This window comes from Globicephala melas, chromosome 1 (assembly GCF_963455315.2).
Source record: "Globicephala melas chromosome 1, mGloMel1.2, whole genome shotgun sequence".
In the NCBI taxonomy this organism is placed as follows: domain Eukaryota; kingdom Metazoa; phylum Chordata; class Mammalia; order Artiodactyla; family Delphinidae; genus Globicephala; species Globicephala melas.
The window spans coordinates 159,202,579-159,323,400 of NC_083314.1; the positions used below are offsets into that span (position 1 = coordinate 159,202,579).

Here is a 120,822-nt window from a genome sequence, read left to right on the forward strand (position 1 = left end):
CACACACACACAGAGAGCGAGAGAGAGACTGAATTTTTCTTCCTGGGAGTCAGCTTAGGTTTCACTAATCACAGCATCATTTCCAATATTGCCACCGATCAAAAATGTTCTTAGTATAAGCAGGAAATTTTTTAAAAAAGATTTTTTGGAGAAAATTCTGACTTTCATATCTATGTACTGATTTTACACATTATTCTTGGCTTGTTTTTCGACTCCTGTAGAATCACAAAGTGCTTTATATGATCAAATGAGAGGGAAAAAGGAAAATGAAGACAGACTTTAGAGTCAGGGTTATACTGCCACTCACAAAGGCCTCACTTGATAAAGTCTCCCAGGTATTATTATTGAAGCTTTAAGACATCCATGAATTCTCAAAAAGAATGAAAAGGATTAAAAAAGCCAAAATAAAGATGCCAGTTCAATGGTGTCCTTTCGCAGCTTGACTGATAACTCATAAAAGATAATTTAAGTAGCAAGTTACTGTTAGGGGCAACTTGTCTTTAAAAATTATTCAGTAGGAGAACATCTAAGAGGATGAGTTAAATAAATATTTAACCCAGGTTTAACGATATTGAATAAAATTTATGCTGAGCTGTCAGTTAAGCTTCTTGGCAAAACATCACTATCAAGTTTTAACAGCAAGACTACAAAATATTCTAGCTGAATCCAAGTGGCTAGCTTCACAGATTTCATAAAAATCACCACCCATGGCAAATTCATGTTGGCCTCTGAATCAAACACCCACCAAATTCCTTGAATAAGAGTCTCTAATTCCTGGTCTATAATCCATCAATAATAGATCCTTCAGACTGATTACTGGCACTCTGAGTGTTCACCTTGTCCTTAAACATTGAGATCCTCAGCCAGCCACTTTTACTGAATGGCAACTCAGCTTCTATCTCCTTAGTCATACTTTAAGTCTGTCATGACTAAGCCTGTCATGAGGTCTGTCATACTAAAATCCATTAGAGAATATATAAGTAAACTTTAGGCAGTGGTGGGTCATCAGAGAACCTAGTTTGGAAAACCAGTATAGGTGTTTAGAGGGCTAGAAGTCTCCATGCTAGAAAGTAGAGATGAATCTTTATCAAGTGCCTTCTAAAACACCCAGTACATTCCTACTAGAATCCCACCTAGACTCTCTTGTAGGAAGATAAATAAATTAATAGGTTACAAACAGGAAGATTTCCACAGAGTACTTTTTCTGAGAAACTTGTTTAAAGGTAAATATTAAGAAAAAAATAAAGGGCACCTGTACTCCTGTAAAAAATATGCTAAAAACCAGTACTGAGGAGGCTGAGGAACCCTTTTCCAAAACTGCTAAAGTAAAAATCCACATTTCTAAAACGAAGAAAGAGTATCCTGATATTAAATTGAAACTAAATTGGCAGCACCCTTTGTTACCTTGATATTTCATGTTCTTAAATCTTATTTAGAAAAAAAAAAAAGTCTAACACTAGCCTTGAATCCTGCTCATTTCCTTACTGTTAAGTGCAGTAACTGTCAGACTCTACTTCATTAAATAAATATAGCAGCTACGGTATTATAAATGCATGGTCCTCAATGCCAGTAACTTGATGCTGTAATATAAAACATGTATCAGCACTTTACACATTTGCCATCCAGAATATACATTAAACTCCCAATTCTGCTTCACATGAAAATCTATTATACCAGTTGCTGGGACTGACATTTTAAAGTCACTCTTACATCACAGAAAACAGCAGACAGAAATTTAGCATTCACTGTATAGTTAGTGAGCAAGGGCACGAACAGAAAGGTCACTGTTGAGTTTCATGACCATTAAACTCAAAACAACCTTTTTTTTTTTTTTAAATAAAAAAAGATCAGCAATTCTACACCAGAAGTATAATAACGAAACAAATTTCAAAAAATATTTGCCACTTAGTATTTACCTTAAAGTTCTAAGCACAAAGTTTCTTATAATTAAGTTTGATATACCAATTTGTTAGTAAGCAAAATAGAATATACTATACATATTCTTTCAAGTTAACCAACTTTAAACTAGCAATGTTGAAACTCTAAGAGCACCCTAAAAAGAACTCACTTCAAATGTAAAGCTTTATATTAAAAAAAATTTTTTTTTCCTCTGTAAAAGTCCTTCTAAATAGTTTTAAATTATAGGCTTTACTTTAGCACATGTGAGATTAAGTGACTGAAAATTAGGTAAAGCAGGTAAATAGGGAAAGGTTATCTACAGTTCTTCCCTGGGCTCTAAAGTTTTCCACATCAATCTGTACAGCTCCCACTGATAAAGGAAGATGTTTTACTCATACTGAGCAAACATACGCCATCAGGTTTTTACCACCTAGGATATACTATTTTCTTCTCTTGCCTATGTTCTTGCCTATATTCAGTGAAATTTCAATGTAAAAAAAATACACTCTTTATAGAAATTTTTTGGAGGAGGGGGGAGGGTTGGGAGAAAAATGTATACACTACACAAACATTACCTTACGTAAAGAGCTTTAAAACAGTGTTGTAAATTGCATTTCATACACTTCAATATAATAAACATACAAAATACAGTACTTTCTTAGTTTTCTGGCAGAGGGACAAAAGATTTCATACCTGTTGGAGGATATGGGCTCAGATTTTAGGCTCAAAATACAGTAAATTGGCAATAAGTGTGGATTATAGGTAAGAGAGAACTAAAGAGCTAATCCATTTGTTTTCATGTGCAGATGGAATTCTGAAAGGTTAACAACAATGCCCACTGGAAACAATCTGTAATATCTATACTCTGAACCAGTGCAAAAAAAAAAAAAAAAATTAAAATGCTATTTTCATGAGTTACAAAGTGCAAAGCTCCCCTGAATCCAAGGTTACTGATAAACTTGGTTTTGACAGCTTTATAGTATTTTTTAATATCTTAAAGTGAAGTCAATAAAACAAAAGTTTTGCAAAACTTTTTTCAACATTTCAGTGATTTAACTAATTTCAAATGCTCAAAGTCCTAACTTCCTTTGTCACCATCACCCTAATTTTAAAAGGAAAGTTACACTGGTGATGAATTAGCAAAAAAAGTTTTTAAAATATCATTTTATATTTTCCTGACTCATGTTAGTAAGTGAAAATGGGCACCTTACCAGTATGATTCTTCAATAAACATGATTTATTTTCAAAGAATTTAAATATCTTCTAAATCTAAAGCTAGTTGCTGTCATTACTTAAATCAAAGTTCTTCAACTTTATTTCTAATATTCAAGGTCAACACTCATTTAGGAAATTTAACTTCCTTCATTTTCATTATGATTTTTACAAGACATGCTTTAAACTTGAAAATTACAAAACTTTCCTTCTGAAATTAAGGCTATATACTTTGCCCTTTTAAAATTATGGAGGTGCCTGTTTCTCCCACTATCTGTGGTAAAGATGTCAAACAGACACAGCTTTCTTTTAAAACTGCTTATTGCACTAAAAGAGAGCAAAAACAAGTTGTCAGTTCTTAAAATAAACATGATTATATTTCTATAAAAGATGTTGCCAATATGATTCTATAATTATTAAAGCACTATTCTAATAAATATAAAAGAAAAGGAAGCTATACTTCAAAACACATACATATATGTTTATATATATACAACACACATATATATAAAAATATATATATATGAAAATCACATTAAGGTATGAGAGGCAGCAAATAAACTAGTAAAAAAAAACCCAAAAAAACCCTCCACAATCCCTTCTCTCCACCCAATTTCAGAGGCCTCAACCCTACACAGTTCCAATCATTTAAAATATTTACCCTTTGTAAAAGTTTTAAGGGATTTCCATGTATAACACATAGAAACAGAAGACTTTAGAATACATATCGCTTATATATAAAGTTACAACTTCTGACAAAGTTGTGTGTTTTTTTTTTTATATATTTATAGCAGCTTTAACAAACTCACTAGAGAAAAAGAATAGTTTAGGTTGCTACTGCTTATGTACACATTGCACAAATGGCAAATGTAAGTTGAGAGCAGGAAGGGGCAGACATTCACTCTCACAAAAACATATTTTTTATATATATATGTGTGTATATATATATATAGTTTCTTAAGAAAGCAATACCAAGAGTTGAGGACTCAGAATTATGTATGAGACAAGACAGGAGTAGGGCGTGCAAAATAAAAATCTAGTTTGCCATGCTTCATATTCAAATGAACCAGATACATGAACATCTGAATGTTACTGGTAGCATCAGGGAAAAACAAATGTAGGTGATGAAGGCAAGGGCGGTAGAGAGAGAAATCATAGTGGTGGTGGGAGGATAATAAAAGGGAAAGAAAGTTCCCCAATGGAATGAACTATAAAATATATACAGAGATACATATATATCTATTATCAGTGTAGATACAGATATATATGCATATGCAGTATGCATGTATATAAGTAAAATATACAGATAACTTTTACAAGAATACATGAATGCACATTTTTTGCACACATAATTGTGAACAATCACTTTGATTATTCATATAGGTGTGTTTTTTAAAAAACCATCATTTACTTTTTCTTTACTTTTTTTTTTTGCAAAGAGTTGTGCTGCCAAGCAACTTGAGGTAAAGGCATTAAAAGGGTTAGACTACAAGAAAGTGAAAACTAAATGATCGCGATACTTCCTACAGGAGACCGCACAAAAAAGCAGTTGGCTGGTTTCATATTGCATAATGGTGCTGTGTTCCTTGATGAAGTAAACAATCTTCCTTGTATCAACATAAAGATCATACCCTGGCCCCCACACAGTGTTGGTTTCTGTATGGCTGGAGGCATCCCCACTCAGCTGACTCCACTGGAAACATAAGTTGTATGTTGATTCATCTTCCAGTTCTTCCTCTCAGAGAATATTCTTAGACTTTTTAAGCAAAGTACATTGTGCGTAAGGTATCTTGGTGAATCTGTACAGCCTTGGCAAGAGCTTGTGGATCTCGTCCATTGCTCTGTCCTGAAACGTGACTTCCTTCAGCACTGTAAGAAAAGTGGCAGTGAACACAAAACCAAACCCTATTCTGATGTAAAAATTCTGAAAAATATTATTTGTAGAAAATTTTTTAAAAATTAAAAAACAAATAAGAGGCCGGTATAATGAACCCCTACATGTCCATCATCCAGTTTCAATAATTATTAACTCAAGGCCAATTCTGTTTTACATCTCTCACCTCTCCAGGACTATTTAGAAGTAAATCCAAGACATCCTATAATTTTGTCTGTATATATCACTTTTATTACCAATAATCTCTCCCTTGAATTCATCTGGTAAAGCAACAAAATCACTACATCACACTATTACTAATAAGCCCAGACTGCACATTTTAATAGGAACCCTCATCTTGGGCAGTCAGTTCTATCATAGCTTTTCATTTGGATCACTGACTCTTCTAACAGCCTGTGGAACTTTAATTCTAAATGGCAGTACTTTATGGCAAAGACAGAGGCACCTACTTACATGTAAACACTTAAAGAAATTTCCCACGAAAATCCTAACACACAGAGCATACTTGGATTTGGGTGAGAATCTGTACTTGTTACGCTTTTATATTACCTGTCATGTTCTTTGTCCACAAGATGATATCTGGCTCTAAATGCTACCAGGTGAGCATAATACGCTGGTGCAGGTATAGAAACAGATCGTGTGCAGCGCACGTAAGTGTGGCAGAGCTGGTAAGTTAGCAGTTGAAGTTCATCTGCAGTAAAGCAGTTATCATCCCATAAAACATGATAGTGTGAAGGACGGCTGGTACCCTATAGAAGGCAACAGAATATTCTGCTGATTTCTAAACTTTTAAATAAATATTCACCACAGACTAAGTTAAGTGAAAAAACAAGCTTTGTACATTAGCAAAATATATCCTAATTTAATAATCAATAAAAAAACATTTAGTTGATTTTGGGTATATATCCCAAAGAAGTAAAAACAGGGACTCGAACAGATATTTGCACACCTAGGTTCAAAGCAGCATTATTCACAATAGCCAGAAGGTGGACACAATCCAAGTATCCACTGATGGCTGAATGTATAATAAAAGGTGGTGTGTGTATATATATATATAACGGAATACTATTCAGTCTTAAAAAGGAAGAAAAATCTGCCACATACTACAACATGGATGAACCTTGATGATGTTCTGCTAAGTGAAATAAACCAGTCACAAAAGGACAAATATTGTACAATTCGCTTACATGAGCTACCTGAAGTAGTCGAGTTCATAGAGACAGAAAGTAGAATGCTGATCACCATGGGTTGCGGGGATGTGGGAATGGGGAGTTAGTGTTTAGTGAGTACAGAGTATCAGGGAAGATGAAAAAGTTCCATAGATAGAAGGTGGTATGACTGCAGAATAATGTGAATTACTTAATGTCACAGAACTGTATATTTAAAAATGGTTAAAATGGTACATTGTATGTTATGTGTTTTTTACCATAATAAAAAAACAAGAACATTAGTTGAGCTCCTATGTATTAGTCACTATGCTAGGAACTGTGAATTCAAAGAAAAACAAAGTCAAAACAATGGAAACATAATTCAGTAGAGGAGTAGAGGAAATAGAACATCTGTAATTATAAAACAACTAATAAATGGCTATAGTACTACTGGTACTTAGTCCTATATGAGAATACCAAAGGAAGTAATTGTGAGGGTGAGCCCTGGGGGTTCTTCACCAAGAGGGGAATGAGTGAGATTTGGCCATTATGGGATGGGTAGGGTGAGGAGACACTGGAGAGAATGAACAGCCTTAACAAAAGCACGGGGGCATAAAGGTTCATGGCACATTTGGGGAATAGCTAATAGACTAGGATGAACAGAATATGGGATGGGGCATGAGGGGAAAAAGATGAAATTGAAATGAACATTTGGAATCAGACTGAATGACATGCTTAGGAATTTGAACTTTCACTTGTAGGCAGCAGGGAAAGCACTGCACAGCTTTTTTTTTTTAACAGGAGAGGTTTTGGGTGTGATAAGATTGGGGGTTTTATAAAAGTAACATCAGCAGTAATATGGAGGATGGGTTAGAAACAGAATCATGATGAAGCAGAAAACAGAAAATCTGAACAGACCTATTACTAGTGATTGAATCAGTAATCAGAAGCCTCCCAAAAAATAAAAGTCCAGGACCAGACAGCTTTACTGGTGAATTTTACCAAACATTCAAAGAAGAATTAATACCAATCCTTCTCAAACTTCCAAAAAACAGAAGAGGAGGGAACTCTTCCAAACTCATTTTACAAGGCTAGCATTACCTTGATACCAAAACCAGACAAGGATGCCTCAAGAAAAGAATTACAGGCCGATATCCCTAATGAACATAGATGCAAAAATCCTCGACAAAATATTAGCAAACCAACTTCAACAATACATTAAAAGGATCATAAACCATGATTAAGGGGGATTTATTCTAGGATGTAAGGATGGGTCAACATCTGCAAATCAATCAATGTGATACACCACATTAACAAAATGAAGGATAAAAATCATATGATCATCTCAATAGAGGCAGAAAAAGCATTTGAGTATTTATAATAAAGACTGTGAACAATACAGGTACAGAGGGAACGTACTTCAACATAATAAAGGCCACATATGACAAGCCCACAGCTAACATCATACTCAATCATACTCTAAGATCAGGAACAAAGACAAAGATGCCCACTCTCACCACTTTTATTTAACATAGTTATTGAAAGTCCTAGCCAGTGAAATTAGCCAAGAAAAAGAAATAAAATATTATACAGATCTTCGTTGACTTACGATGGGGTTATGTTCCAATAAACCCATTTTAAGTTGAAGATATCCTAAGTCAAAATGCATTTAATATACCTAACCTACCGAACCTCATAGCTTAGCCTAGCCTAACTCAAACGTGTTCAGAACACTTATGTTAGCCAATAGTTGGGCAAAATCATCGAACACAAAGCTTATTTTACAATAAAGTGTTAAATACCTCATGTAATTTATTGAATACTGTACTGAAAGTGAAAAACAGAATGGCTATATGGGTGCAGAATGGTTTTAAGTGTATCAGTTTTTTACCCTGTGATCATGTAACTGCTTGGCAGCTGTGGCTTGCTGCTGCTGCCCAGCATCATGAGAGTGTTGTACTGTGTAACACTGGCTGGGGAAAAGACCAAAATTCAAAATCTAAAGTACAGTTTCTACTGAATGCATATCACTTTTGCACCACTGCAAAGTCAAAAAATAGTCAAACTATCATATGTTGGGGACTGTATATTATAAAGCTACACTAATTAAACAGTATGGTCAAAACAGGCACATAGATAGATCAGTGGATCAGAATAGAGCCCAGAAATAAACCATGCATATATGATCAATTAATTTATGACAAAGGAGGCAAGAACTTACAATGGGGAGAGGACAGTCTCTTCAATAAATGGGGTTGGGAAAACTGGACAGCCACATGCAAAGAATGAAAATGGAGCGCTATCTTACACCATACACTATACACTAAAATTAACTCAAAATGGTTTAAAGACTTAAATGTAAGACCTGAAACCATAAAACTCCTGGAAGAAAACATAGGCAATAAGCTCCTTGACATAGGTCTTGGTGATGATTTTTTCTGATCTGACACCAAAAGCAAAAGCAACAAAACCAAAAATAAACAAGTAGGACTACACCAAATTAAAAAGCTTCTGCACAGCAAAGGAAGCCATCAGGAAAACAAAAAGGCAACCTACTAAATGGGAGAAAATATTTGCAAATCATGTATCTGATAAGGGGTTAATATCCAAAATATATAAAGAACTCATAAAATTCATAGCAAAAGAAAAAAATCCAGTTGAAAAACGGGCAGATCTGAATAGACATTTTTCCAAAGAAGACATACAGATGGTCAACAGGCACATGAAAAAAAGGTTAACATCATTACTCATCAGGGAAATGCAAATCAAAATCACAACGTGATATCACCTCATACTTGTTGGAATGGCTATTATCCGAAAGATTAGAAATGACAAGTGTTAACGATGACAGAAAAGGGAACTTTTTTTTGGGGGGGGTGGGGCACATGGTGGGGCATGCGGGATCTTAGTTCCAGGGATTGAATTTGTGCCCCCTGCGTGGAAACGTGGAAGTCCTAACCACTGGACTGCCAGGGAATTCCCTGGGAACTTTTCTAAAAAAAAATTTATTGTATTGAAGTATAGTTGATTTACAATGTCGTGTTAGTTTTTGGTATACAGCAAAGTGATTCAGTTATACATATATATACATTCTTTTTAATATTGTTTTCCATTATGGTTTATCACAGGATACTAAATATAGTTCCCTGTGCTATACAGTAGGGCCTTGTTGTTTATCCATTCTATATATAATAGTTTGCATCTACTAGTCCCAAACTCCCCATCCATCACCCCTGCCACCCCCAGCAACCACAAGTCTGTTTTCTATGTCTGTGAGTCTGTTCCTGTTTTGTAGATAAGTTCATTTGTGTCATATTTTTGATTCCGCATTAAGTGATACCATATGGTATTTGTCTTTCTCTTTCTGACTTACTTGACTTAGTAGGATAATCTCTAGGTCTATCCATGTTGCTGCAAATAACATTATTTCATTCTTTTTTATGGCTGAGTAGTATTCCATTGTAATATATACCACATCTTCTTTATCCATTCATCTGTTGATGGACATTTAGGTTGTATCCATGTCCTGGCTATTGTAAATAGTGCTGCAATGAACACTTGAGTGCATGTATCTTCTTTTTTTAAAAAAAATATTTATTGGGCTTCCCTGGTGGCGCAGTGGTTGAGAGTCTGCCTGCCGATGCAGGGGACACGGGTTCGTGCCCCGGTCCTGGAAGATCCCACATGCCACGGAGCAGCTAGGCCCGTGAGCCACGCCCGCTGAGCCTGGGCGTCCAGAGCCTGTGCTCCGCAACGGGAGAGACCACAGCAGTGAGAGGCCCGCGTACTGCAAAAATAAATTAAAAAAAAAAATTATTTATTTATTTATTTTCTCTATTTTTTTGGCTGTGTCGGGTCTTAGTTGAAGCATGCGGGATCTCTTGTTGTAGCGCGCGGGTTTTCTCTCTCTAGTTGTGGCACACGGGCTTCTCTCTAGTTGTGGTATGCTGGTTTTTCTTTCTCTAGTTGTGGTGCACAGGCTCCAGAGTGCATGGGCTCTGTAGTTTGTGGCATGCAGGCTCTCTCATTGAGGTGTGAGAGCTCAATAGTTGTGGCGCACAGGTTTAGTTGCCCTGCGGCATGTGGGATCTTAGTTCCCCGACCAGGGATCGAATCCATGTCCCCTGCATTGGAAAGCAGATTCTTTACCACTGTACCACCAGGGAAGTCCCTCATGTACCTTTTTTTTTTAACTAAATTCCCTCACTTCCTTTCCTTCTTTTTAAAAAATTTATCTATCTACCTATCTATCTATCTATCTGTCTGTCTGTCTATCTTCGGCTGCTTTGGGTCTTTGTTGCTGTGTGTGGGCTTTCTTTAGTTGCGGTGAGTGGGCTTTCTTTAGTTGCGGTGAGCAGGGGCTACTCTTTGTTGCGGTGCACGTGCTTCTCGTGGTGGCTTCTCTTGTTGTGGAGCACGGGCTCTAGGCACGCGGGCTTCAGTAGTTGTGGCTCACAGGCTCTAGAGCACAGGCTCAGTAGTTGTGGCACACGGGCCTAGTTGCTCCGCGGCATGTGGGATCTTCCCAGACCAGGGCTCGAATCCGTGTTCCCTGCATTGGCACGTGGATTCTTAACCACTGCACCACCAGGGAAGCCCCCAACATGTATCTTTTGTATTTATAGTTTTCTCTGGGTATATGCCCAAGAGTGGGACTGCAGGATCATATGGCAACTCTATTTTCATTATTATTTTTTAAAATTAATTAACTAATTAATTAATTATGGCTGCATTGGGTCTTCATTGCTGCATGCAGGCTTTCTCTAGATGCGGTGAGCAGGGCTACTCTTCGTTGCTGTGTGAGGGCTTCTCATTGCGGTGGTATCTCTTGCTGTGGAGCATGGGCTCTAGGCGTGCTGGCTTCAGTAGTTGTGGCACGTGGGCTCAGTAGTTGTGACTCGCAGGCTCTAGAATGCAGGCTTGGTAGTTGTGGTGCATGGGCTTAGTTGCTCCGTGGAATGTGGGATCTCCCGGACCAGGGCTAGAACCCATGTCCCCTGCATTGGCAGGCAGATTCTTAACCACTGCGCCACCAGGGAAGTCTTGGCAACTCTATTTTTAGTTTTTTGAGGAACCTCCATACTGTTTTCCATAGTGGCTGCACCAGTTTACTTTCCCACCAACAATGCATAAGAGTTCTCTTTTGAACCCTCCTACACCGTTGGTGAGAATGTAAATTGGTGCAGCCACTATGGAAAACAGTAAGGAGGTGCCTCAAAAAATTAAAAACAGAAATACCATATGATCTACCAGTTCCACTTATGGGTATTTATCTGAAGAAAACAAAAACACTAATTCAAAAAGTATGCACCACTATGTTCATTGCAGCAATATTTGCAATAGCTAAGACATGGAAACAACCTAAGTGTCCATCGATGGATAAATAAAGAAATTATGATATATATATATATGGACATTATGCTAAGTAAAATAAGTCAGACAGAGAAAGACAAATGCCATATATCTGGAATCAAAATGAATGAATGAAAAATAATTTAAAAAGCATGGTCAAAGATACAGAGAACAGATTGGTGGTTGCCAGAGGCAGGGGTGGGAGAAATGGGTGAACTGTTTTTTGTTTTTACTTTAAATAAACACCACCACCACCACCACCCCCATGGGAAAAAAAGAAAAGAAAACAGGAAGAGACTAAAAGCAAGGGGAGCAATTAGGAGGCTGGTGCACTAGTGCTGGTATGAGATGATGAATGTATGAAGTATGAAAATGGCAGTGGTAAAGGAGAAAAGAGACAGGTTAGCTCGTACGATAGCAAATATTTATCATTTTTCAGACACTGTGCAAGATTTTGGGGATAAAGTTCAAATTACTACCAAATCCTACCTCCTCCCAGGGAAGTCCGGATCTTACCTGTTTTAATTAATCTAATGAGAACAGACTAAATGAGGGCACCCAGGATAGGAAAGTAATAATGAGAACTTGAACTAAGCAGGGGAGGTGAGGATAAGGATAAGAGATAGGGGCTTCCCTGGTGGCACAGTGGTTAAGAATCCGCTTGCCAATGCAGGGGGCATGGGTTCGAGCCCTGGTCCAGGAAGATCCCACATTGCCACGGAGCAACTAAGCCTGTGCGCCACAACTACTGAGGCTACGCACTACAGCCCGTGAGCCACAACTATTGAGCCCGCGCACCTAGAGCCCACGCTGCACAAGAGAAGCCATGACAATGAGAAGCCCGTGCACTGCAACAAAGAGTAGCCCCCGCTCGCCACAAGTAGAGAAAGCCCACGCACAGCAACGAAGACCCAACACAGCCAAAAAAGAAAAAAAAGAATAAGAGATAGGTCTTAGACTAAGAAGGTAGATTCTGTAGAGTTCAGGGATTCCATTAGATAAGGGTGGCAGGTGAGAGGGTACAATCAAAAATAACTTCAAGATCTGGAAATCAGGAGAAAAGTTGTATCTGTAAAAAGAGATTTCAAAGTCATAAATATTACTTGAACTTAAATTTTTTTTCTTTTTGGCTGTGCTGCACAGCCTGCAGGATCCTAGTTCCCTGACCAGGGACTGAACCCAGGCCCACGGCAGTAAAAGAGCTGAGTCCTAACCACTGGACCGCCAGGGAATTCCCTGAACTTAAAATTTCAAAAGGTGGGTGGGGGCTTCCCTGGTGGCGCAGTGGTTGAGAGTCCGCCTGCCGATGCAGGGGACACGGGTTCGTGCCCCGGTCCGGGAGGATCCCACGTGCTGCAAAGCGGCTGGGCCCGTGAGCCATGGCCGCTGAGCCTGCCAGTGTGTCTGGAGTCTGTGCTCCGCAACGGGAGAGACCACAACAGTGAGAGGCCCACGTACCGCAAAAAAAAAAAAAAAAAAAAAAAAAAAAAGTGGGTAGAAGAAGAACGAAACCTAGAAAAAACATAAGGGTAAGACGACAGGTAGGATAAAATGTGTAGTGGAAGCCAAACGGTAGGCGGTTTTGATGAGTGCATGACTATAACAGCGCCAGAAGTTACAGAGATCAAGGAGAAATAACGGTGGGGCAGAGGGCAGTTTGCTGTAAGTTGAAGAGGAAATAAGTGTAGTCTTTTTTGTTCTTAAGGTAAACCTTTTATAGAAGTAAATATATAGAGAGAAAAATTCATGTACCATACATGTAGACTGATGAATTTTTCACAAAGAGAATATACCCATGAAACCAGCACCCAAATCAAGAAACTAAATGTTAACTGCAACCACAAAGCCCCTTTGTGCCCTCTCAGGGTCACTACCCTACCTGCCACCCTGCTCCCTGTAACCTGACTTTTAACATCATAGATTAGTTTTGCTTGTTTTTGAAGTTTATAATGTATGTACCCTTTGGGTCTAGCTTCTTTGATTTGACATTGTGAAATTTATACATACTGTTGTATCATTCTTACTGCTGTATAAATCACATTTGTATAGTTATTTATCCAATCTACTGATCATGGGCATTTGAACTGTTTGTACTGATAGTTTTTGTATTGACCATTATGACCAGTGCTACTATGAATATTAACATACTATCTTTTGGTGAACATAGATATGCATTTCTGTTGGCTATCTTGGAGTGGAAATCCTGGTCATAGAGCGTACGTATATTTAAGTTTAGTAGATAATGCCAGCCAATTTTTAAAAATGTTCACATTAATTTACACACCTACCAGGAGAGTATAAGAGTTCCAGTTGCTCTATATCCTTAATACTATTTGTCTTTTAAAATTTTAGCCATTTTGGTGTGTTTAGGCTATCCTTTTAACAACAGTTTGGTGACAAATGGTAGAAAGACAGTACCTTAAAGGAGAACAGCAGGAGCAAGGAACTGTATTTTAGGACAGGGATAACTATAAGCTAAGGGAATGGAATCAGAAGCTTAAAGGAGACTGAAGATATACGAAAGAGGGTAACTGGTGAACTGATGCCAACTTAAGGCAGGCAAGAGCAAATGAGAACAGTTCTACAGGTTGACCCTTTTTCCTGTGGGAAAGGAGGGAAGAAAGTAGGCATGACTGACAATGTAATTTCTTAGTGAGAAAAAAGGAAGGGGTCATGTGCTGAGTGTTGGGGCAAAAGACCAAGTTAGGAACCCAAAGAAAATGGTAGAGAGAGCTAATTAAAGTGGAGTCAAAGGAATGTTAAATCACAGTGAAGGACATCTTCGAAGTTTGGGAGATTCATATTAGGAAGTTATAATTTAGGACGCTGCCCACTCCTCAACAGGTACATTTATGTCTTCAGAAGAATTTCCTTTGGTAGGTCAGAGGGGTCACATGCTCCACCCGGTTAATGTGTTTCTAACAGTATGGTAAGTAGGATTTTTTTTCCCTGCTGTCCTAGAATTTCAACTAAGGTCCAAAGCAGGGGACTAAAGGTGCTAAGCATCTTACATTCTAAAGAGCTACCAACCTTTGGAGTCAGCTACCCTCCCTTAAGGGCTCACGGAGAGGAGACAGTTCAGGACAGGTCTTACCATCAAATCCCGGGCTCTGGCCTCTTCTCACCTTACCCCCATCCTCTCAATATAGGAAGAGATTGAGAGTTTTGTGAAAATACAGAATTTCAGTTGTGAGGAAAGGCACTCTCTCTCCGCTAAAGACATGGAAGGGGTACTCCAAGAGAATGAGTTGTAAAGATGAGAGCCTGTTAGAAAGGGAGAGACTATCCCATCTCATTCCCCAACTGGATTATTCCTGAGTTCAGAGTCCATAGGCCCACTCTCCCAACTCCATACAGCTAGAGCGATGAGAGCTCTTGGAAGCAGTTCTGGGAGTCTAAAAAAATGAAGTTGAGTAGAGAAGGAGGGGCCATGGAGCCATGCAATGCGATATCTAACCTAAAGAAGGGGCTGGGGTCTATACCACAGATGGGGCTAAAGAAGGACACTGCTGCCCTTTGAGGGTTCTCAGCTCCATGGAGGCTAAGGGATTAGAAAGAATCAGAACGGACTAGAGAAAGACTTGTGTCATCTCCCCATTACTGACATTCTGGCAGTCAGCAGTACCAGATGAGTTAGAGTCCTAGAAGGAGGAGGGGAAGGAGGTATTTCGGAGGCAAGCCATGGTCCCCTCCCCTACTCAAAACACTAGGACCAAAGCTCTAGAGCCTGTCTTGGGCAGGTGGAGAGTAGAAGGGAAAAGCCAAGCTTTAATTTTATTTGTAAATTTAAGTTTTAAAAATGAATGGGAATTTTATCTCAAAATAAAATGGGGAGGGGAGGAAACGGAACTAAGCTGTAAACACCAATATGACCAACATAAATGTCAAGAAGTTACAGAATTTGGCCAAAATGTTGTTAAAGGATCTGTTGTTCACTGGTAAAGTTAAAAGTAGTGATACAAAAAAATTATCTCATACTGGTTAGGAATGATTCGATTTTAATTTTAGCTGTTAAAATATAAGACTCCTCCTTTTGATCTCAGAGAAGTTAGGAAAGTCTAATAAAGCTGGGAAGACATGTAAAGAACGGTCTTTGGGGACTTCCCTGGTGGCACAGTGGTTAAGAATCTGCCTGCCAATGCAGGGGACATGGGTTCGATCCCCAGTCTGGGAAGATCCCACATGCCATGGAGCAACTAAGCCTGTGTGCCACAACTACTGAGTCTGTGCTCTAGAGCCCGTGAGCCACAACTACTGAGCCCGTGTGCCACAACTACTGTAGCCCGTGCACCCTAGAGCCTGTGTGCCACAACTACTGAGCCCATGTGCTGCAACTACTGAAGCTTGTGCACTCTAGGGCCCATGTGCTGCAACTACTGAGCTTGCATGCTGCAACTACTGAAGCCTGCACGCCTAGAGGCTGTGCTCTGCAACAAGAGAAGCCATGGCAATGAGAAGCCCGCACACTGCAAGGAAGAGTAGCCCTCACTCACTGCAACTAGAGAAAGTCCAGAAAGTCCCTGTGAAATATTCCTGGTTATTTGCTGGCTAGAGCAAAGTTTCAATTTGGTGTCCCCCCAAAATACTGGTCTCTAAAGTTTCTGGTTAAATACATTGGAGAAATAGTCCTGTCCTGAAAATTCATAACAACCATTTGCATATCAATGGTATCCAAAAGTTCTAGAGTAAAAAAACAATCTGTTTGACCAGCATTTCTAAAATTTACGTGAATAGAGAACCTTTTTTCCCCCTCCATTATATTAACTAAAAAGTCATAGCAGTAGGGTTCCTTGGGATACATGGAGAGAAACTTAAGGTTAAAATATGTACTCGAATGATAATAGATTTTATCTCAGAAGGTACTTTTAACTTTGTTTTGCTGTTACCACCCACCATGAAAATGTACCACATTGACTGTAAACAGAAGCAGTTATAAGAACATATATAAATGAGTAGGACAATAATTTTAAAGCCCTAAGAGTGAAACTGTGGTTAGTGTATGTGGGACATATAAAGCTTTAAGATTCAGATATACAGTTAGCTACATCTTCCTGAAATTTCTATTTTAATCAATGGCAAGTAAACTAAAATAGTTTTGGGCTACATTCTCTCAGGTATCCTGCGAATGTGGATTCACTCTCTGCTGCTGGAAAGTTTGAGAAGCACTCAATTACAGCTTATGTTTTACTAAGTACAGCTAACAAATTAACAAAAAGATTTTCTGAAAAATAAGAAAAGACTTAGAATTATTTAACTGAAACTTAAAGCTGTAATTCTACAACTAAACTCTTTCACATGCTCAATATCTGCCAGTAAGTGTCAAAGTTTTCTATGAAGTATTATCATCAAAAAGAATATATCAAAGGAACAATCAGGTATTTTAGATTTTTTTGAAGTTTTGCATTAAATTAAGGACATAGTTTAGGGAGATGCCTTCTATTAAAACACTTATATTCTGGTACTTTCGTAGAAATAAGTCCCTCTCAAGGTGAAAAAGGGGATATGATTTAGTTACCGAAAGTTTCATTCTAATTTCACGTGGAAACAATCTGATGTGTAGAGAAGAATATTTCTTTCTCTCTTTTCTGAGATTTAAAAAATATGCCTAAGAATAGAAGTTCCTGAATAAAAACATTTCACCCAAAGTATAGGCTTACCTGTATTCCAGCATGGCTACAGAGGTAAAAATCAAACTCATATGGGTGTGTAATGTCTGTATCAACTGTTGTTCCAGCTGGGATATTGCCACTTCTTCCGACCTAGATTGTTTGGTCAAAGTTTAAACAAACAAGACAAAGGTAAAGAATGTGTCTGAAAGCACTTTTAAAAAGATATAAATACATAGGCTGATCCCATGTTTCACTATTTTCGGCTTGAAATATTACTTAAGCAGCCATTAAGAGCAGACCTTATTCTACTCCTAGTTCCTATTCTTAAATGTTGCTGAAAGTGAAAGCTGATAACAAAGTTATTAGTTTCTACTGATGCTTAGCTGGTAGTTGATCGTAATACAGGTAGAAAACTTAAAAAAATTTTTTAAAAAAAGTTACGTTTAGTGCTCCAATTTATGATGTCTGTGCAGAGCAGGTACTCTTGAATGTGCAGTTTTATGAAAATTAGCATTTTTCTCAGAGAACCCTATATTTTTAGAGGGAAAGAATGCTGACCACAGCATCAACTAGAGTCACCATTTGTTAACCATTTATATGCCAGGTACTTTACATACGTTATTTCTAATCCTCATAATCCTGCAAGTTAGGTATTATTCCCATTTGTCTGGGGGGAATCTACAGCTCAGGAATACAAAATAACTCGCCCAATAGCATACAATAAAGGGCAGAACTGAGAGTCAAACATGGAAATGACTGCAAAGGCCCTATTTCTTTTATTTTATATTAGCAGTTTCAACATCTTGTAAGAAAACAGACACCATGATTTTCTCTGAGTAATACATGATGTAAATGAAAAAGTTCGAAACTCCTGATAATGAAAGTCTCCTAATAAAACACTTTAAATGCCTATACATACTTACCTCTACCTCCTTATCCCTAACATATTTAAACTCATTAATTGTAAGTCGAGGTTTAGAAGGCTAACAAATCAGAGACTCTTTTACTGACTCAGACATTATTTCTGCTGTGTGAGGGACTGTTACCAGGTGGTGGCTGGAGTTATATCTGTGTGGACCAACCAGCTAGCTTCACCAAATCACGAAATAAAGAAAACAGTTCATAAACTACTAAGTTATGCCTATTCTTAACACACAAATCTCCTAATTAATATATATTTAAAAGCTTTATTCTCTTTAGAGAGGCGGCAGAATGCCTGGGTTCATATCAGAGCTCCACCAGTTTCTAGTCATGAAATCTAGGGCACAGTATTTTCCTCTCTGTGCCTATTTCCTCATTTATAATTATCTCTCATCTATTATGATTAGTAGATTTAGAGCAAAGATGAAAGAGAAGCAAACAAATGAAGGAAAGGCACAATTAAACATCAGTTGCAAGAAATCATTAAATCTAACTTAGGTTTTCCTGATCTAACTTTTGAAGAAACCTTTGGTTTTCTAGGTACAGAAATGTAATTTGGGGCACAGGCCTTTAACAACACGGAGGCCAAAATAAAACTATCATTACTGCTATTAGAGATGTGGTATAGGACAGTGATTAAGAGTACTCTGGAGCCAGATTGCCTATTTTGAGTCCTAGCTCTACCAATTTAACCTCCACGTGCCACAGTTTCCTACTGTGAAAAATGGGGATAATAATAAGTACCTCATAGTGTTGTTTGTGAGGGTTAAATGAGCTAAATTTATAAAAAATATCCAGAACAGTGCCTGCCATTATGCCCTCTTTTTCTCTATCACTACCACCATTATCACCACTCTACAACTAGGTAACCTCCACTGAGTGCTTAGCGTGTGCCTAAGCACCGTTCTAAGTACATTACACATTTTAATTTAAAAAAAACCCTTTCAAAAACCCAAATAAGGCAAATATTAATATTATCCAAGCCTTGCTCAGAAAGAAACTGGCACAGAGATGTTAAGTTACTTGCCCAAAGCTACACAACCAGTGTAATCAAAGACCAAATATGTACCAAAGACAAGACACACTCCTTTCTTTTTCAGTCTTTTCTACTGATCCCCTTTCCCAAGGGGACTCTGACCCTTGTACTCCTCAGATTTCTCTGCCCTAAGGTTTACAGGATGGGGGCAGAGCACTGAAAATGAAAGTTAGTTTGCATGAATTTTCACTAATCACTCTAGAATGTCCCTAGCTTGTAAAATTAATTTTTACAAGATATTTAAAAAATAGAACATACCTTTTTTCTTCTGAACATTTAAGGAAAATATGAATAAAAAGAACAATTTTAAAACTATGAGTTTCTTCACAACAACAAAAAAGTATAATGGGATTTTGAACATTTGGAGTGTTACTAGAAATTCTAGAAAGTTAAAAATTAACTTATTTTGATGCTCCTATACTCATAATCAATCTGCTTTGCTGTAACCTACTACTATATATCAGAAACTCTGCTGTTGGCAGAGAGCCTTTGTTAAGTGCTCTACCAACTATGTCAGATAACCTTTGCTTATAATAGTATTACAATAAATGTAAGATTACCCTTTCAGTCCTATCAGCACAAAATAATCGAGTGTGATGTCTCTTCTGAACTACAATGTAAGTTATTCCAGGTTGATAGTCTTTCTCCAAACTGATGCAGGCTTCTCGAATTGCTAGTAGTTCATAATATAATACCTAGAGAAGATGAAATGGAAAGACTTGATCTAGTCAGTTGTTCTCCTATACATACTTCAAAGTAAGACAATGATTTAGACTTAGAATTTCTTAAATTCATCACCTCACAGCTAATTATACTTCTCTATTCCATTTTAACTATTATCAGAGCATGGTCTTAGCGATCAAGGCTTACATATCCAGTAAATATTTTAAAAGGGAAAATCTAAGGAAGTATCAAAATTTGACTTTAGGAACTCTCAATTAAGGCTCCTAACTTCAGAACTGGACACCATATTATAAACACAGTATCTGATTTAACCACAGTATGATGAGAATCCCAGGCAACCAACCTGCCTAAACTGTCCCTCTGAAACACCATCCCGATAAAAGATGATACGAGTAGGTTTGAACCGAGTTGACTTATAAAACTGAATGAGAAGTTCTCGGACCATGGAGGCAAGGTCCTGGATGATCTCCTGTCGGGGTCTCTGAACTCTTACTGTAGCACAGTATCTGCTTGGGTGGGCATCCATACTACCTACAACCTAGGTTGAAAAAAGTAAAGAAAACATAGAAATTAAGGTATTCAAAACTATATGAATATGAATTTTACCATAAAAAAGTTGAAAAAAAAAGGATTTCATTTAAATTTGTATTTTATTATAACCTTAACTATTTATCACAGTTCATTTTGAAAGTAATAAAAATAGATAATTCCAGTGAAGAACAAAATAAAAGACACAGTCTAGGGTCAAAAACTATTTTCCCACAAGTAGGCTGTACTTTATATTTAACAATTTGGCTCTAATTTACAGATGTTGCTGGTAAACCTAAATATTAGTAAGGATAGAAAGACAAAGAGATGTACATAGAGGAAGGAGATAAATAAAAAAGGTCCATTCAAACTCTTGATTTCTCTTTATAGCTCTTACAGTTTAGCAAACTATCCCAGAAGCCATATTCAAGATGACTTTGGCATTACCTTAAAAACTCTTATGCTTCATAAATTTTAAATCTTGGTTTTGAGAGCAGCTATCTTAATTTTTTCTCTCTGTCTCTTAATATTGTTATGTGATTGGAGCAGAGGAAACTCTGAAGCATGAACTTATAAGTTCTCCTTGACTGTAGTCACTCATAGATCTACTGAAGCATGATCACTGGAACCAGAATATTTAAATGTGTTCACACATCAGTGATCAGAGCCTGGGCCAAGAACCAGCTGGTTATTCTACCTCCAGCTTCTCTTTCTTCCAGGGTAGTATCTATAACAAAGTCATGCTTCAAAAATGGACCTCTGCACCTCCATGTTCACTGCAGCATTATTTACACAGCCAAGACGTGGAAACAACCTAAGTGTCCATTGATGGATGAATGAATAAAGAAAATGTGGCATATACATACAATAGAATATCATTTGGCCATAAAAAAGAATGAAATCTTGCCATTTGTGACAACATGAACGAACCCTGAGGGCATTATGTTAAGTGAAATAAGTCAGACAAATACTATATGATGCCACTTATATGTGGAATCTAAAAACAAAAAACAAACAAAAAATCCCAACTGATTTCACAGATATAGAGAACAGACTGGTGGTTGCCAGAGGGGTGGGGTATGGGTGAAATGGCTCAAAAGGTACAAACTTCCAGATGTAAAATAAATAAGCCATGGGGATGTAACGTACAGCATGGTGACTATAGTTAATACTGTACTGCATATTTGAAAATTGCTAAGAGAGTAAATCTTAAAAGTTCTCAGCACTTGCAATTCAGGGGACGCCAGTTTGATCCCTGGTCAGGGAACTAAGATCCCAACATGCCTTGGGGCAACTAAGCCTGGGTGCCACAACTAGAGAGCCCTCACGCTGCAACTACAGAGCCCACGCACTCTGAGCCCACGAGCCACCAGGAAAGATCCTGTGTGCCACAACTAAGACCCGGAGCAGCCAAAAAAAAAAAAAAAAAGTTCTCCCCATAAGAAAAAACTTTTGTAACTATGTATGGTGACAGATGTTAACTAGACTTATTGTAGTGATCATTTCACAATATATATGAATATCAAATTATGTTATACACCTGAAACTAAAATAATGTTATATGTCAATTATATATCAATTAAAACATAAATAAATAAAACCACACTATTTCAAAAGAGTACCTAAATTCCTGTCAGTAATTTAAACATCTTATTAGAAACCAAGATATGGAAAATTCTTACATTTCTCTTCAGTCTTAGGTCAGATTAGAAAATAACCAAGAGTTTTTTAAAAAGTGAGCTACAACTTGTCTACTTCTTTAGGTACGTGGAATTGTATCTGCTTTTTTAAATCTTCTCTAAGTTAAAAAAAAAAAAAAAAAAGGAACCTGACCATTTCTTTTCCACTGCTAAAAATAAATCCATACCCCCTCTGATGGCAAAATAAGCCTTACAAAATCTTACAAGCCTCACAGTCTGCTATGCTACATTCCAATTCCCTGCATTTGGAATTCCTCAACACACCAGATTTTTGCAATTTTAATTTATATCACTATCATGGTAGTATCTATTATACTATATGGCATTTATTACTTACATTGTTTCTCACACTAGTCTTTAAGTTCTTGGGAATAGAAGATCTATAGCAAAAATAATCAAATTCTGTTTACAAGACCTCTGATAATTATAAAAGAAAGTGAATATTTGGTAGAAATGGATTTAGCAAAAAAGGACAATGACAACCCAGAAGTCCAAAAGAATTTAAATGTGCTTAAACTTCCTTGGAAAACAACCCTAAAATAGCAAATCCAAAGTAAGTCTTTAGAAATTTTGTATTATTTTATCTTCTCTAGGAATATTTTAATGAATATCAGAGATTGCTCAATACTACCTCTAGGACACTTGAAATGTACACAATTTATGCATAACATTAAGAATACAAGGAAATATAATTTATTAATAGATAAAAGTCAATTTTCTTCATTAATGAAAAGAGCTTTGGAAAAATCAGTGAAAAATGTAATATTACTATCATTTTCAAGGAAAGATTAAGATTTATCAGATTTTTAAAAGTAAAGATTATAATGAATGATAGAAAAAATATATAAAAAGTCTTACAGTTTAATTTCTGAAATTTATCAAGTATGCCTAAAATATGTTGACATTTTCAAAATGTTGGCATTTGTTAAAATCAAGCAATTTTCTTTCTTTCTTTCTTTTTTTCAACATCTTTATTGGAGTATAATTGCTCTACAATGGTGTGTCAAGCAATTTTCAAGTTGGGTAAAATATCATCTGGCTTTATGAAATTTATAAGAAATACACTTTTGAACTGACACAGAAAGGTTACAAATATAAAGGTGGGCAAAAGACAGAACAGGCAGATGTTAAAAGTAAGAGGAGCAGTAATAAAGAATTCAAGTGCAAAGTATAAAACTGGACAAAGATGAGATATTTTATACTGAAAAAAATGCAATCCAGCAACCTTATATGTAATGCATCTTTCTGTAACAAAGACACTACTGAAATACATAAACAAACTCTGAATTACAAAAGGTAACTGAAAATATACAACCATGGAGAGGTCAAACAGACAAATTAAAGTAGGATACAGAAGAGTTGAGTAATATAATTAATAAACTTCATTTAATAGATATATACAGAACTTGCAGCCTCCAAACCAGAGAATAATCATTCTTTTAAAAAACCCAAAGAACATTTGAAAGTTGGCTCTGCATAGATCTACATATAGATATATATATTTATAAAACTTTATAAACATATTTTTTAAACTTTATATTTATAAAAGTTGGTTTCAAAGAAAATGTAATTAAAATTCAAAAAGTTAAAACCAAAATGTTGATCTTTGTCTAAACTTTAGATAAGATAAACCTGTCTAAAGATACTCACAGCAGCAATAGAAGGCTTCTTCCCATCACCAGCTGGTGGATGAGTGACATCTGCTCCCAAAAAGATCACTGGTTGCTGGAACACAGAAGGTCTTAAACACAGTTTTAAAAAGAGTTAGATCATTTTTTTCATTATTCTTTTACCTATTTCACACTACTGCAACACAACTGCAAGTTGCTGGCATAGCACAGAGGAGGTCCGTTACAGACAACTTCATAGGCTTGAACTACTGACAGCTTTATTCTCTTAAATCATGAATCTCTAGTAAGAGAAGTATTCAGAGCAGTTTTCTGCCTTAAGCAGCGGTGCTGGTGGTTGCAAAGGTCAACTGCTGCTAGCATTCTTAATAGGCATAAAATGATAAACTTCTTCATATTAATCCACTGATTTGTATCAATAATTCTTTAACCTACTTACATTTTAAGCCAATGTAATCTCTCAAGGAGATAAAGAATCATTAAACCACATTGGAAGGGATTATGGGACTCTACTACTCCCCCGCCTCTGACCAAAAGTATAAAATTTGAGTAACATACATTTAATAGTCATAAAGTAGCTAGCACTTCATTTTATTTTAAAACTGTATCCTTTAAGATTCAAATGACTCTTAGCTCTTGGAGTTGTTGATAAAATTCTATATTCATGTCATTTATGAATCTCATATTTAATAGGGATGGGAAATAGAGGCAGTATGGAAAAACAGGAAAAAAAGAGCTTCTGTGTCAACAAGATATTTAATTTTTTAGAGCCCTAGTTGCTTCAACTATTAAAAGGAAACCTGTTGTTCAATTCTCCAAATAACAGCCTCTTCCCCAGCACCCTATTTCTAGGTCATTACGTGTCATACTTCCTAAGAGCTCTTAGACATGATGGTGATATAACAGTAACATCTGTTGTCCCACTGACTCCACCAGGAGTTGATATGGCTTCCTTAATTGATTTACTTAATTGACATGCCCCCCCATCCAACTCCACCCAAAGCCCCTAAAGGAGGGAAGAAAGGCTTCCCTCACTTTCTAGGTGAGTGAGTTGCCTCATGACACCAGCTTCAAGATGACTACCAAACAATGAGAAAGTTCTTCAAGCTGGGCTCTCCAGTGAAAAATAAATAAAATCCTCAATACTTTCTAGCCAGGGATGAGGTACTTTGCACACTAAATGAAAATGGAGATGGGAGGGGATTTTTCATAAAGAAATCTTGTAAATTTTGCCAATCAAAACTCTTAAGTTTTTGCCAAAATGTCTACTTATTTTCCTTGGCAGGAATCAACAAAGCTGTCGCTTACACAGGTGTTAGATATGGCAATACAGAGAAAAATTAATATTTCATTAGGTGATTAGCTTATCTTACCTTTGATGAGGTACAAGAATATTATTGATCCCTCCAAGTTTAACATTTATCTTTAGGCACAGGTTTGAGAGAGTTTGAGGGGATGTTTTTATTACATTCTTGACTTGAACACACTGTGTAGCCATACCCAAAAGTGTATCTCCAACACGTTTCACCTCCGCTGTGGAACAAATACAGATACCTCTGGTTATAAAAAGGCAAATTTTACTGAAAATTAAGCTGCTATGTATGTTTCCCCTTGTGAAATACATCACTGTATTACAGGATACCAAAACTTATACCAATACTGAAACAATGCTATTAAAATTTAAAGTATACTGCCTTTTTTTTTTTTTTTTTTCAGCCATGCTGCGCGGCTTGTGGGATTTTAATTCCCTGACTGGGGACTGAACCCGAGCCCTCTGCAGTGAGAGCGCGGATCCTAACCACTGGACCGCCAGGGAATTCCCTATACTGCCTTATTTGATTATATAAATGTGCAGAGTTTTGAGGGCATTCAAGAGTGCAATTAGTGGGACTTCCCTGGTGGTCCAGTGGTTAAGAATACGCCTTCCAATGCAGGGACGGAGGTTCGATCCCTGGTGGAGGAACTAAGATCCCACATGCTGTGGGGCAACTAATCCTGTGCGCCGCAACTACTGAGCCCATGTGCTCTGGAGCCTGCGTCTGCAGGCCACAACTAGAGAAGCCCTCACGCTGCAATGAAGACCGAGCGCGGCCAAAATTAAAAAAAAAAAAGAGTGCAATTAGTAATATACTGTCTATCTTAAATGTTTTAACTTGATATCTAGCCAATTAAAATAAACTAGATCTTTTTTTTTTAAACTAGATCTTTTGAATGAACTGTTTCCAGCATTTGTGAAAACTGTGTTCTACAATATACAACTATAAAATATGAAAAATAATCCTAAAAAATAAAGTATACTTACTGCCTTGAAGATTAGCTTAAGTATTTAGTGATAATTTTTTCCAGTTGTTTTCTTCATATATAAGGAAGCATACTTTTGTCTTCACAAAAATAGTATAACCACAATAACCGAAAAACCAGAGAAAAATATCATAAACCCTTATTAGTATTTAATTGTACTCTCTTCCAATAAGGTTCTCATTTGCATTATTTTAATGCAGTTATAATCACAGTATACTTATAGCTTTCAATCCGATTCTCTAAACTTTAATTTAGAAATATAGAGGTATTACTGTATAAAGGTTTTTATCCTGTTCCTTTCCTTATCCTGTTTCCTGTTCCTCTCCCCCTCTCTGCCATTGTAACTACCATAAAGAGTTTGGTGTCCATAACTACTTCTTTTTTTTTTTTTTTTTTGCAGTACGCAGGCCTCTCACTGTTGTGGCCTCTCCCGTTGCGGAGCACAGGCTCCGGACGCGCAGGCCCAGCGGCCATGGCTCACGGGCCCAGCTGCTCTGCGGCATGTGGGATCCTCCCGGACCGGGGCACGAACCCATGTCCCCTGCATCGGCAGGCGGACGCTCAACCACTGCGCCACCAGGGAAGCCCCATAACTTCTTATATATAACATATGGAAAACACTTTTAAACAAAAATTGAGAATATACTATACACTCTATTGTGTAACTTGTCATATTCACTTAATAATATAGTATGTTCTGAATGCCAATATATAGATGCCCTTATTATTTATAACAACAGCAGTTACTTTGTTTTTAAATGCCATAAGGTATCTAACCACTACTCATACACTGACATATTTTTAACTTTTTCCAGGTTTCCATTATTTCAAACAATGCTATGAATAACATCCTTGTATATTTAACTTTCATTTGGTTGTATAACTATAGCTTCAGGATAAATTTCTACAGGTAGAATCGAGGGATCAGAGATATATATACTTAACATTTTTATAGATACTGAAAATTTGCCCTCTAAAAAGGTTTATTAATTCATTCAACAAATATTTAATGAGCCACCTAATACATGCTAGTACTGTGCGAAGCTCTGGATATACAATGTTAAGTCAAGAGAGACATTGTTCTTGCCCTCACAGAGCTTATAGTCTAGTCAGAGAAATAGCCATTAATTAAATAACTTCAAATTTAACATTGTAACTGTGAAACAACATAAAGGAGTGGTAACAAGGTGCTGTAAGATATTAAAAGTGAGAGAATTTGACCTTGTCAGGGAGGTCAGGCAAAGCTTCCCCAAGGAAGGGATGTCTGAAATAAAATTCAAAAGAATGTGTGTTTACTTGGTAAAGGGTGGAAGATGGATTATGAGAAGCAATACAGGTAGAAGGAAGAGGATAAACAAAGAGTTTCTGTGGGGAAAAACAAGCATAAAGTGAGCTGAATTCTGAAGAGGTAAGAAGTCATGGATTAGGGGCTTCCCTGGTGGCGCAGTGGTTAAGAATCCACCTGCCAGTTCAGGGGACATGGCTTCAAGCCCTGGTCTGGGAAGATCCCACATGCTGCGGAGCAACTAAGCCTGTGTGCCACAACTACTGAGCCTGAGCTCTAGAGCCCTGAGCCACAACTACCGAGCCCTCGTGCCAGAGCTACTGAAGCCTGCGCGCCTAGAGCCCATGCTTCGCAACAGGAGAAGCCACCGCAATGAGAAGCTCATGCATTGCAATAAAGAGTAGCCCCCGCTTGCCACAACTAGAGAAAGCCTGTGTGCAGCAACGAAGACCCAACTCAGCCAAAAATAAAAAATAAATAAATTTATTAAAAAAAAAAAGTCACGGATTAGAACATGCAAACCTTTGGAAGATAATCTTAAATATCAATTTTACCAATTGTTAAATGAAGAACTACTGAAGTGGGGGTGATAGGGAAGGGGATAAAATCAGATTTGTACTTAAAAATACCACTCTGGACATTAACTATAGCACCAACACACAAAAGATTAGAAGTCATCATTTCCATCTTCACAACAACAACAAAAAATCAATGACTGAAAATCAATGACTTGTCTTAGTCTTAGATCCATCAGAGAAAACTGCCACCCCCAAAACAGGTGAATACAAAGAATCACAGCCAAGATCAGCTTATTAGAAGCAGAAGATGATGAAGCCATTAACTGCAGGAACAATTAAACACTGACTCCTGGGAATTCCCTGGTGGACTCGTGGTTAGGACTCCACACTCGCACCGCCAAGGGCCTGGGTTCAATCCCTGGTTGGGGAACTAAGATTCCACAAGCTGTGCAGTGTGGCCACAAACCAACCAACCAACCAGCAAAACAAAACAACATGTACAAAAAACCCACACACACTAACTCCTATAACTCAATAAGAAAAAACCCAAACAATCCAAATAAAAATGACCATAGGACTTGAATAGACATTTCTCCAAAGAAGATCTACAAATGTTCAGTAAACACATGAAAAGATGTTCCACATCACTAATCATTAGGAAAATGCAAATGAAAACCGTAAAGAGATACTACTTCACACCCAATAGGATGGCTAAAATAAATAAATATTGGCAAGAACGTGGAGAAACTGGAACCTTGTACGCTGCTGATAGGAATGCAAAATGGTGCAGACTCTGTACAAAACAGTAAGGCAATTGCTCAAAAAACTAAAACAGAATTATATAATCCAGCAATTTCACTTCTGGTAATATACCCAAGAAAAGTGAAAGGAAGGACTGGAACAGAGAGCTGTATACTCATGTTCAAAGCAGCATTATTCACAATAGCCCAAAGGTGGAACTAATCCAAGTACCCATTGATAGATGAATAGATAAACAAAACGTGTATATACATACAATGGAATATTATTCACCCTTAAAAAGGAAGAAAATTCTGATACATACTATAACATGGATAAACCTTAAGGACATTATGCTTAATGAGATAAACAGTCACAAAAGGACAAATACTATATGATTTATTCAGTCAAATTCATAGAGACAGAAAGTAGAATATAGGTTTCTAGGGGTTGAGGGAGGGGAGATGGGGAGTTAGTGCTGAGTTTCAGTTAAGGATGATGAAAAAGTTCTGGAGATGGATGGTGGTGCTGGTTGTACAACACTGAATGTACTTAATGTCACTGAACTGTATACTTGTTAAAATGGTAAATTATTGTTTTATATATTAGTATATTTTACAACAAAAAAGGGGAAGAAAATTCTGATACATACTACAACATAGATAAACCTTGAGGACATTACCCTAAGTGAAATAAGCCAGAAACAAAGGGATAAGTATTATATGATTCCATTTATATAAGTTACTAGAATAGGTAAATTCATAGAGACAGAAAGTAGAATAGAGGCTACCAGGTGTTGGTGGGTAGGGGAATGGGGTGTTACTATTTAATGGGTACAGAGTTTCTGTTTGAGATGATGAAAAAGTTCTGGAAATGGACAGTAGTTATGGTTGCACAATGCTGTGAATATACTTAATGCCAGTGAACTGTGTACTTTAAGGTGGTTAAAATGGTAAATTTTATGTTATGTATATTTTATCACACATATACACAAAAACTTGTTTAAAAATAGTTAATTCAGGGGCTTCCCTGGTGGCACAGTGGTTGAGAGTCCGCCTGCCGATGCAGGGGACACGGGTTCGTGCCCCGGTCTGGGAAGATCCCACATGCCGCGGAGCGGCTGAGACAGTGAGCCATGGCTGCTGAGCCTGCGCGTCCGGAGCCTGTGCTCCGCAACAGGAGAGGCCACAGCAGTGAGAGGCCTGTGTACCGCAAAAAAAAAAAAAAAAAAAAAGGTAATTCAGGAACACTCCTATGAAAACAGTACCTCAGAAGGAATGAAAACTACAATCAAAATTTGGCACCTGGGACTTCCCTGGTGGTCCAGTGGTTAAGACTCTGCGCTTCCACTGCAAGGGGTTCAATTCCTGGTGGGGGAACTAAAAGCCCGCATGTCACGCAGCGCGGCCAAAAAAAAAAAAAAATGACACCAAGTGACTGATTTATAGAAGGCATCACCTACACCAACATGAGACAAATGTAGAGGTCCCAAGGTTCTGGCAAAACAGGGCAGGACTACAGAAGAAACTGAAATACAGGCAGCAGCACTCAATAAACAAAAATTAAATTTAAAAAGTGGCAGATGATGAAAGAGTTTTTCTATGAAAAAAACAAATGGGATGACAGCTATAAAGGTGCTGTTTTTGAAAATAAGAATTCCAGAATGATTTAACACTTGAAACTATTGAGTAGATAATTTGATTTATAAGTAAACATAAGCAAATAATTTTTTAAAAAGTGAAGGGGAAATATGACAAATAAAAACTAAGGGAATCTGTTGACAGTAGACTTGCCTTGAAAGAAATGATAAAAGACATTTTTCAGAAAGAAGGAAAAGTATACAGGTCGGAAGTCCAGATCTATATATAAAAAAAAGGTCAGAGAAGGAATAAATAAAAGTAAAATAAAATCTTTTACTTTCTTATTCTTAACTGAACTAAGAGATACTGTTCAAAATAATAATAGCAACAATATATTGTGACAGAAATATTGTAAGGGGGAGGGAGGAATTGGGAATACTTTGTTCTAAGGTATCTACACTATCGGTGAAGTGGTACAGAATTATCGAAAGCAAATTCAGATTAGTTGTAAGTGTATACTGCAAACTCTAGGGAAACCATTAAAAGTAAAAAAAAAAAAAAAGTATAATTGATGTAAGAGAGAAAATGGAATAATATAAAATGCTCATTTAAAACCATAAAAAGGAGGGGCTTCCCTGGTGGCGCAGTGGTTAAGAATCTGCCTGGCAATGCAGGGGACATGGGTTTAAGCCCTGGTCCAGGAAGATCCCACAAGTCGCGGAGCAACAAAGCCTGTGCGCCACAACTGCTGGGCCTGCACTCTAGAGCCTGCGAGCCACAACTACTGAGCCTGCGTGCTACAACTACTGAAGCCTGCGCGCCTAGAGCCTGTGCTCCGCAACAAGAGAAGCCACCGCAATGAGAAGCCCGCGCACCGCAACAAAGAGTATCCCCGCTTGCCACAACTAGAGAAAGCCCACGTGCAGCAACGAAGACCCAATGCAGCCAAAAATAGATAAATTTATTTTAAAAAAAACATAAAATGGAGAAAAAGAGGGGAAGATAAAATATAAGACCCAGGGACTTCCTTGGTGACACAGTGGTTAAGACTCCACGCTCCCAATGCAGGGGGCCTGGGTTCGATCCCTGGTCAGGGAACTAGATCCCACTCGCATGCCGCAACTAAGAATTCACATGCCACAACTAAGGAGCCTGAGTGCCACAACTAAGGAGCCTGCCTGCTGCAACTAAGACCCACCGCAACCAAAAAAAAAAAAAGACCCAAACTACATGTTGCCTACAAGAAACCAATTCTAAAATAAAGTGATACAGAAAGATATACCATGCTAACACCAAGAAAAAGAAAACTGAAGTTGCTGTATTTTTTCACACAAAGTAGATTTCAGAACTAGGAAGATTAACAGGGATAAAGAGGGGTATTACATAATAATAAAAGTGTCAATTCTTCAAGAAGACAGGACAATCTTTAACATGTATGCAGCTAAGAAAAGAATGCCAAAACAAGTGAGGCAAAAACTGATAGAATTGCAAGGAGAAACAAACAAATCCACTATTATAGTGGAGACTTCAATGTACTTTCATCAGTAATTGACAGATCCAGCAGGCAGAAGATAAGTGTATATTCAATAGCTGACTTGAACAGTACCATCAATCAACTGATTCTAAGAGTCATTTATAAAATACTTCATTCAATAACAGCAGAATACACATTCTTCTCAAGCTCACATGTAACATTCATTAAGGAAGACCACATTATGGTCCTAAAACACACTTTAACAAATTTGAAAGAACAGAAATCATACAAAGTATGGTCCCAGACCACAGTGGAATTAAACTAGAAATCAATAATGGAAAGATAGCCAGGAAATCCCAAAATATCTATATATTAAACAATATAATTCTATGAGACATGGATTAAAGAAAAAGTCTTGAGAAATTTAAAAATATTTTAAACTAAATGAAAATGAAATACAACTTACCAAAATTAGTGTGATGCACAGTACTTAAGAGATAAATTTATGGCACTGAATGCAGAGAAGAAAGATCTAAAATCAATAATCTATGTTTCTACCTTAGAACGATAAAGAAGAACAATATAGGCCTAGAACAAGCAGAAGGAAAAAAATCTTAATTAGAGCAGAAATCAATGAAATTGAAAATAAGAAATCAACAGAGGAAAATGAAGGAAACCAAAAAGCTAGTTCTCTGAAAAGTTCAAAGAAATTCATTAACCTCTAGCCAGACTAATCAAGAATAAAACAGACAACACAAATTATTAATATCAGAAATGAAAAAAGGGTCATTGGCCCCAAGGACATTTAAAGGATAATAAAAGAATATTATGAAAAACTTTAGGCCCACAAATTTGTTAACTTACATGAAGTGGACCAGTTCCTTGAATGACACTACCAAATCTCACACAGAAGAAATAGATAATCTGAATAGGTGTGTACCTATTAAAAAAACTGAATCAATAATTAACAACTTTCCAAAAAAAGAAAGTACCAGGCCCAGATGGTTTCACTGGCGAATTCTACCAAACATTCAAGGAACAAATGAAACCAATTCTCTGCAATCTCTTCCAGAAAACAGAAGCAGAGGAGATACTCATGATTCTGAGGCCAAAATACCCTAATACCCAAACCAGAAAAAGACATGACAAGAAAGGAAAACTACAGATCGATATCTCTCATGAACACAGATGCAAAATCTTCAACAAAGTATTAGCAAATTGAATCCAACAATGTGTAAGAATTATATACCATCCCCAAGTGGGATTTATCCCAGGCACACAAGGCTGGGTTCAACATTTCAAAAATCAATTAAAGTAATTAATCACATTAAGAGAAAAAAAAGAAGAAAAATCATATGATCATATCAACAGATGCAGAAAAGGACATTTTGCAAACTCGATCATCCATTCATAATAAAAACTCTCAGCAAAACTAGGACTGGAGGGCTTCCCTGGTGGCGCAGTGGCTGAGAGTCCACCTGCCGATGCAGGGGACACGGGTTCGTGCCCCGGTACGGGAAGATCCCACATGCCGCGGAGCGGCTAGGTCCGTGAGCCATGGCTGCTGAGCCTGCGCGTCCGGAGCCTGTGCTCCGCAACGAGAGAGGCCACAACAGTGAGAGGCCCGCATACCGCAAAAAAACCCAACGAAACAAACAAAAAAACCTAGGACTGGAGGGGAACTTCCTCAACTTGATAAATAACAATTATAGAAAGCTTATAGCTAACATCATGTTTACTGCTGAGAAACTAGATGTTTTCCCCCTAAAGTCAGAAACAATGCAAGAATGTCTCCTCTCACCACTGCTGTTCAACATCGTATTGGAATTCCTAGCTAACACAAGGAAAAGGATATAAAAGTATACGGACTGGGAAGGAAAAAAATAAAACTGTCTTTGTTCATAGAGAACATGACTGCCTATGCAGAAAACCCCCCAAAATTGACAAAAGCTTCCTGGAACTAATAAGTGACTATAGCAAGGTTTCAGGATACAAAATAAATATACAAAAATCACCTGTATTCCTAAATACTAAAAATGAACTAGAATTTAAAATTAAAAACACAATACCATTTATAGTAGAAAAAGAAAAAAACAATATACTTAGATATAAATCTAAATGAGGAAAACTATAAAACTCTGATAAAAGAAATCAAAGAAGCTCTGAACAAAGAGATAATCCATGTTCAAGGATAGAAGACTTAACATTAAGATGTCAATTCTTCCCAGCTTGATCTATAGATTCAATGTAATCCCAACAAAAGTCTCAGCAAGTTATTTTGTGATATTGACAAACTGATTCTAAAGTTTATATAGATAGGCAAAAGACCTATTAGCTAATACAACAGGGAAGAAGAAGAACAAAGTCAGAGAACTGACATTATCTGACTTCAAGACTTATCACAAAGCTAAATTAATCAAGACAGTGTGGTTTTAGCAAATGAATGGACAGACAGACCAATGAAACAAAATAGAGTCCAGAAATAGACTGACACAAATATAGTCAATCATTCACAGAGTAGCAAAGGCAATTTCATGGAGAAAGATAATCTTTCCAACAAATGGTGCTGAAACAATTGGAATCCACATGCAAAAAAAGAAAAAAAAAATCTAGATACAGACCTTACACCTTTCACAGAAGTTAAGTCAAAATGGATTACAAACCTATATGTAAAAAAGGAAAACTATAAAACTACTAGAAGATAACACAGTATAAAAACTTAGACTATAACACCAAAAATGATCTGTGAAAGAAAAAAATTGATGACTTTATTAAAATTTGGACTTCATTAAAATTTAAAACTTGTGCTCTATGAAAGACACTTAAGACAAGGGCTTCCCTGGTGGCACAGTGGTTGAGAGTCTGCCTGCTGATGCAGGGGACGCGGGTTCGTGCCCCGGTCCGGGAAGATCCCACATGCCGCGGAGCGGCTAGGCCCATAAGCCATGGCCACTGAGCCTGCGCGTCCGGAGCCTGTGCTCCACAACGGGAGAGGCCACAGCAGTGAGAGGCCCGCGTACCGCAAAAAAAAAAGACAAGCCACAGCCTAGGGGAAAATTATCTGCAAAATAGGTATCTGATAAAAAACCTGTATCCAAACATACAAAGAACTCTTAAAACTGAACAATAAGAAAACAAACACATCAATTAAAAAATGAGCAAAAGATTGGAACAGACATTTCATCAAAGCTATACAGATGGCAAATAAGCACATGAAAAGGTGCTCTCTCTCTCTCCCTCTCTCTCTCTCTCTCTTTCTCTCTCTCTATTTTTTTTTTGCCAAGCTGCACAGTTATGCAGGATCTCAGTTCCCCAACTAGGGATTGAACCCGTGCCCTCTGCAGTGGAAGCGCAGAGTCTTAACCACTGGACTGCCAGGGAAGTCCAGTGCTCAATATTGTGTTATTAATGAACTGCAAATTAAAATTACAATAAAATACTACTACATGCCTATTAGAATTGCTAAAATCCAAAAAACTGACAATACCAAATGCTGAGGAGGATGTAGAGCAATAGGCACTCTCATTCACTGCTGATGGGAATACAAAATGGTACAGTCACTTTTTGGCAGTCTTATCATTTGATACAGCAGTTGTGCTCCTGGTTATGTACCAAACTGAGTTAGAAACTTATGTCCACACAAAAACCTGCACATGCATGTTTGAGCAGTATTATTCATAAATGCCCAAAACTGGAAGCAATCAAGATGACCCTCAACAGGTACATGTATAACAAACTGTAGTACAACCACACAATGCAATATTAAATATTATTCAGCATTAAAAAGAAATGGCTTTATCAAACCACAAAAAGACATGGTGGAATCTTAAATATTGCTAACTGCAAGTGGCCAATCAGAAAAGGGGACATACCATATGACTCCAACTATATAACATTTTAGAAAAGGTAAAACTGTAGAGACATAAAAAGCCCAGTGGTTATCAGGGGTTTGAGGAGATGGAGGGAGAGATGAATAAGTGGAGCACAGGGGATTTTTAGAGCAGTGAAACTATTCTTTGATACTGTCCTGGTAGATACGTGACATTATGGATTTGTCAAAACCCATAGACCTGTACACATAAAGAGTAAACTTTAATGTAAACTGTGGACAATATGTTAATAATAATTTATCAATACTGGTTCATTAAATGTACCACTCTAATACAAAATGTTAAAAATAGGGAAAACTGGGGCTTCCCTGGTGGCACAGTGGTTGAGAGTCCGCCTGCTGATGCAGGGGACATGGGTTTGTGCCCCGGTCCGGGAAGATCCCACATGCCGCGGAGTGACTAGGCCCGTGAGCCATGGCCGCTGAGCCTGCGCGTCCGGAGCCTGTGCTCCGCAATGGGAGAGGCCGCAACAGTGAGAGGCCCGTGTACCGCAAAAAAAAAAAAAAAAAAAGGGAAATCTGTGTACAGGGGAAGGAAGGCATATAGGAACTCTCTATACTATCTGCTCAATTTTTCTGTAAATCTAAAACTGTTCTAAAAAATAAAATCTATTAATTAGAAAAATCACTCACTGAATCACTGAGGGAAGCAGTGTAGAAAATGCACTGAAAGTGAATTAGAGGGAATGAAGGCAAGAATATCAGCTTGGAGGCTATGGTAATATCAACTTTCTCTCCCATCAACAGTGTATGAGAATGTACATTTATTCATGCCTTTGCCAAAAATGGGTATTATCATTGTTGGTGAAAAATAATTTGTTCTAGTTCATATTTCTTTAATGACTAATGAGGCTCAGCATCTTTGCATTGATAATTGACCATTTGCATTTCTTTTTTATGTCCTTTGTCTTTTTCAGTTGTTTGTTCTTACCTTGATTTACAAATTCTTTGAGTTTAACACCTTCTGTATTTTATCACAACTTAAAAAATATCTTTCAAATTTTATAACCATTATTTTTAATCACTGCATATTATTTCACCAACATACAACTTACTGTTTAAAACCAGTTCTTAGTAGTTTTTCAGTGTCATAGATATCATTATGAAAATTTTGTGCATAGAGATTTTTCTACATTATGAATTCTTTTCTTTGAACATATTTTTGGAATGGGAAATACTGAGCTGTTGACTGCAAGCACATTTTTATACTTTCAATGAAAGGATATTATCAATTTATACTGTCATCAGCAATATATTAAAATACTAGATTCACTGCATACTCACAATCACTGGGTAGTACAGTATTTAAATATATTTGCTAATTTAGTAGCATAAAAATTTTCCTTTTATTAATTTGTACTTTTCTTTATTGGTGAAAACCAACATTTTCTCAAATATTTACTTGTTTTTTCTTGAGAAATTTTGGTTTATATTCTTTGCTCATTAATGTAGGAGAATATAAAAATTTTTTCCTTTGAATGCCATAACAGATCCATATGGATATTTTAACTAATAATAAACTAGCCCTTTGCTGTCTCCATTTGCTGCAAATATTTTTCACGTTCTATGGTTTCCTTTTAATTTTAGACACCTGTGATGTATGGAAAATTTAATTTTCATGCAGTCAAATCTAACAAATTTTCTTATGTGAATTCTATCATTTTAAGCTTAAATAATTATACTCCATTCAGCAGTTTGAAAATTATACTTTCTTTGTGTTTTTCCATGTTTCAATGATTTATACTTAACATATTAATCTCATACACTTTAACTTGTTTACAATAATAATAGCTAACATTTATTGAGCATTCACTGTATGACAGGTGCTATCATAGACCCAGTTTACATATGTAAATTTATTTAATCCTTACAGCTACCTTCTACGGGTTAGGTATTTGTAGTATCCTAATTTCATAGATGAAGAAACTCAGGCTTTGTGTGGTTAAGTAATTCAGGTAGTATCACACAGGTAGTATACCTGGCAAAACCTGGGTATTAAGCAGCACAGTCTGACTCCAGAGCCTGTGCTTTTAACTGCTACATTATACTGATACTCAAGTTATCTCAATGACATTTTTAATAAATAATTCTTCCCTTAATCATTGTTTTGTAATGCTTCCTTTACTGAAATTCTTTTCACAGGGTCTCAGACTATTTAGTTTGCTCTCCAGATTTGTCTTTTTATAGTAACAATACATGGTTTTAAATACTATAGCTATAAAATATATTTTAATGTTTGATAGTTTTAGGATATGTGTTAGCATAATTCTAAAAGGAATATTTTTTTCTTGGCCGTGCCGTGTGGTAAGCAGGATCTTAGATCCCCAACCAGGGATTGAACGCATACCCTCTGCACTGGGAGCGCAGAGTCTTAACCACTGGACTTCCAGTTTAAGTCCCTAAAAGGAAGACTGAGTACTTGAGGAAAAATGCAATCTTAATACAATATCCTTACCATACACTGGTGTCTTCCCTGGCAGGATGACAATAATGAGCTGTAGCCCAGAGTACGTGTTCTTGAGATGCCGGAACATGGGCTCCACGCTGTCTGCCCCCTGTGCGTATTTGCAGAAGCAAGGCTGGCCCTGGATGGGCATCCCTGCATCTTTAGAAATCTTACGCAGCTGGTCCGTGAAACCCCTAGAAGGAGAAATCACTAAAAATAAAACCTTTGTCTAGTCAGCAACACCTACAAATTAGTAATGGAAAGTTTGAGAAGGGAATGGAGAATGAAGCAAAGATTTGTGTGCTACATATAAGAAGAGGTGACCAGACTACTGATGTTAAGGGCAATGGTTGGTCAGTAATCTATTTGGCAAACTAAGCACACTACTGTACAGTTATGTGGCATTTTGTAGTTCACAAAGGACATTAGTAATAGAGTGTGCTGGTTAAGAGCTCAGCTCTACAGGTTCCAGTTCTAGTTCTGTTACTTACTAGCTATGGAATTTTAGGCAAATTTTTTCAGTTTCTCTCATCTGTAAAACGACCACTTTCAATATAGGGTTGGTGTGAAGATTAAATGAGATAATACATGTGAAGCACTTAGCACACTCATACATTTTCTAATTTGATCCTGACAAGATTCATAAGAAAGTGGTAGGTAAAGTATTACTGCCATTTTATAAATCAGGAAACAGTTTCAGGGATATTAAGTATTTGACCAAGGTCAAATGCTTATTAGACAAATGGCAAGAGTAAGAACTATGACCTAGTGCAGAATTTCTTTCTACAATAATACCTATCTGACACTTAGGATAGCAGGAAAGATTCTGTCCTCAGAAAAGATTAAAAAAAACAAGAAAACATTTAAAAAGAAATGAGGCAGACAGCACTTTAATGTACTTTTATCCACACTGAAAAAACAAAAGACTAATAATTTCTTATTTAAACAAAATTCTGCACTTAGCCTAGGATAAATAAGTAATAATGTTGGGATTTAACAATCACTTTACTTGTTTTTAAAACAAATACGGTCCTACGTCAAGGATCTGAGTGATCTTTGCTCAAAAACACTGATTCCCTCAGGACAGAGATGGAGTTTGTAGGAATTCCCTTCTCCTTTTCCTTATTAGTATTTAATTCAAGAAAGTATGAAGTTGAATATTTTCAGTTAGCCTGAACAAGAGCCATAAGCCCAATGACTATGAGACTTCTATCAAGCCATGAATAAAAAATGTAAAATGAAAAGAATATCTCGAAGCTTGAAAAACAGTTGGAGGTGTTTTCTTTGGTCTCTGGAGGTCAAGTAAGATAATAGCAGCATTCTCCTTAACTGTCCTCATGACATTTTACTTGAAAGCCAGGGGATAAAAACTATACTAAAAGGGCCTCCCTGGTGGCACAGTGGTTGAGAGTCCGCCTGCCGATGCAGGGGACACGGGTTCGTGCCCCGGTCTGGGAAGATCCCACATGGCCGCGGAGCGGCTGGGCCCGTGAGCCATGGCCGCAGAGCCTGAGCCTGTGCTCCGCAACAGGAGAGGCCACAACAGTGAGAGGCCCACATACCGCAAAAAAAACAAAACAAAAAAACTATACTAAAAAAAATATACTAAGTGAACCTTAAGACATAAGATTTGGAGCTAATAAAAAGAAGTGAACAGAATTAAATAGAAAATAATTTTTCTCACATGAAGGAGGCAAATTCTGAATTGACTTGGGGTAAACTGGTCTCTATGTCACTCAAGAACTATTCATTATGGGCATATTTTATAGGATCTGTTAGTGGAGACTTAAATTAGACCATAATCATTTTCTTAGGGAAATTAGATTCCAGAGGGGAGACAAGAAACTTACACAGAAAATTATAATATAGTTCTATTTTATACAGGAAGTGACAAGTACAAATGATAAACTACTATGTTTACTACTATGGATTATTTCCAGCATCACAAATCACAGAAGACTGGCTATTATTTAGAAATGTAGAGATAGGAAGGAGGCATTTTCAGTAAAGAGCAGAATGAGTGGAAATGGAAAAAAATACCAGACAGTTAGAGGGCATACAGTACTCAGTTTCTTTGTCCAGAATATATGAAAATGGAGAAAGGACTTAAGAGGCAAATGAAAATTTTTAAACGTTATATGATTTTTAATGTTATTCTTTGTCAAAGACAAACCTAGAAGTTTTAGAGCGGAGGTAGTCACAAGTGGAGCTGGTGCTCTTTTCACAGTAGCACAACTCCTCAAACAAGAGTAACAGCAGAAGCCCTTGAGACTGCCAATGCCCCAAAGATTAGAGTCCCAAAGGAGATGGTGTAGAGGAGAAAGGAAGCCAAAGTGATAAAAAGAAAGCAGGAACGCAAGAATGGAGAGAATGTCAGGAAGGTAGTCAATTGTATCTAATGCTGCACAAATTTTGAGGAAAAATAATGGCTGAGAGTAGACCATTAGAATTGATAAGCACAAAGATACTGAAGTTCTTCCAGTAACCAGTTTCAGCAGACCACTAAGATTTCAAGGAAGGAGAGAGAATGGAAGCCTGGAAGCCTTAAATCAGGTAAAATGAAAAATGAAGGGCTTCCCTGGTGGTGCCCTGGTTGAGAGTCCCGCCTGCCAATGCAGGGGACACAGGTTCGTGCCCCGGTCTGGGAGGATCCCACATGCCGCAGAGCGGCTAGGCCCGTGAGCCATGGTCACTAAGCCTGTGTGTCCGGAGACTGTGCTCCACAACGGGAGAGGCCACAACGGTGAGAGGCCTGCATACCGCAAAAAAAAAAAAAAAAGAAGATTTTGTGTTTGTTTTAAATTTAAACAGAAGATTGTTGAGGGAAAGAATCTGGAGAAGAGGAAAAGTAGTGGAGATGCAGGTCAAATTTTGGAAAGTAAGGAAGTGAAAATGAGAAATTAAATGACTCTTTCAAAGAACTCAATTGAGAAATAAGGATGTTATTTAATCCTCATTCAGTAAATAGGTACTATTATCTCTATTTTTAAAAGGTGAAAAGTGAAGCATAATGAGATTAAATAAATTATCCATGGTAGTAAGACTAGGAAGTGGCAAACCTGAGAATTATATCTAATCTGTTCGCCATCAAAAGCCAATGGTACTCCTGCTATACCACATAAGCTTGTCCATTAGGATGCTTGTAAGAATGAATCAGTGACTTAGATATGACCAACAAATTCAGGAATCTTCATCAAAGTAACGAGAAGAAACATTTTTAAAGGTTCAGTGATTAAATATACTTCATACTGAGGCAACACTGGTTAGAATATTAGCTGAGTAATTTAAAACTGAAATACAAAATTTAAAAACAAAATGGTCCCAAAGTGAAACTAATGACAAGCCTTACTTCAATATTTCTTCTCTGCACTGCCTCTGTGTGGCAAAACAAGCTATAGCCCACATTTTGATTTCAACTCCTGTGTGGAACTGTTTCCCTCGCATGTCCCATACTCCATGGCTTGGTGTTGCTACTGTCCGATTCTACAGAGAAAGAGAAATAATAAGGCAAAAATGAACAAACATTTAATATATAACTTATTGGAATGAGCTGAAAATAAGCATTTCAAATTGCTGAACTGATATATATCTGATATTCTACATGGAACAGGCTGTTCTAAATCAATATTTTATATTTTTATCATAGAAAAACAAAAGTTCTACTAAGTTCAAGCAAAGACACTGATCTTGAAACAAACAAAAAAAATTGTTGGAACAATAAAACACTTTTTAAATTCCAGACTTAGCTAGGAAGCCCTTCTCTCCATACACAGAAACTGTATGATTATAATTTAAAAACTATCAAGAGGTTTTACCCGGCCACCATACTGGAGCATAGGTGCTGGAAGTACGCGTCCGGTTACGTGGGCCATTTCATCCCGAACTTTAAATTGAAACTCCTGAACAAATGGATCTGTTTCATAATTTGCACTTCTTACCTAACAACAGAAAAAGTTTGTAGTTACTTTCAAAATTCCCCCAAATTCCCTGCTTTAGAACCCTCTAACTTTTTTTCTTCACTGTGTCAACAATGTTTTATAATACTGACAGGTGTAGATAATGGTACCCTCACTATAGAGCAGAGAATCTTAACTTGGGGACCACAGATCATGAGTGGACTGTAGGAAGTCTGTGAAACTCCTGATAATTTACAGAACATTTAAATGTATTAGGTTGCATAATAAGAAATTTCAACTATTTATGACTCATGAAAATTGTAACTTTATATGATTAAGCCTCATATACTTTGGGAGGGTGGTTGAGAGACTGCAAGAGAAATATAAGGTTCAAAAAGTTCGTATGGGTTTTCCCCTAATATCTTATGGAAAAACCCGAATGAACTTTTTGGCCAACCCAATACCTGACCTAAAAATGGTTAATTACTTCTAATTAGAGGATCTGGATATATACTATTGAAATTTATTTTATGTAGATCTCGACAGCAAATATCAATAATCCTAAGGCTTTCTTTCCTAACTGATTACAAGTTATACAAAATCTCCTTGAATATTTTCAGATAAAACACAGCACATTATAAAATTTACTTAAGAGATACACTTGAGACAGAAAAGAAAGCCAGTATGAGACACAGATTATAATTTTTATGTAATATACCAAAATGTGCAAAGATAAAGAATTTATTGTAATTCACTGTAGACTTGAATCTCAAAAGTGTAATTCATGCTCATAGTGTGCTATAATGCGTTTTCCAAAACATATTTACTTAGTCTCAGAATAAAGGTCAAACAAGGTTACAAAAAAAGGCAATGCTCAATTCTTTGAGTAACACTCTATTAAAAAACACTATATAGGGCTTCCCTGGTGGCACAGTGGTTGGGTGTCCACCTGCCGATGCAGAGGACACGGATTCGTGCCCTGGTCCGGAAGATCCCACATGCCGCAGAGTGGCTGGGCCCGTGAGCCATGGCCACTGAGCCTGCGCGTCCAGAGCCTGTGCTCCGCAACTGGAGAGGCCACAACAGTGAGAGGCCCGCGTACCACCAAAAACAAAAACAAAAAACACTATATAATCTAAGTATGTAAAAAGAATCTCCCCACAATGTGCAGGAAAATTTGTTTTCTAAATTAGGCATCTAATTAATGCATCTAACTAATGTATCTTTTCTTCAAGCTTAAATGCCATTTTTTTTCTGTAAGGTTACAAACAATAACAACAACTACTATTTACCAGGAGTTGGTAGGTGATGTGCTTGTGCTAAATGTTTTATAATTAATTTTCACAATAACCTATGACTATAAAGTCTTTTATAATCTTTATTTTACAGAGGATAAAATTAAATCTCAACAGTTAAATGATTGGCCTAAAACCATATAGCTAAGCAAGTGATATATAATTTGAAACCATGTACATTCTGATTCTAGAGTTCCTACTCTCAATCACTGCACCAGCCTACCAGATGCTATAATTATAATAATACAATAATGGTAACAGTAAGTGAGTAAAAAAGTTAGACTTTGAACCCAGAGCTGTTAGATTCCAAAACCTGTGCTTTCAATCACTGTACAATATCATCTCTCTGAACAGAAAAGCTGTAATAAATGAGGTAGAACTAGTTATTGAGATTTTATATTGATAGTGAGAGGTTCTAGTCTCTTAAAGGTTTTAAAATTTTGTCATAGTAGATCAGAGAAAAAGCCATGATGAGAGTCAGCCTGTATTTTCCTAATTAAATATCATGTAATAACTTACTCTTTACAAACTATATTGGAAAACAAGGTCTTCTTTTTTTTTTTGGTAATTGCCTTACAAAATGAAAGAGCCAATTCTGTAACCCTTTTCCAACAATCTCTAAAGCTGCTTTTGAAAGTGTTATTAAGTTGTTTTGGGTAATGTTCTGATTTCTAGATTTTTTTCTCTTCACTTGGGCAATTTACATGGTATTCAAGAAGAGAGTAAGATAAGATCCAGTTGCCTTCATTTTTCATTTTGCCTTAATTCCGTCAGTTTTTTTTTTTTTTTTTTTTGCGGTACGTGGGCCTCTCACTGTCGTGGCTTCTCCCGTTGCAGAGCACAGGCTCCGGACGCGCAGGCCCAGCGGCCATGGCTCACGGGCCCAGCCGCTCCGCGGCCATGTGGGATCTTCCCAGACCGGGGCACGAACCCGCGTCCCCTGCATCGGCAGGCGGACTCTCAACCACTGTGCCACCAGGGAAGCCCCGTCAGTTTTAAAAGTAGTATTGATGTCTCTTTTCTCCCCATTTAGAACAAGGAGACAGCTTAGAGATCCCATACGGCTGGAGCTGTCTTATATTTCTTTATTCATCCTGTACGGTTACCAGTGTTTACAATGGAGCTAAGCCATCCTACTTTGTGTGTTAAGACTCTCACCATTGCTAGTCATAAAACTTTGACTTTTCTTCCTTTTCTCTTCCTCTTTTAGGTGGAAGGTAAGGAAGGTCCAGTTTGCTAAACTGAAACATTAGTTCTGAGAGTATCTGTTCTGAATCTAATTAAAGAGCTTGGGGTTAAATTAGAAGGATCTAGTCTAACCCTTTTCATAGAACCCACTAAGATTCACCCCTAGAATACCACTAGATTACTTTCATAATCTCTTTTAATTCTGACAGCCCATGAAATGGTAATAAGGTATCAGTTGATAAGGACATGGTTCTTTAGAGCTCACCCTCATATGTTTTTAATTTTCATTTCTAGGGTTAAGTACTAACCAATCTGCTAATTTCCTCTTGTCTATCTGGTGCAGATCTTGCTGTTGCTTTGATCATAGTGGAGGTTTGATTGTCCGTTAGCTTCTTGATACATCGTTGCCCTGCCACAATATTACAGACCTACAAATGGAAAAAAGTTTTGTACTAGATACATACATCTTTCTTAAAATTCTGAGTGCCAATTACATGTGAGATTAAATTTTAATATCTACTCCATTAAACCACTTCTGTTTAATATCATGTTAAGTAAAAAAGCAGTAAACAATACTGCTTTACAGTATGATTATAATTAGGTAAAATATACACTGCATAAAAAGGCTGAAAAGAAGTGTACCAAAATGCTAACAGTGGTTACATTTAGAGTGGTAGGACTGTGGATGAATTTTTTCCCATATTATTTTATAGCTGAAAATTTAGAATAAAAGGAAATTTAAAAACAGTTCAGTCTCCAAAATAAATGTGAGAGTATGAAGTAAGTTATAGGTCATTAAAAACCCCAACAGAACGATGAATAAGAGGATATTAATAAGCAGCCTAAACACATTACTTCTAGTGGCAGATAGGTATGTTTCTGCTCCTGCCCCACTTGCAGACAGGGAAGGTGTGGGTACTTCAGCTGAAGAGTATACTTTTCTCTGAAATACTGTGCTACTGTTCTCTCCACAGTTTGGCCATTTTCTAACTGTAAAGGAAAGCTGGAAAAAAAAAATTACACATTAACAACTCTTATCTCATTATGAGCCAGCAAAACTCCCAATCTACTAACTAGAGCAAGCTGCCTCACATCATCTCTGCTCTGACAAACACCAGCTTTTCTTACGTTTGATGACTGGCAGGCCTTCTTGTTACATTACAAACACGGTATTTCCGTCTCATTGTTCCACAATGAGTCACTTCAACCTTCAGACCTGTTCCCAACAAGAAAAACTGAGGTTATAGAACTGTCACATGTAAAATATTTATAACTATAAAGCCTGTTCACTACTATAAAAACTCAAATTCTAAACAGAAAATCTGTGATACAGGCAATGTGATATTAGCAAAGGATTTTATATATAACATTGTTAACAACGGTTACAATCATGATAGACCTAACTCCAAACCTTTTCCCTATTCTATCAAGCTATTAAAAAATAGTATAAAATTTGCAAAGCCTGTATATCAAGGGATAAAGTTCTCCATTAATTAAAAACCCTGCTTATAATGCAGGTTTTTATGCTGGTTGAGGGAAGGAGCAAAGGGAGTTATGATAATTCTCAAGATATTCTATAACCTTCAAAGTATGTGATATCTGATTTGCCCAGTAATCACATACTGACTGAAGATCATAATTTCATATAGCTGAAGAAGAAAGTCCTTCAAAGATTTTTAATGCAGGAAGGAAAAAAAAAAAATCCCAGGCCCTTTTAACAGAAGTGGAGTGACAATTTCGCTGAAGGATAATATAGTGATACAGTTCTTTTACTACTATTAGAAAGCAAATGCAACCAAAATAATTCCTAGAACAGGCAATCCAGACCGTCTTATGGAATCAATGATCTCTTTGAGAATCTGATGAAAGCAATAAATTCTCAGAAAAATGCAACATACACTTAATTTAGCATGTGATTTTAGATGTTTGTGGATCTGTACGTCCATTTGTGGACCCTAGGGGTTTGCAGATCCTAGGCCTGCTTTAGAAAGTGAAGCTGTGGGCTTTTAAAATACTGGCTGAAATTCTTTGGGATGAATTTTCCTATGCAGTGGTGTACAAAAGAATTTTCTGAGATGATGGATTGTTCTACATCTGTGCTAAAATCACCAGCAATATGTTACTGCACACATGAAATGTGGCTAGTGTGACTAAAAAACTAAAATTTTAATTTAACTTTAATAAATTAAAATTTAAATAACTACATGTGGCTAGTGGATACTCTTGGAGCTACCTAGAGAAGAGTTAACAAACAGATACAGTGGCTACTGGTCACAGATAAGCAACTCCATTTCTAAGGCCTATACTCCAAAGGAGGAAAATCTAAAAAGGGGTAGATGGAGGACAACTTTTAGTTCCCTGATAGTATTTACAGTTATACTTTTGTATTATTTTCCTTTTATATCTGTGTATCCTATAGTGCAGAGGTTCTCAACCAGAGGTGACTCTGACCTCCAGGGAAGGTTTGGTAATGTCTGCAGACATTTTTGATTGTTATGACTGGGGGTGCTACTGGCATCTAATACATGCTAGATTTTGGAATGCTTGGATCCAGGGATGCTGCTAAATTATACTGCAATGCACAGGACATCACTACCTCCCATCCCCAACCACAACAAAGAATTATCCAGCCCAAAATATCAATAGTGCCAAGGTTGAGAAACCCTGATACAGTATAACTTATTTTCGTATCTACTAACTGCAGAACCAAACACAAAGTTCAATCATAGTAATATTTTCTTATGACATATCAGCATAAATTAAGATGTTAAGTGGACACAGTGTCACTGTACCAGATTGGTATGAGGTTTTCTTAAGAACTACTCCTAATTGAATCAGTGAGAAATAGTTTTCATTAGTAACTACCTTTATAAAACTAAAATTTCAGATCAATTAGAGCATTTACTATGCCTCTATAAATAAGACTAGGAAATACTACCAAGAGAAGGCCTTTTAAGAAGGAAACACCAACATATGAAGTAAGCAAGATGTAAAAATATTGTTTAGGGGGAAAACACGATAGAAAAATTTAAAACAAATTTCTGTTATCTATACCACTTAGCAATTTGTTTTCAAATCTTCCCCTTGAATTAAAAAAATTATCAGTAAGGTTCTACAAGCCTACTAAATAAGTTTTTATCAAAAATAAAATTGATGTAAAGCAACTATACTCCAATAAAAATTAATAAAAAAGTAAAATAAAATACTCTTACATACATATGGTACTTTTACCATAAACTTCCTCCAATATTTCTGCTATTTAACTATGATGAATTACTGCACAAAGAAACCACCCTAAAGTTACCATTAAATATTTAGGAAAAAGTTCAACTAGAACCAAATAATATGGTACTAGGAAATCTATTCATCATAGCACCCTTTGTATCACTATTTAACAAGCTTCATCAAATTCCTCATGCCAACTAAAAATTAAACCCAAATACATAATACAAAACATGTAACTTTGATTCTCTTGTGTAATTGAGGTAGGAATACATGACGTACTTTAAAGAGTCCTCTTTAAAAAAAAAAGCCTTCTTGACTCTGAATGGAGGAAAAAATCATCAGTATGTCAGTTAGATCCAACTCAGATTTTTCTACCCCAAATCTACAGTCATAGGTGCCTAAGGATTAGATCCAAATCCAGGGGTTAGCAAAAAGCTGAAATTTAAAAAAATGGACTAGATAATTCTCTGCCCGGGTCCCTCCCCAAACCCTCCATCCAACAAAAAATGTTTTTGGCTTTAATAAATCAAATATTTAACCTATAAACTTGGCTTTACCTTCACTATAACATCAACTTTATAATGCTTTCTAGTCATTTTTTCAGTCATTTCTTTGGCCCCCTGAGCAGTTGAAGTTAAGATCGAGTCCATGCTCTTCGGGCAGCAGTTGAATCCTTGTTCTGTACATCTTGTATTTTCTGTGATAGAGTGGTGATATGAGTTGATTGCATAGTTACCGCAAAATAATGTAAGTGACTTCATGATATCAGAGGTGGTAACTAAGCAGCAACTCCACTGGAAACCATGGCATTTAGATGATCACATATTAATGGTGGGTAATGCACTACCTCCCAACAATGCTAACTGTGCAGTTAATACAGATTATGAAAGGACAATGGTATGATTGCAATATAAGAATATATAACACTTTCTTATTCTGACACTTAAATAACTTGAGATAAATGGATGCCTATTTTCAAAGTAGGAAGAATTTTCCTTTAAATGTTTTATTACAATGACCATCTCTCTCCTGGTTACTAAATGGCAAAGAATAAAGGATTACTGGAGCAAGTAGGATGTATTCAACTATACTAACTGATTTGGGGAACTGAAAGATGTTCAGAGAACAAACTTCAATGCTTCATTCAAACCACAAGCTAAAAATTGCCTGTAACAAATAGGTAAAACCTTAAAATAAAACGACATAATTATTTCTGACAATTGAAGATCTAACATTTAGTTTAAATAGAATTTATACTATTCATTCTAATTAGAGAATATCTAATTTCTCTTTGTGTCTAAATAATAAAGAACTAAATACAGTGGAGTCACATCTTACATGAGGATTAGGTTCTAAAGTCATGAACAAGGCAAGAATTTTACGTAATCAAAATTACTGTTGAAAAATCCCTTAAATTGCAGATAAAGTACACTATGTGTGGGTTTGCACATAAAAGTGTACATGTATATAGAAAGCAACAATTATATAAACAATAAGTATATACAAAATATAAATTTTAGGAAACAATTGAAATTTATTTTTAATTTTTCTCTTTGGAAGACTATGTAGAGATGAATTTGTATTAGTAAAATATACATACGATGCAACCCACTGTATACACTTTAGCTACTAACTATAAAATAGTCAAGATCAATGGTCAACTGAATAATGTATATGAAATTACTAAGTTTCAACTCTAGAACAACACATAAAACAGGCTAGTCCCATATCCATAAATTTACAAAGGAATAAAATATTCTGCTATCATTTCAGAAAAATAAAGAAGTCATTATATTATCGATAGAATATGTTCAAAGAATGGCTCCAGTTCTGAAGTGACAATGTTTTTGGAATAAACTTATTTTTAACAGTATCATAGAAGCGTTTTCCTAACAGACACTCTTATACCTTCAGCTAGTAAGGGAAAGTATTGACAAAAAATTAGCTAGTATCAATATTAATTCCATTACTTGGTATTTCTTTCATTGACACACTACCTAAGATGTTATGGTAATGAATTTAATGTGACATTTTATAATTAGTCCATATTTTTACCGGTGATGTTACATGAACAGATTTATATCTTAAAAAATTTCAATGAAAGTTTGTTATATTCATGCATTTTATAGTTAAGTTGTTCCAAATGCTAATTAACTCACCTTTTATCTCTTTGGTGAATTTTACCCGATGAGAATCAGTCAGAGGTCTTGGCTGCTCATCAATATTATGAATGTCAAGAACTTCACACATGAACTGAATTACAGGTTGTGCTTTGTAGAAGGCAGTGGCAGAAACTAAGAAGAAAAACACAAATAGTATAAATTAATGTTTCCTTTAAAAAACTCAAAAACTTGATCTTGGGCTCCATGATAATTAACTAATAGAGTTAAAATTACCCTTTTATGTATACCTATATACATATAAAAATATTTCCAAAGTTAAGCTGTTTCAATTTGAACTGTTTGACTGGAAGACAAGCACAACAACAGAAAAAGCCTAATATTACAGTTTTTATAATCTATCTCTTATCATGGGTAACTGAATCATTCCATTTCCTACTACATGTACAGAGCAGTGTTCTGGCTATGAAACAAGGTCTGTAAGGGGACAAAGAAGGCCAGAGCACCTTAAAGAAGAAAAGGTTAGGTATTATTTCTTAAACAAAGCTTTTTAAGCCACCCTAGACTGCTTATCTATTCTAGCGAGAGCTCTCCCTGTCTTGCACAGATTTGAGAAGACAATGGTATTAAATGTTACTAGTGCTAATCCAAGCTACAGGTAGTAATAGTAAGGTGTATCTGCCCAATGTTATCTAGCTACAGTCAGCAGTCTTCCAAGAGCCAACAAGTACGATTTCTTAATCTTGGGTTTTGGAACTAGAAGAGCTTCACCAATAGTTAGTAGACCACCATCACTCATTTCTTAAATACATACTTACTGACTGCTATTATGTGCTATAAAGGCACTGGGGATACAGTGAAAAGTAAAACCAAAACAGACAATAAGCTACATGCTATCATGTTATTTTTTTATTTAAAAACATGCCTATTGTGGTGCTCTTTCTCTTACTCTCCTTGGTTTAGGATTAAATGTCTTCCACAAAATGTCCCTCATCTCTGGAAGGATATTTATCAAGGCTTTAAGTAGTTATCTCAGGTAGTAAGGCTACTGTAGATATTTTTTATTTTCTTCTTTTTGACTTTATCTTTAAATCTTCATTTTTTAATAGTGAGCACATATTACTTTTTCCTTTATTACAGAAATAATACATGAGTGAAGTCTCATCCTAAAAAATTTAAATATAGATATCCACAGTAAAGACTTCTGGTCTCCAAGTATCTTTAAGAAGCAACCATTATTAGTACTTAGGTATGTATATATCTTATTCTTTTAATATGCACTTAGAGATAAAAATGCATATACAACTTTCTTTTTTAACATGAGATCAGATAATAAATGTTCTATGACTTCTTTTATTATTATTTTAAAAACTAACAATGTGTCTTAGAGATCATTTTATTCTGCAGTTTGGGTGCATGGTAATTAAGTGAATATATATTCCCTTCCCCTCTTATTGAAAAGGAACACAAATGATAAAACATTAGACACACTATTCTGGCCTTTGATTTCTTTTTTCTCATTATATATCTTAGAGATAGATCTATATGTACTAATATGGAACTATATCACTCTTTTTCACAGCTGCAGGATATCTCATTGCATGGACCTACTTCATGTCCCTCATGATGGAGAGTTATGTTGGTTTTGTACTTCCATCCAAATAAACTTTAGAAATACCTCCACAATTTCAAACTAACTAAAAAAAGGGAGACTGGTAAGACTGTATTAGCATTCTGGGTATCTTATTCAAATCCACAGTACTTTAAAAAAATGTATACATTACATTCTTCTATTAAAAAATGTGAGAATGTTGTCGTACATTAAAACAAGGCTGGCAGGATACATACCAGATAAGCACATATTGCTTCTGTGTTAATTAAAAAAAAAAGTGAATAAAGGAAAATAAATACATGGTAATTAACATGCTTATTTTGTCTTTCCTTTAATCCTACAGGTAAATTTTCTTCACTGGATTATTATAATACTAGCATTCACAACTAATGTGTCTTATCTCACAGAGTTGAAACTACTAAACAAACATTATTTATCCTGTTTAACATTCTATTAATTTTCCTTAGTGTTTATCCCACTGTTCTTCTAATCATTACTGTTCACCATCTTCCCCACAGCAATGTGGGCATCTGAGGTAAAAATTAAAGTTAGTGAAGGAAAGCTCTTACAAAAGATGCGATGAAATCAGTGAGTACAGTTGAATTAGGCATGAATTTCAATCAGCAAAGATCTGCCTCTCTATCCCTTGGTTAAATCCTTAACATTTTATAAACCTACATATTTATGCATTTTTTCCTTCTTTCCCTTTCACAAATCAGCTGAGTTTAACTGAAAAAGTAATATTTACATTTAATATTTTTAAAACCTATTAACAAAATATACTAAAGGAAATAAACATACACTAAAGGAAATAAACATACAATCATTTCTACAGATAATTACCCTCAAAGAAGCATTAGATAAAATTCAGCACCATAACTAAAAGTCTCACAGTACCAGGACTAGAAAGGAGCTTCCTTAATTTGATAAAAGTTATCCACCAAAAATCTATGGTAAATTCAACTTCATTTAATAGAAAGTGCTAGCTGGCACAGGAATGCAAGCTAAGAGAAGTAAAAGGTAAAAAGATTGGAAAGGGAGAAACAAAATTATTATTCTTCACAATATGACTGTCTAGAGAGAAAAGCCAATAATCTATAGATAAATTATAGAATTAGACAGTTCAGTAAGGTTGCTAGATTTAAGATCAACATATAAAAATAAAATTACATTCTTATACACTAGCACTCAACTTAAAATGTAATTTTAAAAAGATACCACTTAATATCACAACAAAAAACCACAAGACACTTGAGATAAAATCTGAACAAAAGATGCATAAGACCTATAGAAGTAATAGGTATCTTTACTACTACAGAAAATCTAAATAAATGGAGTATATACCTTATTAGTATAAATTATTTGTAAGTTAATCTGCAAATTCAAGGCAATTTCAATCAAAATACCAATAGGATATAACCCCCTTGACCTCTGGAACTTAAGAAGCTGATACTAAAATTAACATGAAAGAGAAATGAAACAAGAATAGCCAAGATAGTTTTTAAGAATAAGGTCTGCTCTAACATTCATCGAGATCTGTTATAATCCAATTCAAGTCAAGAGACTGTGGGGACAGACACACAGACCAGTAGAACAGACTTGGAAGCCCACCTTATACAATATACAAAAACAAATTCCTATTCAGAGAACTGAACATGAAAAGAAAAATAAACATTTAGAGGAAAATATAGAACATCTTTATGATCTTGGAGGCAAGAAAGAATTTCTTAAGATATAAAAACTATCATAAAAAAATACCATAAACAAAGCCAGAAAAAAAAAAAGACAGGCTATAGATATGTGTAATACATATAACAAATGATTACTATCCAGAATATATAATAAGTTCCTATAAATCAAGATAAAACAATAAAAGTGGCAAAGGATACGACTAGGCATTTCATAGAAGAGAAAATCTAAATGTCAAAAAACAAATTTTCACTAATTATCTTATTTGTAATTAAGGAAATATATACAAAAACTATATCAAGCTATCATTTTACACCAATCAAGATTGGCCAAAAATGTTAAGACCGATAACACAAGCTGACAACAAGCCAAAGGAAGACTGAAGAATGAAAGCTCTCATACAGACTGTAGGAATATAAACTGATATAGTCAGTTAGGAACAAATGGTAATTTATAGTAAGTTTGAGATGAGCATAATTTTCAACTCAACAGTTTCACTCTAGGACTTCCCTGGTAGTGCAGTGGTTAAGAATCCGCCTGCCAGGGCTTCCCTAGTGGTGCAGTAGTTGAGTCTGCCTGCCAGTGCAGGGGACACAGGTTCGAGTCCTGGTCCGGGAAGATCCCACATGCCATGGAGCAACGAAGCCCATGGGCCGTAACTACTGAGTCTGCGCTCTAGAGCCCGCGAGCCACAACTACTGAAGCCCATGTGCCTAGAGCCCGTGCTCTGCAACAAGAGAAGCCACTGCAATGAGAAGCCCGCGCACCGCAACGAAGAGCAGCCCCTGCTCACTGCAACTAGAGAAAGCCCGTGCACATCAATGAAGACCCAACGCAGCCAAAATTAAATATAAGTAAAATAAATAAATAAATTAAATAAATTAAAAAAAAAAAAAAAGAATCCGCCTGCCAATGCAGGAGACACAGGTTTGAGCCCTGGTCTGGGAAGATTCCACATACCAGGGAGCAACTAAGCCTGTGTGCTACAACTACTGAGCCTGCGCTCTAGAGCCCGCGTGCCACAACTACTGAAGCCTGCGCGCCTAGAGCCCGTGCTCCGCAACAAAAGAAGCCGCCGCAATAAGAATCCCGTGCACCGCAACAAAGAGTAGCCCCCCTCGCCGCAACTAGAGAAAAGCCCGGGTGCAGCAAAGAAGACCCAATGCAGCCATAAATGAATGAATGAATGAATAACTTAATAAAAACCCAAAAAACAATTTCACTCTATTGGAGTATATACTCTGCAAAAATTCCATATCTGTGAAAGGCAACATGAATGAGAATGCTTATTGTAGCACTGTTTATAATGGTAAAAAGAATGGAAACAACTTAAACACCAGCCAAATGGATAAATTTGTACTACATGCATATAATTACAATTAATGGGCAGGTGTTAGAATTCAGATAAATACAATTGAGAAGTAGAAAACTTGAGAGGAGTTTGGTAGAAAATGCGATCTTACCAACTACTTAGATTGCCATTATCTAGATATGTATAATACACAACTAAGGCAAAAAAATTTACCAAAATAGACTAGATGTCTAGAATACCAGTGGGATAGTCTTTCAATTCATGAACATAATATCTCTGAATTTATTAACGTCATTCCAGTTTCATTAAGGTTTTGTGATACGTTATAAGTCATTTATTAATAATTGATAAAAATTTTGTTGCTGTTGGAAATGTATCCTTTAATCTTTCATCACTTACTAACTTATTATTTTTTAAATTTTATTTATTTATTTGTTTTTGGCTGTGTTGGGTCTTCGTTTCTGTGCGTGGGCTTTCTCCAGTTGTGGTGAGCGGGGGCCACTCTTCATCACGGTGCACGGGCCTCTCACTGTCGTGGCCTCTCTTGTTGCGGAGCACAAGCTCCAGATGCACAGGCTCAGTAGTTGTGGCTCACTGACCTAGTTGCTCTGTGGCATGTGGGGTCCTCCCAGACCAGGGCTTGAACCCGTGTCCCCTGCATTGGCAGGCAGATTCTCAACCACTGCGCCACCAGGGAAGCCCACTTATTTTTTTAATTAGGTTTATTTTCTTCTTTTCATGGGTAACAGTGTTAGAATAATGAGAAAAGGATAGGCTTGGAAATGAAATAGATTTTAATTCTAGATCCAGACTTGAAATTCAGAGAAATCATAATTCATTCATTGCAAAATTAGAAAAACATCTAGTACTTATAGCATTAGGGTGAAGATTCAATATAAGGTACCTACTTGTGCCCAGAACATGGCAGGAGCTCATCAGAGCTCTTTTTCTCATCTTTGAAGAACTGTCTACTCATGTCTTTTGATCTCTCATTTACTGAGGTTTTAATTCTAGGCAAAATCATTTTGTCAATGTAAACTAACTCCTTGAAGAGGCTGATGGGAGAATGTTCCATGAAAAAGTGATTAGGATTCTTGAATTTGCATTTTACTGTGTCAAAACTGAAAATTTTTATTAGGACGCAGCTAAAATAACAGATGTGAAAAAAGAAAATAATAAATATTTGCCATATTTAAGATAACTAGGACTACAAGTACCAAAATGAGCCCAGGTCCAAATGATGAGTATAAAATAAAGCAGTAAATAATGTTGGATCCTGGTAAAAACATAACTACAATTATACTTTAATCTCCTGAGAGGTTATGTGCCTTAATTTTATATGTATACTTTCATTGCTCTGAAGATATAAGAACAGAAACTTATTATACAATGCCTTTTTATGGTAATAGTGAGCAATTAAGAGGTCACATTAAACATCTTGGTGTGTCTATTATTACCTAGCAAAATAATATTAACATAGTACTCAGGAGATATTGATAGATGAAAGGATTGCTTTTCTTTTTCTTTTTCTATTTTTAATATAAAATATCACATATTTACTAGAGTGTCACTAAACAAATTATAAAGTGAATATCCACATAACCAACATTCATATCAAGAACTAAATATTGCCAGCATCCTAGAAACCTCTTCCCTATCCCTTTCCCAGCCTTAACTTCCCCTCTCTCTGCTAGAGGTAACAAAAATCCTGGCTTTTATGGTAATCACTTCTTTTTCTTTATAGAATTACAACATAAGTACAGATCACTAAGGACCACAATTTAGTTTTCCTAGTTCTTGAATGTTATGTAACTGGAAACATAAAGCATGTAATCTTTTTGAGTCTTTTGCTAAACACTGTTTCTAACTAATCTATATTAATTAAATGTAACTGGTTTCTTCATTTTCATTGCTCTAACACTCTGTTGAAGAAATACACAATTTATCCACTCTGATGTTGATGGACAGGGAATTCCCTTGCAGTCCAGTGGTTAGGACTGGGAACTTTCACTGCCAGGGGCCCAGGTTCAATCCCTGGTCAGGCAACTAAGGATCCCAGGCGTAAGCTGCCCCACGGCAAAAACCAAAACCAAACAAAAAACCAAAAAAACCTGATTATTAATGTTGGTGGACAGTTTATGCTGGCACTTTCCTTTGGTTATTAGAATAAGGTTATGAATATTCTTATAGCCTTTTTTTTTTTTTGGCTGCACCACGCAGCATGCGGGATCCTAGTTCCCTAACCAGAGATCTAACCTGTGCCCCCTGCAGTGGAAGAGTGGATTCTTAACTGCTAGACCACCAGGGAAGTGCCTAGGTGGCCTTCTTGATATATGTAAACACGTATATTTCTCTAGTAGAAAAGGCAATATCTGAGTAGAACTGCTGAATCATTAGGGATGTGTGTCTCTGACTCTCCTAGATAATGTCAAACTCTTCCAAAGTGGTTTTAACAAATAACTCTCCCACAAGCAGCATTTAAGAGTCACTGTCGTGACAAATTTTCACCATCAGTATCGTTAGACTTGAATTTTAGCCCTTCTGGTGGATGTGTAATGGTATCTCAGTTCAAAAAAAAAAACAATTTGAGGTATAACTTACATACAATAAAATGCATTTCAATTGTAAAGGTTAATGATTTTGACAAACGTATATACATCTATGGTATTACCACCCCAATTAAGACAGAACCTGTCATCACCCCAGAAAATACTTTCCTGCCCCTATGCAATCAGCTTCTGTCACATCTGCCACAGGCAAGCACTGATCTGATTCGTTTCATAATAGAATAAATGGTTCCAGAATTTCATATAAATGGAATTATACTGTATACACCACTTTGTCTAGCTTTTTTGTACATCTTACTTGAGATTTATCCATACCATTGTATAAATTAGTAGTTAGTTCTTTTTAGCTGTTGGGTAGTATTTCATTGTATAAATAAATTACAACTTGTTTCTCAATTCACTCGTTGCTGGGCATTTGGGTTGTTTCCAGTTCCTAATTATTATGAACATGTAAACATATATGCACAAATCTTTGTATGGACCTATTTTTTCATTTCTCCTGGGGAAAGACCTAAGAATAGAACTGGTAGGACACATGGCAAGAAAATGTTTAAATTTAAAAGAATCTGCCAAGGGCTTCCCTGGTGGCACAGTCGTTAAGAATCCACCTGCCAATGCAGGGGACACAGGTTCGATCCCTGGTCTGGGAAGATCCCACATGCTGCGGAACAACTAAGCCTGTGCGCCACAACTACTGAGCCTGTGCTCTAGAGCCCGCGAGCCACAGCTACTGAGCCCACGTGCCACAACTACTGAAGCCCACGCGCCTAGAGCCCGTGTTCCGCAACAAGAGGAGCCACCGCAACGAAGAGTAGCCCCTGCTCGCTGCAAATGGACAAAGCCCGCGCACAGTAACGAAGACCCAATGCAGCCAAAGATAAATAAATATTAAAAAAAAAAAGAATCTGCCAAAATATTTTTCAAAGTGGTTGTACAATTTTATACTCCTACCATTTCTGATTGCTCCACACCCTTACCAACACTTAGTATTGCCAGTCTTTTTGATTTAGCGAATCTAGCAGGTATGAAGTGATATCTCACTGTGGTTCTTACCTGCATCTTCCAGATGACCAATGATGTTTAGCATCTTCTCAAGTGCTTACTGGCCATTCCCATAATCTTTTGTGAAGTGTCTGATTTTGACCACTTTTTTAAATTGTCTGAGTTGTGCAAGTTTCTCATATATTCTGGACACAAATCTTTTGTTTAGGATATGTTATGCAAATATTTTCTCCCAGCAGTAGCTTGTCTTTTCATCTTCTTAACAGTGCTCTTAAGAGAATGTGTTCATTTAGATGAGGTTTCCAACATATTAAGAAATCTTTGTCTATTCCAAGGACATGAATATTTTTCCTCTTTTCTTACAAATTTCTCAGTTTTAATGGGTTTTTTTTTTGTACAAATACTCAGCTGTTCTAGCATCGTTTATTGAGAAGACTATTCTTTCCCCATTGAATGTTGGCCCCTTTGTCAAATATCAATCAACCACGTAAGTGGGTCTATTTCTAGCTATTTCTAGCTATTCTAATCACTTCTTAGCCTTTTGGCTAAGATCAAGTGTAGTGTCTATAGCTATCATGTAAATTGATTTGTATGTCCATCTTTAACCCCAATATCACAGCTTTGATTACTGTAGCTTTATAGCATGTCTTCAAATCAGGGATTATGAATCCTCCAACTCTGTTCCTCTTCAAAATGGTTTTAGCTATTCTAGGTTCTCTACATTTCCATATAAATCTTAGAATCAGCTTGTCAATTTATATTATAAAAAAAAAAAAAAAAAGAAAGCCTGGTGAGATTCTGGGATTGTGTTGAGTCTACAGATCAATTTGGGGATAATGGACATCCTAAGAATTTGAGGCTTCTGGGCCAAGAACATGGTATCTCTGTTTATTTATATCTTCCTATCTTTGTCAGGAATGCTTTGTAGCTTTCAGTGTAGAGGGCTTGTACATCTTTTTTAAAATCTATTCCTAAATATTATTATTATTATTTTTTTGCGGTACACGGGCCTCTCACTGTTGTGGCCCCTCCCGTTGCGGAGCACAGGCTCCGGACGCGCAGGCTCAGCGGCCATGGCTCACGGGCCCAGCCGCTCCGCGGCACGTGGGATCCTCCCGGACCGGGGCACGAACCCATGTCCCCTGCATCGGCAGGTGGACTCCCAACCACTGCGCCACCAGGGAAGCCCTACATTTTTTGATATTATGAATGGTACATGTGTTTTTCACTTTTCTAATTGTTGAATGCTGGGTATTATTTATTATACTGCTAGTATTTTCCTTTTGCATATGCAACTAGTGTCTTGTAATCTTGCTAAATTCATCTATTAATTCTAGTAGGATTTGGGTTTTTTTGGTAGATTTCTTAGGATTTTTTACGTAAACAATTATGTCTTCTGCAAACTGAGATAGTTGTATTACTTCCTCTACAATATTATGCCTTTATTTTTCTTGGACCACCAGCACAATGTTAGAAGTAGTGAGAGCAAGTATTCTTGCCTTCTTCTTAATCTTATGGCAAAATCATTCACACTTTTTATCATTTAGTATGATGATGCCTGTATGTTTTTCTAGATGCTTAGATCAGGTTGAATAAGTTTCCTTTTACTGCTAGTCTGTTACAAATTTTTATCATGAAAATGTTAAAATGTGTCAAATGATTTCTTCTGTTGAGAGGATTACATTGTTTTTGTCAGGTGTCAGATTCCGGGGTATACTAGCCTCATAAAATTGAGTTGTAAAGCCTTTCTTCTTCTTCTGTTTTCTGAAAGAATTTGTGAAAGATTGGTATTATTTTTCCTTAAATGTTAGATAAAATTCAGCAGCGAAATGATTTGGGACTGGAGTTTTCTTTGTTAGAAAGAATTATGGATTTAATTTCCTTAATAGATACAAGGCTATTCCAATTTTCTTTGAGCCAATTTTTGTAAAGTTGTGTTTCATTTATCAGATTAATTGGCATAAATTTGTTCCTAACATTCCCTTATTAATCTTTCAGTTCTGAAGGATCTTTAGTGATAACCCCTTCTTTCATTCCTGACACTAGTAATCAGTTTTATTTTTTTATTTTTCTTGATTAGCCTTGTTAGGAGTTTAAAATTTTTATTAGCTTTTTAAAAGGAATTAACTTTTGGTTTCATTCACTTTCTATATTGTTTGTTTTTCTATTAATTTTTGCTCTGATCTTTATTATTTCTTACCTTCTACTTACTTTGGGTTTAATTTGTTCTTATTCTAGCTTAAGATAGAAAGTGTGTGTGCTAGCCTGCCTCCAAAGACGGTCCCTAATAATAAGTCTTGCCTCATGGGATTTCCACGTTTGTGTCTCTCCTACACTGAATATAACTGGTTTATATAACTAATAAGACACAAAACTGGCAGAATATAGCTTTCAATGCTAGGCCTTAATGTCATTACAGCTTTTGCCTTGCTCTATCATGGATTACTTGCTCCAGAGGAAGCCAGCCACAATATCATGACAACACTTAACCAGCCCTGTTGAGAGGTCCAGATGGCAAAAAACTAGGCCTCTAGCACAAACTTGTTACTGAGTTTTACAGATGTAAAACAAGACTTAACCATCCATTTAAACATTCATCAAGTACCTACCATATCAGGGACTCTTTTGTGGGTTGGAATTTAAAGATGACTCAGACAAAGCCTCTGCCTTTTAAGAACAGATCCTGGGTTAGGATGGCAGAGGAACCACAAGCAGCTCATTTCATTCTTTCCTCAAACTCCACTATAGCCATGGTAAGGAATTAAAAGAAAGAAAGAAAGAAAGAAAAAAGACATAAACCTAGAAGGAAGGGAGAACAGAAAACAGAAAATGCACCAACATTTTAGAAGATGAAAAGCGAGTAGACAAGTTGTAACTGACATAGCAGATAGAATCCTCAGAAGGTGTGAGAAATGGCAGTGCTAGGTACCTCTGAAACCGGTGATAAAAGGATGGGGGTAGTGCAGAAAAATGAAGAGGAAAGCTGTTTGAGAAGCAGGTAGAATCCTAGATCCCTTGTTCAGCTCCATTCACATTGCAGAACAACTGCCTCGTCTTTATCCTGGCATAAACTGTAGGTGTATTCTCTGGAAAAAGTAAAAGACTTTTGGAGGGAGGATGTCAGGCACAATTAAGGGCACAGGACTGTACCCAAAACAAGGAATTAAATAACTATAAATATTAAATGCTGAATGCAGACATTTCCCAAGCCAGAATCCCCAACTTGGCTTCCAGATCGCAGGTAATGAAGACTATTACCCTTCAAGCAGGAGGTTTGGAGGGCTCATCTTTGGGTAATTTGACCAGGTAAGACATAAGGATAAACTAACATTATAGGTTCCCCAACATCAGCCCAATCAAATCACCCTATGATAAAGCTCAAAGTAAACAGGCTCCACTGATGAATTCAAAGCATCTAGTCAGTGTTTTAGAGTCCCAATGCATCATGAATAAATAATCAAGGATACTATATGATTGAAGGAAGCTTCCAAAATGGAGGATAATGATCAAAACAAACAAACAAACAAAAAAAGAATTTGGAGGAAGCATAAGCATGTGTAAGAAAAATAATACCCCAAAATAAATGATCTACAGTGAGCTTAGAGAAGATACTACCATATGTGAAACAAGAATAGTACGCTACTATAAAATAACATTCAGGAAATAAAAAAGAACGAATAGAAATTTTAAAAAGCGAAGGGGGTTAGAAAATGAAGGTAAGTAAATTTTCCAGAAAGTAATACAAGGGAAACAAAACCTCACTAAAGCTATTTAAAAAGTGGAGCACCACTTTCAAATTTATGAAGGAAAATTATTTCCAACATAGAAACCTAGCTGAACTTTCATTTAGTTTGTTGATACATTTTCCAATGTGTAAGGCATCAAAAAATTTTGCCTCCTGTGTACCCTTTTCTCATGAAACTTCTAAAAAAGGGGGGAGGGGTAGGAAGGGATACAGATAGTGAAGTTTGATCCCAAGAGGACAGCTGTGCACCAAATATGAACATACTCTATCAGACTGAAGCAGTATGGGTCAAGAAACAGATTTGATTAGACTGTCACTGAAATTCCTGATGCCATTATACTCTTTTTCTAATGTGAGGATAGACTAGACAAGCCTGATACAGGTATCTTTACTTGGCTGAGCTTGACCAGTGCTGATAAAGTTCCTGCCCTGTTGCCTGACCCTTTCACCCTAAAGAAATATTCTGCTTTGATCTACTTCTGAGGACTAATTTGAATACTGTAAAAATCAAATTATTTCTTAACCTTAGGGATCTTATACCTGAACTGAAGACAAACATATGAAGCAAGCAACACTAATATTGTGATTAATAAATTACTTATTAGAAATCTGTTTTCCTTGCAAAGGAAGCATATTCAGTGAGAACTTTTGACTCTTAAGCAGCATAAATTATAATTACCAAATTCTACAACCATTTATATATTATGACTACTTTCTTCTAGTAGCAAAATAGTGAATGTTTTATAGAAAGCTACTTTTTACTGAAAAGCACAAAGAAGTAAATAAAGTATATAAAAATAAAAAACATTTCTCAACTCAGATGTCCTGGGTCTGAGATTTGTCTGCCAGGAATCTTGCCTCTTAAAGGATGCAGTAAAGAGCTGTGAATATTAAGGGCATAACCTCTGGAATCAGAAAAATTGACCTCTATCATTTAAATATAATAACTATTGTGCCTCAAATATAGTTATATCTAAATATACCTTTAATAGGTTATATTACATCTATCAATACATTAATAAAATTATAAAATACAAACTATGTGACATTTCGAGAGAGAAAGTCACTTTAGAGAAAGTTTAGATTTTGTCTCTAAACTTCAGTTGGGGCTATCACTTAACTCATACAACTGTGATGACGTTCATAGGAGATACAGTTGTCTTTTGGTTCCTTGGGGAGATTGGTTCTAGGACTCCCTTTGGATATCAAAAGTCGGTGGATGCTCAAGTCCCTTATAAAAAAATGACATAATACAGTCGGCCCTCAGTATACATGGTACCCAGGTAACAAGGGCTGACTGTAATTAATGTAAAATGTTTAGCATTCTCCCTGTGGTAAACAAAAATATCTTCAGGGACATACAACTAATAAGTACCAGATTCACTCTTTTTTGGCTGTGTTGCACGGCTTGTGAGATCTTAGTTCCCTGACCAGGGACTGAACCTGCGCCCTCGGCAGTCGAAGTGCGGAATCCTAATCACTGGACCACCAGGGAATTCCCGAGATTCACTCTGATGCTCTTAAAATGCATAATTACAAAAATTAAATGCAAGTTGCAAATGAGTTAGGCCTAAAGGCAGGCCAACCTAAAAAAATATTCTGCATTTCATTGACTCTAAAATGCCAATTATGGTAAGGTACATCAGTATTGTGTGTATCCTAAAAGAGAAATTTGCCAATTCAACTGTGACAAACGATCTACTGCAAGACATCTCCTGATTTCAGAGATAATGAAATGTGAAAAAAAGTTTTTTGTGTGTCTAAGATTGGTAAAATTCATTAAAGTTACATAGTTGAGAGTTAGGATATTAAACACCATGAAAACAATCATTTTGAAGACAAGATTAAGTCACACAATTAGAATTAAATTGCTTGCTTTCTTAAAGTACTATTCCATGCTTATCTCCACCGCAAATTTCACCTAGCTCCCACCTGTCACTTCCTCAGAGAAAAGTTCCTTGAACACGGAGACTAGAATGGATCCCTTTGTTACGCAGTCCCACTGCACTTAGTACTTCCTCGTAGTACTCATTATATTGCTCAATACTAATCTTCTCTGGTTGATTTCAAGTTCAATAAAGACTATTTTGTTCAGTGCAATATACCAAGTGGAAGGGTTGCAAAATCAAAACCACACAAACAAGAAAGGAAATATAAGCAAGTAAGGTGGTCAGTGTAATATTTTCCCTCATTATTTTTCACAGCAGCATTATATATTATTGACAATTTAAAAATAAACTCATTTAAGTGCCTTCTTAGCGCAGTAGGCAGCACATCAGTCTCATAAGAATAAACCCGTTTAAAATTTTAGGCTTTGGGACTTCCCTGGTGGCACAGTGGTTAAGAATCCACCTGCCAATGCAGGGGACACGGGTTTGAGCCCTGGTCGAGGAAGATCCCACATGCCGCAGAGCAACTAAGCCCGTGAGCCACAACTACTGAGCCTGAGCTCTAGAGTCCACGAGCTGCAACTACTGAAGCTCACATGCCACAACTACTGAAGCTCACACACCACAACTACTGAAGCCCATGCATCTAGAGCCCATGCTCCCAACAAGAGAAGCCACCACAAGGAGAAGTCCGTGCACTGCAACGAAGAGTAGCCCCCGCTCGCCCCAACTAGAGAAAGCTCGTGCACAGCAACGAAGACCCAATGCAGCCAAAAATAAATAAATAAAAGAAAATAAAATTTTAGGTTTTATTTCATTTCATTAAGATAACACAGATCTTTTTGTTTCTTTGCTTCACAGTGGCACCTGAAATTATCTACACACTTTGTTCACACAAATAAACATACTGTCACATGTTTCCTGAAACATGTAGCCTTATAGGTCTATCTCTTCTCCCTATCTCAACCAACCTATTTCATTCCTCTTTCTTCTTTCCTTCCTTCTTCCTAAAGGGAACCACTATACTGAAACTGGTGTGTATTTGTCCCATCTATGTTTTTATGGTTTGTTTTTTTGTTAACATCTTTATTGGAGTAAAATTGCTTTACAATGGTGTGTTAGTTTCTGCTTTATAACAAAATGAACCAGCTATACGTATACATATACACCCATATCTCCTCCCTCTTGCGTCTCCCTCCCTATACCACCACTCTAGGCGGTCACAAAGCACCGCCATCTATGTTTCAATACTTTTACTGCATTTGTATGTATCCAGTATATACTTAAAAAAAAAAAATTCACATAAGTAGTAACATAACCTTTTGCTATTTGATCATCCCCCCAACATTGTTTTCAATAATAATCCATGTTGATATATGTAGACCTGGTTCATTCATTTAACTGTTACATAGTATACCACAATAGAACAATTTATGTACTCATTCCAATGTTTACTTATTCTGTTATTGACAGGAATCAGGCTGTTTCCAATTTATTGGAATTCCAATAAAAATAATTCCAATAATAATAATAATAATAATAATTCCAAAATAATTCCAAAATAATTCCAATTTATTATTCCATTATTACAAATAATGTCTCAGTTTTTGCAAGATACCTCTATGGTATATTAAGGGTTTTAAGACATGTTCAATATCATCTTTACTGGATATTGAAAACGGCCTCCAAAGTAGTTGTATCAAATCATACGCCTATAAGCAGTGCATGATACTTCCTTATACTTTATCCTCATCAACATTTGATATAAGACTTAAATTTTTATAAATCTGATAGGTGTGAAATGGTACTGATTTCACTTGCATTTTCCTGATTACTAATGAATTTGAGAATCTGATTTTCTATTGGCCATTTGTGTTTCCTCTTTTGTGAATTACCTTTTTTTTTTTTAACTGATTGCCTTATATCCCATAAAGCTCTTGGTTATATATGCTTTAATATTCTTCTAGCATTTTAACTTTGTTTATGGTGTATTTATAACAAATAAGTTTTAAATTTTGACAGAGCCAAGCTTACCAGTATTTTCTATTATGATTTATACATTTTACATTTTGTTCAATGTTAGAGATATTCTCTTACTTTTTCTCTGAATGAATCTTATCTTATTTTTTATTTTGGCCACACCACATGGCATATGGAATCTTAGTTCCCCGACCCGGGATGGAACCTGCACACCCTGCACTGGAAGCGTGCAGTCTTAACCACAGGACCGCCAGGGAAGTCCCTGACAGAATTTTAAAGTTTTGCTTTACAAATTTTAGATTACAATCCACCTAGAAATAAATTTGGGATATGATGTGAGATGGGTCTAATTATTTTTTTCATATAGTTAACAACAGCATAAACACCATTTATTAAACATTTTACTCTTTCCTCAGTGATTTGAAATGCCAATTTAATATCAACAAAGTTTCCACACACACACACACACACACACACACACACAGAGCTTATTTCTAGGCTTTATATTCTGCTTCATTAATCTGTCTGTCCCTGCAGTTTAAAAAGTGTGCTAAAAAAAAAAAAAAGTGTGCTAAAATTGTTACAGTTTCAACATAAGGAGGGCAATTCCTCCCCCTTTACTCTTCTTTAAAATTATATTGATTTTTCATCGTCACTTATTTTTTCCATATAAATCTTAATATTGACTTATCAAGTTTCACTATATACCCAATTGAGATTTTACTTAAAATTGCATTTACAGATTAATTTTGGGAGAATTGACATCTTATCAAACATAGTCTTCTCAATAAGCCTAATATATTTCTTTCATTCAGATCTTCACTTATATCTTTCAATAAAGTTTTATATTTTAGAGACCTCTCAGAAATCTTTTATTCCTGTGTATCCCCTTTTCAACCCAAACTCTCAATGTCATCACATTTTCTAAAGCTCAGTTAAGACATCATTTACTTCTACAAATATTTTTCTAACTTTCCAGGCTCAATTAGATACTCCTCCTCCATGTTCTTGGTTTTATTTATTCATTCCTTGCTTAATATGACCGAGAGTTGTGCCAGGCATGGAGGTAGACTGGTGAATAAGATGGACAGTCCCTAGCTTCATGGAGCTTTCATTCTAACAGGAGACAAAGAATAATAAACACTTATAATTCAAGGTGACACATGGTATTACAGGGGAAGTATACTGTACTATGGGAATACATAAGAGAAATACCTAACTCAGACTTGGGGGAATGGCTGGATGGGGGGCAAGAAGGGTGTCAAATACTGCTTCTCAAGGAAGTAACATGTAGACTGAAACCTGTAAGAAGAACAGAAGTTAGCAAACACAATAGTGACTAAATATCATAGTACTGACATCCTTGTCTTACTCTTGATTTTACTGGAAAAGCTCCGCTGCTTAACTGTAAAATCTACTCTCTGAATATGTTTCCTCCCTTGGCTTCCTTGACACCATTTCTTGGCTCTCATACTGCCTGTGATAATCATTAATTGCTCACTGGTTCCTCTTCCTTAAATGCTAGTATTCTCCATGGCTCTATCCTTTTCATTCCTGTTTTCAATCTAAATACTATTTCTAAAGTTTTTCCATTTTCAGAGTTTCAAATATGGATTTATATACTAAGGAGTCCCAAAACTTTTACTTTTAGCTCACACCACTACAGATTTTCACATCTGCATTTCCAACTACATACTAGATGACTCTGTCCATATGTTCCATAGAATCCTCAAGCTTTAGACATATTTACATTTGACATATTTATACATGGTATATACTGCCAGCTAACCAGCAACAGCAGACCTACCTCCCATATTCAGTATTATCATTCATACCTGGTATGAATGAGTCACTATTCTGAATGTATGTTGGTGAGTATGCCCTTCTTGAAAGCTAGTTTATAAAAGCCAGCACAGTTAGCTAGCACAGTCACTGAAGGTTTGGGAATATGAAGGTTGTTTCAAAGACTGAATAATCATAGAATTCTGTAGGCCAGGTATGGGGTTTTGTTTTTTTATTTTTAATATGTCAATTCGGCTAGGCTACTACTTGTCAGTTATTCAATCAAACACTAATCTAGGTATTGCTGTGAAGATATTTTATAGATGTAATTAAAGGGATATTATCCTGGATAATCTGAGTTGGCCTCATTTAGTCAGTTGAAAGGCCTTAAAAACGGGGCTGAGGTATCCCCAAGAGAGAGAAGAAATTCCACCTATGGACAGCAGCTACAGCCCATACCCATGTGTTCTAGCCTGCCCTTCCTGATAGCCTACCCTAAGGATTTCAGACTTGACTAGCTAGCCCCTACAACTGTGTAAGCCCAATCGCTCTCTCTCTCTATGTGTCTCCTACTGGTTCTGCTTCTCTGGTTGAACCTAATACACTAAGATTGTAGCTTTACTTCCAAAAACCATTTCCTTCAAAAACCTAGTAAACCTTCTGGTCTCTTCATTTCCAATCAGTTCCATGTACCAGTAACTATACCCAAAGTTTTTTTCTGGACATGGTTTTTAAACCTATTTTTTCAACTTAATCTTTGTAATATGTTCCTTCCTCTCCATCCCACATTAGACCATCACCATCTCTTACCTGAACTAGTGATTGAAAAAGCCTCCTAACTGGCTTCTCAGATTAGTTTTTTTCTCCTCTATCTATTCTCCACACTGCTGCCAGAGGTCTCTTTCTGGAAAACAAATATGATCATGTCACTATCCTTCTTGAAAACTTTTGAAGTCTTCCTACCTACAGGATAGAGGTAAATTTGTTTTCTATTTCATTATTTTCTGTTTTTAACTCTTATTTCCTTCTATTTTTCTTTGCATTTAATTATGTTATTTTTCTAACTTATTAAGATGAATGTATAGGTAATTGATGCTTTTCTTCTTTTCTAATAGGCATTTAAGGTTTTAAATTCTCTCTAAGCATTGCTTTAGCTAATCATACCAATTCTGATATGTACTATTTTCAATACTCTTCAGTTCAAAATATTTAAAATTTGTGATTTCTTCAACCAATGGGTTATTTAGAAATTATTTTTTAGTAATATTCAAAGCTGAACTTTAAGTTCCAGTAGGAAAATAGCAGCAATTTATTTCCAAAATTTCCCACTTTCCTCCTAGAACTCGATACAGAGCAACAAAGATAATGTAAAAAAGAGAGAAAAGAAAAGGAAAAAACATCCTACATCTTCAATGAACCTAGGAGACACTAAAAACCTGAAAATGCCAGATTGTAAGTAAATATGGCCCAAAGTACTTGGGACTAGTAGAACCTATGCAAGGGAGAAAGACATGAAAGATGAAAGAAAGCCTAGTGGGGCAAGAGTAAATTTTCACTCCAGAGAGAGAGGGTCCTACCCTAAGTGGGAAGTGCAATGTTTAGTTCTGAGATTGAATGGGGGAAATCTCAGAAGGAAGTAGAGAAAGGAGGTGTAGAAAGTGTCATGAGAGTGAGTAGAGGGTGAACTAGAAGTGACAGAGCTCAGATAGGATTACCCTTCTAAAACCAAGGCTTGCATTTTTCCTCTGTAATGTCAAACTTGGAGAAAAGTTAAAAGAAGAATACAATGAACTACCATGTACTCTTCACAAATTCTCTAATTGCTAATGTTTGAGCAGGCACTTTCAAAGGCAGGAGTTGGGCTTCCCTGGTGGCACAGTGGTTGAGAGTCCGCCTGCCGATGCAGGGGACACGGGTTCGTGCCCCGGTCCAGGAAGATCCCACATGCCGCGGAGTGGCTGGGCCAGTGAGCCATGGCCGCTGAGCCTGCGTGTCTGGAGCCTGTGCTCCACAATGGGAGAGGCCACAACAGTGAGAGGCCTACATACCGCCAAAAAAAAAAAAAAAAAAAAAAAAAGGCAGGAGCTGAATTCCCCTGGTAGCAGAAACTCCTTAAACATATATTACTCAGAGGCAAAAGAGATGTGATTTATTTTGAAGAAAGAACCCATCAGAACAACAGAGGACAGAGGCCTTGAGCAGAGAAACCTGGAAAACCACCTTGCTCCTAATGTCCTGTCCCACCTCCCTCTCCCACTCCAGTCTCTTCTAATAGGTGGTTTGGGAAAACTCATCTCATTCAAATACGAATAACAAAAGTGATAAGTATCCATACAAAAATACCATTTAAAAAATGTAAAAAAGCAGCACAACATCCCTGACAAAGAAAACTCAACAGAAAAATACCACCACGAAGTAGATAAAAAATTATAACACTACTTTTTAACATGAATTCAAAACTTCTTAATGCAGCTATGAAGAAAGATCTCAGAGCAGAAATTTAAGAACTAAGGGGAAAGACAAACAGTTAAGAGAAGATGAAATAAGCACTGAGAACTCATGAAAGAAATGGAAGAAAAAGACTTTTTCAAATTCAAAAAATGAAGACTGAGCAAATGGTAAAAATTATATCACAAAAGGCACAGTAAGGACCAAGTAGGATGGAATTTTTTTTAAAAGAAAATAAAATGACAGATTAAAAAAAAAGATAAAAGAGTTGAACCTACATTTTCAAAGGGAATCCCATGTTTTAAATAAAACTGACCCAAAATGCTCAACACTGAGAAAAAAATCTAGTAAAATAATTGTAAAAAATATTTTCAGCAACCAGACAAAAAAAGCAGGTCCCTTCTAGGGAAAAGAAAATCTGCTGACATCATATTTCTCTATTGAACATTCACTGTGAGAAGACAGTGGGAAAATACCTTTAAGAAACTCAAGAAAGTGTCATTCAGATATACCATAATGGAAAAGAATATTAAAAAAAAAAGCATGTCTCTACGTGTAGAACTGAGTCACTTTGCTGTGCAGCAGAGACTGCCACAACATGGAAATCAGCTATACTTCAATAAGAAAAAATTGAATGAAAAAAAAGTGTGGTTCAATCATTTTATGTCTAGCCAAGCAGTCCTTCAGGAAAAAGGCTATAGACAAATGGTTTTCAATATGCAAAAACTCAGCTCTTACTCATATGAGCCCTTCCTGAAGTAACAACTTGAGGACAAACTGCAACCAAGAGATGACAGGAAAAATTTTAGCAAAAGGACTTGCAGTTAGCACCAACACATATAACTGTAGATTTAAGATGAAAACGAATGAATATACAGGTGACAGAATGGAATGTAACTGTTAACATGCTCAAAAAACACTGGAACAGTAATATATACAAATAAATGAATAACAGAAAAATCATAAAAAGTAGCATAAACTCACTGATTTCACTTTACAGTAATAGACAGGAATCAAAGTTGAAAGTCAAGTAGTATAAATTTAAGCAAAATCATAACAACAATAAAATAATGCTATATTGGCTAAAACTAGTTAAAAAAGGAGAGGGAGGAAAGAAGGGAAGGAAAAGAATAAAGCTAATATAAATGTTACTGATTAAGGAAAGCAAAAGATACTGTTTTAAAGAGAGGGAAAGATGATTATTATATGAAGGTAACCACTGATGAGAAAAAAAAAAAATCCTTCCTAATAACAGAACTAGCATTTAAAAAGCACAGAAAACATACCACATGGATTATAATCCTTTTGTTAGACAATGTAGACTTTTGGCCCAAAAGTACAAAAAAAGTCACTTTATCATTGTAAAGGGTATAAATCAATGAAGAATACAGATAGGTGTACATATGCTCCCAATACTATAGCAGCAACATCATGAAAGTGGAAATATAAGAAGAAATAGAAACACAATAGGAAATTTAAATTTATTTCTCCCATCTGAGACAAGTAAACAAAAATAAATAAGGAAATAGATGATCTAAACAACATAATCAAAATTGAAGTGCTGATGAATATTCATTTAACTCTATCCTAAAAATTGATTATATCTTATTTTCAAATAGCTATTGAACTTTCATTCACAAAATCTGACCATATATTAGGTTACTAAAAAAAAAAAACCCTCAACAAATTCTAAAAATAGAAATACAAACCACATTTTCTGATTAACAGCAAAATGAAACTAGAAATTTATAACACAATCAGAAAATAAAAAGATCTTCAATCTGAAAATTTAAAAAGTCTCTCAAACAACATTTGGATAATATGGGAAATACAAATGAAATCTGTGGTGTTTTGAGAAAATGATATAATAAAAAACTAGGTATTAGAAGCTTTGGAACATAGCTAAAACAGTGATAAGAAGAAAAATAACTGTTCTTTTTGGTTTTTGTTTGTTTTTATTTTTGGCCATGCCACACGGTCTGCAGGATCTTAGTTTCCCAACCAGGGGTCGAACCCACACCCTCAGCAGTGAAAGTGCGGAGTCCCAACCATTGGACCACCAAAGAATTCCCGAAATAATTTTTTTAAATACTTTTTTTAATAAGAAGAAATGAAATTAAATGTTACTAATATAGTTCAAAAAGGAAGGAAAAACAACTAAATTAACTGAAGAAAAGTGGAAGAAAAAATTTATAAAGCTAAAAAGAGAAATTAAGGAGTCAGAAAACAGAAAGCCAGAGAACTAAGAAAAAAATTCAAAAGCTCTTTGGTGGGGGGAGGTGGGGAGAACCCGTTGATTAAACTACTACCTCTCCTAATTAAGAGTAAAAAGAACAAAGCACAAATATAAAAAAGAAACTATGGGGATAAACCACAGAAGTAGACAAAACTGAAAAAAAAAAAAAAGGAACTACTTAGTAAAGATACATTAGATATAGATAAAATATATATTTCTAAACAGACTGATTTTTCACAAAATAAATGAAAGATTTAAAAGAGCTACCCACCAAACAAAACAAAACACACCAGGCCACAAGATTTTACAGGGGAATTCTACCAAATCTTAAAAGAGCTGATAATTTCAATACTATTTAAAAACTGTTGTACATTTTAGAAAATGGGAAACTTCTAAATTCTTTATGAAATAAAATATTAATACCAAAACTTGAAAAAGACTGCATAAAAAAAGAGAAGATTGCAGATCAGATCAATCTTACTTTTTGCAATTTGATTAAAAAGGTAAAGCATTAAAAAACAGATTCCAGCATCACATTAAAATAATCCAAAACCACATGTTTAGTTCAGTGTTTGTTAAAAAAGAAGAGAAATATCATATCATCAGCTCCATAGCCACTAAAAGACATCTGACAAAATTCAACATCCATTCTTGATTAAAAGTACTCAATAAAATAGGAACCAACAGATGCTCCTAAACATATACATACATATATGTATTTAATGCAGAAACACTGGAAGCATTCCTTCTAAAGTAAGGAATAAAAAGAGGATGCCCACTATTCTCTAATGGTTAACACTGTCCTATCTAATTAGTCAATATAATCTGATAAAAAATATTAGAGGTATAAAAATCCAAAGGAAGACGTAAACCTATCACTATCATAGATGAAATGATTATAACCTAGAAACTGCAAGGAAATCACTTGAAAAGTTAATGGAATTCAATAAGGCAGAGAGAAAAAAGTTACTATACAGAAATTAAATGCCTTCATGTACATAAACAATAACCAGTTAGAATCTATAAACCCATTTAATAGGGAAAAAAGAGAGAGAGCACATATCCAGGAATGATAATAAGAAGTGTGCAAATTTTATGTGAGGAAAACTTTAAAACACTCCTGAAGTAAACAAAGGCAATCCTGAACAAATGGAAAGGCATAGTGTTTTCTTGGATAGAAAGACTCACTATCTTAAGACTCAGTAACTTAACTTAAAAATATAATGAGGTCACAGTAAAAGTAACAGTCCATCCTCCCATAACCACTAGTTCTGACAAGGTATTTCTAAAGCTTATATAGTGAGATAAGTAAGAATGGCCTAGAAATCCTGAAGAGAAAAATGAGACTAGCCCTAGAAGATATTAAAATTATAAAAGAAAGGAGTGACTGAAACACACAGCCCCACCAAAAGACAACTTTCTACATGACAAAAAGCAAAAACAAGACCACACCAAAGATCAAAAGACAAATAACAACCTAGGGATAATATTTGCAATTCATATCACAAAGGGCTAATCTCCTTGATTTCAGAAAGCTCTCTCAGTAAATAAGACCAAAAATCCAACAGAAAAAAAGGAGCAAAGGACATAAAGAATTAATAAAAAAGAAATAAGGTGGCCCTTACATATGTGAAAAGATGGTCAAATGCAAAATAATAGTACATAAGGAAACTATTTCTTGTAAATCTGATTGACAAAAATCTAGAGTTTGACACCTCTAGTGGCAAAGGTATAGGGAAACAGGTAGTCTCATTTACTGATGCAAAATATTTACAATCTCAGTGGAGGGCAATCTGGCAGTAACAATCAAAATTACAAATATATCTGCTTTTGACCCATCAATCTCACCTCCTGGAATCTATCTTAAAAATAAAAATATATGAATGGGGCTTCCCTGGTGGCGCAGTGGTTGAGAGTCTGCCTGTCAATGCAGGGGACACGGGTTCGTGCCCCGGTCCGGGAAGATCCCACATGCTGTGGAGCGGCTGGGCCCGTGAGCCACAACTACTGAGCCTGCGCGTCTGGAGCTTGTGCTCCGCAACGTGAGAGGCCCGCGGCAGTGAGAGGCCCGCGCACCGCGATGAAGAGTGGCCCCCGCTCGCCGCAACTAGAGAAAGCCCACGCACAGAAAAGAAGACCCAGCACAGCCAAAAATAAATAAATAAATGAATTAAAAAATATATATATATGAATGATGTTCTGAAATGGAAAATAATTAAAAACAGCCCTAGTCTTCCCTGGTGGCACAGTGGTTGCGAGTCCGCCTGCTGATGCAGGGGACACGGGTTCATGCCCCGTTCCGGGAAGATCCCACATGCCGCGGAGTGGCTGGGCCCGTGAGCCGTGGCCACTAAGCCTGCGCGTCCGGAGCCTGTGCTCCGCAACAGGAGAGGCCACAACAGTGAGAGGCCCGCGTACTGCAAAAAAAAAACAACAGCCCTAGTATACACCTAAAGATGACTTTAAAAATACATCATCTCGACGTATCCCCACAATGGTAGATGCAGCTGAAAATAATGACAAAACTATGTACTGATCTGGAAAGACCCAGGGATCCTTGGAGGAATGGCTGATTCCAGGTATAGAGGAGGAAATACAGGATGAATCTGGAAAATTCTGCTGTGCCAGAAAGCAAGAAAGCTATCAAAGACTATGAATTATCAACAGGACAATGTGATTTTCCACATAAGAATTCCACCTAATGTAAAAGGAATAACAATTAGAAAAAATACCAGTTTTTCTAGTGAAAAAATGACTAGTGAAATAAATGACTCAGGTAACAATGATCAACGAATGGAGTATCAGTGACTGAAAGACTGACTGGGAAATTTACAATGGAGAGATCAGGCCTACTGGTCTCTGAACATACTGATCAATCTTAGTACCACTAAAGTTGGGGCCACTATATACTATATGCCTCCTAATATGATACAATACAGAGCATTTATGAATCAGAATTGAATCAAACTTACAGGGCCAATTTTCATTTTCAGGAAATATAGGGGATAGAGGAAGAAGACAATGACACCACAAGAAAACAAAAGACAAATCCAGATTTTTGGATATTCAACAGGAAAAGTGAAAGTTTCTACAACAAGTCAATGACATAAAAAAGGAAAAAACAAAACGAAACTAGAGGGAAGGAAATGGGACTACTACATTTTTAAAAGGCATAATAGCCAAATGCGATGTGTGGATCTTGTTTAAATCCTGATTAGAACCAATCAACTATCCCTGAGACTATCAGGGAAATCTGATTATGGACAGAGATTAGAAACTACAAATAAATGATTAAATTTTTTACATATGATAGTGGCATTGTGACTGTGTAAGAAAACATCCATATTTTTAGAGGTGCACACTGTAGTAGGGAAAAAATAACATGCTGTATGGGATTTGATTTAAAATTACTACAGTAGAGGAAGAAATGTACACAGTTTAAGCAAAGGCAGAAAAATCCTGACAATCTGGATATTGGCTACATAGGCAGCAGTTTATCATACTATTCTCTCTACTTTTATATATACTCGAAAATATTCTTAAAAAAAAAAAACACCTAAAAATGAGAATGCAATTAGCACCACATTAAACATCAGTAGTAGGCACAATCTAAGGGTCACCAAGACCAACAGACTTCTCTTCCTTTAAAATATGTATTTCATAATGAAATACTGACTTATATAATTGTTAAGGACAAAAATGAATTATAATTGCTCAGATGATCATGTCAAGGCTTTTACATTTGCTTCCATTTGCTTACTTCATGTTTAGTAGCATTCCAGGACAAGTTCTATATAAAGGATTTCTAAATGAAATACAATAAAAAATAAAGGTTTTTCCAGTTTGTCTTAATATATGTCCAAATATTAATTCAAGACACCAGTACATATAATTACATATAAAATGTACTTATATACAGACACACACACACAGGCCATATAGAAATCAACTACCCAGCACAGAACATGGTTTTAATTCCCTTACCATCAATATTAAGCATCATTTTCCACATGGCAGGCCGAACAGACTGATGGAATCCAAACCAAACTTCCCTGCCCCCTCCCAGAGGGTGGTCATATCCTTCTGGAGCTGAGAAAAAGGAACGCCCCACAGGCGTATATCTACAAAAATTAAAATGGCATGTTCAATCTTTTCCTTCCCATTGAGTATTTAAATCTGCAGAACAGGTGAGTCTAGAGGATATAATCTTAACTTATAATAATGCCTCTCATTATGAATATATGAAACTAAACATTTTCCAAATTTGTGAAATCAAAAAGCAACCACTCAAAATGAAAAAACACCATCCCTCACTGAAATTCTCTATATTTAAAACTAATATTTGAATAAGATTAAATTTTATTTAAAATAGTTTTAAAAAATAGTTCTAACCTTAGAAAATGCTAAAGAATAAATAATTATTGATCAAAAAGCTACTTCTATAAATGTTGTTTGTAGGACATAATATTTTTCTTTAAAAAGACACACTGATCCTATACATATACAAATAGATATATATATACACATGTGAGATGCTACTGTGATTAAAAAAGTAACAATTTCAACACACTTTGATACTATTATACAAACAATGAAATTACCTTTAAAACACGGTGATTTAACTAAAATACTAAAACTGATAATGTATCAGTTAGTTAAGATTTATAGCTCCTAAGAAAAAGGGTTAGACATTTTTTTCTGAAAAAAATAGCTACGCTAATGATGTGCATTTACTTTCACAAGTCAGAGAATTTTATGTAACTTACTTCTCTCAATGAATTTGTATGCATGCTATTCTTCAACTACGATAATCAAAATATACAACATCTGAAGGTTAACCAAAGGAAGACTGCACAACCTACTTTTGGGAAGAAAGCTTTCACACTTAAAACCTAAAGAGGAAAAAAAAGCCAGAAGCACCCACTTCATGGAGGGCAGATGTCGTAGCACCACATCAACGGCATGGACAGGATTAGTGCTGATTGGCTTGTCTAATTCCAGTGGCTCTGGCAAGGTCCGTCCTGTCAGTACTTCATGTAGTAGGTGCCAACTCACCCGAGAGACAAATTTGATTGACACCTTGAAAGGTCGATCTTTTCCACCTTCCCCAGGTAAAGTAACATCTAAATCTACCTGTTGATGGGAGAAGAGTCAACTGGTAAAAGTTTTAAAAGATAAATACAATAATTTTTAACTGATACAAATATTTAAGAGAAAACAAGGCAAATATAAAAAAAAAAACAATCTCAATGTGAAATCGATAGACTAAAATGTAAATAAGTTATTTATGCCAGCATTCTTTGTCATTGCAAAATATGGAAATTACCTAAATGACCATTTAGGCAGATATTAAAAAAAAAGGTAACGGAACTGCTATGGAATAATTTCCAAGCTACACTGTTATGTGAAAAAAAGCAAGTACAAGAGATTACAAATAGTATGCCATATTTTATGTGAGAAAGGGGGAAATGGAAAAATATTCATATATCTGCTTATTTTTGTAAAAAGAAACACAGAAAGCATGAATCAGAAACAACAAAAAAAAGGGGTTACTTTCAAAGGATATGAAAGAACAGATTGGAAGAAATAAAGGAAGGATTAACAATTCTGAGTATATTTTTCAGCTTAGTTTTGACTTTTGGAAGCATGTTAAATTAAGTTCTATAACATTAAAAAAATAAAAATAAGATCAACAAGGATGGAGAGAAAAAACTAAAACTGAATAAATACAAAATCAAATGAAACCAAATGCATTTCAAACAAATAACATAGCCAGATTGAAAGAATATTAAAAAAAAAAAAAGAAAGAAAGAAAAGAAAACACTAATTCAGGTAACTCCTGAACATAATATATTTTGACTATACTCTTGGTTAGGGGTGTGGAGGAGGGGTGGGTGGGAAAGAACTGCATACAAAATAAAACCTTAAACTCTTACTACTATGTTTGTTTTCTGTAGTGATATAGTGTAGTAATTCAGAAACTATTTTATATGTACTGTAGGACTGAACAAATAAGTAAAAGTGGTAATATTTTGGAGAGTCAGGGGTTTAAAGGAGAAGCAAGACACAAATATGCAATGTAGGGAGTAAAGGAAGAATCCTTTTGGGATAGACTAGAACTGGAAGAATCAGTTTGAATTCATGATTTCCAATAAACATACTGTACAATATTGCATACAATAAGTGGTACTTGCAGGATACATATGTTAGGTTTATTATATGAATGTAATATTTATTATCTGTTTTGTTTATCTATTTACTTATTTATGTATTTATATTTTCTATCTCTGTCCATTGAAAGGGCTTATAAGCACATATACCCCAGCAGCAATGAGCACATCCAGTACCCAGATTTTGGTTTCTAAATTGTATTCCCTAACTAAAAGAAACCAGGGTACCTTTGAGATATGGCTGTTTGCAGGACTACAGCAGGGAAAACACAAGATGAACCTGGAACATCTTGTGCCCAAAAGTAAGGAAATACTCAAAAAAAAAAAAAAGATGTGTCATGACAAAAGCACACAGGAACCAACTTAAAGGGGCTGCCACAGGCAAAATCTGGGACAATTTGGGCAAATAAATAAGGATAAAGAACTAGAAGAGATGAAAATGTGCTCCCTTACAGTAGAATAACAATGATTAATGTAGAAGGAATGACAGAATTAGAAAATCACCATTACTACATAATAATAAACCTTCCAAGCAAGAATCATCAGCTACTAAAAAAGTCTAAAGAGAAATGGGATTCTTAAAAGTATCTCCCTTACAAAAATTAAAAACTTTGGTGCATCAAAGGACACAATCAACATAGTGAAAAGGCAACCTATGGAATGTGAGAAAATATTCCAAAACATATATCCCATGAGAATACATAAAGAATTCCTAAAACTCATCAACAACAACAAAATCAAATAACCCAATTAAAAAATGGGCAAAGAAGCTGAATACATATTTCTCCAAAGAAGATACACAAAAGGCCCATAAGCATATGAAAAGATGCTCAACATTATTAGTCATTAGGTAAATAAAAATCAAACCCACAATGAGATATTACCTCACACCCAACAGGATGACAACTATCGAAAATTCAGAAAACAACAAATGTTGGCAAGGGTGTGAAGTATTTGGAACCCTTGTCCACTGTTTGTAGAAACATAAAATGGTATAGTCACTATGGAAAACAGTATGGTGGTGTCCCAAAACACTAAAAATACAATTATCATTTATATGATCCAGCAACTCCACTTCTAGGTATATACACAAGAGAACTGAAAGCAGGCATTAGAAGAGAGATTTATACACCCATGTTGCATTATTGCATTATTTTCAATAGCCAAAAGGTGTTCATCAGTGGATGAATGGATAAACAAAATGCGGTATATACATTCAATGGAATATTATTCAACCTTAAAAAGGAAAGAAATTGTGACACACGTGACAACATGAATGAACCTTGAGGACATTATGCTAAGTAAAATAATCCAGTCACAAAAGGACAAATACTGTATGGTTCCACTTATACGAGGTCCCTAGAGTAAATCTATGTTCAAATGGGAAAGCAACCCGAGTGTCCATCAACAGATGAACGGATAAGTAAAATGTAGTATACACATACAATGGAATACTATTCAGCCTTAAAAAGGGAGGAAATTCTGACACATGTCACAACATGGATTAACCTTGAGGATACTATGCTAAGTGAAATAAGCCAATCACAAAAGACAGAACACTATGATTCCACTCATATGAGGTACTAAGAGAGGTCAAATTCATAAAGACAGAAAGTAGAATGGTGGTTGCCAGGGCCTGAGGGGAGGGAAGATGGGGAGTTAAGTGTCTAATGTGTACAGAGTTACAGCTTTACAAGATGGAGATGGATGATGGTGATGGTTGTAAATGTACTTTGACACTGAACCATACCTTAAAAATGGCTCAAATGATAAACTTTATGTTATGTGTATTTTACCACAATTAAAAAAAATACGATCTCCCCACAAAAGAAAGAAGAATAACTTGAAAGGAGAAACTTGGCAGATACCAACTTAACCAAGTGATCGAAGTTAACATCACCATTAATGGAACAAATACATATTATGTGCCTCCTGATACGATGCACTATTAAGGAAAGAACACTTACATAATATTCCTGCCAAAAAAGCTTACTCAGAATCTAACCAAGAGGAAGCACCAGAAAAACACAGAGGGACATCCTACAAAATAACCTGCCTGTAATCTTCAACCATGTTAATGTCATAAAAGAAAAAAAAAAAAAAGGCTGGGAAATTGTTCCAGAATAAAGAAGACTAAAAAGACGTAACATCTAAATACATTCAGGAACCTGGATTGGATTCTGTACTAAAGGGAAAAAAAAATGCTGAAGGACATCATTGGAATAAATGGCAAAAATGGAATAGGGGCAGATTAGACAAAAATATATCAATGTAAAATTTAGGGAAGTTGGTAACTGTACTATGGTTTTTATCCTTGCTCTTAGGAAAAACACATTAAAGGGCATAATGTATAAAACCTACTCTTGAATGGTCCAGGAAAAAATAAGTATGTATATGTATCTCTATATATAGCTGTCTCTATAGATACAAAGAAAGTAAAAGAGAAAGGAAAGAGAATGATAAAACAAATGTGGCAAACTTTTAAGAACACTGATGAATCTGGGTATACATGAGTTCTCTGCATGATTCTTACAACTCTTCTTTGAGTTTGAAATTATTTCAAAATAAAAAGTTAAAATAGATAAATGATACATATATAGACTACAATAAAATGGCAATAAGTGCATTTAAAAGACATTGCAAAAGTATAGCTTTCTGATAAAGGAATGCCTCTTACCCCTGTAGTTGCCACAGGAAGTGGATTGGCTGTGTAAAGGCTTCTTTTTCCATCATAAACTGGTCTACGGTCCCCAAATATAGTTACTTTAAAATGCTGAACCATTGAGTCAACCACCTCCCTAAAAAAGGGAAAAAATGCATTCATATAATCCTCTGCATGATGAAATACAAAAATCTTACCTAAAGTAATTTCTTACACTATTTAAAGCTGTCCAAATTCTAAAAGATAATCATACATGGTAAAGATTTTGCTTTCAGGACCATGGCTTAGGATACCAGAAAGATTGATTTCTAGAAGGGATGATATGAATTTCACAAAAGACAGAGAAGAATGAATCCAGTGAATTACTTAATCATTTTGGGACACAGTTGACCTGCAAAATATTATCCTTATAAACTGATCCAAAATCCCTTTCACCATCTCTAAGCACTACCTGACACATTCACCTCTCTTTATCAAAGAATATGATGCTCTTTCCTTTGTGCTCAAATAGCACCTAGTACATATATCTATTAGAACACTTTCTTCACTGTATTATAATTATTATTATATACTTCACTTCTACTAGACTGTGAGATTTTAAGAGCAATAAACACACCTGTATCCTGTACCCGCCCCATTCCTCTACCCACCCATTCTTCCAATGGTATCTAGCCAGTAAGGATATTTTGAAACCTCCATTTTTTTACCCAGCAAACATTTTTATCCTATATACTTACATGGAATGATATTAAAGCTTTTTTAGACATTTAAAAAAATTTGCAGACTACAGAGAGAATAATACCAAATATCCACAAATCAATATTTATTTTTACGTACACATAATTTGTAAAAGCAGTGGAAAGATATCTAGAAGGGTATGTACCAAACAGATACAGTGGTTAGTTACCTCTGGAGAAAGAAGTGAAGAGAAGAATGATTTTTTATTTTGTTTACACAATCTAAATATATTACAATGACAGTACACTCACATAGTACTGGTATAATTTACAATACATTTAAAAGAATGGGAAAAATATTCAATTCTAGCCCAGTGAAGCAGAAGAGAAAGGAGAGAAAAAAGCATTTTCTGGAACAAAATAATTAAGCTGATTTGATACCCAGAGGAATTTTCCAAATGCTCAAAATTTCTATTTCCCCGCCTTTCAATTTTATTTTGCAAGTATTTCTTGCACCAGTCTTCTACTTTCCATTCCCAATTACCATCATCCTAAATTAAAACCTCATGTTCTAGTACCTGAATTATTTTAAGTTTCTTGTTTTTTATGCCTTTAATTTTTTCTTCTCCGGCCCAACTTATATCCCACTGCCAAATGAGTCTCCAAACCCCACTTTTATTCTCCAGGTACAAAAGCTTAAGTTAATCGTGCTCCTCAGTTCATGCCACATTATCATCATTCATCTATATAAGACTCCTCTTCTAACTAATTGATTTCTTTCCTTCCATATTCATTTCTTATTCCCATTCTTCCTAATAAGTTATTTTTTCTAATGTGTTTGATAAACATTCTTCTGTTTGCATATATTCCTAACTTTAACCTCTGCACTAGGTTTTTAAAATCTGTTCACGTTGCTGTGGGACACTTAGGTCCTTGTGATGCAAAGTACTCCACATGCTGTCTACTTACTCTCCCAGCAATACAGACTCAGAGAACAGTCAGCCACCAAAACAATGCTACAATGCAATATCCCCTTCTATGTCCCCTTATGAACTTGTGTGAGAATTAATCTCCGGCTATATATACCCAGGAACAAAACTGTTAGGTCCAAGTGAATTTTATCAACTAAATGATGAAGAACTGCCAAACTGCTCTGCAGAATGGCTGCACTGAACAATCCTCCTGGAGGTTCCTATTTCCCTACATCCCAGACAAGATTTGGCATTATCCAGCTTTGCTTTCTAATTTTTGCTAGCCCAGTAAATTATTTGCCAGCCCAATAAAAGCTTGTTTTATTTAGATTTCTCTTATTACTAATGAATTTGAGCATCCCTTCATTATTTGTGTTTCTTCTTTTGTGAATTCCCTGTTTGTTTCCTTTGTTCATTGTCTATTGGGGTCCCAGTTTTCTTGTTGAATTGAAGGAGTTTCTTTGATATTCTAATGTTAATTCATTTAACAGGTTTAGTTGTTGCAAATATCTTCCCCCAAATGTTACCTACCTGTTAACAATGTCCATGTATTTACTGAACTCTTTAATGCTGTATCATCAAATTAATCATTTTTTAACCTTATGGTTTCACACTTTTAAGGTTTTAAGAAATAATTTGCAAATATTAACTCACAAAGATGTACTATGTTTCATTAACTCTATAATTTTATCTATATTATGTTGGTCACTAATCCATTTGAGGTTCTTCTTTATAAACAGTATTATGTAAGAAATCAATTTTATTTTTCTCCCTACCAGTCTTCCCACACCATCTACTAAACAATCTATATTTAACTGATCAATTTATAATGCCAGTTTATCTTATTAAGTTCTGATCTGAGTTCTCTATGCTGTCCCAGTGGTCTCCTTGTCTGTTCTTGGACCAGTATCATATGTTTTCATGATTACTGGAGTGTTTTATTATGTTGTAATGCGGGGTAGGGCAAGTTCCTTTTCTTTCTCTAAGATATCAATAACTTGGAAATTCATGGAAACATTTATTCAAAATAAATTTCGAGTCCTCCCCCACTGCCCCAAACTATCAATACAATAAGGAAAAGAAACATACCTAGTGCCCTACATATAGTAAACAATCAAAAAATATCTGTTGGGACTTCGCTGGTGGCGCAGTGTTTAAGAATCCGCCTGCCAATGCAGGGGATACGGGTTCGAGCCCTGGTCTGGGAGGATCCCACATGCTGTGGAGCAGCTAAGCCCGGGCGCCACAACTACTGAGTCCATGAGCCACAACTACTGAGGCCCGCGCGCCTACAGCCCCATGCTCCGCAACAAAGAGAGGCCACCGCAGTGAGAAGCTGTGCACCACAACGAGGAGTGGCCCACCCCCCACCCCCACCCCCGTCACAGCTGGAGAAAACCCGCACACAGCAACAAAGACTCAACCCAGCCAAAAACAGATAAATAAATTTATTTTTTTAAAAATCTGTTGGTTAAGAAACCCTCAAATAATACAAACTCGAGAGACAGGGCTAGTATGCTAAAAACAAATTAGTGTATTAAAAGCTACTGACAAACTACCACAATAAACAAAATAAAAGAAGATGAAACATAATATGGGTAACTGTAAAGTCTAAACACTTATGTTTGAAAAGTTCAACTGCAATAAGAACAAATTAGAGGATCTAAACTTACCCACTGCTCTCCTGCAAAGGGGATTTAGGTGACTATAAATCCAAAATCAACTAATACTGTGATGTAGTTTCTTCAGAATTAAAGAACTCAGGTTGCATATATTCAAATACCCAGTATAAGGCAGGTAACCATCCCATCAAATATTACACAGGTCATTTCAAACTGGAGTACTCTGTTCAATTTGGAAAAAACTTAAGACCCTAACAAATGAAATATAATCATAAAAAGGTAATCCTGATAGAAACTCACATAATATGAGCAAAAATAAATCAAATTAAGGACTCTTAGTCTAGAATAGGAAAGAGTCAAAGGAAATTAGAGAAGTCTTCAGCTATTTTGACAGACTGTCATGTGAAAAACTGCGTATCTTCCTTGTATGGGAGGACAGAATTAGGACAAATAGTTGGAAAATATTAAGAAGCTAGATTTTGGAACAAAAATTTCCAACATTTGCTAACCACCAGAGTTATTCACGAGTGGATTACACTATCTCATAAAGTACCTGAGTTCATCCTTGCTAGAACTGTTCAAAAAGCACTTATGTCAGAGAAGATACCGACTAGAAGATTGAAATGAATAATGTCTACAATCCCCTCTAACAGCAAAATTTAATTAAGAGAATATCAAATAATGAAACTGCAGATCATAGCATCAGATACAGAAACTCCTTTATAAATAATTACACTAAATATTGATTTGAACTTAAGGCTTCTGAGCCTTTACAGAATGGTATTAGAATTCTATGTACATTGGGCAATTTTAACTTTAATCTCTTACTAATATGATACAATTAAATGATATATTTAGACTTTTAATGGAACTTTATTATGCAAATTAACAAAATGACAAACGCAGGAACTGCAACTTGTCTTTTTTTTTTGCGGTACGCGGGCCTCTCACTGCTGTGGCCTCTCCCGTTGCGGAGCACAGGCTCCGGGTGCGCAGGCTCAGCGGCCATGGCCCACAGGCCCAGCCGCTCCGCGGCATGTGGGATCCTCCCGGACCGCGGCATGAACCCGCGTCCCCTGCATCGGCAGGCGGACTCTCAACCACTGCACCACCAGGGAAGCCCAACTTGTCATTTTTTATCTCAAATGATACTATAGCAAAGCGTAGTTTATTAGAATATTCATCAGGCAGGCATGTGAAACTAGAGGAAAAACTCTCTAAAACAGTAATTTATCTAGTCATCTAGTCAGCTGTAGCAGCAAAGGTACTCACTATATATTATGAAGAAAGTTTGAACTGAGAAATGGCCAACTTGAGGAGCCTTTAAAATATGTGGTAACATATGTACTGGAGAAAAAATAAGTAGACATGAGTTTTTAGTCCCACTCTGCCACTAAATTGTTGGGAAATTTACTTGGCTTCTCTGAATTTAGTTCCTTTATCAATAAAAATGAGATAATAGTCTCAGGGCTGTTATAGAGACCATGTGGGATATTAGTGAAAGTACCTTGGGGGAAAATGGTAAATATGTATCATACTATTTTTATATAAAAATTTAAGCACAATTATCTCAAAATTGTACTTCAAGAATGATACTGAGGTACGGAAGTCTTCCTAACAACAAACATACATTACAATGCAGTAGCATCAAATATAGTAAATAATACAAACAATGAATTCTGCTAATTAACAGAAACTGTGAACTGAATTTTCCCTACATTGTAGTTTGTGGAGCACTAGTCTTTTATTATAACAATGAACAATGAGGGGAGGAATCTTTTGTTCAAATGTAGAAATTTCAGGATAACATTTTAAGTGTGTACTGTTAAGCCAGCTTCTTAGCTTACAATAAAAAGTAAAGCTACCAAAACCAAAATACATAAAATATTTTAACTTCTAAAGCAGTATGCAGGAAAGAAATTTGGGAAAGAAAATCTGAGTAACTGGTGTAAGAACTTCTAACCAATCTTTAGTGGCTTCCTTTTTTTTTTTTTTTTTTTTTTTTTGCTGTACACGGGCCTCTCACTGTTGCGGCCTGTCCCGCTGCGGAGCACAGGCTCCGGACGCGCAGGCTCAGCGGCCATGGCTCACGGGCCCAGCCGCTCCGCGGCATGTGGGATCCTCCCGGACCGGGGCACGAACCCGTGTCCCCTGCATCAGCAGGTGGACTCTCAACCACTGCGCCACCAGGGAAGCCCAGTGGCTTCCTTTTACTAATAACCTTAGTCTGAAGAGGGAAGAATTCTTGCAGAGAATAATATGATGCATTTTTGTAGAACCTCAGGACAGAATTTTAAAATCCTGAAGAATATCTGGCAATCACTACAAAAATGGAACCTCCCTGAGTACATTAGGTCTTACACAGGGCTACAGCCTACCTTCCCACTCTTACCTCAACCACCACTTCCTATATTCTGGTACCAAGTCTTTTGACTCCATCATGCTCTGGTGCACAGACTGTAAAGTAAAATTTAATATTGTTTTCAGTAAGTTCCACTTTACCACCTGACTCATACAGCAGAAAAATGGTAGGAGAGGGAAACTTTAACGTAAAAAGGAGAGGAAATTATTTTCCTGTTAATTGTTACTATAAACTCACAGAGACCCATCTTCATCTTGTTTTTAGGTACCTCTTAATTCTCTGCTCCCAAAAGGTAGAATGGGAAATATTATTTTAGTCTTTAGGAGAAAACCTAAAATAGTATTTTCCTCTAAAAGTGACTATTCACCTTAGTTTAGTATTCCCAGCTACAATAAATTAACCTGCCACTATAATACAGACAGAACAAAGGAAGGTTGCTAAGGTATAACAAGACACTAAAATCACCCAGAAGTTTATAAAACACAGCAAAAACAGCTGACAGCCTCTCCTAGTATCCTTCTAACCTCTAATTTATCTTCATAACTCTGTACCAAGTAGCAGAGAAGGTAGCCATACCTTTGCATCAAGTTAAAGTTTAAAGATGCAGAGTAGAGGAGAAAGGAGTTATACTGTAGATCAACTTTTTAATACCTTATAAAATTTGTAGTACATCAGAGCATTTTACCATAAACTATCTTCACTGCTAATTCATATGGGTGTGAATTCTTTCATAATCTTATATAACCACACTAGCTAATCTAGTAACCATTTCTAGTATTCACAAACAATTGATAGATTACTTTAGACTGAGCAACAGATTTTTAACTCAATGTGGCTTAAACTAACAATTCTCCTCTAGAACACTTCTCCCTCAGGCCACCATTGACTTCTTAATAGACATAGCCTCTTTTCAGTCTCTACGTTCCTCGCTTCTTTTAGCATTTGCCACTGTGATCAATCCTTGAAAATCTCAATCCGTCCTTTACTTTCTCTGAAACAGCTTCTACTTTGTCCTGGTTCTCCTACCTTTGCAATCTCTAAGTGTCTTCACTGGCAACCTGAAACAACAGTATCCCCAGAGATCTATTCTCAGTTTTCTTATCTTGACGCTACACATTCTCCCTAGCTTTTAACTATCACCTATATGCTGACACATCTCAAATCTCAATCTTGACTTATTTCCTGAGCTCTAGGCGCTTATTTCCAATAATCTATTGAACTTATCCATTTTGATGTTTCTTACACAATTCAACCTCCAAATAGTCAAGAGACAATAAAAAACTTGGTCCTTTCACCATCTGTATTTCTGTTAAAGCCATCAACATTGTACAAGCAAGGAACTATGAAGCCATTCTTATCTCTTCCCTTTCTCTACACACCTAAATTATTCATTCTTCTTCTAAATCTTACATCTAAGCCTTTGCTCCACCGCCACTGCCACTGCTACTAGTTAAGTCTTAGAACACACTATCTCTAATCTAAAAAAGTAGGTACCAAACACGAATTTGAAAAGATACAAGCACCACGATGTTCATAACAGCAGTATTTGCAATAGCCAAGACATGGAATCAACCCAAGTGCCCATCAACAAATGAATGGATAAAGATGTGGTGTATGTGTGTACACACACACACACACACACACACACACACAGATAATGGAATATTACTCAGCCATTAAAAAGAATGAAATTCTGCCATTTGCAGGAACATGAATGGACCTAGAGAATATTACGCTTAGTGAAATAAGTCAGACAGAGAAAGACCAAATACTGTATGATATCATTTATATGTGTAATCTTAAAAATAATACAAATGAATGTATATGCAAAACAGAAACAGACTCACAGCTATAGAAAACAAACTTCAGTTACCAAAGGGGAGTGAAGAGGGGGGAGGAACAAATTAGGGCTATGGGATTAACAGATATAAAGTACTATGTATAAAATAGGTAAGCAACAAGGATATATTTCATAGCACAGGGAATTATAGCCATTATCTTGTAATAACTTATAATGAAGTATAATCTGCAAAAATACTGAATCACTGTTATACACCTGAAACTAATATTGTAACTCAACTATACTACAAATTAAAAAAAATAGGGGACTTCCCTGGTGGTCCAGTGGTTAAGAATCCCTCTTCCAATGCAAGGGATGCGGGTTCGATCCCTGGTCGGGGAACTAAGATCCCACATGCCGCGGGGCAACTGAGCCCACGAGTCACAACTAGACAGAAGCCCGCGCACCGCAACAAAAGATCCCGTATGCTGCAACTAAGACCCAACGCAGCCAATAAATAAATATTAAAAAAAAAAGTATTAGAGGTGCTAGTGGCTATGCTGGAGTATGAGAAAAAATGGTTAGAAGTATTTATATTTAATTTTCATCTAACAATTACAAATTGAGATGGACTAAAATTCATGAATAGGGATTGACACTGGTATCCTCATTTAGTCCACATCTGACGATCAGGTGTAACATAGGTAGGTACACAAGGAATCCTAAGAGAATAATGGGAGTTCTGCAACATAAGAGTTAACAGTGGAACTCCCACTCATTCATGCATCTTCAGCATGTTGTAACTTATTTCCGTTCAAGTGTGTGGCACATATTCTATCAGGTTTTGGTACAGTAATCAGAACACGTCAGATTACTAAATCTATTCTTAAATAGTTTATTTCAAAATATTGTTTCCCACCTTTAATTTTTCAATAGTTATGCAATGTTAGAATAGTAGTACATGTCCATAAATTAAAAATTTTTAAATGTGTGTGTGTATATTTATTTATTTATTTATTTATTTATTTATTGTTGAATGCATGGGTAAGTATGTTTTAACTAATAGGGATGCAAGATCAAAAGTTTGAAGACTACTGCAATCGCCTTCCAAATGTTCTCCATGACCCTGGTCTTTCTCTTCTCTAATTCATTCTCCCCACAGCCATTAGAAATGCTTCTTTTTTTTTTGGCTGCATCATGCCACTTGCAGGATCTTAGTTCCCTGACCAGGGATTGAACCTATGCCCTTGGCAGTGAAAGCATGGAGTCATAACCATTGGACCACCAGGGAATTCCCTAGAAATGCTTTTATAGAACCCTTGTACACTGTGAGTGGGAATGTATATTGGTGCAGTCACTATGGAGAATAGCACAGAGGTTCCTCAAAAATCTAAAAACAGAGTTGCCATATGATCCGGCAATCCCACTCCTGGGCATATACCCAGACAAAACTATAATTCGAACAGATACATGCACCCCTATGTTCAATGCAGCACTATTTACAATAGCCAAGACATGGATACAACCTAAATGTCCATCGACAGATGAAAGGCTAAAGAAGATGTGATATATATACAATGGAATATTACTAAGCCATTAAAAAGAATGAAATAATGCCATTTGCAGCTACATGGATGGACCTAGATATTATCAGACTAAGCGAAGTAAGTCAGAAAGAGAAAGACGAATACCATATGATATCACTTATACATGGAATCTAAAATATGACACATATGGGAATTCCCTGGCAGTTCAGTGGTTAGGATTCTGCGCTTTCACTGCTGAGGGCCTGGGTTCAATCCCTGGTCGGGGAACTAAGATCCCACAAGCTGCGTGGTACAGCAAAAGAAAAAAAAAAGACACATATGAACTTATCCACGAAATAGAAACAGACTCACAGACATAGAGAACAGACTTGTGGTTGCCAAGGGGGAGGGCGGAGGGGAGGGTTGAACTGGAGTTTGGGACTAGCAGACGCAAACTATTATATATAGAATAGATAAACAACAAGGTCCTACTGTATAGCACAGGGAACTATATTCAGTACTCTGTAATAAACCATAATGGAAAAGAATATGAAAAAGAATGAACACACACACACACACACACACACACACACATATAAAAAAACTGAATCACTTTGCTGAGCACCAGAAACTAAGACAACATTGTAACTCAACTATAATCCAATTAAAAAAAAAAAAACACTGAAAAGAAAGAAAGAAAGAAATGCTTTTAAATATAGGTGTTCCTCATTTGCTCAAAAGCCTCCAGTGGCTCTCTACTCTTTCTGAATTCACAAGCCTTGGCATGGATTTAAGATCCTTTATAACCTACTTGCTGGCCAACTTTTTCAGACTCCAGCTACTCTATTTATACTGGCCTATTTCTGTTACATAAACATGTCACACCTTTGCTCATGCTCTCTCTCTATGGATTATTCTTTCCCTTAGTCCACTGGGTAACTATTCAGCTCAGGTAACAATGTCATGTACCCTATCTTCCTCGCTAACCAAAAGCAGGAATCTTTTATCACAGCATATACTGCACATCTCACAGAACTTGTCATTCTATACAGACTATATAATCCTTGGCAGGAATCATGTCTTATTTATCTTGTTATCTCCAGAACTTAGCACAGTGCCTGACACAAACAGGGGCACAATAAGTTAAACAGTTAATGAAAACATAGGGAAGTTTTTAAAAATTATCTTTTTAAAAGTTACTGCAGGCTTTAGAATTACAGTTCTAGTCAGGATCCATATATCCTGAAATCTAGTACTAATAGCATTCTGCTTTGGTACAATAATATGGTACATTCAGATAACTGCTTTAAATTAATTTAACTCAGCCTAAGAAAAAAAATGGAGCATACTAGAAGTAAACAAGTCAAGGCACATCCTACAATGGAATACTATACAGCTGTTATTGTAATTTAAATCTACACAAATAGATAGATATTAGGAAAAAACCCTACCTACTAGTCCCTGATGTTCAGACATATATTTATTTATAAGATTATCTTTGAATTTCAAATATATTGTAGGAATATTAGCCAAAAGGTTAATTTCTACTGAGTAATTTATTTAAATGCTACTTTAAAAGAATCTTGAGATTTGAAATAATCACCATCTATTAGCTTTCCTATCTTCCAAGTGACTAACAACTAACAAGGAAAATAAAACTTGCTTTTTTTTTTAACTGACATATTTTGCATGATATAGTTTCCCCAAGATAGCTAAACGTTCAAAACTATACCATTTGATTTTCACCGGCAGTGTTTTCTGGTGTATGTCTTCTAAATCATTTTAATCAGAAGCATACCCCTCTACAGATAAGACACCAAAAGAACAGCTGGCAAAAGAAAAAAATAATTGTACTTCATCAAAATGAAAAATGTTTGTGTTTCAGAGGATACCATCAAGAAATTGAAAAGGCAGCACAAGGAATATAGCCAATATTTTATAATAACTTTGTATGGAATATAATCTATTAAATATCAAATCACTATTTTATATACCTGAAACTAATAATATAATATTGTAAATAAACCATATTTCAATTAAAAGAAAAAAGAAAAATTTTTTTAAAAGGAAGTAAAAAGGCAAGGTGCAGAAAGGGAGAAAATTTTTGCAAATCATCTTATCTGATAAGGTATAAAGAACTCCTACAACTCAGTAACAAAAAGGCAAATGATCCAATTTAAAAATGGGCAAAAGACCTGAATAGACATTTCTCTGAAAATATACAAATAGCCAATAAGTGCACAAAAATATGGTCAATATCACTAGCCATCAGGGAAATGCAAATCAATGTAACAATGAGATACTACTTAACAGTCACTATGATGGCTATAATCAAAAAGACAGATAAATGTTAATGAGGATGTAGAGAAACTGGAATCACCACACACTGCTAATAGAAATGTAAAATGATGCAGCCACTTTAGAAAAGAGTCTGGCAGTTCCTCAAAAGGTTAAACATAGAGTTACCATATGATTCCCCTCTTGGGAATACACTCAAAGAGAAACGAAAACACGTCCCACACAAAATTCTGTACATGAATGTGCATAGCAGCATAATTAAGAGCCAAAATGTGTAAACAACTCACATGTCCACCAACTGATGAACTGATACACAAAATGTCCATACAATGGAATATCATTAAGCAATAAAAAGGAATGAAGTACTAATACATGTTACAACATTATGTGAAAACGTGAAATGGGGCTTCCCTGGTGGCGCAGTGGTTCAGAGTCCACCTGCCGATGCAGGGGACATGGGTTTGTGCCCCGGTCCGGGAAGATCCCACATGCCGCGGAGCGGCTAGGCCCGTGAGCCACGGCCGCTAACCCTGCGCGTCCAGAGCCTGTGCTCCGCAACGGGAGAGGCCACAACAGTGAGAGGCCCGCGTACCGCAAAAAAGAAAAAAGCAAAAAAAACGTGAAATGGGGCTTCCCTGGTGGCGCAGTGGTTGAGAGTCCGCCTGCCGATGCAGGGGACACGGGTTCGTGCCCTGGTCTGGGAAGATCCCACATGCCGCGGAGCGGCTGGGCCCGTGAGCCATGGCCGCTGAGCCTGTGTGTCTGGAGCCTGTGCTCCGCAACGGGAGAGGCCACATCAGTGAGAGGCCTGCATACCACAAAAAAAAAAAGAAACAAAAACGTGAAATGAAAGAGGTCGGTCACACAGAGGCCACATATTGTATGATTCTATTTATATTTAAATGTCCAGAAAAGGCAAATCTACAGAGACAGAGAGTAGATTAGTGTTGGGCAGGGACTGCAGGGAGGGAGGCAATGGGGAGTGACTGCTAGTGAGTATGGGATTTCTTTGGTGGAGGACAAAATGTTCTAAAGTATGACTGCAGTGACAGTTGTACATTATCACTGTGAACATACTAAATGCCACTGAATTGCACACTTTAAATGAGTGAATAGTGTAGTACGTGAATTTTATATCAATAAGGATGTTATTTAAAAGAAGAATGTCCTGTACTTCCCTGTTTGCGCAGTGGTTGAGAGTCCACCTGCCAATGCAGGGGACACGGGTTTGATCCCTAGTCTGGGAAGATCCCACGTGTCGTGGAGCAACTAAGCCCACGAGCCACAACTACTGAGCCCGCGCGCCTAGAGGCCGTGCTCTGCAACAAGAGAAGCCACTGCAGTGAGAAGCCCACGCACCGCAACGAAGACTCAAAGCAGCCAAAAAAAAGAAAAGAAAACAAACAAACAAAAAAACCCAATGTGTTAAAAAAAAAAAAAGAATATCCCTTTCTTGGCACACTACCCTGTTATTACACTATGCCAATAATATTCCTAATAACAGTAGAAGAGAGTTTCTTCACTCTGACTTGCTATTTCTATTTAAAAGCCAAAATCATATCAATATAGATTTTTTCCTTCTAAGATTCAATCATTAGAATTACATTACATCCATATGCACTATGCACACTCAGCACTATGTCATTAATCATAATAGAATAGTAACAGCAATCATACTAGTACAATGACTATAAGATAATGCTTAATTTGTAAAAGAAAATTAAACCAAAAACTTCGATCACAATCTATCACCAACTATTTCAACATTCCTTCAAACCTTTATGCAAGGAGATCTTATATTTATAATCATGCTGCATACACAACTTTCCCCATCTATTTCACTATTTAACAATTTTGAATAAATATGGAACAGTCTATTCATGGTTTACCCTCATATATATTTAGTAGTTGGACAAACTAGCATAAAAATCTCAAGTTACAGATTTTATACTTTAGGTCATAATATTTCTAGAAATTAATTTTTAAGACCATTCACTTGTTAAAAGAAAACAAGAAACATCTGAAATCTGCTTTACATGCTCTTTTAACTAATGATGATTTTATAATCAAATCATTAAATTGGGAAAAAAAGAAACACATAGACACACACTCCCCAAAGAAGTGAGGAAAGGATAAAAAAGGCAACAGACAGAAAGTCTAAAGTAGAAAAATTGACTCACAAGATGATTCACAAGCATTTCCTGGATATTTTGTCCAAGAAAACTCTTCTGACTAAAGTGGAAACTTGTTTGGCTGCAATACATCATTCTACTATTATGATTAATGCCACAGTGCCAAATATTTGAGCATATGGCATATGGACAAGAGAAACCTCATATGTGTTGATTTAAATACTGCTGCATTTTGGCCCATAACTGTTTAGTTCATATTGAAAAGGAATTGTAAAGTTCTATTTAGTTTCTTCTAACTTCTAGAATTCTAGTTGTTGAAGTGTAAGAACTGAACCAATTTAGGAAGCCCACCAACAATTTTAACTGACTAATTACATGATATTGCAAAAAGTGAAGACAAAAGCTAGGCTTTTGAAGAAAATAAAGGCAATAAGTTTTGTGGATGTTGACATAAAATTAAATCAATATTATTAACAAAGGATAAAGTTGGTTAACGCCAATTTTAGAGTCCCAAGGAAGTCCTATAGCTCCTATCAAAACTCAAATAAAAGGTACACGATAAAAAAAATTTCCATTTGGGAACATCTAAATTGCAGATCCTTTACTCCTACTGACAAATAACGTAAGAAGACAAAGCAACATAAAGATGAAATATAATTAGGGATGCCAAAAGGACTGTAAGTTAAAACCAGAATGTACCACACTAATTTATTATATACATTTTCCTCCCAAACTTAACCAACATGTTGAGCATCTACATATGAAACTCTATGGTACGCAACTTCATATACACACATATAACATGTGATTATTCCTCTACCAAAAAAAAGGTAGGAAAAAGAACAAATCTAATAAACAATTTTGTTCTTTTTTACCCAACGTTATTGCCAATGCCCTAGTCCCTCATAACTCATCTGAAATACTAAAAAAATTTCAATTGACATCCCTCTAAGTCCCAAGCCTCCAACTCCTACCACTTCCTCAATTCCATCCCATTTTGCCTTCAAGTGATTTTGTTTTTCTAACATTTTCGTCATATAATTTTCCTATTCAATAAATAACGTATAAGAATTCTTCACTATATACTGCTAAAGTTAGGGGCAATTTTTTCAGGCAGGGCAAGGTGAAGAGGCAATAATAAGGAATTCAGCTAAGAAATATCTGCCTTAGACATTCTATCAGTTAAGAGACTTCCTTAGATTAATAAATGCCCTTTAAAAATGTAAACATCTACCAGAAAGGTCAGAATTATCCTTCATTCAAATTTACACATTAACACCCCCATTTTGAGAAACAAGAAAAAGGGAATTTGAGAGTGCAGCATAAGACAGTTGGTCCCTGTAAGCCCAAAGACAGACAAAAGAGAAGGACACTAACATAAAGACTAACCTATATATCCTAGGAAAGAAGGGTAGGGAACTGAAAATCCATATCTAGGCATACAAAGCCCTCTATAATGTCCAGTTCTCTTTCCTGTCTCCTACCAACACACTCATCCCATTTTACTTTTATAAGCATTTCATTCATTTTACTGAGTATTTATTATGTGCCAATCATTGAGCTAAGATCAGGGCTACAAAGATGATGATAAAGAATATTACTTTTCATGAAGAGGTTACACTGAGAGAAGAGGGTAACAAATAACGCACTAAAAATACTGTAATGAAAGTGTACACCAACCAAGTACTACAAGGTCATAGTAGAATGAACTACCATCTGGCCTTTCGGCTGGAACCACCATCTTCCAATAATTCACCAAAATGACCAACACAAAGGGAAGGAGGAGGGGTACTTGCTATATGTTCTCTAGGCCTTTTAGAAAACACGGAGTTGTTCCTTTGGCCACATACATGCGAATCAAGAAGAAAGTGATATTGTAGATATCAAGCGAATGGGCACTGTTCCATAAGGAATGCCCCACAAATGTTACCATGGCAAAACTGGAAGAGTCTACAGTGTTACCTAGCACAATGTTGGCATCGTTGTAAACAAATAAGGGCAAGATTCTTGCCAAGAGAATTAATGTGCCTATCAAGCACATTAAGCACTCTAAGAGCCAAGACAGCTTTCTGAAATGTGTGAAGGAAAACGATCAGAAAAAGAAGGAAGCCAAAGAGAAAGGTACTTGGGTTCAGCTGAAGCGCCAGCCTGCTCCACCCAGAGAAGCACACTTCATGAGAACCAGTGGAAAGGAGCCTGAACTGTTGGAACCCATTACCTATGAATTCATGGCATGATGGGTGTAAAGAAAACAAAAGACCTGGACTGTACATATGTTTCTCTTAATTGAGTAGAAGTGTTGTGTCCCTTCTCCCAAAGAAATATTTAAAGCACATTTTAACTGTGTCCGAATTCAGTGGGTGATGTCTTTACTTTTCAAATTTAATTGTTTTTCTTCCTGAAAGATGTGAGGTAATTTGTTGTGCAATATACTCCACTGGTTAATAAACTGCCAAATATTATTTGTAAAAAAGGAAAAGAAAAAAAGAATGAACTACTATCTGACTATGGAGTTCAAAAGGTTTGTCTTGAAAAATAATAGAAGTTTGCCAGATAGGTAAGGGCAGAGAAGGCATTCCAGGTAGGAGTTGCAGAATATGAAAAAAGATAAAGGTTAGAGCCAAACTAAGAAAGGTATGCTATACTAAATTTGGGATATTATTCTGTAGGCAATAGGGAGCTGAATACATTTTAAAGTAGGGGAGTGATATAATCAGATTTCTTATTTAAAAGAATAACTACGCCAGAAGTATGGATACTTATCGAGAATGGGGAGAGAAAGAAATGTTAGGGGAGACCAATTTGAAGATCATTACAATAGTCTAGATAACAAATAAGGGTCTGAAACCAAGGTGGTAGCAGTATGGATGGAGAGGGGCCAAATTAGGGAATAATTTCTGTAACAGAAGCAATAGGACTTGATAACCAACAGGAGGAAAAAGGAAGGTCTATTTTGGGAATTTGGGTAGAGCAAAAGAATATAGTAGTATGAGTGGAGTGTGGGGATGGGGATTGAGAGAGTAAGTTGTTTTGACCTGTGTTTGAAGCACTTTATAGATATTCAGGTGTCAAGTCTGAAGCTCAGGAAAGAGGTGGAGGCTACAGCAAGATTAGGAAGTCATGTACTCACAGATGGTAGCTTATTGTAGTACCTGACCAGAACCTCCCCCCTTAAGCCTGGCTTAGGCTCACTAAACCTGGTTCTTCTCAATTGTTGTACCTTTGTTACTGCTGCCTCATCTTAAAAAAAAAAAAAAAAAGTGTTCTCTTTATTACACGATCTGCAGTTCTACCAACTGTTTAGATTAGCCCAATTCCTTTCCTTCTTGCTTTACAAATATTTCTTAATGACTATCAAGTCAGGATTCTGGAGTGCTGGTCTCACCTTTGCTATTAGAAATGTTGTTGAGTAAGCCTCTCAACCTTTCTGGATTTCAGCTACAAAAAAGGTATCAGGAAAAAAAAAAAAAGGCATCAGATTAGTTGATAATTTTAAGATTCCTCCACTTGTAATACTCCACAACTTGCTTCCTGACCTCAGAAAGAACTCTTTATTACATGTTAATTATAACACTCATATGATGGTCTTCTTTTATATGTTATTAAAAAGTCTCTTAGTGCTCATTCATGTCATATTTCTTATGTGTCTTATCTCTTCTTCTACTAAATTACAAATTTCTTGACAGCAATAAATCTACGTTTTAAATGAAGGCTCTTAATAATAATACTTACTGAGTAAGAAAAGGCTGGGGTATTTGATAGTACAAACTAAAAGGCTAAGTTGAACATCATTGTTTTCTAAATATTTTGTCCATAAGTCATTTTTTTTTAAAAACCCTCCTTTGTGGTATACATCACGTCATAAATTCCTTTTCTGTTCCTGTATTATCTAAACCACATCCATATCCATAGTATTTGGGGGAAGTGAAAGAAGCTTATTGAAAGCAGATTGATAAATCTTTATATATCATACATACTTGTTCCTATAAAAGAGTAGGGAACAGTTAGGAGTTGAGGATCAGGAGAACAGAAGGCATGAAACCATGACAACCACCATCATCTTAAAGGGAACATCACGAAAGGGGTAAATAAGGTCGAGGTGGGGTGGGGAGAAAAAAGAAAGCACCGATAAATATTACCTAATAGCAAAGGAAAAAATGCTCAGTCTGATTTCAAGAGCACATAAAAATGACTTGCACCTTTTCTATTATCACAGAGAAAACATATGAATTTATGTTATAATGGAAAAATTTCAAGGCTGTTTGTAGATTTTTCCCATCATCACACCTCTGAAGTATAGTCAATTTCAAAGCAAATTACCATCTGTTCTTGGTCAAACTGTTAGACATTATCATTGCTATTTAGATATACAAGATAAACAATTTCTAAAGCAAAGACAAATACCAAAAGCAAAAGATCTCTGAATTCTTACCTGTTCACTCTCCTAGGACACTTGTCTGGTTTAATATCTACCTCATAGAGGTAGACATCAATCTTTGGAATTTCAACTTGAAAACAGTTAGCCAGCAATTTAATGGGTTTGCCCATGGTGCCATAGCCAGGTCTTCTGGGCACCATGAGTAGGGGCTGGGCCCCAACGGGTCCTGCCAGGGAAGGGGAAAAAAAAGAGAGACACACTCTTACAAGCTGCATTTAATAATCTTGTCAACCAGAGTAAGTTAGAGTTTTAAGTACAGCTGATAATGCTTGAAGCCTAGTGCTGAAAGATGACATGGTTTCTAATACCAATTTCTTTCACCCCACTTTACTTTCCTCATTAAAACAAACATACAAAGAAACAAAAACTGGGTACCTCTGGAAAATTGTTTTGGAAGGGGTAGAAAGGAGCACACAAACCCAGGTGAGCATAAACAAAGCACAAATCGTATCTAAAATGTATGCAACCAATAGCAAAGTAAACTTAAAGAAGGGTAAGAGCAGATGAACAAAATAAAAACAATATACAATAAAAAGGAACAACAAACTCAATTATTTGAAAAGATAACTAAAATTGATAAATTCCAGTGACTTTTACAACAGAAGAAAAAAAGGCTTAAGTAACCAATATAAACGGGAAAAAAAGTATCAGTATTACTACAGATACAGAAGACATTACAAACATTGTTAATAAATTTGAAAGTTTGATGAAATAGACTAAGTCCTAGAAAGATACAGCTTACTGGTACACAAAAGCATATAAAATTTGAAAAGTTCTCTTTTCAAATAAAATGTAAAATGGTGCAGCTGTTTTGGAAAACAGTACAGTGGTTCCTCAAAATATTAAAAATAGAATTACCATACGATCTAGTAGATCCATGATCTACTTCTGGGTATAAACCCAAAAGAATTGAAAGCAGGGTATTGAAAAGATAATTATACACCTATGCTCATAGCAGTACTATTCACAAGGTGGAAGCAACCTAAGTGTCCACTGACGCATGAATGGATAAAGAAAATCTGGTATATACCTATAATGGGACATCAATCAGCCTTAAAAAGGAAGGAAATCCTGACACATGCTACAACATAGATGAACCTTGTAGAGGTCATGCTAAGTGAAATAAGCCAGTCACAAAAAGACACTGTATGATTCCACCTAATACCTAGAGTAGTCATATTCATAGAGACAAAGCAGAAGGGCGGTTGCCAGGGGCTGGGGGAAAAGGTAGAAAAAGGAATTGTTGCTTAATGAGTATAGTTTCAGTTTTGCAAAATGAAAAGAGTTCTGGCGATTGGTTGCACAACAATGTGAATGTACTTAAATACTACTAAATTGTACACTTAAAAATTGCTAAGACAGCAAATTTAATGTTATATATATTTTATCACAGTTAAGAAAAAAACAAATCCTAGGTGATATCTAACATTAAGTTTTTGAAGCTCAAAATGTTGTAGCTTTGTTAAACAAAATTCAAACAATAAATTCAGTTAGTAAATATTATCTAAATGAATTTACATTTAAAATATCTGAAAAGTCCTGTAACTATCTGAAAAAATTAAATCCACAATTAAAAATATTCACACACATGCACACACTAAATAATTCCAGATCCAGATGGCTTCACTAGAGAATTATACCAAACATTTAAGGAAAGAAATAATACTAATCTTAAACAAATTCTTCCAGAGAATAGGAAAAAAGATAATTAACAACTTTTCTTCACTGTGGATGAAAGTACATTAAAGTGCCACCTGCATCACTTATTTTTAAATTTTGTTTTCATATATTTGTAAGATCTTTTCTGAGGGCATAATCTTTCCTGCTATCCTAAACTGAGACAGGTAATAATGAGTAATTCTAGACTAGGTCATAATTCTGGCTCTGCCATTTATCTAACCACTTGACCTTTGTTAAATATTAATAGCCCTGAAATTCTATTTCCTGATCTATAAAATGGAAATAATACCTAACCTGCCTCTTTCTTATGAATCCTGTCAGGATAAAATCAGAACATGAACAACAGATAAAATTTATCAAGCTCTTACCAAACCTTGCAATAATTTTTTTTTTACTATTGAAGTATAGTTGATTTACATTGTTGTGTTTAATTTCTGCTGTACAGCAAAGTGACTCAGTTATACATATATATTCTTTTTCATATTCTTTTCCAATGTGGTTTACCACAGGATATTGAATATAGTTCCCTGTGCTATACAGTAGGACCTTGTTGTTTATCCATCCGATATATAATAGTTTACATCTGCTAATCCCAAACTCCAAGTCCTTCCCTCCCCAACCCAGCCTCTCCCTTGGCAACCACAAATTTGTTCTCTCTGTCTGTAGTCTGTTTCTCTTTCATAGATATGTTCATTTGTGTTGTATTTTAGATTCCACATATAAGTGATATCATATAGTATGTCTTTCTCTTTCTGACTTACTTTGCTTAGTATGATAATCTCTAGGTCCATCCATGTTGTTGCAAATGGCATTATTTCATTCTTTTTAATGGCTGAGTAATATTCCATTGTGTACATATACCACATTTTCTTTATCCATTCATCTGTTGATGGACATTTAGGCTGTTTCCATGTCTTGGCTATTGTAAATAGTGCTGCTATGAACATAGGGTTGCATATATCTTTTCGAATTACAGTTTTGTCTGGGTATATGCCCAGGAGTGGGATTGCTGGATCATATGACAACCCTATTTTTAGTTTTTTGAGGAACCTCCATACTGTTTTCCATAGTAACTGTACCAATTTACATTCCCACCAACAGTGTAGGAGGGTTCCTTTTTCTCCACACACCCTCCAGCATTTATTATTTGTAAATTTGATGATGGTCATTCTGACTGGTGTGAGGTGATACCTCACTGTAGGTTTTTTTTTTTTTTTTTGCGGTATGTGGGCCTCTTACTGTTGTGGCCTCTCCTGTTGCGGAGCTCAGGCTCCGGACGTGCAGGCCCAGTGGCCATGGCTCACGGGCCCAGCCACTCTGCGGCATGTGGGATCTTCCCGGACCGGGGCATGAACCCGTGTCCCCTGCATCGGCAGGCGGACTCTCAACCACTGCGCCACCAGGGAAGCCCTCTCACTGTAGTTTTGATTTTCATTTTTCTAATAATTAGCGATGTGGAACATCTTTTCATGTTCCTGTTGGCCATCTTTATGTCTTCTTTGTAGAAATGTCTATTTAGGTCTTCTGCCCACCTTTTTTAATGGGTTTTTTTGTCATTGAATTGTAGGAGCTGTTTGTATATTTTGGAAATTAAGCCCTGTCGGTCGCATCACTTGTAAATATTTTTCTCCCAGTCCGTAGGATGCCTTTTCATTTTGTTTATGGTTTCCTTTGCTGTGCAAAACCTTATAAGTTTGATTATAAATCATACCAACGTTTCCCAAGGCAATAGAAATAAAAGCAAAAATAAACAAATGGAACCCCAAACTTCATAATGATTTTATAGATGAGGAAAACTGAAATGATTTGCCTAAAATTTCATAGCTAGTAAGTAGCAGAACTGAGATTGGAACCCATTCTGCTGTGCTCTCTATTGTGTTCCATTGATATATTTGTTTATCCTTTTGTCAATAATACACTGTCTCGATTATGATATTTTACAGTAAGTTTTGAAATCAGGTACTGTCAATCAGTTCTCTGACTTTAATCTCCTTTAATATCATGTAGCTGTTCTGGGTATTTTGCCTTTCCCTATAAACTTTACAATCAGTTTGTCAATATCCACAAAATAACTTGTTGGGATTTTGCTTGGAATTGTGCTAAGTATATAAATCAAGTTGAGAAAAGCTGACATCTTTATACTGAGTCTTCCTATCCATGTATAATAAAATATCTCTATTTATTTAGATTTTCTTTGATTTCTTTGATTTTTTTAAACCAGAGTTTTGTAGTTTTCCTCACATAGATCTCGTACATATTTTGTTAGATTTATACCTAAGTATTTCTTTCTTTTCTTTTTTTGGTGCTAATGTATAAGGCTACAATAATCGCGACAGTGTGGGTTTTTGTCAAAGAATAGAAAAATACATCAGAGGAATACACAGCCCCAAAATTGAACCACAAGTCAACTGATCTTTGACAAAGGAGCAAAGGCAATTCAACGGAAAAAGGAGTCTTTTCAAGCAATGGTGCTGATAAGTGGATGGATATCCACATGCTAAAGGGGGGAAAAAAAAAGAATCTGGACACAGACCTAAAACTTTTTTCAAAAATTAACTCAGGGGGTACTTCCCTGGTGGCGCAGTGGTTAAGAATCCCCCTCCCTGCCAATGCAGGGGACACGGGTTTGATCCCTGGTCTGGGAAGATCCCACATGCCTCGGAACAACTAAGCCCGTGCGCCACAACTACTGAGCCCACGTGTCACAACTACTGAAGCCCACGCGCCTAGAGCCCGTGCTCCTCAACAATGGAAGCCACCGCAACGAGAAGCTCGCACAAAGAGTAGCCCCTGCTCGCCACAACTAGAGAAAGCCCATGCGCAGCAAAGAAGACCCAACGCAGCCCCAAAATAAATAAAATACATTTATAAAAATAAAATAAAGGGAAATAGTCTCCCAACTAGTGGTTGTGATACAGAATGTCTGATTTTCAGTAACCTATTCTTAATTATTCCATCCTCTTAAGAAGGCATTTTGTTCCATCTTATCCAGATTTTTTAGTTTTCTTTAGTGGAAGTTCTGAGCCTAATAAAATAATCTGTCTACTCCACACGGAGAAAATTCTATAGCTATTTAACTACCTGCATTTTCTTACAAATTGAGTGACCTGAGGACAGAGTTTATGAGTGACTCATATTTCTATCCCTAATACTAAAGAGCACATCATATTAAGTCCCTTGTTCTGATTCCACGATTACAAAGCAACCTTCTGATTACTGTCTGTATACCCATATAGATGGCCGGAGGGAGATAAGTCGCTGACTAGTCAACATGAATCTTCTTTATGCTCTGGAAATAGTATTTTTCTTTGTAAATAATTAATTTGGCATTATGACTTATATATTAGTTTCTTGTGAACTTGGTTAGCATCAATCGGTCCCTCAAGGTGATGATCAGCTCTGGATGCCTGGCAAAACCAAGCATCAGGATCTGCAAAGCTAGGGACCAGACTGTGGAGCACAGTGACCCTCTATCACACTACCTCATAAATTTGTTTGAGTAATCTGAATCCCTTCCATTACATTTTCAAGTTTCACAGTAGCAAACACACTGTATATAAAATGTTATATTCTGTTCCCACTTAACATAGCCTCATAAGCATATCTGTATTACTAAGGTCTTCATATTCATAATTTTAATGGTTATGTAATAATACATTAAGTTGATGAAGTAAAACTGACCAGGTTCCACTCAAGAATATTTAGCTTGCTTCCAATGTTTCACTATTATAAATAGTGAAACATAAGCAGTTGTAGTGGATATTCACAGGATTGTATGCTAAACACAACCCCACCCTTTTCCTCCACCTACTGGCTATTCTCTTGAAAACTACACACTCTCTCACGTACTACATGAATACCAGCAATTGATATATTCTTACGTGAATTTGACACCACAGCTGACTCATCTAGGGATGGACACCAGAACCAAGAGAAAGTAATAAGCCTTTTCCCTGGGATTTTTTTTGTTTTAACTTGGGACCTAAACAACAATCAGGTATTTCCTCTTCAGGGACTAAAGCTGTGAGATATAATAGTTGTTGGAGATCAGGTGTTCTGATGTGTAGAAAAAGCCAATCAACAGTGAGAGAAAATGGAAGCTACAAGTAGAGAGCTACAAATAGAGAGAAATCAAAATAAGAGATGGAGTAGTCTGATACCATCAGTTACTAGTTCCACCTGCTCCAGATGCAAGCTCAGCTGCAAACCGGTTCTTCCTATTGCCTTCTATTCAACCTGCCTTGCGTTCCATGAGCCAATAAACCCCTTTTGCTTAAATTAGTTTCTGTTGGATTGCTGTTATTTGCAACTAAAACTCTTAACTGATAAAAGGAGTAATTATATTAATTACTTCAACTGAAGTATGGTCTCAAACCTGAGTTCAAATTCCAGATCTAATGACCAGGGGAAAGTCACAGCCTCTAAGACTCAGTTGCCTATTATTATTATTTTCACTTATATGTGGGATCTTTTTTTTTTAACATCTTTATTGGAGTATAACTGCTTTACAATGGTGTGTTAGTTTCTGCTTTATAACAAAGTGAATCAGCTATATGTACACATATATCCCCATATCTCCTCCCTCTTGCGTCTCCCTCCCACCCTCCCTATCCCACCCCTCTAGGTGGTCACAAAGCACAGAGCTGATCTCCCTGTGCTATGCGGCTGCTTCCCACTAGCTATGTATTTTACATTTGGTAGTGTATTTTTTAAAATGATATTTAGACTGCACAACACAATGATTTGACATACCTGTGCACTGTGAAAAGATTCTCCCCATCAAGTTAATTAACTCATTCATCACTCCACATATTCACCTTTTTTGGGGGATGAGGGGGGACTTAGAACATTTAAGTTCTACTCTCAGCAAATTTCAATTATACAACAGAGTATTATCAACTATAGTCACTATGTTATACATTAGATCCTCAGACCTTATTTATTTTATAGCTCAAAGTTTGTACCCTTGTACCAACTTTTCCCAATTTCCCCCACTCCCTGGCAACCATTTTTCTACTGTTTCTGAGTTTGACTTTTTATTTTTAGATTCCACATATAAGTGATACCATGTAGTATTTGTCTTTGTCTTATTATACTTAGCATAGTGCCCTCCAGGCTCATCCATATTGTCAGAAATAACAGGATTCCCTTCTTTTTTTAAGGCTAAGTAATATTCCACTATGTGTATACGTGTGTGTGTGTGTGTGTGTGTATACACACATCACATTTTCTTGATTCATTCATCCGCTGATGTATACTTAAGACAGTCTCCATACCCTGGCTATTGTGAATGCTGCAATGAACATTAGAGTACAGATATCTCTTCAAGATAATGGTTTCGTTTCCTTCGGATATATACCCAGAAGTGGGATTGCTGGAATATATGGCAGCCCTATTCTTTTTTTTTTTTTTAAATATTGGAGTATAGTTGATTAACAATGTTGTGTTAGCTTCACGTGAACAGTAAAGTGATTCAGTTATACATATACATGTGTCTATTTCTTTCAAATTCTTTCCCCATCTAGGTTATTACAGAATATTGCGCAGAGTTCCCTGTGCTATACAGTAGGTCCTTGTTGGTTATCTATTTTAATTACAGCGGTGTGTACATGTCAATCCCAAACTCCCAATCTATCTCTCCCCTCCACCCTTCCCCCCTGGTAAAGGAACATATGGTAGCTCTATTTTTAATTTCTTGAGGAACCTCCACACAGTTTTCCATTGTGGCCATACCAGTTTATGTTCCCACCAACAGTGTATAAGGCTTCTCTTTTCTCCACACTCACAACAGCATTTATCATCCTGTCATTTTGATAAAAGTCATCCTAACAGGTATGAGGTTATACCTCACTGTGGTTTTGATTTGCATTTCCATGATGACTAGTGATGCTGAGCACCTTTTATGCACCAGTTGGCCATTTGTATGTCTTCTTTGGAAAAATGTCTATTCAGGTCCTTTGCCCATTTTATTTTTTTAATAAATTTATCTATCTAACTATCTATTTATTTATGGCTGCATTGGGTCTTCATTGTTGGGTCCTCGTTGCTGTGCGGGCTTTCTCTAGTTGCTGCGAGCGGGGGCTACTCTTCGTTGCGGTGAGCGGGGGCTACTCTTCGTTGCGGTGAGCGGGGGCTACTCTTCGTTGCGGTGAGCGGGGGCTACTCTTCGTTGCGGTGAGCGGGCTTCTCATTGCAGTGGCTTCTCTTGTTGCAGAGCTCAGGCTCTAGGCACGTGGGCTTTAGTAGTTGCGGCACGCGGGCTCAGTAATTGTGGTTCGCGGGCCCTAGAGCACAGGCTCAGTAGTTGTGGTGCAAAGGCTTAGCTGCTCTGCCCTTTGCCCATTTTTTAACTGAGTTGGTTTTTTTGCTACTGAGTTGTAAGAGTTTCTTGTATATTTTGGATACTAACCCTCTATCAGGTATGTGGTTTGCAAATATTTTCTCCCATTCTATAAGTTTCCTTTTAATTTTGTCAATGGTTTCCTTTGCTGAGCAGAAGCTTTTTAGTTTGATGGAGTCTCACCTCTTTATTTTTGCTTTTGTTGCCTTTGCTTTTGCTATTAAATTTTAAAAATCATTGCCAAGACCAATGTCAAGGAGCTCACGTGCTGTTTTCTTCTAGGAGTTTTATGGTTTCAGGTCTTCTGTTAAAGTCTTTGATCCATTTTAATTTCTACATATGGTATAAGTTGGGGTCTAGTTTCATTCTTTTGCATATGGCTATCCAGTTTACCCAACACCATTTATTAAAGAGACTATCCTTTCCCCATGTATAGTCTTTGCTCCTTTGTCAAAAACTAACTGACCATACATGCATGGGTTTATTTCTGGGCTCACATTGATCTATGTGCCTATTTTTATGCCAATACCACACTGTTTTGACATAACTTTATAATATAGTTTGAAATCAGGAAGTTTTCTTTGTTCATCCTTCTCAAGACTGCTTTAGCTATTGGGGGTCTTTTGTGGTTCCACATAAATTTTAGGATTGTTTTTTCTATTTCTGTAGAAAATGCCATTGCAATTTTTTTCTTTTTTTTTTTGCCATTGCAATTTTGATAGGGACTGCACTGAATCTGTAGATCACTTTGGGTAGTGTGGACATTTAAACAATATTAATTCTTCCAATCCATGAGCACAGGATATCTTTCCACATATTTGTGTCTTCTTTGATTGCTTTCATCAATGTCTTATAGTTTTCAATGTGTAGATCTTTGACTTTCTTTTTCTTTTTTTTTTTTTTGGCCGTCTGCAGGCCTCTCACTGTTGTGGCCTCTCCCATTGCGGAGCACAGGCTCTGGACGCACGGGCTTATTGGCCATGGCTCATGGGCCCAGCCACTCCGTGGCATGTGGGATCTTCCCAGACCGGGGCACGAACCCGTGTCCCCTGCATTGGCAGGCGGACTCTCAACCACTGCGCCACCAGGGAAGCCCCTAGATCTTTGACTTTCTTGGTTAAATTTATTCATAAGCATTTTATTGTTTTTGATGCTACCATAAATGGGACTTTTAAAAAATTTATCTTTTTGATATTTAGTTGTTAGTGTATAGAAATGCAGTAGATTTTGGCTTTTTTGCTATAAATTTATTTATTTGGCTGCATCGGGTCTTAGTTGCGGCACGCAGGATCTTTGTTGAGGCATGTGGGATCTTTCATTGAGGCTTGTGGGATCTTTCGTTGTGTTGCATGGGCTTCTCTAGTTGTGGCACACAGGCTCCAGAGCATATGGACTCAGTAGTTGCAGCACGTGGGCTCTCTAGTTGTGGCACGTGGGCTCTAGAGCACACGGACTCAGTAGTTGCGGCGCGCGGGCTCAGGTGCCCCACGGTATGTGGGATCTTAGTTCCCCGACCAGGGATCAAACCTGCGTCCTCTGCACTGGAAGGCGGATTCTTAACCACTGGACCACCAGGGAAGTCCAGAAATGCAATAGATTTTGTATATTGATTTTGTATCCCGCAACTCTACTAAATTCATTTATTACTTCTAATAGTTTTTCATGCAGTCTTTAGGGTTTTCTATATATAATAGCATGTCATCTGCAAATAGAGACAATTTTACTCCTTCCATTCCAATTCAGATGCCTTTTCTTTCTTTTTCCTGCCTAACTGTCTGGCTAGGACTTCCAGCACTATTTGAATAAAAGTGTTGAGAGGAGGCTTCTTGTCTTGCTCCTGATCTCAGAGGAAAAGCTTTCAGCTTTTCACCACTGAGTAGGATACTAGCCGTGGGCTTTGTCATATATGGCCTCTCTTATGTTGAGGTACATTCAGTTACCTTATTTTAAAAATTAGATAAAATGACCTATACATTCTAGATGTGCCTGGTACAGAAGCCATTAAAAAAAGTAGTAGCTCTTCAATAAATATTAATATAAATAAACAGCTACAACATTTCACACAACTATGCTAAGTGGATTTCTCTGCATCAAGCACCTACTGTTTTATTTGGGGGAGCTACAGAGGGAAAGTGGCATATAGAATTTTTTCCTTCAGATAAATTTCAGAAAGAGACCTACCAGGTCAAAGGATAGGAACAGAAACATGTTTCTGACTCTTGGTATTTACTACCAAACTGGCATATAAATGCATTACTATCACCAGATTTCTCTCCTATGCCCTCTCTAGCATTAGGCATTAAAATTTTAAAAAACCTTTTATGTGTTTAAAAAAATAACTTTCTGCTGTTTTATTTACATGTGATGACTATCAAGATTGGCTTAATAATGTTTTATTTTTCTATAACCCCCATTCTCTTCTGAAATTCACTGCCCCCATAGACAATTTTTTAAAAATCAAAAACATAAAAAGTCATTTATCTATTCTATTTATTGAACAATTATTATGTTCGAGGTTTTATATATACATGGATTAATTAATAAGTCAGTTACTTTGCTTAAGTAGTTCACAATATACTCGGGGATAACCCAAAATTACAACAACAATAACAGCTAACATGTATTGAGTATTATATATCTGATATACATTTGGTGATTTCTTACAACATAACTTTTGAGGCAGGTACTATACTATACTGAGGAAACTGAAGCACAAGGAGATTAAAAAACATGTTCACAGAAAGTGGCAAAGCTACGATTTGCAAACAGGCAGTCTGATTTCAGAGCCTGGGCTTTTAATCAGTACACTATACTACTACAAACTAACACGTGCTGAAAATCTATCATTCATTAAGTCATCCATTCATTGACTCGTAAATGTGTTCAAATATTTACTGTAGGGCTTCCCTGGTGCCGCAGTGGTTGAGAGTCCGCTTGCCGATGCAGGGGACGCGGGTTCGTGCCCCGGTCCGCGAAGATCCCACATGCCGCGAAGCGGCTGGGCCTGTGAGCCATGGCCGCTGAGCCTGCGCGTCCGGAGCCTGTGCTCCACAATGGGAGAGGCCACAACAGTGAGAGGCCCGCGTATCACAAAAAACAAACAAACAAGCAAACAAAAACCACAAATATTTACTGTATCCTAAGTGCGAAACATTGTTCAAGTGAATAATTTTAATAATAACAATAAAGACCTGGTCCTCATGAAGGTTTTATAGGGGTGTGGGGCAGATTATATTGTATTTCTTTTTTGCCAATTAGGTAGTAATAACTGCTATAAAACAATAAGATAGGTTAGGGTTTCCCTGGTGGCGCAGTGGTTAAGAATCCACCTGCCAATGCAGGGGACACGGGTTCGAGCCCTGCTCTGGGAAGATCCACATGCCGCGGAGCAACTAAGCCTGTGCACCACAACTACTGAGCCTGCGCTCTAGAGCCCGCAAGCCACAACTACTGAAGCCCGTGCACCTAGAGCCCGTGCTCTTCAACAAGAGAAGCCACCCAATGAGAAGCACGGGCACCGTAATGAAGAGTAGCCCCCACTCGCCGCTTAGCCCACGCACAGCAACAAAGGCCCAATGCAGCCAAAAATAAAAATAAATAAATAAATTTATTTTAAAAAAATAAGATAGGTTACGGGGATAGAAAATGTGTGTGGGGGGGAGAGGTAGTTAGCCATATTAGATAGGTTTGTCAAAGAAGACCTCTTTGAAAAGGTGACAAGTAGGCATAAAACAGAAGTGAAAGAAAAAGTCATGTAGACAGCTGAAAGAGCATTCCAGGCAAGGAAAAATCAAGTATAAAGGAAAAAGCAGAAGTTTGCTTGGTGTTTGATGAACAGCAAGGAGACCACTGTGCCTGGAGCAGAGAGAACGGTAGGAGATGAGGTCAGAAAGATGCTGGGAGATCAGATCTTATAGGATTTGCAAGCCATGATGAGGTCTTTGGATTTTATTCTGAGACATGAGAAACCAACAAAGGGTTCTGAATCAAGAAGCATTATGATCTGACAAACTTTTTTTAAACAATCACTCTAGCTGCTGTATGAAAAATTATATGTAAAAGTACAAGCAGGGAGACCAGTTAGTAGGCTAGTCGACTTTCCACGCAAAAGATAATGTTGGCTAGGGCAGGGGTGGTAGCAGCTATGGGAATGAGGTCACTGTGGAAAATATTTAGATGGTAGACCCAACGGGAACTGCTAATGGATTAGGTGTGGGGTATGAGAGAAAAGAGCTCTCAAAGCTTTTTGGTCTAAGCAACTAAAAGAATTGGAAATGCACTTACTGAGACAGGAAAGACTCAGGAATAATAGAAAGCTTTGAGAAGAGATCAAGAGGATTTTTAGGACATGTTAACGTCAAGGTTTCTGTACAAGTAGGCATCTAGTAGGCAGTTAGATGGGTGTGGAGTTCAAGGGAGAGGTCCAGGCTGGAAATGTAGCTATGAGTGCCCTTGGCATATTAGTGATATTTGAAACCACTGGACCAGAGGAGATCACCCTGACTGTGGCAGGATACAGAAGAATACTAATAAGCTCTGGGAAACTCCCAATGTTTAGAGATTGGGGAGATGAAGATGAAACAGCAAGGAAGCAGAAAAGTGATAGCCAATAAGGTTGGAGGAGGATCTGGAGAATGTGGTGGCCAGGAAGCCAAGTGGAAAAGGAATGTCCAGAAGGAAGCAAAGTAATCAAATGAAGTTGAAGAGACAAATAAAATTAAGATTTGGGAACTGACTACTGGGTTTAACAAATTCTTTGTTGACTTTGATAAAAGCAATTTCAGTGAAGTTCTAGGGACAAAAACCTGACTGCAGTAAGTTCAAAAAGAATACCCTGGGGTTCCCTGGTGGCGCAGTGGTTGAGAGTCCGCCTGCCGATGCCGGGAACACGGGTTCGTGCCCCTGTCCGGGAGGATCCCACATGCCGCGGAGCGGCTGGGCCCGTGAGCCATGGCCGCTGAGTCTGCGCGTCTGGAGCCTGTCCTCCACAATGGGAGAGGCCACAACAGTGAGAGGCCCGCATACCGGGGGGGAAAAAAAAAAAGAATACCATGAGGGGACTTCCCTGGTGGTCCTGTGGTTAAGACTCCACACTTCCACTGCACGGGATGGGGGTTCAATCCCTGGTTGGATGGGGAACTAAGATCCCACATGCCTTGAATTTGATCAAGCTTTTTGGTCCTAGCAGTTTACAGTAAATTTAGAGAAACACGTTAAATTACACGATGAAGATGGAACCAGCAAAATCCAAACTGTGAGAAAGTCTAAAAGGACAAACAATCCATAAATAGTAGGGGGAAAGAGGATAGAAAACTTACAAATTAAGAGGCACTTAAAAGACATATCAATCATTCACAATGTGGGAAACTTATCTGGATCCTCACTCAAAAATGAAATAAATTTTAAAGAGGCAAATTGTTTAAAAAAAAAAAGAATAATATCTGAGACAAGCTGAAATTTGAATACTGACTGAATATTTGATATAAAGGGTTATACTATTATTTTATGCTGTGATAATGGTACTGTGGCTTATTTAAAGAGTCCATAACTTTTTTTTTTTTTTGGCTTCGCCTTGCAAGTTTCCCCAACCAGGGATTGAACCCGCTCCCCCTGCAGTGAAAGCATGGAGTCTTAACCACTGGACCACCAGGGAAGTCCCCCATATCTCTTATAGATGTACTTAGTAGATATTTATAAATAAAATATTATTATGTCTAGAATATGCTTCAAAAAATACAGGGGAGGGGAAAGTAGAACGGACATGACTGGACATGGGCGATGGGTACATGGGAGTTTATTATACAGTTCTGCATATACATCCTCAATTTTCTATAATAAAATGTCTTAAAAATTAGGAAGAGAGGAATGTCATTTCCTTTGCATACTGAATCTCTTTACTATACCATTATACAGATAAGGAAACTAAGATTAAGGAAGATTAAAAGCACTGCCCAAAGTCACAATTAATTTTTTTTAATAGACTTTATTTTTTAGAGCAGTTGTGGGTTCACAGCAAAACTGAGCAGAAGGTAGAGATTGCCCATATGCCTCCTGCCCCCACATATGCACAGCCTCCCCGAATATCAACATCCCCACAACAGAGTGGTACATTTGTTACAATCGATGAACCTACAACGACACGTCGTTACCATGTTAATTTGAGAGCCAGGATTTGTTTCCAAAACCCATGCTTTCTACACTATATTACACTGACGATTTTTTTCTCCATTATTGTTATTTTCCCTCATGCTTTTTATACAAACTGGTAAAAACCAAAATTCTGTTTCATGAATAAGCAATGTAACAGAACTCTACTGTAACTGACCATAAAATCATCAAATTTAAGTATACAAAATATTTTAATGTAAATTAGTGGAAGAAATAATTCTGTCAATACAACAAATTATACTTCCAGAGAGGCATATTTTAGTTATTTAACAAATACATATATTGCCCAATAGAGTTGAAAATGTAATTACACAGAAATAAAAAGCACTATCTGGCATTTCTACTTCAAACTTTTCTTTTAGTAGCTACAGCAAGTACTGGCTAATAACAACTAACCATGTTAAACTTCAAACAAAAAACCATACATTTTCAAAGCATATGTGCGTGTTGTTCACTGACCTAACAATCTAACATGTACTAGTGAGTCCAAAGCTAAATTACAGTCTATAGTAAATGTGATTGATGAAAATAAGCAATGAATAAATAAGAATCAACTACAGCACTACTACAGCCTATTACCAAATTGTGGATTTTCACTGGGAACTTTTGCTTTGATATTCATGGGATACCTCGTTTCAACCATTCTACTTCTAGGAATTTATCCTAAAGCAATCACTGGATCACTATACAAAGATGTATATATTAGGATAATTACCAAAGTTTTAGTTATAATTTTATAAAAAACTGCGAAGAAATCTAATCCACCATCAATGACACTAATTAATAATATAAAATTAAATGCGGGAATTCCCTGGCAGTCCAGTGGTTAGAACTTTGTGCTTTCACTGCCAAGGGCCTGGGTTCAATCCCTGCTCTGAGAACTAAGATCCCACAAGCCATGCAGTGCAGCAAAAAAATAAATAAATACAATAAAAAATTTAAATGCTATGTACTCAGTAAAAATTATTATGTTGCTATATTGCTACATAGATATAAGTAATGATAAAGAAAAATATCCATGATACAATATTGAGTAGAAAAAGCAGGTTAAAAACTATATGATGACAGATGGATGGACGTTTGAGAAGATATACAAGAAAAATTTGCAATGGTTTTATCTGGAGAATGGGATCATATTATTGTCATTTCTATTTTAGACTTTCCTATACTGTTTGCTTTTTTAAAAATAATAAACATGCATTTTTACAAGCAGGAAAAAATTTTTATTTTTGTTTTGAAAAAATAAATGTGTTGACCTCAAAATTTGACATAATTAAATGCCTCTGTTTACTAGTTAACTCCACAAGGCTAACTAGTAAACATCAGCATGAGATTTCAGTAACTTCTTATCTACTAAGTCTACGTATTCATTCAGTGAACCTGTACAAACACAATGCACTTATATCAGATTACATTTATTATATTCACTGTAGCTAAATAATCACTCTAGAACATTCAGACTGTTGGGGGCTAAATTTCTCAGATGCACTATGGGGAACCATTATTTCAAAGCCATTTTTCCCCCTGGAAAACAAGTAGCCCACGCACTATGGAAATGCCTTGAGATTTATTTTATAATTAAAGTTTGGGTAGCTTTTGAAAAACTTTGATCATCCAAGCAAAAATTCAGAAAAATTTTGAGTAATTTTAGAGAATGTCACTTTTATGTTAAATACCCAGAGAGCAAGTCCTAATTTAGAAGCTATAAGTTTCTTCAAACAAACAAAAAAAAGGACTTCACTGCTAAGATATAAGCCTATTTTGCAATCTATTCTTCAACCTTTTTTAAAATTCAGAGATATATTAATGAACTTCTGTTGTAAGATTTAGAAATCAGTTAAAATATCAAATATTGGTAATGACTCAAAAATTGTATTATGTAAGCCTACAACCGAGAACACTTTCTTGCAAAAATGAAGAATATAAAAATATCCCATGACTATATCCTACAGATATCTTCTGATTTCTCAAGAACCTGATAATTTAGAAACAACAGAGGAATAACTGGCTGATTTAAAACAAGAATTCTTACAGATTATTTCATTAAACTAACATTCCAGACTAATGTACATAATTTATTGCAACCAAACCACAGAGAGCCCACATTTAAGATATAAGAGAAAGCATCAGTTGTGTAACAAGATTTTGCTAAATCTCAGTAGTCTTTTTTTTTTTTAAAGCAATGGGTAGCCAAAGAAAATCATTAATATTAAAAACACAGATAATGGCAGAAAACTATAGAAACTCCAAATACAGAAAGGCTGTTCATGTATCCTAACAGCATAACCACTATGGTTGAAAAACCACACAATATTCTTTCTCACATCTGTTTTGTTAATGAGCCAAGAATGAGGGTCTATTGAGTATCCTAGACAACTGAATTAGAAGCAGGAATGTCTGGTGAATGCTGTTCATCACAACAAACCGAGACTAAACAGGTTTGGAAAGAATACTATTCTTAAATAAATTATCTTTTTAGCTTTACCTTCCTGAAAACAGATCACTTGCCTTTTCCTCCCATCCATTAAAACAAAAGAAAACCAAACTACACATAAATTACTTAAGATCCTAGTTTTAAGTATTATAAGAGGAAAAAAATTTTTTAGATTAACGAAATATAATATTTAATTCATCTTTCAGGTAGACCCTCAATTATTTTAAGGCTATGGAAACCAGTGTGAAAAAAGATGGTTGTGATATAAAGCAATGTAGTATTCAATTAGAATCTAACAGTTTATGACAATTTGGCAAGAATTCTATCTCGAGCCAGGGTTTTTCCATATACAACATAGAACTTTTCCTGGAAATGTCCCCTTTACAGGGCCTCTGGCCTCTTTGCATACTTTCAGACCAGGCCTACAGAACCAAACAAATGCAATGTTCCCACTGGAGAATATAAATTAATTCTAAATTATCAACCTATTACATAAAATTCTCTGAAAGAGCAAACGTAGCACTTAGAAACTGTTTCATTCATTTTAACCACTTTCCTAAATAACTTCATTAAAAAAAATTTTTTTAATTAATACATTTATTAGCTTGGAAATTGGTTTAAAACTTTAAAGAGTGGTTATATCAGGGTGATGAAATCAAGGATAAGTTTTTAAAGTCTTCATCATGTTAATCGAATTATGTTTAAGGGTTTCATAGATGTTCTTTTTCCCGCTTTACTTTCAAGTCTTTGTTTAGAAGAAAAATGTTGTTTCTTGCCTCCTTTACAGTTTTCCCTCAGGGCTTTCCATCACTGTCAGAGAAATTAAATTCTAAAACAAAAATCAAAATAATCTTGCACATTTTTATAAGTCCCAATGCCAGTCAACAGCAATAAATACTAGGAAAAAAGTTATAATGGCCACTCCAGAGCAGCACTAGCTAAAAGTTAAGCGACAATAAAGTATAAAAACCTTTTCCATGTTTATAATTCATGCCCTCTAGACAGAACAGCATTTTATCTTCTTCAAGACAAAAATCTACAAGTGAGAAAATCTATATAACAATAAAAACATTTCCCAAGGGATTAAAGAAATACTAAACTGAAAACCTAATGGCATTACATATTTTAGTACTTTGAATCCACAACTTTTATCCACCTCATTCAAATTGAGCTTCCACACATCCTTTGGAACTTGTTCTCAAATAACTTTTCTTGATTTTTATTATTAAAGAAACACAGAGTCCTAAAACAACTACATTCAAACAGGAATTCAAGAATATAACTAAGAAACATAGTCTATTCACTTTTGCAAGACTGTGTAAGACATCTACCAAACATGTCAAATCACTTTGCATTATTATTAATTTAAGGTAATAGAAAATGTTTTTCTTCCATTGGTAGGTAAGTACAATTCCTTCTGCCCTTAACAGTAGTCTGACTTTACCTAAATATACAGACTAGAATAGTACAGTCCTAAAAAATAGCTACTCAGGAGAACTGATATCTTAATGAACGTTTCTGCTTCTTTTATTCCCACTTTATTTGGAATGAAAATATATATACTCTTAGTCCAGCTGTAATTAAAGCATAAAAAAATAGGGTTTCATCAGAAGTTCCTCTAACTAAGGAGTCACAGGCACAGATGCTAAACTATTGATTATTATTATTTAAAAACCAATTGTGCCTGCCAGCTTTTTGGTTAAATCAGAGTTAACACAGTACTAAATCACTACATTGTACAGGACATCCTTAAAAGATCACTTAAAATATTACATGCAAAAGGGAAGAATAGACAAATATTAACTTTTAGTGAAGAACGATTTGCCAAGAAACAATTATATAGAATTTGTATCTCTAGTCCTCTAATGTAAATAAATTTAAGTTTTCTATGTATCCACCTAACAATTAGAATTTAAAATATTTTGCCATAAGATGATTCCTGAGAATCTCCACACAAAAGAAAAACTTAGAACAAAATTGGAGAGCCAAGATCCAACACTGACTCAATAGACTATCAGAGAAAATATGCATCTAAAATTTTTTAAACCAAAATATGTATCTGTCAAGTTCTTGATTTTAGACTTAGTTGCACATTTTTCCCAATTATGCTTTCGATTTCACTTGCAGCATAACAATTACACGTCTCAGGAAGAATGAAAATTTTGGTTTTGATGACAATCTTAAGCCAAATTATACTTTATCTTCATCATTAAATTACAATCATGTATAAACTGCACTGAAGAATAAACTTTGTGTTTCACGATGTCCAAGCATATGGCTGACAAATCTAACTATACCTCCTCAGATGGGAGGACAGTTAAATAGGTATATATTTCAGCAACGGCCCATGCAAAAAGAAGTAAAACTTATCTATAGCTCAAGAATTCTTAGGAGCGTTTACTGAATCGTACTTGGTGAGTTGGACCCCTTGGCTAGGCAGTTTGACTTCAGAAGTATTTTCTAAGATGTTGCCCATATATTTGGGAATAATTTCACATGAAAAACCCAAAAAAGAAAAGAACCTTAAAAATTTTTGGAAATATCTTTAAAATTTTAGGATAAGTAGTAAAGTGTTTAACTTTCATGTTTGTTTTCCAGGCTCAACAACAGAACAGTTATGTAAAAATCACGTATAGCTCCCAAATCATCACATTCCCTAAACAGTGTATTAGAAAACTGGAAAACAAAAGCAAGACAGTTTCGGAAACCTACAAATCAATGATAAACAAACGAGAGTCTAAAGCTCTTCACAATCTAGACAAACCTTTCCCTTTTAAAGGAGACATGAAAAAAAAAAAAGAGCATGCAAAAGAGACACGGTAAAAATTGATTAGAGAAAATTCCATATAATAAAACTTGTAATAAACCCTTCTCCCCAGCCCACCTCTACAATTCCTAAGGGCTTTTTGCATCTATTTGACAATTATACTCCTTAACGTAGTCAACAAAATCTTTAATATCATTATGTCACTGGTTTCTTTCATATAAGTTTTTCTTATCTCATATTCAGGTGCCTCTCAAATTGGCAAAATGAGATGTGAATTTCAGGGACTTGTGGTACTATTAGTAAGAAGACACCCGCCGCTTAATATTTTCATAATTAAGTTATAAAACTGTGACTGGCTGGATGAAGCATACTTCCAAATTTAACATACCAAATATGATCATTTGGAAAGCAAATCGTTATGTAACACCTACTTTATGTCCTTCAATTAATTACAGACCGTAAAAAGTGCTTTTTCTTTTTTTAAGATAAGTACTGCCCATGATGCAATTTTTTCTCAAGACTGTCATTTTTTCCCAAGGAAAGAAGCAGTTTTCTTAAATTCCAAATTTCCAAGAATATGACAGCCGATTCTCTAGGGAATATAGAATGAAAACATATATATATAGTCAGCAATTTTAAGATCTACCTCCTCACATCAGCAGTGATCCAGGCTGATACGACATTTCCAAGATCCTCAGGAACTATTATATGTACCATGCTGCCACAAACATAGATGAGAACTCGGGGATGGAAGAAATTCCATCTTGCATTTGACGTTGCACTAATACCTGTTTCAAACTTAATTCTCATCTGTTATCTTAATGCATCTTCACAACTACAGAAGGGAGATACATAAGGGAGAAGGCTGGCCACCCAGTGCCTCTACGGGACACACTACCCGATTAAAGAATACACACCCCGTTGTATCTTCAACTGGAGTAACAAAAAAGATGGCAAACCCTTCTAGACTCCGGGGAAAAAAGAGTAATATGGCCTAGGGAACCCCAAACTTCAACCCTTTGAGCAGTCTCTTCCCCGCAGTGTCATCGCCTACTCCGTGGCTCCAGGGAACTGCGGCGGGGCTGCGGGGAGGCGGAGGAAGGGCCGGGCGGGGGACCGAAGGGGGACGGCGCTCACCTCGCGCACCTGGGCCGGGGCGCAGGGAGCGACGATGCTCTGCGGTTACCCCCAACGGACGGACCAGCAGCTCTGATTCACTCACCTGCGGAGCCGATTTCCATTCATGGAGCTGGGGAGAATGCTTCCAGCGAGAAGGGCGCCCGCCACTGAGGGCAAGGAGGCGGCGCAGGGGGCGACGCGGCGCGACAGGAACCCTCACTCGGCCCCGAGGCGGGGTGGTGACGGCTTCTCCTCAGCAACCGCACTCCGAAAGCTCTCGTCAGGAAGAGCGGCCGTCGGGAGGCAGCGCGCAACTAGGAGAGAGGAAGAAGCGTGAGGCGAGAAGAGACGGGCTCCGTGCGGAACTTGCGTCGCCCGCGGCCGCCTACGATCCCAGTGCCCCTCCACGACTGCGGCGCCGCCGCCGACCTCCCCGGGGGCCGCCCCCGGAAGCCTGATGGCGTCAGTTCCGCTGCCCGGGCTCTCGCCCGACATCCAAGCCTCGCCTCTCCGCCCTAACCGTGCGGACGCGACGTCTGTGCGGGCGCGGCCGGCGCAGAGGACGCAGGGGAGGTGTCGCGGAGCGGGCGCCGAGCCTGGGCGGGGCCTGGGGCGAGCGCGATGGGGTGCGGCCAACGGCCGCGAGCTGGGCGGGGCCTGCCCTCCCGCGGCCCTCCGCCCGGCCCTCCGCCCGGCCGTGCCTGCTGGAGACAACCCCGAGGGGCTGGACTCCTCCCGCCACCTTGGTGCGGGACAGTGCCTGCCCGAGGCGAGGTCGCGGAGGGCGGCAAAGCTAACCTGGACAGGAGCCTTCGTGAAGCGTGGCTGGTCTGAGGTGCAGGACCAAGACCTGCAGCTGTGAAGGCCCTGGGCCAATCTTGTCCTGGGGAGAGGCCCCCTTCTTCTCGAGGCCCTCCCGCCACGCCCAGTTGGGACCGACCCACGCACCTCCTCCTCTGCAGGCGGTCAAGTGACCACCAGCAGTCAGTTGATCAAGCCTGTAGAGTTGCTTTGAGGACCATGTTTTTTTTTGGGGGGGGGAAATGTACAATATAACTTGGGGAAAGATTATGAAACAGGACTTGACACAAACATCAGTTCTTATAATTTCCATGTTAAAAACTCTTTAATAACGCCTGGTCACACCAGGACCCAAACTCCATCGCGGGGCCAGCTGTAGGCATAACGGGGCCCCTGCCTTTCCCCTCAAGCGAGACTCTTCCTCATCATGCGACAGCTATACTGGTCGGCCTCCCCTAACGGGGAAAGCGCTTTTCTATTAGACCTGGAGCCTCTCTGCTTCTGGTTCCCTTGGCCAGGAGCCCTCTCCTTCCTCTTCACACTCACCCCTTCCCCTCCGCCCCCCAACCGCTCTTCACACCTCAACTTAAGACATTTCAGATGCCTTTCCCGGACCTCCGATCTATAGTGAGGTACTCCTGTATACTATTACAGTATCTCCTTAAGAACCCCTCTCCCAATCTGCAATTTTTTTTTTTTCCAATCTGCAATTTTTGTTCACTAGTTTATTGGGTGCCCCCTCCTCCACTAGAATGTAAGCTTTATAAGGTTATTAAGACCAGCACATTAGTATTTGTTGCCTGAAAGAAATGTGATAGTATTTTATTCAGGTTGAGGAATGATTCATGATTTTTCCCTGTCTCTAAGTATCAGTAATGTTTAGACTTTTAACAATCAAAATACATTATTTTTTTAAAGCTTGGCACAAAGAGGAAAGGGGGGGAAAAATCCTATCTTTAGTTCCCCCCCTGTCACTGTGGGACTTGGATCAGTCACTTGAACCTCTGGGCTTCAGTTTCCTCACAGTTGTTGTGAAGTTAGGGAATG

At 36.6% G+C, this 120,822-nt stretch overlaps 1 protein-coding gene and 1 pseudogene across 1 annotated transcript; one reads left to right on the top strand and one right to left on the bottom strand.

Annotated features, from left to right (window-relative positions):
• Positions 1–1,917: 1,917 nt before the first annotated feature.
• Positions 1,918–119,354, bottom strand: AGO3 (argonaute RISC catalytic component 3). Its single transcript, XM_030869363.2, has 19 exons — positions 119,078–119,354; positions 98,461–98,632; positions 80,676–80,796; positions 76,753–76,961; positions 75,813–75,949; positions 49,606–49,740; positions 45,350–45,437; positions 45,077–45,224; positions 44,530–44,649; positions 41,658–41,780; positions 41,192–41,325; positions 37,852–38,036; positions 24,985–25,144; positions 23,634–23,724; positions 20,099–20,293; positions 19,632–19,766; positions 17,163–17,264; positions 5,555–5,754; positions 1,918–4,980 (listed from the first exon to the last, which is right to left on the bottom strand). Exons 1-19 carry the CDS (start codon positions 119,094–119,096, stop codon positions 4,872–4,874), a joined length of 2,583 nt encoding a protein of 860 aa, XP_030725223.1. The 5' UTR covers positions 119,097–119,354; the 3' UTR covers positions 1,918–4,871.
• On the top strand, positions 58,274–58,352 carry LOC115867243 (U2 spliceosomal RNA; annotated as a pseudogene).
• Positions 119,355–120,822: the final 1,468 nt, after the last annotated feature.

Excerpts from the sequence above, each read along its gene's own strand:
- AGO3 (XM_030869363.2), bottom strand. Across the intron at positions 75,950-76,752 it reads CGACATCTGCCCTCCATGAA|ATATACGCCTGTGGGGCGTT; the intron begins GTGGGTGCTTCT and ends TAATTTTTGTAG. Across the intron at positions 38,037-41,191 it reads TGCAGAGAAGAAATATTGAA|GGGTTTCACGGACCAGCTGC; the intron begins GTAAGGCTTGTC and ends TTCTCCTTCTAG.